This window comes from Denticeps clupeoides, chromosome 4 (assembly GCF_900700375.1).
Source record: "Denticeps clupeoides chromosome 4, fDenClu1.1, whole genome shotgun sequence".
Lineage (NCBI taxonomy): Eukaryota > Metazoa > Chordata > Actinopteri > Clupeiformes > Denticipitidae > Denticeps > Denticeps clupeoides.
This window is the reverse complement of record NC_041710.1, coordinates 18,629,741-18,736,228: the sequence shown is the minus strand read 5'-3', so window position 1 is coordinate 18,736,228 and position 106,488 is coordinate 18,629,741. Positions and strand designations below refer to the sequence as shown.

At 43.7% G+C, this 106,488-nt stretch overlaps 2 protein-coding genes and 1 non-coding gene across 6 annotated transcripts; 1 reads left to right on the top strand and 2 right to left on the bottom strand.

The window, feature by feature from the left end:
- Positions 1-2,565: 2,565 nt before the first annotated feature.
- Positions 2,566-4,513, top strand: ghsra (growth hormone secretagogue receptor a). Its single transcript, XM_028977189.1, has 2 exons — positions 2,566-3,536; positions 4,187-4,513. The coding sequence occupies exons 1-2, from the start codon at positions 2,777-2,779 to the stop codon at positions 4,489-4,491; spliced, it is 1,065 nt and encodes a 354-aa protein (XP_028833022.1). The 5' UTR covers positions 2,566-2,776; the 3' UTR covers positions 4,492-4,513.
- Positions 4,514-8,501: 3,988 nt separating this feature from the next.
- fndc3ba (fibronectin type III domain containing 3Ba) lies at positions 8,502-105,614 on the bottom strand. Of its 4 annotated transcripts, none has more exons than XM_028977408.1 (26): positions 105,471-105,614; positions 81,366-81,510; positions 79,976-80,051; positions 47,322-47,398; positions 44,487-44,718; positions 44,043-44,369; positions 36,454-36,512; positions 34,717-34,874; positions 34,458-34,517; positions 34,037-34,175; positions 33,459-33,512; positions 32,351-32,475; positions 30,209-30,383; positions 29,161-29,247; positions 27,991-28,129; positions 27,816-27,887; positions 26,767-26,885; positions 26,569-26,674; positions 24,984-25,156; positions 24,031-24,144; positions 23,519-23,668; positions 20,865-21,145; positions 17,191-17,406; positions 14,007-14,173; positions 13,762-13,889; positions 11,820-12,131 (listed from the first exon to the last, which is right to left on the bottom strand). In XM_028977408.1, exons 2-26 carry the CDS (start codon positions 81,480-81,482, stop codon positions 11,820-11,822), a joined length of 3,663 nt encoding a protein of 1,220 aa, XP_028833241.1. In that variant the 5' UTR covers positions 81,483-81,510; positions 105,471-105,614. The 4 variants fall into 4 exon arrangements, with proteins under 4 accessions (XP_028833243.1, XP_028833245.1, XP_028833241.1 ...); XM_028977409.1 differs by having other exon boundaries at positions 81,366-81,506; XM_028977410.1 differs by lacking the exon at positions 105,471-105,614 and having other exon boundaries at positions 8,502-12,131; positions 81,366-81,482.
- LOC114789392 (U1 spliceosomal RNA) lies at positions 73,173-73,332 on the bottom strand. The gene has a single exon (XR_003749656.1). It is a non-coding gene; the product is annotated as a U1 spliceosomal RNA (small nuclear RNA).
- Positions 105,615-106,488: the final 874 nt, after the last annotated feature.

Genomic DNA, 106,488 nt, shown 5'->3' with positions numbered 1-106,488 from the left:
TGGACAGTCTGTGGTGCACTGAGGCATTGGTGGATGGAGCGAGACATGATGTCCCCGACGTGCTCATTTGGATTCAGGTCTGGGGAACGGGCAGGTCAGTCCATAACATCAATGCTTTCGTCATGCAGGAACTGCTGACACACTCCAGCCTCATGAGGTCTTGTATTGTCTTGCATTAGAATTGCTGCAGCTGATAAATTGTGAAAATTCTGAATAATACACACTGTGCTTTTGACAATATGCAACGTTTCAAAATTAAACCCTAAAAAGAAACCTAACCTTATCATGTACGGTGTCACAAGTAACAGAGCGCATGCTGTACATTGATTTACACATGTAGTTTTTCCCCAAGCTGGAAGGCACTATATTCATGTATATTAAATCATTCCCTGTTTTTCCATTTGTTCAATGAGTAAGAGAAAATACAGCGAAGGTCTGCGAATGTCTGTCGAATACAGAACTCACTGCAAAAATATTACCTACAGAACATTTGTAAAAACGTACTGTACTAAATTGGTTCACCTCTTATCTTCAAGACAGGTCCTTCAAGGTATCATGGGGAGGTGAGACATCTGTCCGGTCTAGGGTAACCACAGGGGTTCCACAAGGCTCTGTCCTTGGCCCCCTTCTATTCTCAATATACACTCGCTCACTTGGTCACATCATCCAATCACATGGCTTTTCCTATCACTCCTTCGCTGATGACACCCAACTCTATTTGTCTTTCCCACCAGAAGATACCACTATTGCAACAAAAATCTTGGCCTGTCAAGCCTGGCATGGATGTCAATCCACCTCCAATTGAATTTATGCAAAACTGAGATTATGAACTTTCCAGGCAACAACTCCCCTCAGCAAAGCCTCTCAATTCAAATTGGCTCGCTACTGTTAACACCTACGGCATCTGCAAAAAGCCTTGGAGTTTTGATTGACGACAAACTGAGTTTGAACCATCACGTTGCTGCAATCTCCAGATCCTGCAGGTTCACTCTCTACAACATTCCCAAGATTAGGCCTTTTCTTTCACAACAGGCTACGCAGCTCCTCATCCAGACAATGGTCATCTCTAAACTCGCCTATTGTAACTTATCAGGGCTCTTAGTTTTGTAACTCAAAATCTATGGAAACTGACTGAGAATTGCTGGTGTCTTTCTCTTGTAAGTTGCTTTGGATAAAAGCGTAAAAGTAAAGTAAAGAAGAGTAAAAACCACCTGTGTGAAGCGCAGGATGAGTCCCTACACTAAACAGTGCAGAATATCTTTTACATGTGGCAAATGAAATGGAAATCTTAATTTTTGGCTAACAGCCACCAACATTGTGAAGGACTCTTCACAACCTTCACATAGTCTCTTCACCCTCCAAACATCCGGAACTCTGCCAGACTCTGCAACAGCTTCATCCCACAAACCATCAGACACTTGGACACTCAGGGATTTTCCACTCTGAACTGACACACTTACACACACGTACACACACACACTTGCACTATGTCTGTTATATTGTAATATTATCTATCTGTAATATAATCTGTTAATGCACCTTTCCATTTTGCCCAGAAACATTTTACTTTGCACATTTAATATTCATTTTGCCAGTTTAGTGCTGTCTGTCTCACTGTTGTCTACATGTTTTTTTTTGTTAAATGTTAATCTTGCACTGCCTGTTTCCCCTGGGCTCTTTCTCTCGACGTCTTCCGGAACTACAACTCTGCCATGCGAGTACACACTTAAACCACTCATCACTGTTTACTTCAGGGGTGTCAAACTCAATTGCACAAGGTTCCAAACTTATGGGATCGCGTTCGGCATGGCAACAGAAGCAATGCATTATGGGACCTGTAGTTCGTGTGTTATCGGCACTTCACATCCCCACGTCATTATAACAGATCTGTATTAAACGATATGCCAGATCAAACAGCGTTTCATGCTATTACGGAATTATTTGTTTTGCATCGTACAGAGGGTAAAATTACCAGATATATTATTTATCATACATCTGGCAACACAAAGCACACACGGCCGTAATTGCTCTAATTCCGAGATATAACATTAATCAGCTTGGAGCATAAATTGCAGTCTTCTAGTTCTTCGACGAGATGTTTCCATTCCAGGAGCGACGCAGGAAGACATTGGACGTTCGACTTCTCATTAAGCAGAGACAACCACTGGGTGGCGCTGCTTTCCATCCCCTCGAGTCGCAGAGACTACTTTATATGTCGCCCCTGTTGGACTTTATCAGTTAATAACAGGCTGGCTCTCCGCAATGATCGACCTTTTGTCCTCGGCTGTTTTCGCATGAGAAGAAGGGGGTCTGGTGACGTCACTCTGCCCTCTCCTCTGGCGGGACACGAGATGCCACCAAGTGGCTGCTCTTTACGTGGAATGCGTGATGGAGATTGTGAACATCGTCGTGGCGTTCCCTCAACAGCAAACGCCTACACGAGCGCCATTCAGTGTCCAGATGGGCAAAATCTGCCCTTTCTAGGAGAGGAGCTGCGAGGCAGTGCCGCTTACCAATACAGGGGAGCTCACGTCACGCATTCGGGCCGTTTTTATTTGCTCGCCCCTTCCCCAGTCCCCCAGTGGCACTTCACAATTGAAATTTCTCATTTTATTCGAGTGGCCAACTTTATTTGGGAAGTCTCACCAAACAGGCGCACACACGCGTGAATACACATGACCAGTCTTACTTTAATAGGTGAAAAGCGACAAAGACGTTCTAACAACGCAACAGCAGCGCTGATCGGCGAGCAGATGCCAGCCCACGACGCCTCAGCATGCACAGCTGGAGCAACGCTTCCGACTGTCCCCCGAACTGCAGCTGGGACGGCAACGGCACCGCGTGGGCGAGCGAGCCGCCGCTCAACCTGTTCCCGGTCCCGGTGCTGACCGGCATCACGCTGGCGTGCGCGCTCTTCTTCCTGCTGGGCGTCGCGGGGAACCTCATGACCATCCTGGTGGTGACCAGGTACAAGGACATGCGGACCACCACCAACCTGTACCTGTCCAGCATGGCGCTCTCGGACCTGCTCATTTTCCTCTGCATGCCCCTGGACCTGTACCGGATATGGAGGTACCGGCCGTGGAATTTCGGAGACGCGCTTTGCAAACTGTTCCAGTTCATCAGCGAGTGCTGCACCTACTCCACCATCCTGAACATCACCGCGCTGAGCGTGGAGAGGTACTTCGCCATCTGCTTCCCTCTCCGGGCCAAGGTGGTGGTGACCAAGGGCCGGGTGCGCGGCATCATCCTGCTCCTCTGGGCGCTGTCCTTCTGCAGCGCCGGACCCGTGTTCGTGCTGGTCGGGGTCGAGCACGACGACGGCACCGACCCGCGGGACACGAACGAGTGCAAGGCGACGGAGTACGCCACGAGCTCCGGGCTCCTCACCATCATGGTGTGGGTCTCCAGCGTCTTCTTCTTCCTGCCCGTGTTCTGCCTGAGCGTCCTGTACAGCCTGATCGGCCGCCGGCTGTGGAGGAGACCCGGCGCGTCCAGCCGAGACAAGAACAACAGGCAGACCGTCAAAATGTTAGGTGGGTTCCCGCCGGTTCGCGTGGAACGTTACGCGCGGCTTTTCGGAGAGCGCAAATTGCGTAAATCTTCATTAACTAAGTAAATGCATGCAATTAAAGTCAATGTATCTAAAGTACAAACGGAATTTGCAAACCTACAATTTGTGCGTATGGTTTGGTTGTTCGATTTATGCCGGTTCGTTGGTACAATTACGCACGACACGCGTACTAGTGTTTAATGAAAAGTCGCTTGAACGTTATATTATTAGAATAAGCAGGCACGGCCGAATAAAATCCTGAGCACGTCTTAGCGCCCCTAATAATGACCATTTCATTGTATAAATGGAGCCAGATTTCTGGAGAGAGGGGAAGGTAGTAGCCTAGTGGGTAACACACTTACTACCGTTGTGTCTCTGAGCAAGACACTTAACCCTAAGTTGCTCCAGGGGGGGACTGTCCCTGTAACTACTGATTGTAAGTCGCTCTGGATAAGGGGAGTCTGATCAACGCTGTAAATGCAGGGAAGAACGCCTGAACAAATTACGGAATAACGGGGCTGTATTCATCTCATCACCTGCATTAAAGATCTCCAGCGCCACCCCAGCATGCACCTCCACGGTGACAGCGTGGATATCGGGTTCTCAGTGTTGTGTTGTTGTCGTCCCCTGCAGTTGTGGTGGTGTTTGCCTTCGTGCTCTGCTGGCTGCCTTTCCACGTGGGTCGCTACCTGGTGTCAAAGACGTCGGAAAGCGGGTCCCCCCTGATGTCCACCATCAGCCAGTACTGCAATCTCATCTCCTTCGTCCTGTTTTACCTCAGCGCCGCCATCAACCCCATCCTGTACAACATCATGTCGAAGAAGTACCGCGTCGCGGCCTGCAAACTGCTGGGCCTGAATCGGGCCCCGCGGAGGACTCTGTCCACGGCCAAAGGAGAGAGCTCTCCCGGCTTCACCGAATCCAGCGTCAGCTTGTGAAGCCTGGCGAGAAGCTCCGCTCACATTCTTCTCATTGCGTTACAATTTTATTTTGCGCTTAACCAAAAACTGATTCAAAATTTCCACCTTAATGGTGCAATGTGTAAGACTTTAGTTTGAAATATATATTCAAAAGAATGTGAAGAACATGTCACAGGTATGTAAAAAGCCACCTTAGCTGCACGAAGGGACGAACCCGGTTGGCGAGTTGTGACACGTCATCTGCGCGCTTCATCTGTGATAGCTATTGCATTGTATGGTGTCGTACGTAAAAGGACATGAGATCAGTGGAATTTGAACGTTTGCTTCAGTGACTAGCTGGCTCGCCACACTGCTGCAAATGACTTTCATTTCTTTTAAACGAGTGCAGCAGTCTTGGAGGGGCTGTCCATCTTTGTTGATCAAAATTCACTAGTTCTTCAGTGCACCATAAATCCTGATTACAATTTCTGACAACAAGCACTTGAAAGCACCATGAGATCTGACAGTGTATCGTGGAGGCCTGGACTCCATGGAGGACATGTTTGTGCCCTGAGATGACGCTTTCTGTTATTACTGAAGACAGTAAATGTTTAGAAGCTGTCTGCAGGTGGGGATCTTTGTATTTCTTTGTTCCATGGGCAGCTTTTTGGTGCCCAAATGATGCCCTCTATGGCTGGCATCATGTGGAACCTTTAAGGATATAACTTGTGAGAGCTCAGTGAGCCATTTCCATTTATGGAAAATCAGATCTGTTCTATTGGAATCACTGGCTGACCAGGCTAGAACATATTTGGGCACGTAGTCTTGTGTAAGCGAGAGAGAGAATTTCACATTGCCTTAATATGAAACTTTATTCTGGAGGACAAGCGAGCACTGTAGATACAGCTACGTCCTTTGGCACCCTTACTTAGAGGTGCAAGGGTACAGAATTTCATTTAACATGCATTCAAAAAGCCTGTGTGTCTGTTCAACAGGCCTGCTATCTGTAAATGCACACACAAACATGCACATAATCCAGCGACAATTGAAAGCAATATTTATGCATGGACCAGTAGAGGCATTGACAATCCATGCACATTTCCAAAAATAATCCCAAAAACAAGTGCATTTTGGCTCACAATGAAAAATGCAGGAACCTGTAAATAAGAAGGCTGCTCCTGGACTGGCAGATCAAATTTTCTACGGTTTCCTTCCTGAAACTCTTGTATATTGATGCTGACTTTGCCTGGTAACAATTTACATGCCTGCTGTCATTACTGAATATCAGTAGCCTATGTGCTTTACAGTGCTGCATCATATATTCATTGTTAAATGAAACGATTAACATCTTCTGAAGAGACTGTTTCATATTTTAATTCACCTTGACCATGGTAAATGTCTATATGAATGTCATTGTCATGAAGGTTTCTGTACTGTAAGTGTGAACCGTTGACCTTTAATGGTTGTGTTGTACCCTGTACCCTGACAGGCCATGCTCTTTTTGTATACTTTATCCACAGATAATCAAGTCAGTTGAACATCAATTGAACATACAATTCAATGCAAATTCGAACTTCACTTGCATTATTAAATATGTTGTTACACCTCCGCAGTTCTCAACAGAGCGCTAGAAGGTGACATATCACCCTTCCCAGGTGAATATGTACATTTCTTTGGAACTTATACAGTAAATGTGTGTCCAGCTCACCACACCTGTTTGTGTTTTATTGTGTTTGTATTGTACTGTACTGAAACAAGGCGCATGGATCACTTCTGAAACAGGCTTCAAGTCACATCAAGGTCACCATTAACACAATTGAGGGCAGTAAAGTGAGCACTTATAAATCTGCTGGACTGTTGCAGGGGCGGGGAGGGGGGCTGCAAATCAATTCTCACAGCCTGTGAGATGTAAGCATGCTGTCTCATACTCCATAAAGAATCGCAGAGCACCCCAGAAAAGGCCAGAGCTGGCAGACACCATTCAAGGCATCATCCCTCTTTCCTCAAGCGTGTGAAATATCAGGTTACTGGCTAGACTGGAATCGATAACGGATGCAGGAGTTTTAAAATGAAATTCTCTTTAAAACAAATGCCAGTGGGGCAATGGTGGCCTAGCGGTGAAGGAAACGGCCCCGTAATCAGAAGGTTGCTGTTCAAATCCTGATCCGCCAAGGTGCCACTGAGCACAACCACCGTCCGCACGCACTGCACAGCAGTTATTAGTGTTATTTCTCTGTCTTGCATTGTTAATATGTTTTGTTAATGAAAATATGCCTTGTTCACAATCAAAATAAAAGTCTGTATTCATTTTCGAGGAATTTGACTTGGTGCTATTACATTAATACTAAGATAGCAATAACCATAATGTGTACAAATGCAGCAGTGTACTAAAAGGAATTGTAGACAGGACAATAAGGTAGTGTCAGATTGGTGAGTGGAAGTGTAATGCCACACAGGTGAAAGAGGGATGAGGTGCAAATGGGTGAAAGTGAGATTTAATAAACCAAAACAATGCAATCAGAAGAAAGAGGGAAAAAACGAGAAGGGATGAGAGTTATAAATAGCGTTATATCAAATGTTTTTTACATGCTTTTTAAAATGTTTTTTTTTCTGCCTGTCTGAACTGGAGTTGTCTAAATAGCTGATACATCATGCAATCACTTGTAATGAGGTAAATACATAAAACAGATGTGCAATTCTTATATCCTCTGAAATCCGGCCAAGCATGATTGAAAAGGAGACAGTGGAGGATTATTAGATCGCTCTAGCAGGTCATAGTGAGTGAAAATGTAGAATCAGCTCACATGATTCCACTGCAGCTTTGCATTGCATGTTAAAATACAGTAACCTATTTGGAGGCACAAAGGCGATTTGCTTACTTTAGCTTCCTGTTTAATTCACACATACACAAGAGGAAGAGAATAACCCTCATGACAAAAATCCTCTATTAGCTAAATTGTATTTCATTGCTTTAAAGGAGCAGACAGCGTCTCAGAAAGCTAGACAATTTTCTAAGCTGATAAACATGTGCATGTAGATGTGGAATTAAATAAAATGAGAAACAATTTGAGACAGGAATAGGCCTGGGACCGAATGCTCCCAGCTGCTGAACAGCAGCCATTCCACCTTTAAAAGTTGAAAAGGGAGCAGTCTGGGAGGACTGATTATATCAGTATCCAATAAAGGAAACGTTGCCCTCTATGAACAGGAACAGCTTGCGGCATAATAAAAAAATGGCCTCCCTGTAAACAGAATAATATGTAATAAGTGCTGGGACTATAGCAATTGTATTGGCCTCTGCTTGCAGATGGAATTTGTGCATGCGTATTCACCGATTTTTCCACTGACAACATCGGCCATTTTTCTTGAGCAGTATGAGAAATTAGTCAGTCTGAGGATGTCATCAGCGTCAGGCACAGACAAGACTTCCCTGACAATAGCATTAAATGTAATCAGTGCAGCAATTAGCCCAAATTTATCATGCAGATTAGACAGGTCAGAAGCTGGGAGGTTTTATGGATCCAGACAACCATCACTGGTCAGAAGTCCAGGGAATAAAACCTTTTAAAGTTTCAGGATTTCAACTGGCCAAAGAAGCCAGTGAAGGGCTTGGTCATTATTTGAAATAATAAGGGTTCTTATAATATCAAGAAACAATCTTGGCCTTGTTTTCTACAAACCCCGTTCATTCAAGGTTTAATTTTGAGTACATTATATTACATACACACTGAGCCCATGGTAGAACATCTGTCAACCACAGCCCCTGTGTGTTAGACTGAGGGCACTTTATTCGGCTGATAAGAGGTTGCAATTAGAAAAAGAGGAGAAATCAATGTGTGTGTGTGTGTGTGTGTGTGTGTTGGTGTCTCTGTTTCTACCTTAGCCTTGCAGCTACTGTCTGCTGTGTATGAAAGCAATGTACAAATCTTCACTGTCAAAGTTCAGTTAGTTATAGGCGCAAAAACATGTATTATTATTGAAATAGGTCATCATTATACCTATTATTTTTTCCACAATCTACAACACAAACATTGGAAACATACACGAAATGTGTCCAAATCAGAAAAAAATTAAACATTTATTGGGCATAAATATATTACATATACGCTACAGATACAGAAGTCTTACATACATGGGGTAGTATTTGCAAAACTCTATACATTAAAATTGATATGGCAGTTCCTTTTTATAATGCATATGAAACTGTCTAACATTTACAATACAAGAAGAAATTGTAGATCCTGTCAAGCTTGGAATGTCTCTTATTTTTCAAGCTGTGAGGTAAAAATACATGTTTTTTTGGGGGAGATGGGGTAGACACTCTATACACTTACTGGGAATTTAGGGTGCATTTAGGGAGAAATGAATGATCACCAATCAAGTATAAAAAATCTGTACTTATATTCAAATAAAACAAATCATAAAAAAATAGCAACACATATGTAGGTTCATAGAAATGTTTTTTTTGATAACCACTTGAGTAAGTGGGAAAAAACACATGGTATGGGCAAAATATACAATTTGGTAATGGACCAGAACAGACCATGACATATCGACACCGGTGTTCATGTTCGCTAAGTTAGCTCTCTTATCTCTCATTTAAACATCTGATTTATGCATTACAGTTTGATCATGACAAATTTCATAAAGACGCAGGTTTTCCTTTTAAAAAGTGCTTCATTTTTGTTATATAACTATAATGTATATATCATTCTTTAGCAAAAATACTGTATAAGTTCACTACTGCACTATGATATATGGAAAAAAAGAAATTAACTTGTTTCAAAGTTTGATTGTTTTTTTTTTTACCTTACAGTGTGAAATTACGTGTAAAACTTCACCTCAAAATGGGTTACACAAATAAATGGCACAATGTTCTCTACAAAAAGTACATGTAATCACAGATCAAGTTAATATTTTCCTTTTTCAAGATAATAATGCTCTAGTGTCACAAAGGATTTGTCACATAACCCTTTAAATAAACAAACAAACAAAAAGTAAAGTGGACAGGTCTCAGCTTTGGCAAATAGTATATCATAAGCTTCATAACACTATTTAGCAATACCAGAATTATAGCTAATTATATCCCATTACAGAAAACCATAACCTGGTTAAACATCTGCTACAAACTCTATGTAAATACACTGGATTCCACACTTGCTCTAACTGGAGACGAACAGGCGTTTGGTTAAATGGAAATGTTGCTGATATCTGATATCAGTATTTGCTACAAGTACCCAATTACAGGAAGATAAATCATTAAAGGGTTGTTATTATTATTATCACCATTGTTATTATTAATAATCAGGAATGCTGGCCTTAATCACGACTCTAAAATACATCAAAAATAAACAATTGAGAAAATAACATGCTACAAGAAAAAAATTAGTACATAACTACATTTGTCTCTTTATTTGTTTTTAATAAATAAATGAAGATTGCACTGTAATTGGCATTTAAAGTACTGAATGCAATATATAGTATAAATAAACCTAAAAAGAATTATACCTTAGATTCCCATTAACTTTGGCAAAGGTATTTCGAGCTAGTAAACAATTTTGCGTATGGGGACAACGGAGCAAGGCACAGCTTAGAAAACAGTGAAAGGCAGATAAGAGGAGAGAGGAGACCGGATGTGATGACAGTGATGGCAAAGTCAGACTTTAAAACATAGTATATGCAGCACCCTCTTGGAAACATTTCTTCACCTCTCCAAAAGTCCATGTCCCTGAGGTACAATACAGGCTGTCTGTCCGGATTAAGGGAGGGGCTCAATGAGAGAAGCCCCACCCACTTGAACTCCACTTCTTTTTTTTTTTACCCAGTAGAAAAGAAGATTTACAAATCTGCAAGTGTAATGATGGAGGAAATCTTTGGATCAGTGAAAACTGCTGGTTGTACCTTGGCTGGGGCTCAAGGAACAGTGTCCCCTGGTGCCCCATTGTTGTTTGGCATGTACTTTTAAGGTTCACTGTTGGTATTCAAAGAGATCAGAGTGTGTCACTGCTGGACTGAGAACATGCATCAATAAAGCACCTTTGTGATCACAAGGTATTTTGTTTAGCACTAGAACAAGAAATGGATAAAGAGGAACCGGTGATGGCAGGCAGAGGGGCACTGTATGAATAAAGGTTCTGATTCACACAGTGACCAGCTGCACTTTCACAACAATGCACTGGCTTTTTGTGAGAGCTCTGGTCATTATGACCAGTTTGCTTTTAGATGTAATGTCAATAGCTAACGGAACAGAAGAACCTATAAAGGTTGTAAGAGGGAGAGCATAAAGGAAAAAGCAGCAGGGGAACCGACAAGTCACAATGAGAGGTCAGACTGGGGTGGCCAGTCAGAAACGGGGGAAGTGGAGCTTTTGAAGAGCTCTGGTACCTCCAGTCACAAGGAACGGCTCTGTGGAGGATTGCAAGCTTTTTGATAGCCAACTCCCAGCTTCAACCTGCACCACCACTGACCACAGATTGTTTTTTTTTTTTTAAAAACTATAAAAACAAGAAAAAAGGAAAAACAAGAAAAAAGCACCATAGATTGTAATCAGACTCGTATTCCACTAGACTTCCTGTGATACATGTAATTCAAACCAAACATCTTTTATATTACATTTATATTTATAGATTTTTTTCATATACCTTTTCTGTATATATTAGATAACTGGTTCCATTCTTTCTTAAGCGATTACATTAAAAAATAAGATAGCAGCATTACTTAAACCACACTTAGATTGCAACTTTGCTTTGGCAGCTTCAATGCAGGGGCTCCAGACTGAAATTGATTTTGCAGGGCGATTCAATCAAGCGATTTGTTTTGACATCATGGACTGAATCCTTCCCTTAGTGTTGATTTTTTTTTGGCTGAACACTGTAACTTCAGAGTTGTTGAACATATCAATGAACCCAGCGGCGTCGATGCATAACCTACAACTCTGCGATTAATGTTAAAGCTGTGAATATGGCTGTAATAGTAAAAAGTAATGTTTGCAAAAAAAAAAAAGCAAAGTAAGGCCATCAAGTAGACAGATAAAAAAATCTGATTCTAGTTGAATACATACATTTAAAATGGATAAAAGAATACAAACTGTAAAACAAAACAAAACCAGACATGCAAATTGACAATATGAAATGCTATTATTAAGGCTTGATAAATTCTATTCTATAGACTGTGGAAGGGATCATTAGGCTCCAGCAAAGAACAGAAGAAAAGCAAAAAGGAGGTGAAGAGCGAGAGAGTAAAGCCTGAATACATACATGGACTACACCGGTAGCCTCAGACACAGATGCCTCAAGTGTTTGTGTTTCGCTTTATAAGTTATTTAGCCAAATGTTTGTTTCATCACCCTCGTTCGCATGCTCTCCCCCTCACTTCATGAAAAAGTACTGCAAGATGAAGGCAATGAGGATGGAGAGGGCAGCGAAGGCGCACACGATGACGGCAGCAAAGCGCTCGTCGCTGGAGATGAAGCCCATGGCACTGGTGGTTCCTTCACCCATGGTCAGTTCACCGGGCAGCGCCACTTCGTTTCGGCGGCGCGTAAAGGCAGATGGGGGGCTGGGCGGCCCACAGAGCTCTTGCGTGTTGTCCTGGAAACGACGACAGACGCACACCCGGAAGCGGTAGTCTGTGTTGCTTTGAAGGATGAGCTGGAAGGACGTCTCCTCACCCTTATACACCTAAGAGAATTCGGAAGGTAATATTAATATAGGTTTTCTTCAGGTTCGATGCAGCATTTGTTGAATACATGTTGAATACGTGACTTCACAGCCCACAAAACAGGAATGCATTTGTGACCAACACAAATGTATCAAGAGATCTGATCATTGCCACAATCATTGAACAATTAACATATTTAATTACCTCATTCACAAATTTACAGTGATAAAGGACTACATTTCCTGATTTTACTTTATAACCCTGAATAAACATCTAGACACTATTTTTGCCATTAGGCTATATAGTGTAGGCTATATAGGCTATATGTTGCCACAGCTTCTACACAGATTAAAAAAAAAAACCTAAAAAAATGAAGTCCCTGAATTATTTGTTCTTCTTCAATAATAGAAATCATACAAAAGAAAGACCAGATGCCCAGAGAGCACCGTGCTTGTGCATCCAGAGATGTGCACAATCTACACCTGCCAAAGAAACAATGCCACACTCCCACACGCCCTCAATAGCATGATTGCGCCATCTGTGACAACTTTCTGAATGAAGTAGGTAACTCATGCATGCACTCTTGACCAGTGCTGCTGTTGACCTGACTATTGCTTTAATGTATTACATGAATACCGGTGCTTTGCCCAGTGGCATCTCAGTGGAACCTTGGAACCGGCAACCTTTCGATTACGGGTCAGCTTCCTTACCTGCTACCCAGTTAAGACCACTTCATGTCTTAACACATATGATCCAAGAGACCAAAAAGCCCAGTTTCAAGCTATAGATGATTCTCATCGACTCTACAGCCTATATGGGATATTAATAAGCCAATATGATGGGTCTTTTGTGCCACAAATGTCTTCACAAATTCCAAGGCAAAATGGCATAATAAAATGGCACATTAACATGACTATCATTCTGCATACCAATCGCATGTGGTGCCCATTTTGCTTTTCAGTGGTGGCCATTATGAGCTGCTGACATCATCTGAGCGCCAGGGAAATTACAAGGGAACATCCTTCCTTTGTCAAATGCACTTGGCTTTCAAACTAATGTTTCTTGCAGGTTCCTTTGTGCTGCACTTGTGGGTGATAATGAGGACCTTGCTTGGCTACTAAATCAATTGTTCACTGTCGATAGAGAATTCAGATTTTTCCATTAAACACAAATATGTAAAAATTTCCACTGCACACATAGTTGATCATTCCGGGTACATGTATTTCTGGGAATAAGAAGAAAAGCTGTCTATGGTGCCTGTTCCCTGGCATTTCAGGGGTTAGTGAGACAGCGGTGGAAGCAACACAAAGAAGAGATAAATTGGTTGCTTCTTCATGAACTGGTCTCCATGGAGATCAAACATTTTCCTCTTTAAGGGCCCAGCTGTGACATTCTGCACACTAGCAGTAAGATAAACTAATAGCATATGCTATTAGTTGTAAATGCCATCAACATTGACTAGCATGTTTTTGTTTTGTTAAATTTGTATTCCTTTAAAGTACAGAATGGCAATATTTCAATAATATCAAATGTAATAACGTAATAATTATTTTAATAATTACTACATTTTTATTTGATCAAAATGGGAAAATGTAAAAATATATGTGTGTTTTTATGTGTTTTGGTACGTGCTGAGCAACAGCCTCTCACCTGCTTATATTCTCCTTCTCTCCCCAAAAGGCCCTGGAGGATGTAGTAGGTGGGGTCGCCTCTCATAGGAGGAAAACTTTCCCAGCTGACCTCACACACGTTCCCCTCCAACTGCACCACCTTAGGTGCTACACAGCAACAGACCGATATATATTAGACGGGGAATTTTTTTAAAAACATACATTTTTAATACACTGTACAAAAAATAATATTCAAAAGGCCAGAGCAGAGGTCTAGTGGACAACCTTTTAGCGCAGGCGGCACAGACTTGGTGGTGCTGAAGATGTAGGTGTCGGAGAAGGGACCCTCGCCCGCCTCACTCACAGCCTGGATCCTGAAGCAGTAGCTGCTAGACTCGGTCAGCCGCTGCACCTTATACGTGTGGCTGGGGCCTCTGTAGATGGTAACGAACCTGAAAACGGGGGTGTGGATCAGTGAGGAGGCAGCCAACACAGTGCAGGACTGAGTCCAATTCAGTGAAATAGGCATGAATATCATAATAGCTATGTTCCAAATATCATACTGCTCACTTAAAACCATGTTTGGGTTTATTGCAGATTACTTCAGATGCCTAAGCCAGCTATAAAAACATCAAGCTGACATTGCGCTCCACAAAGCATGGGCAATCTGCACCTCTTTTTCAGCAAGCCGGCAAACCTGCCATTTCTACATTCAAGCAATTAGGGTCTCTGTGTTAAGAGTGCCACGATGGCACAGCAAGGACTGGAACCAGTGGCAGGACTTCTGCCATGGCTCAGGTGTGGGAACCCGAGTGTGAATGTCAGCCCACTTATCATGAGTAATGATCCTGGCAAATAAATAAATAATTAAACAGCACAGATGTTATTTAACAAGCATTTTAGCAAAGAGGCCGAGGCCAGAGATGTTTCGTTAAATATTTCTCCAAATACGGATGCATTCCCATCATTAACAGATTTCAGCCAATTCCGTCATTTCCTCAAAAGAAAGAGGAGATGAAAGCAAAACAAAATAGACTGAGGACACTATTTTCAAATTGGTGCAACGCTATGTGCTAAGTGTGGGGCTAACTTGCTAGTGTAACATAAAATATATTTAGGATTTACATAAATAAAGAGATTAATCGATTAACAAACACAATCTTTAATGATGTTTGCATGTGTGGTGTATTGACCAGATAGAGGTTTAAATCATTCAGCATGAGAATGCGATGGAGTGGTCAATAATGTGCTCCTCCCACTTTAAGCTCCGCTTGTAAAAGCAGCATTATAGATGGTGTTCTGGGTGATAAATGACATACCAACAAAACATGTACTCAGTTGAACTCCAAGAAGTTTTAACATGTTCTTTAATTATTCATATGAATAACGAACAAGGCGTATGCTTAGCATGTAGTGCTGCACAGGGTGGTAGTAGCCTAGTGGGTAACACACTCGCCTATGAACCAGAAGACCCAGGTTCAAATCCCACTTACTACCATTGTGTCCCTGAGCAAGACACTTAACCCTAAGTTGCTCCAGGGGGAAACTGTCCCTGTAACCACTGATTGTAAGTCGCTCTGGATAAGGGCGTCTGATAAATGCTGTAAATGTAAATGCACATAGCACCAGTTTGAAAATAATGCCCAAACTGGCCAGAATAAACGTGTTTGCACAAGAACACTGTGATGGCACAGGAACGCACTCTACAGTAATTCTTCAGAAATGAAAGGGCTCTAATGTAAAGCTTGAATAAGCAAACAATCAAACACAAAAACAGTGCCTTTCTCATTACAAATGCCTTCGAAGCATAGGGAGGGGATCAGCAGTGTAGACATCCTTCACCACAGGGATTCTTTCGGGTACAACGGGCCAGGCATAACAATTAAAGAAATGGAATGTAAAAGCATTTCTGTAGATTGGATAACAGAGGCATTTGCCTGTTGGAAAAATACAACATATTCCTCAATTTGCAAAGAACAGTATTTGATGGATCACAAATGTCTGGTTGCCCTGACAACTCCTATGCCACTGCAACCGTAAGAAAGAAATTCAGACTGTATTTGAATAAGGTGGTACCGAACAGATTCAGGGTCAGCTTTCAGTCAGGTAAAGGTTGTAATGTCTAAGATAATACACTGCAATCCACTGGATGACATTATTAGCGGCGACCATCTGGTGTGTGGTTAGATAAAACAGATTAAACAACTATGAAAAAAGGGGAAAAACTAAAGTGCTTAACTATTTATCCTTCCCTTTATCATGTAGCGTCTTTCTTTTTATTAAACCCTGCTGCCAGCGTGCTAATTCCACACTAATTATCAGCCCATCTGTCTAATGCCATGTCCGTGCACAAACACCCCCAGCATGCACCTCTGCCAGGAAAAACAATTTCAGCTCTCAGTAAATGAGCAAAGTAAATTGTGAGTCAAATTTTAGTCAAATCACTTTAGAAAAGTGGTCCTTTGTTAGCAAACATTTTGGGTTAATTCAAGGGTATTTGCTGGTTTTTCTGCATGTGAATTTCTCAAATAGCAGGTACTAAGTATTTAACCCTGTTGCACATGAAAGTGAAAATTGTCATTGTGATATACAGCACAGCGCACGATGACACAATGAAATGTATCCTCTGCTTTTAACCCATCACCCTTAGTGAGCAGTGGGCAGTGTATGGGGACGGTGCTTTGCTCAGTGGCACCTTGGCGGCCCAAGATTCGAACCGGCAACCTTCTGATTATGGGGCCACTTCCTTAACCGCTAGTGGGCACTATTAAATAGATCTATTTGACAGTGATACATGTTACTCAGGGACACAGTACCAGGATTATGAATAATTGGTTTTAAACAAAAACTTACATTACTGATACTCTCCTGGACTCTCAACCTTCTTGCCAGAGGGTAATCCTCTGAGTTTGAGTGTTGAGTACTGCAGTTTGAGAACCAAGGCTTTATTGAAAATATGTTAAATCACTGTTGCTCTAGTTTTCTATAAAGCCTAATAATGAATTTTGACTGACAACTTTCAGTGTTAATGCATGTGTGTCTCTGTGTCCAAATATTGTCACGACAGGTGACTGTGAAGACAGTGTAGCACCATGGAGAGCGACCAGTCGACAACATTTAGCATGTCTGTTTTGGACAGTCTGGCCCGAACACGTGGCCGAGCGGCCCGGCCTCTAACCGGCCACGTCTGGAAGCGACTTGCCGATTTGTCAGCCAGAATACTGTGTCCGCAACCACAATGCCCAACCTCAAAATAACCTGTGTGTCTTCTCCCCATCTTGGTTTCTGCCCGTATCCCTCCACACACACACACACACACACACACACACACACACACACACACACACACACACACACAATAAACAACCTCTCTGGAGCGTGTTTCAGATTACAACTGGTTTTCCTACAATAACTTCCCTTATGACAACGTACATGTTATTTTGAAAGTAATCATATGTGCATCTCTAACCTGTGACTCTTGTCCTCCATCTGCAGGCTGTAGGCCATGTCGGTGCCAATTAAACTCTTGCTGCTGTTGTTTTCCCCCCACCTGAGCTTCAGGCTCTGCGGTCCTGATGCTACACACTCCAAGCGAGGGGGTGCAGGGGGAAGCGGCCGGGTCCTGGCCAACAGGGCTGGGCTGAGGGGTCCCGCTCCGATCTCATTCACCGCCTGAATCTGGAGCCTATGGAAAGCACAGCATGAATGTCTTTAGTAATGAGAAACAGATTGGGCATCAGCCTTGGAAAATTCCAATTAAATTCAATTTATGGATCATGGACATTGCAGACCAGGAGAGCTGGAGGCATTGAGATTTATGAGTGGTAGGATGTTTCCTTTTTGGGTGTGTACAGTGTAAAATATATATAATTTTCTAATGATGTCTGCAATACTGGTGCTGACCATTTCATATGCAACCGACATGATCTGCCTGTGTGCAAACAAGTATGACAAATTTCATGAAACTTGGTGACCAGATGTGGCATGTAGATTTTAGAGGGCATCCCTGAAACAAAGCGGATCCACATTTCATCCTGCCCGCAACGGTTCAATATTGCTGAAAATTTGTTAAAGACATGTGGATGCTATATCACACTATATTCTTATGGGTAGTAAATGCTGTAATTCTAGCAGTAATAATTTTCATATGTTAATAAATGTATACCATTTTAAAGTACCATTCAGGGTACTCTAAATTCCCTTTTGTCACTGTGGGGAGTTTTCTAATTGTTAATTATCGTCAGATTCATCTCGAGAATGAAAACTCAAATGAAATCAACCTCCAATCAGAACAGGACACTGGTGGCAGATGAAGGAGTTTCTCAGAAGGATGATACATCAGTAAATACCAAGCAAGACAGTGTGTGTGTGACCTTAGGAGTAAGCAGGACACATTCCCTTGAAACAAGCCATTTGTCAGGCTGTCAGCAAAATCACATCAGTTCAATTTTTTGCATGTGCGTTGAGCACAAAGAGACAGTTACATCACTGACATGTGTTACTGCAGGGTTGGAGAAGGTGGGTTGTGTAATTACTATCTGTCGTAATGCTGATCTAGCCATTGTACAAGTGTGGGTGTATAAAACAAGTCTGTGCATATGTTCTGTAGCTGTAAAAAAGTATGCTTTATTATGACACCCCTGGTGTTTTGGCAGGGTTTAAGGCAGGATGGAGTAAGACTATTGGGCATTTAAAGTTCAGCAATAGATGAACATTATCGCTCTTCAACTTTAATACTGTGAGCCTATAAATATACTCACTCCCCTTCAGTAGCTACTTAATCCACTCTAGGGTTGTGGGGGGCAGAGTCTCATCTCAGATAGCCTGTATACATATTTGCTATTATGCAAATGTAACATACTGAATAGCCACAGTCAATTTCCCTTTATCGGGTTCATTCATAAAAAAAAAAAAAAGCAATTTGAAATGTGTCTTCCATGCATGTTACATCGGTTTTGTTGCATTTAATTTACTCCACACCTTGGCATATAAATGATGGAATTTAGGTAGACAATCACTCATGCACTGTGTTCTAGCATTATAATAACACTCATTTCTGTATTTCATTTTGTGTTTGAAGGTTATATAATCATGTGCTCTTTATTTGAGCTTAAAAAAACTGCATCTCTTGACAGTAATTAACACAGTGTGAAATAAAAGTCAACCATGGTAAAAAAAAAAAAATTAAGTTAGTTGTGGCATTAGTTAGTTAGATGTTTGCATTGTGGTTCATGATATTGGTATTATTTCCTTATTGTTTGCAAGAATAAAGAATGTCAAGTGATACATTTGCAATAACAAATGAATTTCCTTCCACAGATGCACAGCCACTTCACTGGTTCAAAATGCTATTATTTGTTATTCTCATTGCTATTTCCTCCAGTAATTCTGCGTGTTTGTCTACTATGGTAAATAATCATGTCACACCAGCATGCTCTTGCATAGTATATTTGCATTCGGAGAAGCACCGGAAAATTGGATGCAGCACTGAGAAGTGATTGGGAAAAAACAAAGGCATTAATGACCACTGCAGTAGCGACAGGCTCACGATTAAAAGCTTTAATAAAGAAGGGGCATCCACAAGGGTCACACTGCTTTCTAAGAAGCATCCCGGAAATAAGCCTGTCCCACGCAGATGCATTTTATCTTCCACAAATCATTCAAGAATCCATCAGGTAAAAGTAAAAGGTTGTTCAATAAAACATTAGCTCTCGGCTGTGAAGGATTATTAGTAATTTCGCTTTTATTTTTATCCCTTTAAGCTTGAGGAATATGCAATTTTTGGCACCAAATGGGCAGTGAATTATGATATATGTGAGTCCTTTTCGACCCAGGAATTGGGACAGCCTTACTAGGCAGTCAAACATGTCTTCCGAAGGATGCTCAACTAAATAATTATTAAAATGTCATGTTAAATTTAAATGTTTAAATATGTCTTAAATATGTCAAAGAACTATATTGCTAATCAGGGTATGGCGGATCCTCCTACACTCAAAAAGACCCTTTTATACTTGCAACATACTCACAACCAAAAAATAAACAAAACTTACCGGTTTACTGCCACCAAGAGAATACATTAATCAACTCAGAAATGTCCTGACATAAGCAAAACACAAATCCCCATGCACCTTTCATTCCACTCCCATCATTACAGTGCAATTCAGAAAGGAAATCAGTCCTAAGGATTTTGACAAGCTTATGATAAATGCTTATGACAACAGCCATCAATTGACACATACAATTCAATTCATTATTTTAAAAATACATTATTTTCATTGTCAGACACATGTATAGATTTACAGTGGAACATGCATTTAATACATATAACACTGAAGTCTAACTTTTATTCACAAATGCAGCAATGCACCACTTCGTCTGACATTTTCCTCCACAACAAAACATACGCTAACCTTTCTGAAGATTACATTAGGCACAGCAACCATAATGACATTATGGATCAGCTAGTGAATTCTTAAATATAAAAGGCACGTGCTAGTGCTGTGTAAGACTGAAATGCTTCAAAGGGACTCACTTTCATCCAAAGTGGGAAAAAAAAGCATCTGAAGGAAAACGGTCTTCGATTTGAGCCCTTTAAAGAACAAATCAATAATTACACATTGAGCTGTCCTGATGCTATGTGAGTTTCTTTCCAAATTCTTTTGAAAAGTTCTGGCAGCACAGACAGAAGTGAACGATTATGAGCTAGAATATAGGAATACCGCAAGCATCACATTTACCTCTTTATTAATCAGTATCTACTTTATTGATCCAGTAGTAGCTTAGTGGTTAACACACCTGCCTATGATCTAGATGATCCTATGATCATCACCACTTACTACCACTGTGTCCCCAAGAAGGACACTTAACCCTGAATGTCTTCAGGGGGCCTGGCCCTGTAACTTCTGATGGTAAGTCAGTCTGGATAAGGGAATCAGCTAAATGCTGTAAAAAATAACAGAATGTGCATCTGAATCAGGGACAGAGTGCCTGGAGGTGTTAAGGGCTCGTATTTGTATGCGTTTGGAATGCCACCCTGTCCTCATAATTTGCCAACAACAAAGTTAGTGAGTTAATTAATTCAGCATTGAACTGTCCTGCATCCTGATGCATAGGTGAGCTTGAGAGCTCCGCCTCCTGCCTCACCTGTATTCACTGTCAGGCTGAAGCTGCCGGATGACGTGGCAGGTGGCGCTGTCCAGGCGGATGCTGGTCTCTCCCAGGTGTAGGGTGTAATGCGTAATCTCTGCACCATTGCAGCAGGGCTCCTCCCAGCCCAGAGCCAGGCAGGTGGAGGGGAAAAAGTCCACTCCATCCATGGGGTCCTGTTCCAGAATGCAGAGTCCCGACACCACGTCTGGCACATTTGCTGCCGTCTGGCAGCTTACTGGCTCGCTGTAGAGACCGGGTCCGGCCTGATTCGCTGCCTTGAGAAAAACAAGGAGGGCACATACTGACATTCTACATCAATTATATTTAATAGTGAAAGTGATTGGTTTTTTCATTGTTAAACACAAAAGGCACAGCACGCAGTGCACACAACCAAAAGTGTCCCCTGCACTTAACCCATTACCTTAGTGATCAATTAGGTCATATAATCTAATTAATCACTTTGTTACATTGTCCTTGATCTGTCTTGTATCGTAGCTGGCAATACCCATCTTAAACCAGGGTTTAACTAATCTGTCACAAACTATTCCAAGCAGAGACAGTACTTGAGAAGAGAAAACTCCCCTCCTGAGTGAGCTGAATAGACATTAAAAACAAGTCTGAATCTATTAACAGCATATTTCTCAGATGTCAGATATCAAAGCAGCCCCCCAAGCTTTATACTTTAAAAGCCTTGAATATATATGGTACAGACTTTGATTGATGTTAAGGATATTTTGCATTCCTTCATCGATCTGTAGCACACTTTCGTACAAAAAAAACTCACAATATAACACAAAGTCTGCATTTATAATAACTACACCGGCTTCCTGGCAGCCAATATCTTCAATGAAATGCGTGACTGCCATATTGATTTGTGTACTGTGAGCACTGCGTAGCTCCATTTAAACCTTGCTGCATCATGTAGTGGGTGCATAAATTCAGCAGACAGCTGTCCTGATATCAACACGGCGTACTCTCGCACACGTGACGTACAAAGTAAAGTATTCAACGCAAACAACGGCAGTGCCATCGTATACTTGAGCAAAGATTTTTCTCATTGAGTTCTCAATTACCAGACCATTCACATGCATTTAGGTTTAAGAATTGACAAGCATCAGTGTTACCAGTGTTTCACCTCCTCAGCATTTTCGCATCTCTCTCACAATATATAAAACAAATCACCTAATGACAGTGACAGAGAAGTGCAAATAAAGTTAACATTTTTCCTTATTACATTTAATAAAACTAATTTAGAACCAGCAAAATAATTTTACCCATTACAAATTTACAAATTTACAAATTTACAAGCAGCGAATGATATGGAAAGAATAGACCAGGAGTTCGTGTTTGCTGACTGATCATTTACTAAATGACTAAAATAATAAAAATTCAGCCATAACCAGACCCAAACCTAAATACTTCCAGACAGTACTCGTGCTTTTTACATAGCAAAGTCAATTATGTTTCAAGTGTGTCCCTCATTGGGTCCATTAGATAGCCTGGGGAGGGGCTGTCGGTCGCAATGCCTGTTGAAAATAGTTAATAATCTTCTGGCAATTTCTGTGAACTACACATGTGCAACCATGCAAACAAATGCGAGGCTGAGTATAGTTTTCTTTTTGCAAATATCTATGCACAATATCATGAAAAAAGAGTCACCAGATGGTGCCACATCCTTGACTGTGTGCTAATTACCTCAACGTACCTCTTCTGCTTTGGTCATTTCATTGTAAATCTCATTTTAGAGTGACATTAGGCTTGGTTCTTCAGCTTATTTCGGTTTTTGTTGTTTTCTTAAAGCGTTAGAGTTGTGCACTTGTGCCTCATGCCCTCATTACATTGTGACAATAACATAACAATTCCACTAACCCATAGTAATCACATGAACGAAGAGCAAGCAACAACAAATTTGTTTAGGCTGTGATTCCAGACTTTGTACAGCCATGGTGCACATTTTCTTAAAGAACTGAGCAGCCATATATAGAAATCCGAACAGCATTACCGGTGCTAAAGGCAGGTTTAATTGCAAAGGCGTGTGTTGCAGGGTCATCTCACTCAGTTGATATGCAGTTATGAAGGTGACCGGGGGGCCAGAGATCTTATTAGGGCATGACAGTAGTGGGGCTGCAGTGGCCTAGTGTGTTAAGGAAGCGCCCCCTTAATCAGAAGGTTGCCGGTTCAAATCCTGATCCACTGAGGTGCCACTGAGCAAAGTACCGTCCCCACACACTGCTCCCATGTGCACTTGTCATGGCTGCCCACTGCTCACCAAGGGTGATGGGTTAAAAGCAGAGGAAACATTTTGTTGTGTGCAGTACCATTAATGTAATGTTTCTGCTCTTTTTCTACCTAATCTGTATCTGCCGCCTCCGCAGTGCACTGTTCATAACCACAGACGTTAAATTAAATATGTCTTTGAAAGCCTCTGGACACACAAAAAAGCATGCTTTTTTGGATAAAGCCACTGGGCAGCCAGATGGTTTTGAAAGAAATTTTACTGCCAGCATGCTGTTTTGGATCTTCAGAATTTTCTTTTTGTATTATAGCATCCTAGTTTTGATAAATGCGGGGACAAATGCTGCCTTAGTCACCAACATGGGTACAGCAGAACCTGAGAAGCTGATGGTTTATAACCCAACAATGGCTACCTGCAGTCTGCAGCAGTATCGGGTTGCGGGTGCCAGGTCGGAGATCTCACACTGGGTATCAGTGCCGCAGTAGATGAGCTCCATTGGCTCCTTGTCCCGGCCCCACTCCAGGCGGTACTCAGAGATGTCGGCACCAGAGGTCTCTGGACTCTGCACAGCGAGAGGAAGAGATGAGGGCGGTGGACAGACCCATCTCCAGACATGTTTATTATACTCATATCATTATGCTGATATCTTGTCTTATGTGTACTGCAGGGAATGAGACCAAAAACCCTTTAAAAAAATTGATCAGGCCACCATTTATTAATAGAAGTTAACAACATCCTATAAATGTCCTGTTTGCAGAATGTGTTTTGTTTTGGTGGAAAAAGAGTATTGATTTTCATTTCAGTGAAATTCTTTTCAGTTGAGCTGCCCAAAATAAATACGAGCAACATCACAAAGAAAGGAAGTGGAATGCAAAATGACTGACAATCAGAGCTAGATTATGCTACATAATGACCATGACTCACCTCCCAACTGACCAGGACACAGGTGCTAAATGTAAAAGTGAGTGAGGGCGCCCCACACTGGCCTGGAGGCCCTGCTGCAGTTGTCACCTCTGTGGCTTCAGAGAATGGTCCATACTGCAGACACCAACACATCAAGTAGTTTCATTTCCAAAGGGCAAAGCAAAACCTCCACCCTGCGTTCTGCATAGCACTGCTTCACTCACTTACAGCTACACTTTTGTCTAAAACACTAAAAGAAAGCTATCACAACCTGCCGATGTCTCACCCCCCCACCGAGCCCTTGTTGAAATCACAGAACGATGCGGCCAAAACAACAAAAAACGGATGTGAGAAAATTGAATCAAAGGAGAGAAGAAAAAGGACAAAGGAAATAAATCCCCATTTTGAAACTAAGCACGTTTTGCAGCTATCTCCCAATCGGTCCGGGGAAAATCAATTTCTCAGCTAAGAGACTCCTCTTGTTCTATGACCAAAATATATATTTTTTAAAGGCAAGCAAACACGGGCGGGGACTAAAAGCAAAACAAGGCCCGGTCTGGATCGCACAAACCCTCATAGCAAACGGCTACTCTGCCCTGAGAAACGTCACTGCCGTCTGACACATGGGAGTCGGTGCAGCCAGTGAGCCACATAGCCCAATAGCAGTAACCAAATCTGCCTAAATCTGTTGGCACTGGTTTGTGAGCTTACCGCAAAACTAAGTACACACTTTATGGTGTACCATTTTCATTTTACAGCAGTGCACGGTACTATACTCTATGGACTACTAATATGATAAATGTGAAAATAAAAACTGATCATTACCATTAAGAGGGGGGTCACATGGCATTCCGTATTGCAGGAATGACATGCAACGTAAGTAACTGATATAATGACATATAATGTTAATTGTTTGATTGTATCTCCTGAACATGTGACCATGAGTGGTGCAGTGTGTCAGATTCTGTGCTCACCCCGGCATCATTCGCGGCGCGTAAACGAAAGCTGTACGTGTTGCCAGGCAGTAGGCTGCCCACGGTGCACTCCAACTCAGACCCATGGTACACCTCTGCCGGCTCTGCCTCCCCTTCACCCATCACCACACTGTACTCGGTCACCCCACAGGAGCCTTCAGAGGACGGACAGTCTGAGAGTGAAGAAGCAAGGGACGGGAGAAAATGTTATAAATTGCTCACTAACTCAATCACTTTTCATAACAGTTAGTCCTGCTGGAGCCAGTCCCAGGAAACTGGGCACAGGGGGTGGGACTCACCCAGTGCAGGACGTCAGCACTCAAGAAGGTGCACACACCGGTCTCTCACACACTCACACACTCATATGGCCAGTTTAGAGTCGCAAATCCACCTAGTGTACATGCTTTTGGATGGAGAAATGAATCTTGACAATCTGGAAGAAATCTGCACCACCATGGTGAGAGCATGCAAACTTCACATGCAACCCTGTGGCTGTGTCTCTTTATAACTTCTTATCAAATCTGTTTCTTATCATATCTGTTACTGGCATTGCAATTTAAAATGCAGCAGAGATCATTTTTAGTTTAAAACAAAACTAAGCTTGCTGCAGCCTGACGTGCCTTATAATGACACTGTGTACGTCGTCAATCAGGTGGTCAGGAGAATTAAAACAACTCAATGTTATTCAAGTCTGAATTCATTATCTCTTCAGTCTGCAAACAAATAAAATAAATAACAGGAATCTGATTTAAGAATTGCGTACTGCAATTTCAGCTGCCCGCTGACAACGCACCATCCTGATCACTTCATTACTTCCAGTCAGCACAGCAGATACTTCAAAGTTTCCTCACAGACATTAAATGGATTCAGTTACAAATGCTGAATGCTGCCTTCCAACCTGATTCATACATGCACGAAAAGAGCCCACTTTCAAACCAATTATAGATCAGAGGATGGGAAATTATTTCAGCCCCAGGACTCCGCAGAACAAATGGCAGAGGAAGGTTCTGCAGGGGAACACTGGGTGTATTTGAGTGAGTGGTGGACGGAGAGGGTCACCTTAATTAATTGGTGTTAGGCCAGAAATGAACAGAGCCCCTGAAACTACAGATTTATCCCAAAAGAGAAAAATACTTATTCAATTGTCAGAAATGAATCTGAACTTCTTACTGATTATTCCATTCCTACATCCTCCAACCACCCCCTGGCACTCCCACCTACTCCCAGAGTGGGTCGTGTCAGGATATGCTGAGAAATTAAATTAAGTGTTGTACTGATAGTGGAATTTTTATTCAATATTGATCTATCAGTGGTAGGTATCAGTGGTAGGTAGCAGATTTGGTCCTGAGATGACTGTCTATCCATCCATCAGACTTTCACAGTGACAAACTGCCTCTTGTTTTCTCATTTTCTTAACATGATGGTGGAACTAGTAACAATCATTAAAATCTTTTTACGACCTGTGCTCCTTCTCTCCTCCAATTTCCACGTCGACTGCACCTCCATTAGAACAAGACTGCTCACTTCAGTGCTCCCAATTGCTCTTCAAATCTGCTGAATAAACAATGTGCCCATGCATACTCACCCCATTGTAACTGGACTTCCTTGTGTTTGGTTTTGCCCATGACACGGGGAGGCTGGCAGGGCCCAGGTGCCACACTTAATGTACGAACCAGCAGACTCTCAGAACACTGTACACACACGCGCAGGACAAAGGTTAAGAGGAAACAGCCTGAACACGACAGAGGATAAAATGCACATCCGGTAAATAATGACAGGGTACCTGGCTGTGGCCTCCAGTGCTGATGCTGCACACACGCAGCCTGTACAAAGTGCCAGGTTTCAAGTGATCACACTCAGACTCTGTGGCCGGCCCACTGTATGTTATGTTCCATTGGTTGGCTGAAGACATACATGATCACAAACCATGTTCTCATATTACATCAACATTGTAAATCACTTCTTTTGTCTGTACTTGCCAAAAGGTGCACTACACTTCAAATAAGTATCCTGAAGCGGGTTATTTTATTATATGGATAGATCTTTAAAAGTGGCTGGACCTTTACTGGAATGGACCAGGACCAGCTCTAATCTGAGTCAAATCAATTACATCCAAGTTATCATTAATCTGAAAGAGATAAACTGTGGACTCAAGTCATGATTTAAAAATGGCACTGGTGTACGGATCTACAGCACGTCATTACTGAGAACTACATTTATAATTGATCTTCTTTCTTTCACTCATAAAGCGACATGTGACTGATAACTGAAGGATGTTGCAAGACAGCATTTTTTGTATGAATTAAATTTCAGAAATAAAGTTCAAGGTTATGGTATTTTGATGGTGCTCAGTCAATATCAGACAGCCTAGCACTGCTTGTAAAATCATTAGTTCAGTATCTCTCTGAGACAATATGTCAGGTAAACATAGCTGTTTATGAGAAATTTGCTGGTATCTACATTTTTTTTTATTAATGTACCTATTTTTCCCGTATAATGGTTCTGTCAACATTGTGCACAGGGTCTGTGTGCTTATGTGCCGTTTCCTGTGATTATTTTCTTTGAATGGTTTATTAGAATACAGAATGGAAAACTGGTACAGCTTTAATGGGCACTGGGCAAATACAACCTGAGCAATTACTGACAGGATAAAAGTACATCGTCAAGTGGCCTTTGAGAGGGGATCGAATGTTCTCTGATATGTTTTGTTAGGGCACAAAAAGTATTTAACATTTCACAATTGCTCTAAAAATAGCTGTAGGTATTGGTATTGCAAGAAATACTGTGCTATAATACTTGGCCTATAATGGCACTGGTGTTCAACACACATACCATCAGAACTGCCTTCTGAAATCTCCAAGAGGTATGTCAAGATTTCTGAGCCACCATTGTCTTGTGGAGGATCTGAAATAAGAAGCACTACTAAAGTATGAAAGGCCAACGACCAAAAATACACAGAACAAAAAAACAGAGCTGCATTTTAAAGGAAGAAAATGTTCTGTCGTACCCCATTTGACAGTAAAGCTGTAGGGGGTGACGGCTCCCTTCACACAGAGTTTGGACGGGGGGCCAGGTTTGTCGGGACTTGTGTTGCAGACGAGGACCTCGCTGGGGCTGCTCCGACCCTCCACGTTACAGGCAATGAGCTACAAGGCAGGAAGAAAACAGAGGATGAACAGAGAAAATTTGCTGGACTCGACCGGTTAAGCTGGTCAACTACCCTTCCCGCCATCTGCATTACCGCCCAGAGTATCAGAAATGAAATACGCCATATCCCCATCTAAACCATGCCTAAACCTTGTAGGTTCCATTTTAACACAGTTTCAGCCCATGTTGTGAATATCTGACAGGCTTTTCCACGCCTAGTTGTACTATCTAATGTAGGCTTGGGGAGTAGATAGTCTGTATGTAAACATTAGACACTGCAGCGGGTAGAAACACAGGAAGTCAGCAGTCTGAAAGATCCTGCAACCATCAATAATTTAGTGGAAGCAGCAATTACCCCCCGACCACATTTACACATTAAATGTGTTTCAGGGTCATTCAATTTGCTTTGGCAGGTACCTTAGTAGTCTCTTGAGTATACTTCCAGTAGATAGACAGCGAGCTAGGGACAAAATACACCACAGCTTATAACAGCTAGGAAGACAATAAGAACCCCTCAAACCACTCAGCTTTTTGAATGAGAGAGAACACTCTGTAAAGTGGAGCATGGAGAGACAGAAAACATGCTTCAAGTCGCGTGTTTAAAAGGTTCAACTAAAGCTGGATTCGCTACTCCTTTGTGATGCCCCCTCACCACGCGGAGCACAAACACAGAGACACGTCTTTCATCTGCAAACGCACAAAAGAGCCATGTGACTTCAATATGGTCAGAACGCCGCAACCTCCTTGGCTCTGATGGGACTCGTTTCATGCAAACCTGACCACTCGACCAGCACTTCACTTAATCTGTCTGATGAGAAGTCTGAATAAAGATCGTTTTAATCTTTTGGAAAATGCTTTAAACCAGACAGTAGAATGTGTTTTTTGCTATAAGCTCAAACTTTCAGCATTTCAAAAAAGGAATGGAATTGGAGCCAATCTGGTCAGGACTCATTAAAATGTTTTTTGGAGAGCCCTTGCCCGCTGTAAGCTTAATTGCTCCATCCAAGTTCACCTAGCCTGGTCCACTTACCCTAAACTTATACTGGGTGCTCCTCCTCAGGCCTTCTACAGTACAGCTCAAGTTTTCTCCAGTGTACTTTGGGTGAAATTCTGTTCCCTGCAGGGAAATAAAGAGCACAAGTTAAATTACAGACTAAGTCTAATATACCAGAATATAGACAGGCTACTTCAAGGCTGATCGGATCGCTGGCCTAGAGGGACAACTGGTACTGATCTTTTTTCTCCCTTTAGCACAGGGGGAAAGATGTGAACGCCGTCTGACCAACCAGAGGCAAAAACTGTTCAATTAACTATGTGGGAGAGCTGAAGCGGGAGTGGTTAGAGATTTGTGAGAAGTGCATGGTCCTGATGTTCCTGTTGTTCTCAATTCTGCTAATGTGCACACTTACTTTTCCATCTCACCATATAATAATCTAAAATAACTGAATAGACTGTATAATTGAAGAAGTCTCAACATGGTTCTACACGCTACTCTCATCATCATAACCAGCATCACGATTATTACGATTGAAAGAATGGCTGTATGAGGACTTTTGGAAAACTATTCCCGTTCTCTAAATTAAAAGAATCCTGGAGTGCTGTCACAACAGCATTGTTGTAAAATTAGTCAAAGAAAGAAATTAGTTCAAACCCTGTGCGTGATGGGTGGTAGTAGCCTAGTGGGTAACACACTCGCCTATGAACAAGAAGAGCCAGGTTCAAATCCCACTTACTACCATTGTGTCCATGAGCAAGACACCCTAAGTTGTTCCAGGGGGGACTGTCCCCTGTAAATACTGATTGTAAGTCGTTCTGGATAAGGGCGTCTGATAAATGCTGTAAATGTAAATGTAATTTAAAATGTCAAATTGCGGTCATTGCCCTTTCCTCCCTGATCAAATATAAAGCAGAACACTTTCACTGCTGCTGCCAAGACCATATCATATATAAACAATCATTTTGACTGTAACCTGAGTGTTCACATTTTATTGTTGAATTTTAGCCAAGTCTGCGTTAACATTTATCTTAGCTGACAGCTGCTTCAAGTCACATAGACACACGCCCTAGTTAAAGCTCACTGTGTTCTCCTCCAGGATCTCCAGCGTGTAGGTGATGTGCTCCTCGGCCGTGCAGCCCTCGGGCCGGCTCCACTCCAGCGCGATCCAGGTGATGCCGGCACGCACCAGCCTGGGAGGCAGAGGCAGATGAGGGAGGCTTCCAATTGTGTAGAACACCACTTCTGGACTAAAGCCACTGTGGGACAGAACAGCATGGGAATAATCATCATCATCAGGATCAAGTTTACTGGTCTGGTTAAGCAGTGATCACTTTTGAAACTTTTCCCCAATTTGAGTTTCATGTGAGTAAGTCTGTGATCCAGTAACATTATGATATTTATCTTGTGTGCATCCATGACCCAACAATGCTCATTCATTAAAAGAGGCACCAGGGCTAAAACTGAAACCATCGTGGACCTCGGTGGTGCCAGATGGGAACAGCATTCACACATAAACTGAACCCCTATAAAAAATAGCGGCATTACAGCAACGGATGCTTCAATCTTGGAAAAACAACAAAGCGCACAGGCGGGTTTCATTCCACTCACGTCAATACGCCCAGCTTAATGAAAAATGCACGAATTACAGCATCAATATTCACGCTGCCAGCCGTCCTCCTCTCCGTTGACTGGTGTGAATGCAATCCTTTAAAAAAATGAACCAGTCACGGCAGGTTTACAAGCCAGTGTCACTTGCACCCTCAGCGAAAATGAGTTTGCGCTCGATCGCAGGCTGGTGAGCGTTTAACGAGGTTCTGTCATTCAGCGGCGTTTGCCGTGCTGATAAAGAACGTGGCAAGCGGCCCTTCACTTCCCGTTACTTAACCTTCAAAACTTCCTCACAATCTCTCCTCAACAGAGTAGTGGAACAGAGAGTGACTGAAAGACACAGGCAGAAAAGCAGAGCAAGATTTTTCATAATGCACCCAAACCTAAATATGTAATCCAATGTGATATATAAAGGCATCAACATGAACACGTTAAAAGTAATTTAACAAAATTAACACAAATTTATTAATGCAACTGGGCTTGTTTACTTCCTGTGTGGGGTCTGACCTATGACACCAATGCAAAATTCATCCTAGTCAGAGACCAGCTCTACACAAAATTGGAGATGACAGTAAAAGAGTTTACAAATGATGCATCTCTTGCATGCTCATTGAGTTCATTTGCATTATTTCCAAATGGAGACACCCAACTGCTGTTCTCGAACATGGGAGTCTTCTGTCAGATGCGTAGAAAGCAGAAATCGTGTTTGTATAGATGGAAGTGCCACGTCACGCCATTCACAGCATTTTTACAACAGCCCTTAGGTGGAAATTTTAAAATGTACCTATTGAAAAATTATTTCCGCTAAACTTAATTTTAATTTTATTTACTGTCAGTTTTTATGACCCGGTTGCCTCGCTGTCACTCACCAACTTTACCGCACTTTTGTGTTATTGTTTTTAAAAATGTAATATCGAAAGCTTTAGTCAAAATTGTTATATTTCCTGAATGACACACAACCTCCCTAAGCCATCCGGTTAAGTAAGCACTTGTCACCAATGCCTTGCAGGGTCTATGTTCTGATAAATAGCGTAATTATTGCTGGCCTTGACCAATTTAACCCCAATGATACACGACAAACTAAAAACTGACTAATAGAAAGAGTTTGGACTGAACTGGAAAGATAGAGACTGGGTGAACGGGTGAAAGGAGAGTGGGATGTGAGGAATTAAGTTTAATAAAGATAGACCTGAGGTTAGTGTTATAGGGTTGAAGTAAACAACAACTACTGAAGGAATGCCACATACTTCAGTCTGAAAGAGTGCGGTCTGAGAACAGTGTGAGGGTGTGTGTGAGAGGCAGAGAGAGAGAGCGAGACGGGCTGATAAAAAAGATAAAGTGTAGCGGCTGGAAAGGAATTAAAAAAGGAATTAAACATTAATGGTGGTAGGTGATGTTGAAGAGAAAGGATAGTCAATGTGGAGAGAAAGTGACACTCGCCCTTCGGTCCATCAGTGCTCCCCTCTTAAATCATGGTGACGTTCCCATCTTCTCTTTCATTACAGCGTGACGGACAATGACATTATCGCGCTGTTCATCGGCAGCAGTTTTGTTTTCACAGATGGCAAGGCACCAAGCATCACTCGTGCAGTGGCAGTGCAGCGATCTTACGTACCTCGTTCCGATGTCGTTCCGTGCCGCAACTCGAAACGTGTATGCCATGGCTGGATACAGGCGGCCCAGTTTATAATGTCTTTGGCTCCCAAAGTAGCATTCCCGAAAAACGTTATTCCTCTTTCCCTGCACAGGAAATGCATTAGAAATCGGCTTTCAGCAAACTTCATGAGGGAATTAATTCTTCACATGCTTTCCACTCATTAGCTCTTAAGATACAAATAATTATGGTTACATGTCAGACATAAAAGACAGATTAAAGGTGTGTTATTGTAGATGATAGACTTGGATGCAAAATAAACCAAAATTTTGATGACAATTTCAAATGACGACAGTGTCTAATTATACTGTCATCCAACATAAATGAGAAAAAAAATCACTTGGGGGCAATGAAATGAAATTATAGAATTTATCAGTACAAACCATGCATGTAAGTGACAGATAAATGGCTTCTGTATTAATATATTACTTAACTGATTTGTAATTGACATTAAAAGAGCACCTTTAATGAGCCAATCAGATTTTAGAGTCATAAATATTTATTAAAGAAAATGCAGAATGCAGAGCAGTGGTTGCTGAATTTGAATACCTACTTGACTTTGACTGATGCTTTTAGCATTACAACACCCAAGCTGTCGTTCCATCCTGTCAATACAGCTGATTAAACCCTCTAACTTCTCTCACTTTCTTCATTTCATTAAGAGCAGATATCCGGTGAGTGTTTTTAAAGATGAGTTTGTATTATATGTAAAAAAAAATAATTAAAGTCTGAGTCTTAAACTATCTAGTGTATGACAGCACAGCCATTAAGCCCTTAAAATCAAAGGCTGATAACAAAAACAAGCCGGTCAACACCAGCTAATCCAAGGGTTTTATATGGGATTTATGATCACATCCACTAGAGGACAGGAGCAATGAAGGCTGACAGAGAGAAATATATATAAAGAGAGTCTAAACCTTTAAGGGCAAGGTCATCATATAATTGGAAAATAGAATGGGCAGAGAAGAAAGAAAGTAAAGTAGGGCTTTTGATAAATCTGTCAAAGACAGCAGGTAACAAACCACCATCTGACCAGAGATGGGGCTCATTACAAAAGGTAGTGGCTCACCTCATCCCACTCCAACAGGTAGCTGGTGATTTTTGATCCATTGTCGACTGAAGGCTGAAGGCACAGACAGGCAGGAAGGGGAGAAGGGGAGAGAGAGGAAAATCGGAATGAATGAATGTGGCCGTCATGTGAAGGGGGAGAAGTGCTGCATATCATTACAGGATCTCATTTCCTGCTTAAATCAGGCCCCGGTGCATCCATGGACCAGCCTTCCCATACAACTTCCTGTCTGTACAGCAGCCTTAAATAAAGATGAACAGTCCTCTGCTCGAGGTGAAATGAGGTATTACTGCAGCTATCTTTCATCTGGGGAAATCTCACTTTCTACTTTAACTCAGTTTGCATTTAGATGGAGTGAAGTTTCTTGCCAAAAGTTAACAAGTAGCACATTCACAGTCTGCAAGGTACAGAGCTAAGGTGGAGTTTAACACAACTGTATCTGTGATTTATGAAGAAAAGAAAAGCTCAGGTTTACTGATTGACAAAACTAGAAAAAGATTAAATGCACGCAACCCTAATACACAGTTCAAATACAAAAAAAACGTGGTGCAGTAAATGTCTGCATGGAGTTCGGGTACCTTCCACTGCAGGGTCAGCGAGCTCCTTGTCCGATGGGAGAGTTTGGGGGGGAGGGGGCAGTCTGGTGTGCTGCTGTGGGTAGTGAAGGTCCCGGCCTCTGAGCACAAACCCTTCGCCGAGTTACACATGGCATTCACTCTGCAACATATGAACACACACACACACATTTTGAGAGAATGTCTCTCCCTCAAGTATAATGAAGGCCTGCTGGACAATGCTGGCGTCATCTGTAATTGAACCAGCACGAGCGGGTGAGAAACCCATCCGTGCAGCTCTAAAATCCCAACATGTCTGGGGGGAAAGAGGACGTCTGGTCACCCAGAGTCAAGGAATCATTCATTAAAACCAAAACTTTTTGCCATGTTCTCCGAGGGCATGTTAACAGAGGAAGATGCCAATGGGCATTTGCCGTGTCCTTACCGTACATGGTAATCAGTTGCTGGTCTTAGATCTTCCAGGTTACACTCCAATTCTTCTCCACTTTAAAAAGAAGACAGAAAGTGGTGCTGTGATAAATCAAACATAGCATCGCTAGCCAGCATCAATTACATTTTAACCGTGTGACGCATTCATGTCATCACATTCATTACATGTCAGCAGGAGGATAAAATAATGAGAGCATTATGATTAATAGTCATAAACCTGTCTTCCAGCCCACGATCACATGAGGGTGTCTTACCTGTAGATGAGGCGGTACTTGCCGTCCCGTCCCTTGTCTGACAACGTGACCTCATAGGTGCAGGAGAAAGCGTGACCGTTGCTGTGCCTGTCCTTATTCACCAGGCCTGCAGGGGGAGCCCACACGAGGCGAGCTGCTCTGGCTTGGATGTTAGTAACCTGGGGACAATTTGTAGTATAAGGTTCACGTATTGCCTATATTTATGTATTCTGTTTGTCGAATGATTTTTTTCAGTAACGCACACAAACATTTCAAGGAAGTGGCCATGTGGGAATGAAAAATGTCACATCCGCATCATTTTCATCAGATGGACCAGGGAGGAGAGCAGGATCATTACACCATACACAGACATGGTCTAACACTCACTCAGCCAGCCAATCAGAACCTGAATTCAATTCAGCAAGAGGCTGGATGTGTGTGTGTGTGTGTGAGAGACTTTTTCTCCTGAACACATTTGTTCAAATTGAAGTGATATCACAGCCAATATGGCATCTGCGAGAGTCTCTTCTCTTTCCTGTCAGCTGAATTTCAGAAATGATTTCTTCCTCCATGCACCAGTGTGATAGTTGTGAAAAGTTGGCCTTTTTTTTAAATGTTATACTGCTCAGACAGTCTTTCATCTGCTCCTCCAATCGTTCAACATTTCACTCACTTCACTTTCCCAACACTTTTAATTTCTGTTCTCAAAACAGAAAAAAGTGGCAGCAGGTCGTATTACCTTATTACAAACACACACGCACACGCACACAACAAATAGCCAGATTGTATTACTGTCTGTGCTCATCTGTATTTATAAGGACAAATCTGAATTTGTGTGATGCCAAACGAAAGGATAACAAATGATAATCAGTAAAACAACAGCAGTTCAAAAGTCCAACGTGTAAAAGGGAAAGAGCCACACATGCAAAAGTCAATAGGCCTGTTTAATAAGTTGAACAATAGCGACTGCTGTGAGGTCCCCTGCAGACTCCATAAAAAGCGCAGGGTATACAAGATACAACATTGCCACCATGTGGATAAAATGTGCAACACCAAGAGTGAATAAGGAGCAACAAAGAGGCACAGAAGAAACACTAAACCAGCTATTCTTTTTGAGGGGAGCATTTTAAGGGGCTTGAATCCCTGCAGCCACAAACCATATGAGAGCCTTCATGATGGCCCTTAGCTGTATTGAGGTTTGTCATTTTAATGTAAATCAATCTGAATGGAATTTAATCTACTTTGTGCCACAGATACAGTGAATTATCAATAACGTACATGTAATGTTCTGTTCAAATTATTAATATAAGAATACGTTATTTTGAATATCAATAATGATAATGAAAATGAAAGTAAGGTGATTGTCATTGTGAAACACTGCAGCACATCACACGTGCATCAAGATGTGTCCTCTGCTTTTAACCCATCACCCTAGGTGAGCAGTGGGCAGCCATGACAGGCGCCCGGGGAGCAGTGTGTGGGGACGGTGGTTGTGCTCAGTGGCACCTTTGCGGATCAGGATTCAAACCAGCAACCTTCTGATTACGGGGTCGCTTCCTTAACCGCTAGACCACCACTGCCCCTTATTAATGATAATAAAAACAAATTTTATTTTGCATTGATGTAGAGAATTCTGTTACAATTATTAAGACGCTATTTATCACACAGACAAAAATATTTTTATATGCATAAAAAAAATGAATGTGTTGTTTTGTCATGTCTCACAAGTTCAACACAAAGTGCGTATTACAGACTGACCTGTGGTTTGTCCATTCCAGAAAGTATGTCTTGAACTCTCTTGGTTTCTGAGTCATGATCTGCATAAAATGATAAAGAAAGAAGAATTTCAGTCAACCACTGGCCACTAGAGGGTGAAAAAGTAAAAATGAAACAGGTCACCAGATCAAACTCTAGCCATGAATCAATACGTAAAAGTAAGTGCCACTGGTTTTGAAATATTATTTTTTTCAGATCTGCAGATGATGCAACTACACTATATGCACAAACATGAGAAACAATGTCAAACAATACTGAGACAAGGCATTGGCATGTGGGCTGTTTTTCTTTTCTCTTGTTCCCCCCACCTCTTTTTCACTGCAAAACTCCCCTGGAAACCTCCCCTAGTGCAGCTGAGCTGTCCACTGGAAAGAAGTGGTAAATTACCTAATGCCGCTAAAGCAGAGGATTAGTCTGTTACGGACTGACAGCACTCTTCTCTGCTGTTCATCACATGGATTAGACAACAGAGAGGTATGACACTCAACAAGAAGCACAGAGGGAGCGAGACCCCCCTTTAACCCAGCCGAACGCCACGGGCTGAATATCTCGAAAATGATTTAGGATTTCCACAGCAGGACCCAGGGGCCTAGAGCCTGATCCCACAGCAGTGCCTTTCCTCAGCAGGGCTGCTTTCCACATTAGAGCCTGGGGTCTCCCTCTAACTCTCTCCTCTCTTCTCTATCCCTCCCACTCTGAGCCTGGATACGGTAAATTACAAGGAAGGATAAAGGGGGGGGGGCTCAGGTCTCTCGAAAACACACACACAAGCACACACACTTTTTCCATCTTCAAAATCTTAAAAAAAAAAAAAAAAAAAAAAACAGCTTTAGATACAAACTTAAGTGCCTCAAGGCCTCTGTTTTCTCAGCATTCACTTATTTCCCTCTCATTTTTTCCAGAGTAGCCTATCTTGCTGATGAAGGAAAAAGTATGTGTGTGTGTGTGTGTGTCTGTGTGTGTTTGTGTATCCCTGCAATTCTGTGTCAGACATAGTGCTGAGAAGAGCACCAAGGTCCAGCTGGTGACTCACTGCCGCGATGAGGTCACCTCTCAGCACGACCCGAATTTGGGGGAGTAAACGGTAAATGTGGGGGTGGTGGTGTGATATGGGGAGCACAGACACAGGTGTGATACGTGCAGGAGGGTAATGTACAGTACAGATGTGCCCGTGACGTCTGTGTGTGTGTGTGTGTGTACCTGCTCTTGTTCCTCACATTACTCCTGTCTTCAGTTCTAGGGTGGAAATGCCTCAGGGAGCTCATACAGTCTACAGAAGGTGCAAGGACCTGCCCTTCTAATCTCAGCTCAAGGAAAGGCCCCCATAACTTATGTAAAACTAGAAGAACTCAGACCTTTTCCAAAAACAAGAGCTGACTCCTCATTGATTTGAAAAAGATTGTGACACACACCACTAAACATGTCTGGAAATATTACTGGACCAAACGTGTCTGCGCATCCAAGAGAATTACTACCTATAAATATGGATAGTGAATATGTTACGCACTGGCTCTTTCATCACTACTGAACTCTACTGCCCTTGTATTGGATTGTACAAGAAACGGCTCGTTTTATTGCCAACAGCTTTTGTAATAATGTTTTAGTGCAAAACGAAACTGTCAAAAAGTATTCTAATATTCAAAGTTTGGTAAAGCCCATTGAGTTAATTTTTGCAAAGACATAAGTGTTGTCATCTTGTCATATGAGCTTCACCTGTGACTAATAATGGATCACGTAGGTGTCAGGTGTGTATAAAAAGAAGCCCAGACCTTCACTAGACCTTCACATCAACTGCAACTAGACCTCTGTAAACATGCCTTAGATTCACTAAAGTGTTGATTATCAAGAGGCTGAAGAGCAGATCCACTGCTGATGTGGCAGACACCTTCAGTGTGTCTCAGCGTCAAGTACAGAGGATTAAAAAAAGACCGCATGGATGCAGTCCTTCAAGCTATATTACATGACTGAAGGCAGATTACACAATCATTCACCCTCAACTTACCAAAAGATGTACAAGAAATCACCCTCTGCAAAGATGTGACCCTCTGGTGAAACAGGAGATCTAAATACGAGGACAAATAAAAATGCTCTGCACTCTGATTGGCTGTAGGTTGTCTGTGATTCATCAGATATGTTGAATGCTAGGTACAATCTGTAGCCTGATTTGAGTCTGTGACGAGTTGGCAAGGTCACACTAGGCTCCACACCAGATATCTGATGTCAGGGGCATCCCTAACTCATACACAGTGAGATCATTTTGATGGTTTGTCCCATCCGACATAACCTTTGCCCTCTACTGAAACACTCTGATCCTAATGAAAGCGGTGAAAATTAAAAATGAATTATGACCTCTGGTCCGCAAATCAACCAGACACTCATGATGTATTTAGGAGTGATGTTCATCACCACCGTAAAACCACCAAATGAGGGTATATATATTGGAAGAACCGTACATCCATTGTTAGCATCCATCTCCTCCTGTCACACCTGCCTCTCTGTCACCAGCCTCAAGTTCTAGCGTTCGTGGAGAGAATAATGAAAACGTCAAAAACAAGGGGACGCGGTAGGAGTGACGAATAAGAGGGTGAAGACGAAGGGTGGGTGCAGGACCTCGTCGGTCCTTGTACCGGCTGACTGAGGACTTCAAGACGACAGCGGCTTGTGGGCGAGCTGAGCAACCCTACATCGTCTAAACATAGCGCCACACATGACACATGTGGGCTCTGTCTGAGGGGAAAGTAGGTCGCAGCTATCGAGCGCCGTGATCAGGCAGACATAAACACACTTTCACAGTCTGAAGTTCCTCCAGGAGAGACGCTTGTTGGTTTGTTTTAACATAAAAGCCTCCCTGGGGTATTCATGTGGAAGAGGGGAGGCTTTTGTGAATGTCTGCCTCGGCACCTTTGAGCGTGTCCATATAAACACGCTCTGCACTGCACCGAAAATAATAGTCCTCCAGCAAAAGCTGCCTACCTAGAGGTTACCTTTGTGGACACGACCAGTAAACATGATTGTTGAGATTCATGTGAGGCATAAACATGAAAAGAATAAATCTTTGAAACCCCTGTTTATTCAAATCAATTGATGTGAAATTATCAAAACAAACAGAGTCAAAGATGGTTAAAATGAACTGTTAACACATTCAGGGTTCTTACGCATCTCTACAAAAGAATTGAAATTACTTTTCCACGTCTTTTCAATTACTCTAAGGCTTGACCATACTATAGACCTGCGCTAGTTGTAAAGATTGTAGTTGTAAACGTAGAAAAATGTTTCTCGCACAGTTCTTCGTATATACTGGATGTACTTCGTTATACATTCACGTATCCCTCAGATTTCAAATAAATGTGTTTGTTTATTTCATATTCCAAAGACCTGGAAAATTCTCTTTTCAAATTGTTGGACTTTCCAAGTTTTTAATAACCGTAAGAACCCTGCACATTACACAGGTCTGACTAATGTAGCAGCACTGCACGTAACGTAGACATTTCCCTCAATTACAAATTCAGAAGTAACAGACTAAATGAAACAGACAAACAGATTTACTCACACACACACACACACACACACACATATATATATATATAAAAAAAGGGATGCAGACACATAAAAAGAGAGAAACAGAGAAAGAGAAAGAGATTTAATCTCCACATAGCTGTCATTCCATCTGTTCAACAGCTGGCTTCTCTAATTTCTCCCTCACAAAAACCTGAGCGATCCCTTCCATGAGAACCAGTCACACCCCTCTCTATGCTTCCACTGTCCTCCAAATTCAAAAGAACCCTAGGCACAGTAGGGTTCTATGCGCCACCATACCTGATCCAACTCCAAAACTAGCTGGTAACAAGAAGAAAGACCAAAGGGTTTGACCAAAAATGTAAAGGACAAATGCCCTTCTGCTGATCTAGATTTTTGCATTGACCTATGTGAGGACAACAATCACACATTCCTAAGAGAGTCAAATGCAGACCAGGTCCAAATCATGCTGTTCCAGCAAGTGGTGGATCATCAAGGTCCTAAAGTACTAACATCCTTCCAAACATTTATAATGACCCCTGCCCTTGAAACAATAAAACTGTTCCCTCAGATGGCCTTTGTTCTGAGGCATCGGAGCTTTCACTCCACACTCAAGCACATGACATTTAGAAACACCAGAACTCCAGATGTTCTGGTAATTTCCTCCTATTCCAGGATTGTTTATGGCTTTGATCAAAGGGTTGAGGGGAACAAGCGGGTCTCACCTACCATTCATTCCTTAGTAAGGGAGCATACCAGAAAAAAACATTCAACTTCAAAAAGGGATTCCACAGTCGCCAGTCAGCTGCAAACAACAGACATGCTGAAGTTTTCAGCAGGAACAATGTTTCCCACTCAGCTGTCAACAGCAATTCTTCCGAAATTTGCCATTACAATCGATACGTCAGTTTTCTGGCCCTCTTCAGACTTGTCACTGCATGTGGCATTTGAGGCCAATAATGCCACCACTGCAGTTCCCGGAACACAACTGGAAAGAATGGTGAGGAAAAGAACTGGGGGTGGTGGTGGAATGACTGGGAATGAGAAGAACTTGGAAGGCGTCGGCACGGGTATGTTTCTAAGTAAACAGTGTAATGCCAAGCCATGGAGTGCTGTTGCCTAAGCAAAAACTTCTTCCTTCAGGCCTTTGACCCGATCCTGTCTGCAAACTGTGCCATGGTCCTGTGAGGAACACATTTCGTTACCATTGGACAATTTGTTCATGGATGGTATGATGTTAAAAACCCGCTTGATCCTCATTTTCGCTGGAGCGAGTGGCCTTTGTGTGTTGGGCCTGAAAGGTCCAAGAAGGGAGTTTCCACAAAGACTAAAAAAAGACTGTTGATCTTGGCAAGCTAATGAGGACGGAGCCAAGCCTTGGTCTATTTTAATACTTTTATCGAAGCGTTGTTGTATAGCAAGTTATTTTTTTGGGGGGGAGACACAGTTCATATTTTAGCTGGAAGCAAGGCGAGGCATGGGACGAGATCTTTCGTGCTAGCTGTCGATGACTACAGTAGGGTCGCCAGGGGGTCATCTCCGATGAGAAGGAGGGTCGTGTTACCCTGTTAAGCTTGAAAAAATTCTCATATGATCAGATTACGCAGCGTTGCGTCAGGGTGTATTATTGCTTCATTGTGCTTTTTGCTGGCATGAAACCTCATGGAGCCACAGCAAGCTGGAAGATAACAGAGGGGAGAGATTGCGATGCTGCCGCATCATCAGTTATGCAGAGCCAAGATGGCGAAAGAGACATGCCACATCTGTTCCTGATGTGGAGCCATATGGACGGCACAGGCCTGAATGTCAACATCGGGATCAACAGAGAAAGCGAGAACAGCTGGCCAACCATTTATCCTCTACCTGAGGCACACAGAAGCTTCCAGCATTTTAAGGGACGAAAAAACACAGACAGACTCTATCAGATGCACTCAAACTCCACTCTAACATAGCACTCCTGCTAAACCATAGAGCAAATACATACAAGTGTTTGAGCATGTCAAAGTTAAATTTGACATATCTTAATCGTGCAAGTTAATTTAGCCACAACAGAACTTGAATAACACGTGGTCAGTTGTAAATGACTGAGTACAAAGGAGCTGTCGTGCAAGAGTTGTTGTGGGTGTGCACACTGATTTTATTCTGACGACTATTTACATTTAAGGCATTTGGCAGATGCCCTTATCCAGAGCGACTTACAACATGCTTTCAAGTTACCATCGATGAAGGGATCAGTTCTGGAACTATTTGATTTATAGCTTGCTTTGTGCTCTTAAGTGGACAGATTAGGAACTCCAGAGATATCCAATGCCTTGATGAGTGAATATGTGAAGTGCATTCTACCTCATTTAATTTTTTTTCTGAGGCTATTCGGAGTTCTGGTGTCACATGGTGCTATTGGATTCTGCTCTGCAACAAGTAGACATGGCTCTGAGACGAGATTCAACACAGTCCACAGACAGGTGGAAAAGCAAACTGCATTTATTCACTAATGCTTATTAATAATGGAAGTAGAAAGTACCAATGTATGAAAAGCTGCTAAACAGGGAACAGAGTCGATTGCCAATGAAAATGCAGGATAGTATCACAACATGTGTGACTATGCGGGTTGAAACGCTGTACAGTACAACAGAGTACAGCAGGACACCTGGTCACGCTGTGTACAGACCTGGCACATCGTGTGACCTTTAACCTAATTAACTTTGCCTGCCATTCCAAAAGATTTGTCTAAGTCTGTCTGTGTACAGTTCTATGACGGAGAGTGAGCGATGGGAGCCAACCAGGGACCAGCTGGTGGAGTCCTCCCACGCTGTAAAAAGTGGGAGACTCTAATGCCCATTCAATCAACCCCTCAAAGGAGGCATAAAAAGAGTGAATCAAGTTCTTTACTTGTCTAAGAGACTTTCTTCTGTCTCTGTACAAACAGGGAGAAAGCTGTACTTTCAAACATACTTTCAAAAGACTATAATTACAAAGAAACAACTCATTTGCAATTGAAGACTCAGATGGAGCCATAGCTTTGGCTTAGATCCAGCACCCTCTACCAGCATGTGTGTGTGTGTTTGTAAGTACCACATGGTTGTATGGTTACAACCACACAAGAATGCTAGTTTGGCTTTTTAACCGATCAAAAATGGTTCAAAGAAGTATACTCAGCAGGCACTTTCAAACATGAAGTTTCCATGATGTCACTACACCGTTAGACAAGAACTACCCACCAAAAAGCAATGGAAAAATTCTCCAGTTTACAAGAACAAACGTTCTTCCAAAGAAACAGATGATGCTAAGGAACGTGTGGCCAGAGCTCAGGCACAAACGCAAGGGTCATTTTCCCATTCTTCCTTTCAGCAGCAGACAATGAACCCAGAGGCCAATAATGTGTTTATCTCTAGCGATATTTTGGACTTTTTTCTTGTTTAGGGGAGCTCACTGATCCTTTGTGCATTACAGCCATTTAGCCTTGAGAACAGCAGAGACTAGAGTTTTCAGTAGCGCAGGTGTACAGTTTAATGATCCAACATGGTGCGACTGTTGAGTGACATTATGATGAAGTGAGACTGAATAAAATAAACTTTTTGAGGAAAAATATACACTGGAGGGGCAATCCAAGTCTGGTTTGACGAGATGGGTCCTGCAAATGTCATGATAGGGGACTTGATAAGGCCCATGTGTCGTCTGAGGCTCTGCTCAAAGAGCCCCTTCATGGGGAAAACGTGACTCCACAGGTATGTGAGCGAGCTTTCACCGGAGGCCCATCCTGGGCAACAAGGGCTACATTGTGGGTGCTGGAAAAATGATAGTGCAGTGCCAACTTCCAACTATGTCGTTTTCACAGGCAAACCTGACCTCCTTATCCTCGACTCCCTTTCCAACCCCCCCAACCTCACTCCCTCCATGTCCCTCTTCCATTAAGGCTGAGAGGACAATGATTTCCTGGAGGTGGAAGGATGCAAGTCTAGGAGCAGGTGTAAGGTATCTTTACAGTGCCGAACAGCCTAAAACCATTCTTCCTCAGTCTGCATTAAAGCCTATGTTGCCACAGTAATGGAGCTAACCTTGAACGTCTGGCTCGCTGGTCCTCGGGCTGCCCCGTGATCCGCGCCCTGCCTTCTTTGCTCCAGGACTGCCTCCTCCACCTCCCCCGCCTCCACCGCCGCCTCCTCCAACTCCACCCACGCTGCCCCCAAGGCTGCCTCCGTGGCTCTTGCTGTATCCGTTGTACACGTTGGCACAGCCCAAGTTGTTCTTGTAGACAGAGGCGGGAGGGCTGTTGAGGCGGTTCTGGCGGTCCAGTTGCCGCTCCTTGGGCATCTTTTTGGGTTGAGGTTTGTTGTACTGCTCCTCTCGGCCGATATAGTTCATTCCATAGAGTGGGATAATTTCTGAGGCATGAAAGGAATATTGCATATTATTAAAAGATCAAGAGCAGTAGTTGTTTGATTATGAACAATGTGTTAGTAAGAATGAACATTGTCTACAAATCACAGTGCGTGTCTTACCTTCACCATACATGGGAGGGAGGGGGTGCTGGTAGTATTGGTGGGGTGCAATGTCCCCAGGGCTGACAGGTGGGTAGAAGGGCGTGTGGGAGTTAGGGATGAAGTGGGGGTGTGCCATGTATGGTGGCAGGTGGTGAGTGGGAGAGATGGCAGGAGAGTAGCTGGGTGGGTAGCACTCTGGAGACTGAGGGGTAACCACCACTCTCCGAACCCCCGTGTTGTCCTCCAGCACCTTCAGACAGGAAAAGAAGAGACAGATTGATGCTTTTTTTTCACTTTGTGTTCACCATGTGGTAGTTACATAGCATTGTAGAGAGTAAGTGTGTGTGTGTGTCAGTGTGAGAGTTTGTGAGTGTTTGTCTGCAAAAGTTTGTGCATCTGCGAGTGTGTGCATCTGCAGTGTAGTGTAGAGAACAAGTTCTGACATTCAAATAAATCCTGTTAAATTTTCTGATTTGTGTTGTTCGTTTTCATAAATTATTTATTGTTCTGGCAGCTCAGGAGGCACATTATTTTAAAAAAAGTCTATATTTGGCAGATGTAAATCATACATGTATATGTTTTTTGTGTTAGTCCATTTTTATTTTATTATAACAGCTCAAGGAGCAACCTTTTCTAAAGATTTTAGTTCTGTTTTTGAATAAAGAGTTGGAAATAAATGCTTTTCTTGTTTTTTCTCTCTCGATTCTCCAATTATTCCAAAAAATTGACAGATGAATCGATTATTAAAATAATTAGTAGTATTTGCACTGTTTTAAATTGCACCTTCATTATTCATTTCACTAGTTTAGTGCTGTCTGTCTTCTTGGTGTCTCATGTTTTGCTTGCCATTAATGTTATTATAGCACTGTCTGTGTCCTATGGGACAATTGTGTCCAATTGTGAGAACCAAATGCAAAGTATGACTGGAAGTGTTCTTTATTATTCCATCGTGACAAATTATCAAGTCATAACATTTCATCATACTGCCCCCAAGGGAATATAATATATAATCCACCAGATTTCATCTGCAATGTGTTTACAGTGGATTAGTGACTAAATGAAGTAAAAAAAAAAGACCCTTAGCCTTTCACTTTTATGTGAAAATAAAGATCAGTTTTGGGCCAACAGCAGCTGTCTGGGCCTTTACCCTTTATTACAGACATTTTCCATTCGGCTCTCATTCAAAACTCTAGCTGTGAATGCCTGGGTTCAATCCAGACACAAATACCCCCTCTCTCCTTCCGTCTTCACCCCTCTGTCCAGGCCTGATTTTGTTTTGTTAGTGCTAAGAGAAAGCCTGTGGTCTTATTCGCATATTCGGCATGAGAGAATGACAGTTTAAATTCAGCTTTTGATGAATTGGGTGACAGTATTACAAAGGCCTCAACTCACCTTTCTAGAGTTTAAAAGTAAATAAAGATGAAATCTTAGCATCTCACCATGACATGGTAATAAACCAGCAGCTCGTGTTACGTTGTGGGACATTCTGCCTGAAAAGGCTTTTATCTTTTAGCACTGACTCACCGCATAACTACTCAATAGGAATAATTTTTTTAACATTACCGAAAAGAAAAGCTATAAATACCAAAGCATCAGTCTGTCCCTGGTCAGACCTGTCTGTCTGCAGTATACAGGTCCATGTAACTTTCATGCCCATTTACCTCTCATGCCCTGAATCTCGGCACCCAGTCAGGGGGCCGGTGACCCTGCTGAGGGTGTTTTTCTCCATGAGGCCTGGATCTTGGGTAAGAGTGACCACAATCCTGCTCCCAGCTGGCACTGGGTTCAGGGCCGCGTCAGCCGTGCCGCAAATTCAGTGACCTTCAGACAATTAACAGATTCCTGCACTGCTGGGGTGGAGGGGGCTCTCCCTGGACAGCTAAGATAAATGACATGGGCTTCTCTCTTTCTTACTCTGACGTGTTTTTCACGTCACTTTTTCTTTTTGTTTTCTCTTTCAGGGAAATGTCATCATCAAGGCCAGGGCTCTGAGGATATGAACTTACCTGACTGGCATGAAACACAAAACCAGAATGAGCAAGGGGGGCAGAGAGCCCATTCTGTGCCTCTATTCAACAAAAAACCTGTGGCTTTTATCTTCACAACACACATCCATGCTAAAACACGGAGAGCTGGATTGTGTTTGGAGCAGTACTTGAGCGGCGCACAAAAAGCACACAGATGTCCCAGTTTATGGTCTTCAGAACATAGTTCAGGAGATTTCAGCTACCTGTATTGCACCTTAAATAATAAGCATCAACAACAACAGCCTAGATAGGGCAAAGTATAAATTTCCAGGAGGTTTCCAGGGATGAGCTATTTTCAGTGTAGGGACTGCCACCTCCAGCTCTGAAACAGCAAATATGTAGCTGGAAATATATTTCCTAATATGGCAACACCAAGGTTAAAAGCTTGTCAACCAAGAATTCCAAATGCTAAGCCACTTAAAGAAACTCCTACAAACCAGACAACAACAAAATACATAAAAAACCTGACAGGCGCACCTCCAGAGTGCTGGAAAAAGGCTTTAGGGATAAAGTGATGTCATGGGGATTTATAAAATGGAGAAAATATCAGATCTTTCAAGAGACATAATTTCAGAAGCAGCGTCTTTTGCGCAACATTTATCAGGATAACAAGAGCAACTGATGTCTTGCACTTGACAGAAAAGAAAGTCACATTCACTGCTGAAGTGCACACACTCACACTGATCACATCTTTGCATGCTGTTTAATATTCTATCACACAGTGTTGAAAGTCAACTACCATGCACATGATCTCAAGACTGTGTCTGTGTGATGTGGAGGTCACCACACAAACCATTTTCTCCCGGAATAAAAAAAAGTGTCTCACCTGGGAGATGTATCCAGGAGGAACGTGGATGGGCGGGATTGAGCCGTTGGGTGACATCATTGGAACCTCTGCGGGACCTGCAGACATGGATTGAAAAAATCTGTTAGTTACTGATATATGGGGGATTGGCCAGGCATGATCACGCATACATTTTGTTGACATTACAAAGATGCATGATTATGCCAAAAACTTATCTGTCTTAATTACCTAATTTCAAACTAAATAACTTCAAGTTGTAAGTTGAAAATATACATATCATGTAAATATATCCAGCAGCATGACCCAATCACAGTCAAGGGGTTACTCCGGGTCTGGAATCCAGACCAGAGTTTCATGTTCATCCTTTGTAATGTTTCCTGATCATATGTCACCTGTGCATGAACATATAAAGCTGCCCTGTTTGTGTCTGTTCTCCGTCATTGTTAAGTGTTAATTGTTACTGGATATCTTCCCTGTACTGTTCATCAAGTATTAAACCCCTGTTTCATGATGTCGTGCGTATGCGTCCTTCTTCATCGTTATGTCCAGCCATCATTTCAGATCACCTGCCTCGCCATGCCAAACAAGCGTGTCAAGATTAGGGGGTGATTTATGGCCCATACGCTGAGAAAGGCCTGTTAGTGGTGGACCAATTTGAGGTGCATGTTTTGCTGAATCTGCTGATGCTGATGAAACTGCATGGGCAGCACTGAAATATTGAGAGCATGGCTCTTTCTGAGCTCCTGTTGCCAAATCACCAGAGCTGTGGAGTAGCCCACTAATGGGGTGTGAGACCTCAACAAAATTCACTCCACACATGGCCATATAAATGTATAAATGATACAATTGCAATAATTAATGTTGTTGAAGCAATTAATTCAAGTTATTTAGAGATCACCTGTTAGGTAATGTGAAAAATTATGAAACTGTAATCGCTGGACCAGTTATTGTATAATGGGTTAATTTAAACAAAAAAAAGGCTGATTGGTAATAATTCAGAATGTTTTTTTCTGATCATCAGTTCACGAATAATGAATAAATCCCAAAACAACACGTCTGGAAAGCAATCCAAGCCCCACTGTTTCCACAGTTTGTATCCCTCAGGCTGCCCCTCAAGCATCCATCACTGCAGCCTCCGTGGGCAGAGAGGGGTTTACTGATGTTGTTTCTTGTCACCATGGAAACTGTCCCTCACACGTGCAGGTTGTGTGCGCACATCCATCAATCCGTCTTTCTGGCTGTCTCCCTCGCTCTCGTTCTCTCTCCCTGCCTGATGGGATTGCCATGTGCGTTAGCTCATCCACCCGACTCCCACCCAGGCCCTCCTTCAGCTCCTGTGCACCATCAACGTAAACATGAGCCCTGGATCCTCGCAGACCTCCCAGGGGGGAGGAAACTTGCTGTCTCCTTGAGATACAGTGTCCTCCATTCCCACTGAGAACACCCGACTGAGAGCCATCAGCCGACTCAGCAGTCACCGGTCAAACCGTCACAACCCTGTGGTCGTTAAAATGACGTGACGGAAAGCAGACGCAACTCTTCAGCTCAGCATATTCCTGTACAGCCCAGAATCTGATAATCCGGACCTGTGTTTACTTTTCCACTGTTCCCCTTTCCCGCTGGCTCCCTTGCTCTGCTAAAGACATTTGCCTCGTCCAGAGACCGCAGAAGTCAGGTCTGCGAGGAGCTCGAGGGGCATAAATCTCAGAGAGGGCTTTAATGAATTCTGCAGTATGATCCTTCATTAACAGAGAACACAGAGGCTTCTCCCCCCCACTGGTGACAGGCGGCTATGTCATATCCTGAGAGGAACATTCCAGGCTGTTCCAGGCGCTTTTCTCTCTTTGGGATAGAAATGGAGCCAGTCGGTGCTGCAGACATTTTTTTTTTTTTGGACTTGATGATCTTTTCTACCATGACAAAGAATGGATATGCTGCCGAGTGACAACTTGTGAGCACCTCACTTGTAGGTAGAGCAGGTAGCAGAGGGATTGCGTGTGGTTAAACGCGTGTAGGTGCGCAGCACAAAACGGCTAAAGCGATTTCTCCACCGAATGAGAAAAACTTATTCCAACTCACTTCAAAGGGGCTGTTTTCTGGTTGAATGGTGAGGGCGGAGGTAGAGCCATTACTGGAAGAGATGCAAGAGTGTGTGTGTGATCCAGGAATAGGCTCAATTCTACGCAACACTAAGCAAAGTCTAGCATATGGGAGTGTGTGTGTTTAAACGCTGTGTGGGTGTGTGTGTCCAGGAAAGAGATCATTCTACTCACTCACATAGAATATATCCATTACATTTGGAGCATCCTCATAACACAGAGCAAAGTCTAGCTTGTGGGTGTATGGACAGATTTCTAAAGGCATGTGGGTGTGTGTATTTAGCCTTCTGAACCCCCCAAACATACACGTACGCACAAATTCACAAATAAACAGATCCTACCACCAAATAAATGATCTACAGAGATATGCCTCACCAGCCTCAGGAAAAGTATTCGCACCCCCCTGTTATATTGCAGCCATTTTTTTCCTCATTAATGTACACACAGCACCCCACATTGACAGAAAAACTCAGAATTGTTGACATGAAGCACCCTTATTCTAATAGAGCCATGAATACAAGTTTTTCACACCTGGATTTGGGGATCCTCTGCCATTTTTCCTCTGGAGGTGCTCTCCAGTTCTGACAGGTTGGATGGTAAACGTTGGTGGACAGCCAATTTTAGGTTTCTACAGAGATGCTCAATTGGGTTTATGTCGGAACTCTGGCTTGTCTATTCAGGAACAGTCACAAAGTTGTTGTGAAGCCACTCCTTCATTATTTTAGCTGTGTGCTTAGGGTCATTGTCTTGTTGGAAGGTAAACCTTCAGCAAACTCTGAGGTCCTGAGCAAAGGGTCTGAATACCTAGGACCTTGTGATATTTCAGTTTTTCTTTGTTAATAAATCAAAAATGTCAACAATTCTGTATTTTTCTGTCAATATGAGGTGTGTGTAAAATGATTTTAGCAAACGGCTGCAATATAACCAAGAGTGAAAAACATCTTGAGCTAACAAATTAATAATAAAATAATTTTCAATCCACAAAATATTTGTGTGTGAAGATGAACAAGAAAAACAATATTGCTGACACCAGACAAAAACACACATTGTATTGGACAAGTGGCATCAAAAGCTGAAATCTCCTGCTCCGGGATTGCCTGTGGGAATTCGAGCGAGAAGGTGTTAAAGTGCCATGAAAACCCCTCATTCGCTACCAACGTAGGAACCATCCAAATCGTCTCCAGCCAACCAGCAGATCAGCCATTAATGGGAAGTATATTGTTACTGCCGCTCATAGCCCACAACGTGACAGGAAAGGATGGTCTGAGCTGCCAGATCTAATACCAATTTCATTGTCACACCAGGTTGTCAATAGTACACAGATACCTTGCACATGCGTGGAATGAGTAAAGCCTGAGTAAAGCCTCTAAGAGAAGCATAACATAACAAAATGCCCTGCAATAGAATTATATATCACAGGCCAGCGGTGTAGGCCCACACATGATTACAAGACATCATCACATTTTCTTCACAAGAAAACATTACAAAAAAAAACGTTTTTAAATGTAACTGAGAGCTTTGCAGTTAAATGTGACAACATATGCTGTAAGTGCAATTTAATTGATGCCAAAGTTTATGTATGAGCTTAATCAACATAACCTCCTTCGTCTATCACAGCATCACAGATTTGTTTCTTTTAACAGTTTTAGAATGTATTTTGGTGCAGTCATCATTGTGCTGCATAAAAAGAGCTTGCCAGGCAAGGGGAACTGCTACTGCTACTAATATTACACCTCATTCAACAATTTATCAGATCATCAAAAACCTCAAGGAGAGAGGTGTGTGAAGAAAGCTTCAAGCTGCCCAAGAAAGTCCAGCAAGCACCAGAACCATCTCCTAAAGATTCAGATGCAGGATCAGGGTGCCACCAGTGGATTGGTGTCAAGAAGGGCAGCAAAGAAGACACTTCTCTCCAAGAAAAACATCAAGGAGACACTGACATTCTGCAAAAGGTACAGGGATTAGATTACTGAGGACTGGCATAAAGTCATTTTCTCTGATGAAGCCCCTTTCCAATTGTTTGGGGCATCTGGAAAAACAATTGTCCAAAAAAGAAAAGGTGAGCGCTACCATCAGTCCTGTCTTGTGCTTCTCATTGAGTGGGCTCAATTTTTCATAAGAGCACAGCCATGAATAAAGAATGGTACAAAAACATCCTACGACAGCAACTTCTCCCAAACATCCAAGAACAGTTTGGTGAAGAACAATGGCCTTTCCAGCATGATGGAGCACCATGCCACAAGGCCAAAGTGATAACTAAGTGGTTCGGGGAACAAAACATTGAAGATTTGTGTCCATTGCCAGAAAACTCCCCGGATCTTAATTCAATTGAGAACTTGTGGTCAATCCTGAAGAGGCGGATGGACAAACAAAAACCCACAAATTCTGACAAACTCCACATAATCAAAGCACTGATTATGAAGGAATAGGTTGTCATCAGTCAAGATTTGGCCCAGAAGTTGATTGACAGCATGTCAGGTTGAATTGCTGAGGTCTTGAAAAAAAGGGCCAACACTGCAAATAGTGACTCTTTGCATAAACTTGTTGTAATTGTCAATTAAAGTTTTTGAAACTTATTAATACACAACAACTGACACTATTAGTGAAGTTTATCTAACAGCATTATTGTGCAAGAAAAGAGATTTTTTTGTTTCAAGGCATGAAAAGGCAATAATTAAAATAGGTCAAATGTTGCATTATTATTCTCACTTTTTTATTACTTGTTATTGGAAGGGCAGCATTTAGCCCATTCTATTAAGGAGCAGTGGGCTGAAAGGAATGTCTGGATTCAAAACAGCAACTTTCCAGTAATGGTTTCTAATAAAAAAAAACTATTTTTCAAATACATTATCTTCCCGCCAAGATTTTGGCACCAAAAAAGATTCCACTTTTAGAGTAAAACGGCTCTGAGTAAAATGGATCACAACCTGGTGCACATCAAATGTTGTTATCGTGACAATACCAGTCCCCAGTGTGCAGAGGGAGATACCGCACACTCATCCACTTCCTCCAGTCAAGTTTTCCACTGGTTTGAGCTGCGCCACCCTCAACCACCCTGACCACTCCAATACATGCTGGATCGAAGGGACGGTAAGCAGGATGCTCTCATCAGCTCCGACTGGCAAAAAAAAAACTGGCCTTCAGAAAAGGAAAAAAAAACATGAAAACGGAGCCCATCTGTGCTGCATTAGGTCTTCTGCAGACCGGCTTAAAAAATAGGGAAACAATGAACTGCTCAAGTGAACGAGATTTGCTGAAGCAACCGAAAGCTCTTCAAGTTCATTTTCCTGTCTGACGGAATCAGGGCCCTGAGTCAGTATACGAGACATGGCACAGAGCCTTAATTCAGAAAGACTCTTCCACCCCTCCGTCAGCAGGGAGAAGGGGGCAGGATGGGGCTGTACTGCAGATGTTCCTGGGATAAGCATGGTGGGAACGAGCAGTAGAAACGACCAGCACTCATCAGCAGATTTTATGTAGAGTTTTTCTGCATCAATCTGTATCATTCAATTATGTAATAGTGACAAACATTGATTTGTCTATGTATTTATCTTGAGAAGGTGTAACTGGCATTTCATTTTACACTATACAAAAAATATAAGAAATCTTAACACCTTGAACCGTGCTTAACTCAACTATGTAAACATGTAAATTACATTATTTTAGAGCAGGAAAAACAAAAACCATTTCCCCCAATATGTTAGTACACACTCTCTCTCACACACACGCGACACCAAAAAGTCACACCCTTTAAACAAGCTGGTGATGCCGATGACAAATTGCCATGAACCCTGCTCTTCTCTGGGGTGGCAGGGTGCATGGGGGGGAAACCCTCTTCCTCCACCTTCCCCTGATCCCACCGTCCCACCACCATCCACACAAGAACTCCCATTCAGAGGCCTGCGGAGCGCACAGCTTCTCAGCACAGAGACAGCAATATGCCAGCAGCTTGGCAAACAGACGTGTATTTGGACAGTCTCCTCCGTCTGCTACACTCAGCAAACATCAGCATTCCTCCACCAGGGAGGGAGTGAGAGAGGAGGGGAGCACAGTGGGTTCCCACAGCAGAGCTTCCACAGGGACCGGACCCCCTCCGTTAAAAAATATGCTTCTAGCCTCCCCCCAGCCCAAAAACACAGACACTCTTTGTCTCCTGTCCATCAGACCCCAAGCTGAGATAGATTGCGTGTGTGTGTGTGTGTGTATGGTGCCTCCTTTGATTCCTTCACTGAATATTAAGACCCTACGTGCCACTGCGCTTCTCATAACGACTGTGCTGCTACCACCGCTCACCGGACAGCGACGTGAATGTGACGCACCGCCAGAGAGCCTGTCTGTCTGTCTGCCCCTCCATGCCCGCCTTGCTCCCAGAGGGATGGGCAGCGGGCAGGAGAAAAGGCCGGGGGCTAGGAAAACACACACAACCACATCGGCCAAGCCAAGAGACGACTGTCATTCACACACACGCACACATGCTGTGGAGAAAGACAGCAGGAATGTGAGCACAGTCCCTGGTCTGCTGTTCATTTCAGAAGAATGTGGTGAATTCCATTAACCTACAAACCCAACCTCCACATTCATTTGAATTTCGGCTGTTTACTCAGCAAAAAAAGCATTTACAGCGTTTACTAAAAAAAAAGCAAAAAGCCCAACATTTATTTACCCAGGGGCGTATGAGTGTGTTCTTAAGGAATCAAGGCAACCAGGAATTTGTAAAATGACAGTTTATTCGTATCATAAAGGCATTCCTGAGGAACTGTGCATCCACTAACACTAACATGTGGGAAAAAAGCACAAACACACACAAACGTCCCACATGGACCGTGAGCCAGGAGTTCACACCACACACCCTCCAGGCTAATTTAAGGACCCGGAGGGGAGCAAAGTGACGTAAAGTATGGTATACCCGGCGGCAATGAAGCTGCCGGAGTTTGGGAATGTAACAGGATTTGGGCGTCCATCAGACGCTGGGACTGGAGCTCTGCTGTGGCCAGACTCGCAGACGGCTGTCTCTGTGCTCCTAAATAAAGAGCGCTTTCTCAGATTCGTCCACAGAGCGAGTCTGCCAGCCCTCTGCCCGCTGGCACAGCCTGGAAGCCTGGATGCCCAACCTTCTCTGTGGACCTCCTGTGTTCTCATTTTTCAACATGAACAGAGGCGTGCGCTAGAAAGCTGGAGGAATGTAGATGTGTTAACTGTGCCAGGGTGACTGTGTTTATAACGGGACTCTCTGTGCATATGTGTGTGTCTGGGTCTGCGCAAGTGTGTTTACATTCAATAACACGCTGTTTGGAACTTGAAAGAAGCTGCTGATACCCTAGCTGCGGATGTAGTTGTCTAGCAAACACACACACACACACACACACACAGTATACTACAGCGTGTTTACAGCACACACTGTACAGGGACACGGTGCTCCAGCGCAGCTGCAGACTGTAGGAAGAGGTCATCACCCGGATAATGAGCCGGGGCGGTTCACTTCATCAGCGGGAAGTTTAACGTATACAGAAAGACACAGGCGGACCACACACCGCTCTGGTCAGCTCATCCTTTACATTGCTGACAGAGCCATGGGTGTAAAGGAGAAGAGACGTTGATGTTTGATGATACATTGCCCAAGGAAAAGATGCTACAGTCGAGGTTAACCAATGAGCATCATAACCATCACCAGAATAAAACATAAAACTGGCCTTCGTGCTTTCTGCACGTCACTGCATGAACCTCCATGTTTAACCCCAGACATGCTGTGTAATAATCATTTAAGAGTGTATTATATGGCTGTACATGATACATCAGATCAGGAGAGGGCATTATACAGTAAGCATTCCATGCATATTCACACACACACACACACACACACAGGTGCACGCACACCCTTGGACAAGCAAACCAGACATCCAGAACATCTGTCCCATCAGTCTGTTCATGTTCATGCTTGTTGAGGCCGACAGCAGCAGCTAGTCGGGCCCCCACTCCACTGCATTCCACTGCACACAGAGTGTGTTGTGTGCAGCCCACAAGATATTTAAACAATGACAAATGAATTCTCTGGACTTCATGCATGTCTGGTATTAATCGACTGTATCAACAATTTGCAAATGAACATTTTCAAAGTGCACTACAGGAGAATATTACGAACTACAGCGGTGTATGCAGTATAGCGAAGGCTAGTGCAGATCATCAATAAAAATGTTGATAATTACTCTGAACCTCACATAAAACACGAAATCTTAACCCGATCTTAACCTGAGGCACACACCAAGCCTAAAGGTGAAACTTGCATAGATGACATGCCCACTGCACGTCACCCCTCCCGAGCTGATTCCATTCAAACTCAGAGCTCTGTCACAACAGGCACTGGGACCAGTGTCTGGGATTCAGAACAGGACAGATTCCACATTTAGAGCATTTATCAGACGCCCTTATCCAGAGCGACTTATAAAGTAGCTCCAGGGGGGACTGTCCCTGTAACTACTGATTGTAAGTCACTCTGGATAAGGGCGTCTGATAAATGCTGTAAATGTATTAAGGGTTAAGTGTCTTGCTCAGGGACACAGTGGTAGTAAGTGGGATTAGAACCTGGGTCTTCTGGTTCATAGGCGGGCGTGTTACCCACTAGGCTACTACCATCCCAGACACCCTCTTCATCATCAAGCACAGATCTAGAGCTTACTGCCCTCCTCTGACACCTTATACTGCAGTTGACTAAAGTCACCCTACAGCCAAATACCTGCAGTTACCACAATATCACCAATACTGCCTTACCATCCATTCTCCTTTACAAACATCTGCCATTCTTGCTGTGGTGTACATTATTCATTTCTGACTAAACCGCACATACTGGACACTGGTCATCCATACCAAATTTCACCCTGTATTCTATCATCCGTACTGCGGTTCACTAAAACCCCTATACACCAAAACAGCCACACTACAGACTTCTAAAATCATCCTTCACGCAAAAACCATACTACACCATCCTACTACCATCAAAAGGGCTGATAATTAAAAGAACCCCATACTGCCCACACTCCACCGTCCAGATTAAACCACTGTAAAATGTACTGCACACCAGTCCCACTAAGCACACCGATCGGTTCCCTGCCTGCAAACAGAGGCCGGGGTCACCCGGTTGAAACTGCCTGCTGGAGAGAGCGGTGCTGTGAAGATGAAACCCTGGGAGCAAATAAACCTTTGGCGAGTAACTGAGATTCCCAGTGAACAGGGACCTGCTGGCAAACTCCGCCCTTGAGTAAGGTGTTGGCTTCCAGCGGCCCCTGGCCCTTCACTTCCACTTCAGCTCCTGTGTTCTCACTGGAGAATGAGGCAGAGCGTGCAGCGGAGCCTCTTTTGAGCTGGAGGAAAGTGCTTTATTGCGCAGCACTAGGTGCTGACAGTATCTGTCTTTTGTTAGTGTAAGAGCTAACTTGACACCATGCAGAAAAACACCTCTTTGTGCCAGAAAAAAAACACGGCAGGATGGGAAATCAGCAGCCCAGTAGGTAGCAATCTTTAATCCAATTCAAGCCTACAGTGCATCCAGAAAGAATTTTCCACATTTTATTATGTGACAGCCTTAATTACAAAATGGATAAAATTCATTTATTCCCTCAGAATTCTACCCACAACACCCCATAATGACAACATGAAAAAAGTTTTCTTTTTGATTGATTTTTGATTGTAAAACCGGAAATGCTGTAGGTGTAGCTGACCTGAGAGAAATTTTTGAATGAGTAGTGAAGACAGCGAGGAGAATTTAGAAACTCTTCAGGAATACGCTGACTGGTGTTTTGATAGTGTAGTCAGAAAGTTCAGCTTCAGCAGCCTTCCTGTACCTGTCTTTGGTTAGCGTCCCTGTCTTTGGTTAGTGAAAGAGTTTTTCTGACACTATGCAGAAAAACAAGCACATCGAATGAATTCTGTTTGTTTGCAGTAGGGAAAGTCCTTGCATTTTCTAATAAGGATTCTGGCAACTCTTATCCTGCACGTAACGTCAGTGTCTATAATACGTGGCTGGTCACTTCACAGCTAAATTCCATGTCAGTATCTATGTGCTGCATGCAAGGCAGATACAATCCATACTGTCCAGCATAAAGTGAACCCGGACATCTTGACATGTACCATTTTTTAGGACTAGGGATAAAAAAATTAAATTTATTTTTAATTTTTTGCTAACAACTTTTAGAGGGGCAGTGGTGGCCTGGCGGTTAGAAGGTTGCCGGTTGGAATCCCGATCCGCCAAGGTCCCACTGAGGTGCCACTGAGCAAAGCACTGTCCCCACACACTGCTCCCCGGGCGCCAGTCATGGCTGCCCACTGCTCACTCAGGGTGATGGTTAAAAGCAGAGGACAAATTTCACTGTGTGCACCATGTGCTGTGCTGCTGTGTGACAATCACTTCACTTTAATATAAATATGTAGCTTTGATGCATTCCATTTGTGTCATGTCATGTATTTTTATTATTATTATTATTATTTTCTGTTGCAGAATGCAAAATGCAAAAATTGTTCAGTTTCACTAACGAGGGGATGTTTCATTGGTCGTGTAACTGTTTAAATTAAATATGTTTTCCGTTTTTGCCAACAACAATCAGTCCTACAATTTAATAACAAAACAGATATAATTGTGGCAAAGTTAATACAATTTCTTGAATTTTCAAGACAATTTTTTGCTGTGATGCCTCAGCACCCCTTGTATAACCAAGGTGGCACCAATAATCACATCTCCTGGGGCTGAGTGTGCACACGTTTTCCCGTTGCTGAGTACCCTGTGTATGTATATTTGAATGTAGATATGCTGGTTTTTGGTTGTCCTGTGTGTCCTGTTTTACTGATCACTGTGCAAAATTTGAATAAATATAATCTTTTTTGATCTGCAATGTATTGTCTGCATCGTGATGCATCGATTATACAATTAATTTGAACACCCCTAATGGTCACTTTGCCCTTACTTTTTGCAATTTCATTGGACCACTAGCAGCAGCAATCAGACAGGGTACAGAAAACAAAGTCATTAAATGCAGGAATGTGAATCATAAAGTCAGCCTTTATGCAGATGATGTGATGTGTCTTTTTCTTCGGCATTCACAAACCAGTCTCACTAAGGTAATTACATAAATAAATTCAAAACATCAATAAAAACTTTAAAAAATAATAAAATAAAAAATAATCTGAATATCAACCAGTATAGAGATCATACTGGACAATATAAGTCTTGATGCAACCTCTGCCGCCACATCAGGTCAATCTGGGCTCCTTTGATCAACTCCATGACATGGTGGGTTTGGGGGATCGTAGATTCATCACGCTTTGGTCATTGTCGTTGACGGGGGGCGTATGGGTTTGGGAAATCTGGGGGTTCCCTGGGGGAGGGCTTACTGGGGAGTTCGGCACCAGGGCTGTAGTCCTGGTCGGGATGGGGCTCTGGTGGCTCTTGGAAGGGGTGGGGGTTGTACCGGCGGTTGCATGCAGCACTGCTGGGGGATCCTGTGTCAGTGGACGTAGGTTACCAGGCTGGCGGTTGTGCCACTCAGGGGCAGATAAGGGGTGGGCTAGTGGGCATGGTACTCTGGGGATTTCTGCCTACGGAGGGTTTGGGGGACTTGGGTTCTGGGTTCTGATATGAGAAACAACATTTTTTGGTCTGATGAGACAAAGATTGATCTCTTTGGTGTGAATGCCAGGCTTCGCATTTGGAGGAAACCAGGCACCACACCAATCCTATCCCTACAGTGAAGCATGGTGGTTGCAGCATCATGCTGTGGGGATGTTTTTCAGCTGCAGGAACTGGGAGACTAGTCAGGATAGGAGGAAAGATGACTGCAGCAACGTACAGAGACATCCTGGAAAAAAACTGCTCCTCAACTCAGCGCTATTCAACCTGACCCCAACCACACAACCAAAATACCAAAGGAGTGGTTTAGGACAACTCTGTGAATGTCTCCAGTGTCCCAGCCAGACTTGAATCTGATCTAACACCTCTGAAGAGATCTTAAAATGTCTGTGCACCGTTGATTCCCCTCCCCTGGAGTTTGAGAGGTGCTGCACAGAGGAATGGGCCAAACTGGCCAAGGATAGGTGTGCCAAGCTTGGGGAATCCTATACAAAAGCAATTGAGGCTGTAATTGCTTTTTTCTTTTTTTTTATTTTCTAAAACCTTAAGAAAACTTTTCACATTGTAATTGTGGGTTGTTGTGTATAGAATTTTGGAATATGGCTGTAACATAACATCAAGTATTCCCCTGAGAGATCAGGTTCATTGCACTGTGTACAAATTAGTGGTGGGCCGTTATCGGCGTTAATGTGCTGCGTTAATGTGAGACTCTTATCGGGCGATGAAAAAAAATCGCCGTTAATCTATTCACAAAGTTGGGTTGGGAGCTGGGTCTATACTACATAAGCTATTGTGCCGGAGTTAAATGGTTACACTAGATTTATAAGTATATTTTTATTGTCTTATTTCCTAAAGACTTTTATTTTGTTTTTGAGACCCGGTTCAGGTCTCTTAGACACATGGCGTTGTGAGAGGTGCGTGGGGTTTATGTGCAAAAAGTTATTTCTTTCATTTTAATTTATGTACATATAAGGAATATTTTGCATGTGTGTTATTTTGTGAATATTTTTTTATGTTCTTTTAATACTGTATATTGTAGAGAGAGGTGCAGAAAGACTCAATGTTCTGACGCGACGTTGCTTTTTGTACAGGAATGCAGTATTGTAAATTGTGAATGCTTTATGTTAATGTTCAGTTCTCTTGGATACATGGCGTGAGTTATGAGAGGTGCAGAAAGACGCGATGTGTGACGTGATGTTCTGACGCGACCTTGCTTTTTGTACAGAACACACTTTGCACAGAAAATCTCTTGGGTGTCAGCTCATCATTTGTGGTTCAAGAAACTAAATCAAAAAGTTACACAACGCAGAAGAAGAACCGCTACACTATGATGACTTTCACCTTGATATTTTAGCGCGGATGTATACCTAGCCGAATTGCACTGTAGGGGGTGAGAACGAGTCTTCGAACTGTGAAATTACCACATCAAACGTGACGTGGTAACATGGATGCAGCTATTTAACTGAATAAACAGTTGGTAAACACAAGTACATTTTATTGAACATAATTTATTTTCATCACCAATTATCATAGTAGAACAGCTTTCTCAAGCAGTTTGTGATGCATTTCGCAAACAGGAGATGAGCCCCTGGTCTAATGCGCCACCTGTCTTGAGAAACCCGTTCTCAAAGACTTACTTTTAGTCATTGTTTGGGTAGCACACATATTCTGAATGCCTTCGGCAGAATTCAAATGAGCCATTTTAATCTAGATTAATTCCAAGATTACAGTGAGATTAATCTAGATTAAGAAAATTAATCTATGCCCACCTCTAGTACAAATGTTCTGGAAATTAATTGGTGCAAGGTGTTAAATTCACTGAAGGGGTGGTTCAGCTTTGCAGTTTATGCACATTAACACAGTGGCACATTTATGTAGTACCTCGAAAAACAAACTAGTTAAAGAACCAGATCTGACTTGGGAATGTAACGGAACATTAATCTATACATGCAGTCCAGAGCAGTTGAACAACGTTAGCGGCGCCTTGCCGCAAAATGACTATTGTGAAACTAACTGATGATGAAAAAATGTTCCAGCATGCCCTCTCTGTCACTCTTTACACAACAGCTATTGCTGAGATGTCAAATCTTCCAAAGTTCAGGGCAGCATAATGGTCCTTCACGGATGGGATAAATGCAGATGTCACATTTAGCTGTGTGACCTGTGTGCTGTGGTGTTTCAATAGCGGATTTAGCTCAACTGTGCCACAGAGCATGCGTAGATGAGAGTTTTTCTCTGGACAGAGCTGAGACTGGGTCATGCGGTGCTCTGGCATTATGTAAGCGTCAGCTGGACAATGTTATCTCCCCTGAGGTCTGTTACCACGGACACACCTCCAGCAAGTTCCTCTATTGCTGCTGTCACACAGATGACTCAAATGACTCAGGGCCACAGTGCTCACCATGATCCAACTATATTACACCCAGTGTCCACATGGCACACTCAATCCATACTTCACCTTATAAGTCAAAAGTGTCACAATGCATTTTTCTTAATATTTTTTTACATCATTTTTCAGATGCCCTTATCCAGAGTGACTTATAAGCATCTCTTAAATGAGCAACTCAGGGTTAAGTGTCTTGTGGGGTAAGTGGGGTTTGAACCTGTCACTTTGTGGTCATCTGTCAAATGTGTTACCCACTAGGCTACTACCACCCTTCTGATACAGTGAAAAATACAGAAATACTGATCACTATAATGATAATATGACAGGTATACAGTGTTCAATCAATAAAGTGACATACAATCATAAGCTACTTCAACATAGATTGGATGAATAGCCACAGTATATACACACACGGTCTCCTCAACAGCCACACGTCTGTATCCTGCCCAGTCTGACAAAATCCAATTTAACACACACACGGACCAATTTGTGCTTGGTAGTGTAGTCTAGCAGGGCTTCATGACAGATTAAGTGCTTCAGCACACCCTCCAGGTCTGCAGCAGATCATGTCAGTAGCCTGTGGAGCAGAGAATGGCCTCCACTGCTGCTGCGGTTCAATCGAGTACCTTATCACAAGGTAAAGCCTTCAGGCTGCACTGCTAAAGTTAGCACTCATCACTTACAGTGGCAGGGGGAAAGCCCAGATTTGTGTGTGTTGGAGTGTGTGTGCATCTGTCATTGTCTGTAATTTTTCGGGAAATCATAACTTTTTTTCCAGCACAGCGTAAACAAGCTCATAACCGGGTGGTGGCCTTCAGGGGGGGAGGAATGGTGTTTAAGGGCCCCAAATGGCCACACTGCCTCTAAAACTCCTGACCTGTTTCCAGCTGCTTCCCCCGCTCCCTCCTACAGGCCCCAATCTTCTACTTCAGCACCTCCGATCATTTCTGCTGCAGATGCTCAGACCCATTACAATGTGCAAAGCATGTGGGGATGAGTGATGATGTCTGCATTGGTGGTCTTCTAAATAATCAGAATCCTGAAATGATCCAGACTTTCAAATGTGTGTGTGTTTGTGGGTGTATTTGTGTATGTAAGATAGGAGGTTGCATGTAAATGTTAGAGAAAGGCGTCTGTGTTTGTGTGCACTTTGTTTATAGTCCACCCATCTCAAGCACCCAGTCCAACTGCACGCCTGAAGGAGGAGAAGGAGGAGGAGGAGGCCCAGCACCAGACCCTCCCTGCTACAGTCCTGGGCCTATTTTTACTGGGCTGACTGACCTATTTCTGAGGCCGGCCAGCGCCAGCCCCTGCTAACGTAATGTCTGCATGGGCGGTGGGGTGGACGGCCCTTTGTTCTGCAGCTCCACACCCAGAATACAGAAGTGGGGTAGAAAGCTTGAGGAAATACACTGTTAAAAAAATAGAGGGAACACTAGCTCTGAATGAATGAAACATTCTTATTAAATACTTTGTTCTTTACATAGTTGAATGTGCTGACAAAAAAATCACACAAAACTTATCGATGGAAATCAAATATCAACCCATGGAGGTCTGGATTTGGAGTCACACTGGAAAAGACACACTACAGGCTGATCCAGCTTTGTCCTTAAAATTAGTCAATATGAGGCTCAGTAGTGTATGTGGCCTCCATGTGCCTGTATGACCTCCCTACAACACCTGGGCATGCTCCTGATGAGGTGGCAGATGGTCTCCTGAGGGATCTCCTACCAGACCTGGACTAAAGAGTCCCCACACCATTACTGACCCACTGCCAAACTGGTCATGCTGGAGGATGTTGCAGGCAGCAGAATGTTCTCCCTGGCATCTCCAGACTCTGTCATGTCTGTCACATGTGCTCAGTGTGACCTGCTTTCATCTGTGAAGAGTACAGGGCACCAGTGGCAAATTTGCTTATCTAGGTTTCTCTGGCGAATGCCAAACGTGCTGCATGGTGTTGGGCTGTAAGCAAAACCCCACATCGAGCCCTCATACCACCCTCATGGAGTCTGATTCTGACCGTGCACATTTGTGGTCTGCTGTAGGTCATTTTGCAGGATTCTGGCAGTGCTCCTCCTGTCACAAAGGTGGAGGTAACGATCCTGCTGCTGGGTTGTTGTTCTACTACGGTCTCCTCAACATCTCCTGATGTACTGGCCTGTCTCCTGGCATGCTACCGCTAGAGTGAAAGCACCACCAGCATTCAAAAGTGACCAAAACATCAGCCAGAAAGCATAGGAACTGAGAAGAGGTCTGTGGTCACCACCTGCAGAACCACGCCTTTATTGGAGATGTCTTGATAATTGGCTATAATTTCTACCAGTTGTCTATTCCATTTGCACAACAGTTTGTGAAATTAATTGTCAGTGTTGCTTCCTAAGTGTACAGTGTGATTTCACAGAGGTGTGTTGTTTAAGTTTAAATTCCCTTTATTTTTTTTAAATAGAGAGGATTGTATAGACCCTGAAGCCAGACCATCCCCGACTCCTACACTGTACAGCTCATTTTGCTCAAACCTACACACACAAAAACTTGTTTTTTCCTAAGCATAGAAGAAAAAACATTAATCCTCATTATATGATTATAATGATATGATTATTTATTTAAAATAATTTTGGTTCAAAAGATGAAATGACAGGCAGCCAAATTAGGAGCAGCAGGATTCAAAGAAAGGAATCTGAGCAAGAAGTAGCAAAGCCTCCTGATGAGGGCACAAACTTCGTAAAAAACATAGAAGCCGTACTCTGCATCTGTACCACGTGCAAAAAGAACAAGACAAATACCAGTCTCTTTACCCCTCTCACCACTGGTGGGACTAAGAAGGTCTGGAAAAACTGACATTACACACAAAACAAAGAAGAAAGAGAGAGAGATTGGTTTTAATTATGGGGAGGCATTTCATCACGGCCTAATAAGTGACTCATTATCCCCAATTACAAAAAGCCTCTTTTTACATGTTCACACACACACACACACACACACACACACACACACAAACATACTTCAAGTAACAGCTGTGATTATGTAAAATCTTCACTGATCAATAAACCCTCGTTCTCTCCTACATCTAAATTCCATGGTGGTTTTCTGGTGGTGTACACTGTTCCCCTGTTCTGCCGATTGGTAGTTTTGTAGTGAAGAAAACCTAAAGCAAGACCAAGACATTGCCAAGACCGGAGAGTATCAACACAAAGACACCCCTGAGACTTTGAGGGTACCAAGACCAAGTCCAAGACCAAGGCCAACAGAGGCCTTGGGTAAGCTATGAATATGGCTATGTAATGATCCCATGCTTTGAATTGAAGACAATAGATATTTGGCTATCAAATGTTCACTGACAGCGAATTAATCAGTTGGTTAGTTAACATTATTAAAGACACTGCCGGTTCACTGATCTACAGTTAGTGACTTAACTGGCTTAACATCTCTGAAACTGCAACAAACTTCATGATTGAGAGCTTATTTTCATTTTGGAATATCATACATTGAAATTATTGCTGCTCTTGCACAGAGATACGGGATTCTAATCAGGCGGACTCATTTTCTGCTCATACTGAAAGATAACAGGCTCAGCCGATGAAAGGACAGACTTCGGTCATGTTATTGACCTGATCCAGGAACAATAACAAGGTACGGGGAAAAGGCATGGTTATAGATGGATGTTCATATGACAAATTAAAAATCTATATTAATGGGTGTATCGACGGCTTCCCATGAAAAAAAAAAACTGAATTCCTAGAAAACAAGCAGTGACCCAAGAGTTATTCGGGGCTATTTCATAGAAGCTTTAGAAATAATCCTGACTGTCCTAAACAGACCGTGGGGCAGAATAATATGCACAGACAGGATAATAACTTGTGCACGGAGAACACTCTTTTTCGGTCATGGTACTTTCCCGGTACACGGCTCTGTAGCAGTGATCTCGCTGCTTGCAAAAAAGCAGGGCTAGAAATGTAGGGCTACACCTCGCTAATGGGCAAATGAAAACCGCACACACAAAAAAAGATATGCAAGCACAGCACACGGTGAAGGCACACAATGTAATGTGTCCTCTGCATTTAACACATCACCTTATTGAGCAGCAGGCAGCAATGAAAGTTCAAATTACAGGGCCACTTCCTTAAACGCTTTTTGTTCCTGATGTACACAAACCCATCGCTGTTAAAACAGCTGTGACTCGGCGGCCAGAATACCTTCAACATTGGGATGTGTGGAGTGACGGAGCGCAGAGAAGGGGGGTGGGAGGGAATTAAATGTCAGTGGACTCTCACTCAGACCATACAGCTATCCAGTAAGCTGATTAACTCGGCTTTATTCACACTTTGTACGTGGCCCCTGATGAAGTGATCGCTGTGATTTATGGTGCGGGAGACAATGGCCCGCACTCACAGCACTAAACAAAACATGCCTCTGTGTATGCATGCTGATGTACAGTTGATTCACTACAAACTGCGACATGATACCAGTGATCGTTTCATACAGTGCATCCGGAAAATATTCACAGAGCGTCACCTCTTGTTACAGCCTTATTCCAAAATGGATTTAATTTATTCATTTACTTCCTAAGAATTTCTACACTCAACACCCCATAATGACAATGTGAAAAAAGTTTACTTGAGGTTTTGGCAAATTAAAATGAAAAATAAAAAAAACTGAAAGCACATGTAAATAAGCATTCACAGACTTTGCCATGAAGCTCAAAACTGAGCTCAGGTGCCTCTTGTTTCCTGATGAGACAGAGTGTGGCATTCACACTCTTTGGTGTGAATGCCAGGCATCACGTTACTGATCATCACCAGACCAATCCTATCCCTACAGTGAAGCATGGTGGAGGCAGCATCAGGCTGTGGGAATGTTTTTCAGCTGAAGGAACTGGGAGACTAGTCAGGATAGAGGGAAAGATGACTCCAGCAAAGTACATCCTGCATGAAAACCTGCTCCAGAGCTCTCTTGAACTCAGACTAGAAGGACAACGACCCTAAGCACACAACCAAGATTTCAAGAGTGGCTTCAGAGTGACCTTGAGTGATCCAGCCAGAGCCCAGACTGTAATTGAACGATTGAACATCTCTGGAGAGATCTTAAAATGGAGCTTGAGAGGGGCTGCAAAGAAGAATGGGCCAAACTGGCCAAGGATAGGTCAGCCAAGCATGTGGCATCATATTCAAAAAAAGACTTGATGCTGTAATTGCTGCCAAAGGTTCATTGGTAAAGTGAGCAAAGGCTGTGAGTACTTGTGTTTTTTTATACATACATACATTTACCAAAACTTCAAGTAAACTTTTTTTTACATTGTCATTATTGGGTGTTGTCTGTATTATTCTGAGGAATAATAAATACATTTAATCCATTTTGGAATTAGGTTGTAACATAATAATGTGGAATGCACTGTATGACCAAAATAATTCCAATTTATTGTTATTTCTTATTGCAGTGTATGAGACTCTCTTTTGCACACTCAGAAAATAAAATAAGTGTTAATTACCCTGGATGGAGTTAATTACCCTGAAAAACAACTACCCCTCATGCATGAAAATCTAAAATTTGATTAAAGCCGTAGAATCTAGTCGGTACTGTTATAAAAAAAGATCTGTTTTAGGACAATGCTTGACAGACATTCCCAGATCTGTTTCTCCCAGACTGCACAGTATAGTCTCACTCCCACCTTCCTCATCCCTCATTCTCATTCCATGAGCAAAGTGTTTGCAAAAAAGGCTGAAGGGCAAATGTGAGTAACATTCCATCATACCCTCGCCAGAGTCACAGAGGCATCAAGAACTGGCCTGATAAGATGCTTCCTTCCTTCTCTCTGCCTTTGATGTCTGCCAAAAATCAAAGTAGAGCAGAATAGACAAACAAGAGTGTTGGGCCATTCTCCATCCAACACAAAGCCATGGAACAAAGTAACCCATTCCAGACCCCTTTAGAACACTGAGGAGGTAAGTAGGCCAAACACCATGCAACACTGCTCAGTTGACACCATTAATTCATTGTCATGGCCTATTTTGAACTTATTACCAATCACAAAGATTTTTTAAATCACTGTCATCTTCAAATTTTCATTGAGAACTCCTCTGAGAACATGAATTTGCAGTGCAGTTTAGTGCAATTTATAGTCAGTTCAGTTTACATTGTGTTCTGAGCAACAGCAACATTGAGAAAGAGATTTTGTCGTTAAGAGGTGAGTGTTTTTGCTGTCTGCAAACACTGTACAGTGTTTTAAAGGTCCACTGACATAGAAATTTCACTTTGTGAGATTATTTAACATTAATACTAGTTAATACTATTTAACATTAATATTAGCCTGCAGTGGCTAGAAATGGCGATATGTATAAAGTGTGCTTCGCTGTTCAGAGAGCAGCAGCTCAGACGGTCAGATCTGGAATGTCTCCCCTTATGTCATCATTAGGGGAAACGTTACCTCCCCTTTCTTATGCTTTGTACACCCAGAGAATTTCCCACCTCTCCCCTAAAAATGTAGCTCCACCATTCATCATGACTTGAAAATGTGCAAAGCATTGCAGTTGCTGTGATCGGATGTAAAAATGAGCACAAATAAATTTTTTTTTGTTCCGTCACACAAGACTCTGAAGAAACAATAGGTTTGTTTTACTTTTTTTCTGGAAAAACACAGACACAACTTCCTGTTTGCAGAAAACATTGTGGTTGGTGAATGGGCATTTAAAGCAACACACACAACGAAACTGGGGTAAATGACATCATGGGACTATCTGTAATTCTGCACCACAGCAGAATTCCGTAAAGAGACTTCAGATTTAGTATTAGGAGTCCAATAAAAAAAAAAAAAAAAAAAAAAAAATGTATGTCCGGGGACCTTAAACCAAACCCCCCCCTGCACACACTGATCACCTAATGGTTCAGAATCACCTCATCAAAGACATGGCCACACACACATACACAATGCTGGAAGCCCCAGGGCCAACCCTAATGGTGAAGGGCACTACAAAGCATTTCTGTACTTTGATACCTGTGTTTTATACAACATTTTAATTGCTTTACCAAAGCACACATGAACAATTTCCGCTGCTGAACAGAACTTTCTTCTTTAGTCTTTAAAAAACCCTTAGGGAGCCAATCCAGTGCCCTAAATGTTTTCACTTAGAGGTAATTCTCTTTATGAGTGAGAATGGGGAGAGGGAGAGAAGGGGGTGTGGCAGGAGAGATATATAGTGTTAAACTTTGCTTTGATGAACTTCAAAGCCGGCAGCGAGAAAATGTGACCTCACTGCTATAAGCACCATCTGCACGTCATGTACCTGTTGCAGGTGTGTGTGCCTGTCAGAGAAATGCCGGAGACCAGGTGCTGTGCACATGAACATGTTGGCTGGTGTATATGAGATAAGTGACATTGTGAGTTACACTCCTGAGTGTAATTTTGCTTCACCTTTAATGGTTCTAGGAGGAACTGTGTGTATAATGTATGTGTGTGTGTGTGTGTGTGTGTGTGTGTGTGTGTGTGTGTGTGTGTGTTACATGCAGTTGACATGGCTATTTGATCCTTTTTGGTCGTGTAAACACAGATGTTTCTTGTTGGACACACATGCTTGTCACAACTAAACCTATATGAAGCACAAAACCTTATCTACCCACATCCTGCAAGGCACTCTGGGTACAGGTGCAGCTGGTTGGGACTTTTAGCCAGTGTGTTGTGTGTGATTATACTCGTCGGTGTCGGTGACTGATTTCACGCACCTCTGCAGAAGTTAGGAAAGGAGATACACAAAGAGCGCTCCGGCTCACTGTCATCAGCTCCAGCATTCCTCATTTTCCCCTAGATATCCTCCATTCATACACCGGCCCCTCCAACAGCAAGCCTCACTCTGAGATATTCATATTTTATTATTATTAAGTTTTTTTTTTTCTATTTGCATTATCGTTGCTGCGGTCACTGCACTGCTTTAAGCCAAGATGACTGATGAGCCCGTCGCTGCTCAGCGGCTATCTCCCTGCACATCTGACCTGGCCCACAGCAACTCACACTGGCCCCAATCATGGAAATGCTAGCTGAGGCCAGAATAAATGAATGCCATGTGGCCCCACGGCCATCTCTATCTCGCCATGTGCGAGTAATTTCAGACACCGGGTCGGCATGGACTCCATGGTCCAAAGCTATTGTCGTGCTTTTTAGGAATCCACTATTAATGTGGTTGTTTATTTCATACAATTTAAAGACATTCACATAGGGCTGCACGATTTGGGGAAAAAGACATATTGCGATTATTGAGATCAATATTGCGATATGCGATTGCGATATGATAAACATACAAACTACTTATAACCTGAAATGCCCAGTGCTTTCAAAATACAATATTCTACAAAATTAAATAAATCACAAAAAACTCTTTTACATTACTGTCGAACGACAAACCCTGGTAAGGCTAAACAATTGTTTTGATTATATTTGGCCATTATAAAATCCCGTATTATAGTTCTTACGTTTAACCAAAATGTTGTTTGGAGGCTGACTTGAACTCAGGGATGCATAGCTTTGCTAGCTTAGCTAAGGTTAAGATTTGTAAACAGAGGTGAATTTCTTTAGGAAACCTTCAAAGTTTGAGAAAAGTTAACTAAACAGCTAAGAACTGTCTAAATAGTTAATGCCTACGTTTAGCCAAAACGTTGTTTGGAGGCTGACTTGAACACAGGAATGCATAGCTTCGCTAGCTTAGCCTATCTTAGCTAAGGTTAAGACTTATAAAACGGGGATTTTATAATGGCCAAATATGTTAAAACCAATTGCATCCGACTGAAGTGAGACTCGCAAACTTTGAGAGAATGAGAGAATGGATCGGATATGTTGCCGATCCAATCCATGTACTAATCATTTAAATCACAGCTTTTTGCGTTCATGTAATCGCACAGACTGACATCACGATTACGATTGCGATTAGATTAATCGTGCAGCACTACATCCACACTACAGCCAATGAGTTACCATCAACTGGGCTTTTGTGGGATTTGCCTGCAGTGGATATTACTTTTCAAAACTTGCCCAAGGAAGGTCAACTAGTGAACAAATCGTGGACAACCAGGGATCACTGATGATCACGAGGAGAGGCGACTAGCACATGCTTTACAATCTCTGATCTAATGAAGCACACATTGCTGAAAACCTTAATGATGGTCAGGACCGAAGTGCATCGCAAATTTTCACAGGGCACTAATGGGGCACTAACAGCATGTGCTCATAGCCTTCTGGGAATGGGCTGCATTCTCACCCGCGTCAGTGGTACCAAAATAAGGCTGCCTCAGTTTATTCAATTTCCATACAACAATACTCATTAATTAAGCTGTAATTATGCACGGTCGGGGAAAATGTTCAATAAAACTTCAGCTTCTTTTGTACAACTGTGTTCCTCATTCTACCGAGATGTCGGGCAGAGTAATGATGAGTAACATATTTGTGTTGATAGGAATGTCCCAAGCTGCTGATCACGCTGAGGGCCTAAAGCTCACCAGTTCCTCTTTCCGCAGAACTCATTATGTTACTGAATGACCTCAGGCAGGGAGGTCGTTATCAGCTTGTTTCGTTACCGTGTTCTCCATCCACGCTGTGTTTCAGAGTGGAGGAATGCGTTAATGCCATCGCAGGCACCCTGGATAAGGCTAATTCTTTCCATGGCCTCTTTCTAAGAAAGTGTCGCTGTCTCATGGCGAGATAAAGAGAGTGACGGCTGAAGCAAGTGGCCACAGGAAGTGCAGACCTTGCTGTGTGGAGACAGGCACCCTTTCTCGGATTTACAAGTGGAAGGTGTGGTCAGGTTTCAGCCAGCGGCCTGTCACTTGCACTCTGATATCTTCCTGTTGCCGAACTACACACAGGACACGCAAATAAGAATGACATGCGACCGCACAAGCACACGCCTTGCAAAAACCAGACCCCACCAGTCCTGATCACTGACAGCTGAGGAACCAAGAGTTGCAGGACTGAGCCTATTAGCAGAGCTTATAGAGTATTTATGGGAATCAGAGGTCAGGTGCATGTGACCTTGTGTTGAGACTCAACTTGTTCAATTTGAATGGGTGCTAGTAGCCTAGTGGGTAACACACTCGCCTACGAACCAGAAGACCCAGGTTCAAATCTCACTTACTACCATTGTGTACCTGAGCAAGACACTTAACCCTAAGTTGCTCCAGGGGGACTGTCCCTGTAACTACTGATTGTAAGTCGCTCTGGATAAGGGTGCCTGATAAATGCTGTAAATGTGAATGTAAATTAATGCTCAACACAGTTTCTTGTCATAATTTCAATTGGGTGTAATATGTTTCAAAACCAACTAATTAACTGGCCAGTCCATAACTTTCCTTTATATGTGTGTCCCAGTAGTAAGAGACATATAAACAGACTGTAAATTATATGAATACAAGCTGTGCAGACATTAAATACATAGTGAATCATGATCATGCACCACGGACTTCAATTCGCAGGCCCAGACGTATTCCAGACAACTGTAAATCACAGCCGGCCAACAGAACTGAGTCTGGGAGGGTCAGGATTATTGCATCAAAATCACAGCCAAAAATGGGCATGGGATTTAAATCAGTTCCCATAAACACATGACCCAGGCTTCATGAACGATTCATTTAGTCAAAATGTCATAGGGACCTGAGGATTAACCCTCACTGGATCACAGCTGAAAATGTGAACATGACATTAATACAGTCCCACTCCTTACCTGTTGAACCTATATCATGAGAGAAATTCAGTATTCAGCGGGTGGAAATATGACAATGATTGCTGGATTATCACGGTCTCTGTGTTTGTGTGTGACTCTAGGTATTTGACACGAGGTCGAACTGAAGAACCATCCATATGAGATGGATCCATACCACCAGCTGAGGAGAAATTTGAATACTGATTCCTTTGTGAGAGTGGAACAGACTCTGCCAGCAGCAGGAAGAGAGATGGAGAGAGGGAGAGAGGGAGGGTGAGATGAAGGAGGGGGTGGCTTTGGCTCTCGGCAGCCCTGATAGCCACGTCAGCAGGAAACAAGGCTACTGCCAGGTTGTGTTCAGACTGCTGCCTGGAGAGGGAGAGCAAGCTGAACTAGTGGAAAAAAATGTTGAAGCTGAAAGAATCATCTAACAGTTACAGAAAGACTGTAGGGAGGGGAAGAGAGGAGCAAAAGATCATATAAAACCACACATTTGCAGAAGACAAATGACAAAAAGGGAGTCAAAGGAAAAAGGGAAGGGGTGGGTTCAGTGCTCCCGATAGGATGAAATAGGAAAAACAGGAGCTCCATGTGTACCCTGGGTTTTAACAATTCTCCACTGGATCCACGTCTAAATCTATGATACAAAGCTTGGAATGTTAAAGTATCGTCTCTGTTGCACCTATAATATACTGTTCGTATGCAAAGATTAGCATAAACATCCTTGGAAAATAGAATCGGGCCACCTGGCCCAAGTTGATTGTTCCGTAGTACATTTAAGTCACTTGCTCAGGGACACAATGGTAGTAAGTGGGATTTGAACCTGGGTCTTCTGGTTCATAAAGTTTAAAAGCGAAGTGATTGTCACATGTGATACACAGCAGCACAGCACACAGTGCACACAGTGAAATTTGTCCTCTGCATTTAACCCATCACCCTGAGTGAGCAGTGGGCAGCCATGACCGGCGCCCGGGGAGCAGTGTGTGGGGACGGTGCTTTGCTCAGTGGCACCTCAGTGGTACCTTGGCGGATCGGGATTCGAACTGGCAACCTTCTGATTACGGGGCCGCTTCCTTAACCGCTAGGCCACCACTGCCCCAAGAGCGCGAACGCAGTCCCCCACTACCAGAAATTATGCAGTCGAGATTCCCACATTTGGGGAATTCGCAGGGGTCAGCACAGCCGAAGTGCAATGGCTGAGCCTCGCCCTGGGTGAACCGCCTTCTTGATCACGGTATCTCCCCTGCCAGGTAAGTATAGGCAGGTGTGTTACCCACTATATATGCTATATGTTACCCATATGCTATATGTGACCACAGTATCTCCAGCGGTGTTTCTTTGTAACGGCAGTAGAGAGAAGTTTTTGTGGGTCATTATTTAAATTTGTTAGGTGAACATATTCAATACATCTACAGCAGTTATATGCACAGAGCAACAGAGATTACATAACAGAGAGATTAGTCAACGACCAATGTGCTGCCTTCTAAGGCATCCTTTGAGTGCATATTAGTTTCTGCCCTACATTAATGTCAATAAACAGACAAAACGTGTTGCTGAATCTGCATGGTTTTTAAGAAATCACTACACCATTAAATTGCACATCAAGCCAATCAGTTAACACTGGAAAACCAAACAGGAATTTCTCATCAAAGTGCCCATTGATTTATTGATAAAAAAATTGGCTGTGTAATCAACAAGTTTCTCTACAAATCATTTAGTCATTTTAACAGTAGATGACAGTGTCAAACTTTTTTAAAGAAAAAAAAAGTTTTTTTTTACCCTACGTAAAAGCAGCACTTTAAAGCAACATTTTCTAGTTTCTGAGGCTAAGCTGAGGTAGACCTGAAAGAAGAAGCTACATTAAAACTCACCAGGGGTGAAAAGGGTGGCACTATTGTTTGCAAGGTACATTTCAGCAAGAACATATGGAATCATCAGCAAAGACAGTCTTTAATTGGATTTTGCTATGATTCATTTACGTGAAAATAACACCATTAGCATTCACTAATTCAATGTAACTAAATCACAGCAGGCTAGTAAAAAGCCTATTGAGGAATAAAAGTTATTTGAAGTCCAACATCCTTGGCTAGCCTGCAAGCTGAAAATTCCCTGCATGCTGATCCAGTAGCAACAACTGAATTACAGGTAGCTGCTGTTAATGCTAGATTATCAAAGCAACCGTGGAAGCTTGGAAGCTCCTACACCACCGTCCATCCCTCCAAATAGTCGCCTGATTCTTATAAAGCAAATGTATTTGCATGGTGTGAAGTAGAAATGTATCAGGGACAGATATAATACAAGGGTTTTTGGCATGATGAGTGAGGGTGTGGTGTGGTGAACGTGGCGGGAAAAGCAGTGAGGCAATGAGAGGATGCACTGCTTTCATCTGACCTGGACAGCGGCACATCTGGCAGGAGCGAAAGAGAAAGAGAAAATAGGCCATGCAGCTCTGGTCGTGGCTGCCGGACTCTGTCCAAATGCACTCTTTCACCCTGCTTAGGCCAGTAGACAGGAGGAATTCTCTCTCTCTCGCTCTCTCTCTCTGCCATTCCCTGCCATGTCATTTCTATTTTATCCCTTGCTCTTGCAATAACCAACATTACAGTAAAGTTTTGTTTATGGGATCTTCGACTAGAGAAATAAAAAAAAAAACCTTTACACTCTCCATTGGCCTGAAACACCACGCAACAGCAGCCTGAAATATGCCAATGCTGAGGTGCAAAGTTACACCAAATCAGCAAACAAAAGCAAATAAAACTAGACAGACATGTGCATGGAAGTGGACTTCCTGTCTGTCTCTCTGCCTGATTCGCTCTGCTTTCCCTGCTCTCTCTGCTTGCTGTCTATGTTTGGTTTTGGGTCCCTGGGCTCCATTGGAGGTGAGGACAGGCTCACAATTTAAACCCTGGTTGTTCTCTCATTGAGAAGTACCACCGAAGACATCCAGCCATCAATCCAGATAGCAACAAAAATGTGCATGTGGTTTTTAGACATTAACATTAAACACTTGAGAATGCTGCAGACATGTCCACTTGAAGTATGGGGAGAAACTTACACACTGACGCATCTGTTCCAATCACTTGTGACATCTGAGTGTGATGCAGCCTTGGCCTGATGATCCTGGCTATACTGAGGCATCCAGCGTGTCACTGTGTTCATGAGTTTACTCCTTGTCCTTCAACAATCTCAAAAAGACACACTTTCCTGGATATCAAGCAGAACGCAGAAACAACGTTCTTCGACTGTCTGCATTGTAGCTCCAACAACAATGCAAAGCTCACTCAAGTCCCAATATCAGCAATACATAGATTCCACAAGAAAAAAAATATTTAGAAATAAACAAAAAAAAAAAAAATGTTGTCTGGGCACCGGTAGTGTAGTAACACATTTACACTACAGTTAGTGCACTAGGTTACCACACCTACAGTGTGTGCTTATTTGTGTGTGTGTCTGTGTGCACGTATGCAGGCTTTGGTTGCTGAGACTGAGCTGAAACTCGCTCACAGTTTGGTACAACAACCAGAAGCAAGCTCTCTAAAGCAGCGTTCAGTAAACAGACACTTCTCAATTCAGAAGCACAAGAAAACCTAGTTTGAAGCAAAAGGCAATTCATGCATGAACAAAAGGCATCAAAACTATGAATAAACACATGAGTTATGTAAAACATGTTTTATATTCTAGTTTCTTCAAAATAGCCGCCCATTGCTCTGATTACTGCTTTACACTCTTGGTATTCTCTCGATGAGCTTCAAGAGGTTGTCACCTGAAATGGTTTTCCAACAGTCTTGAAGGAGTTCCCAGAGGTGTTTAGCACTTGTTGGCCCCTTTACCTTCACTCTGCGGTCCAGCTCACCCCAAACCATCTCGACTGGGTTCATGTCTGGTGACTCTGGAGACCAGGTCTCCACTTTTAGTTAAGTACATAACTCCACATGTGTTCATTCATAGTTTTGATGCCTTCAGTGAGAATCTTCCAATGTAAATGCTCATGAAAATAAAGAAAACACATTGAATGAGAAGGTATATAAAAAGTCCAAACTTTTGGCCTGTACTGTATATATAGATTTACTCTGCAACATTTTAGTAGCCAAATCTGCTGGAAGTATTTTCAACCCAATATACTCTCGATATTTAATATTCATTGAACAGAAATTCCAAATAAATCATGCCATGCAATCAAATGAATGACATGAACCCACTGCATATTTATGATTGCTCAGTTTAAAGGCAGCCCTGAGTTCTCGTCGAACGGATGAGTGGCCTTTCATTCCTATCGAGTGGAGTACCATACTTGACTTTTGAGAGTATTGTCCTTTCTGAATACTGCACAAGTAGACGGACGGAGGAGTGAGTGTGACTGATTCAACTCTAATATCTAGCCATTAAACACACCAATCTGAGATAATGACAACAAAATAAAAAAAACATAATTAGTGGTGAAGAGCTATTCATTTCTCTGCTCTCTGAACCAAAGGAAGCATGAGTGTGTGATCCGGTAAACACAATATACTCACAAATACTGCAGTTATGCACAGAATGTCTTTAGAAGGACAGCGCTGCAATCCAGCAAATGGCACAGCTATAAACCCAGATTTATCCAACTGCAAAAACTATACTTGCATTTTCAAAATTCGTTATTGGTGAACAGGGTAAACAGCCCATCACGTCTCACTCGTCATAATGTATTTTGGTCGGAATACCGTGGGAGACTGGCCGAGCTGTCTCATAAAAGAGATGTTTTTAAGATTTCTCCTAAAGAAAGGAGCGAAATGTCATGTGGCTCACAAGTCAGCGGTGACAGTTGTAACACATGCATCCTCCTTCTGAGTCAAATCTTCATCGTTCTGTCATCTACACCAGCGTGATCAGTCATAAGACTGAAAGAAAGAAAAGACACTCCCATGCACACGCCTCTCATATTTTTTTCAGAATTGCTATTTCTGCACCTTGCTGTGTTCAGACTACTGCTGCATTTACAGAAATAGTCGTACAATAGTCATGGCTGCATCAGAACAGAGGACAAGAAAGAAAGGAGAAAGAACCTTATCAGCGCATATGGGTGGAGGGCCTAAGAAGAGAGCAAAAATGCCCAACATGTGTCCAGAAGCATTGGACTTGAAAGGGCCTTTCCGTGAATGGAAGATCTGGTCGGACCCAGACCAGATGACAAACAGGAAGTGCACACAGCTGGCAGATCACCACATCAATGGAGCCTGGTGTCAGGGCCCGCAATTACCCAACACTTCCCAACAAATACCTGAAAACTGCATTCTCTACCTGCCACCCTGCCACCGACAACAAATGCGCGCGCACACACACACACACACACACACACATCTTACCGCAGTAGAGACCCCCAGATTTAGGCATGGCTGTAATCTCGGTGCCAAATTCCTCTCTTTTCTCAAATCAGTGCCACATCTAAACAGAAACGAGCCCGAACAAATGCAAAAAGGAGAACCCTAAACAGAAAACAGACAGCAGCGCAACGTTGCACGGCCGATCCAAGGTTGGGCCTTTGATCTGAGTGTGGGAAAAATCTCTAGAGGGTGGCGTTGCTGGTGGGGAAGGACTGTGGAGAAGAAAAAAAGGTCATTCTGTTCAAACAAGACAAAGATTACAGTCCGCCCGCTTCCAGTCTAATTAGCCGAGCGACACAGGCGGCCGTGTCCCGAGTAAACAAAACAGTGCCATCGGCCCATCGGCCAGCGAGGCTAAACGCGCAGGCAAAAAAAAAAAAAAGGGCCAGCGCCGGGTCTCTTTAAGGGCATGGGCAGCCGCTGAGCTGGCCAGCCGGGCAGACTTTACTTACGCCAGGAAATTGGTGGTGGGGCGAGGGAGGCAGGCAGGATGTTCCTGTTGGGAGTGTCCATTTTCTGAAACAGTTTTTACACAGCCCTTACCCTACGTTAAATATTTCGTATTAGCATCTACCTGTCTTTCAGGCCTATAAAAATGTAAGTATAATGATTCGTGATAATTAATTAAAGGCTATGTGCATTATTTGCAAACTAGTGCGCAGCATGGGGCTTGGCTCACTTTTGTTGGGGTGTAATTATTAACAGCTCTCAAACAAGCTACTTCCTCATTTTGCCATTCGGCTACTGCAATATGGTGACCGATGAACAATAACAATATTTTATTCATGTGCTAATCGTATGCCATTGCCTTCTTAAAACCATTTGTGCTGCATAGTTGCCTTGTCTCAGGTGAAGTCCGCATGCGAAACGCCGGGCCTTCTGGGAACTAGGCTCGGAGGGGGGATGGAGGGCCGACGAACACCTTGCTAAGACATGCTGGCTGAACGCTGGGCCGCTCTGGAGAAGAGGAGCCAGCGCGGTCCAGAGGCTAAGCGGTGGTTACTTTTTATAAAATCTCAAATCTCAGGGTTTCTGCTCTGAGGTTTGTATAATGACAAAGAAGGCCTCGCTGCAAAAAAGTGCGCTGGTGCACGGGGCTACAGCGCCGCGCAGCACTTTTAATTAAACCCGTTGACCTTTCGCAGGGGAACGATGAAATAATTAAATGAAAAGAAACACGTGCGGCCTCGGGAGTGACCCACCCTCCATGACCACCATCGACTTCACCTTCAGTTTTTTCTTCTTCTTCTTCTTCTTGCCACTCTAGTAAATTGGACTTTTTTCTCGTTAAGAAGCCGGATGTGTTTATGTGTGTAAACACACATGGGAAAGGGCTCACGCTGAGCAGCCCCCCCATGAACATCTGGCCTTCATGTCCTTTGCGCCATATTCATTTCCCTGGTAGCATCAGGACATGGTTCAAAATAGTACGTGTTCTTGAACCTCCATTGCATCGCTGTGTGTGGCGCTGTAACGAAGCCCCATGCAACGCTGCACTCGAACGTGAATAATGGAACCTGCAGGTAAACGTGGACGCGGGAATACTGCATGTTGCGTGAGTGCGAGGAGGACGTGCTTGCTGGCTGTCTGTACGTCTGTTGTTCTTCGCCAGCAACAACACCAGCGGCTGCCAAGCAGCCAGCCTCTTGTCATAACAGCATCCCAGCAGGGCCAGACTACCAGAGCACGCCCATCTACTCTCATCTACTCATCCCAGCACCGCAGGCCAGACTGACCCCCGCCCACCTCCAGCGGCAGGAGTGACTTTTCAGGCGAGTGACGCTTAGCACAAACCATGTATTGCACTGCCGTGTTGTCGCTGCAGGGCGAGTGTTTAAGCAAAATGTTCGATTACGTATCACTTATACAGACATTACAATTTGGGCAAACACATTACAAGACACTGCATCATATTCAGTACACATAATAAAAAATTGCACAACGTTAAAACATTATTTCCAGAAAACATTTGTATTCCTGCTACTAAGCGGGAAACTTGAGAAATAATGCCCTAAACACACAAACGTCCTCTTCAAATTAAGGGGGGAAGCTACCTACGCAAGCAAATGTTTGCATTGCAACATGGCTGACAAAAACAACATTGATCGGCCGGGTGAATCTGAAACTTTGACATTGCATAAGTCAACAGTAGCAGTCAACAGTGCCCCACTCGAGTGGTAATCTCTGAACATGGATGGCATTGATTTCTGGGATGACATGCTCCAATTCCACCGCAGCTCAACAGGGCTGCTGCTGTTGCTGCCGGCAGCGCGACTGAGTAACTTTGCACAATTCGTGTTCTGCTTCTGATGAAGCAGTGCTGTGGCCTTTATGAGGTCCGTCAAGGTCAAAGAAGTTGAATATGGACTACACCATTAAAAAGAAAAAACTCATCCCACTCATTTCGGCAGAGAGCAGAGCAGTGAGGATGAGAATCTCTCCAGACTCAGTTCATTCTCACTGTAACACCTCAGGTTTTTTGTTGAACAAAAGGTGCACATGTGGAAGTGTTCCAAGTATGAAGGCTAGTTCTCAACCTACCTTGGATGCACTGCAGGGAACCATCCTCAGCCCTTATAGTGAAGGTCTCTCCAGGGTTCACCTGGACAAGAATGACCTGTGCGAGAGAGAGGACACAATAAACAAGTGATTACGAAATCTCAAATGACACAGCAGAGGATAAACATGTGGCCCGTCTGTACTTTGCAGTTCCACTCAATACCACAGAACCACTTACTTAATCCCATCCATCATACATCCATCTGAAGCCCTGGTGATGCTAATGTGGTGCAATCCTGACACAACCATAGAGACAGATGCTCTCCACGCAGACGGACAGAACCCAATTTACAGAACAGACCAACTCATCTTGTAAAAGACAAAGAAACTCTGCAACTGTTGCACAGCCCAAACAGCAGACAGCTTACCATCATGTTCTCAGCATAGAGGTTGCAGAGTGAACACACGTGCCTGTAGATGTGGCAAAGTTGACCAGCCATTGTGTAGGGACAGCCAAGGGGGCGGGGTCACCCGAGGTTCTATACGCAGAGGGAGGAATACCACGCGCTTTCCATCGCTGCCAGCCCTGTCCTCGTCCCTGGAGGCGGTGTCGGTGGTGGCGTCTCAGACGTGGCTCCGAACCTCAGTGCGGGAGTCGGAGAGGGGCTGTGGGCACTACTTCCCTGCTCTAACTGTCTGCTGCTGCTGCTGCTGCTGCTGCAGTTGCTATGGGAACCGGAGCGTGTACTACTCACTCGACCAAGGATTATTTTTTTTTTTTTTTACGCTAGAGAAAGGGAAAGGCCACAATGCATCTGCATTGCTGATAGCAGCTGAGGCAGAGAGACAAGCACATCCAGGTGTTGAAGCTCCCCATCGAGTGTCATCACTTAGCCTCACAAAACTAGTCTTTCCTTGACAAGAGCACAGCCCAGAGAGGCTTTGGGCGGTTTGTCGGCGGGGGGGAGTGGGATGGGCAAGAATCGAGCCTGGCTGCTTGGCACTTAACCTCTCGTATCTGGAGCAGACCACTTTCCTTATCTCTCAGGTTGCTGAATCAGTCCCTGCAGTTGGAGGACATCAGCCTCCCCCCTCCCCCCAGCGTGTCACTTCATTAGCGAGAACAAGGCATGGCTCTACTGCAGACCTGATGTTAGACTTCCTGCAGGTCCACTCTGCCCCCCGTGGTACGTGATTCAGGCTTAATTTTAATTGAATAAATGCAAATTGGTTCTAATTGACCTGAAGTGAAACGTCTTGTAAAATGGTGAAATAACATTATGGTCTTTCAAAGAAATAGGAGTTGCTTTGAAACGTGGTCAGACGTACAGAGTCATGTGGTGTTTATGTAATCACAACATATACTGGGGCACGGGTTCCGGCATTCGGTTACACGCATGGGTATGGTGTGCCTTTCAGATGTCTGCCTCACCTGCTGCGATCCATCTCCATTAACCATGTGCGGCATCATATGGACCTCCCCGTTCAGGAGAGGCGGAGGAGGCACGTCCAGCGGAATCTGGTCTGTCATCATCATTGTGACGTACATTCATGGAGAACTTTCCAGGACTGCCTTTCTGTGGACGAAAGAAAAGAAAATGAGAAATGAGACCCAAAACGATCAAAGTCATCACATTGAGTGACTCGAAAGTCTACATTGACTCCACATACTACACAGATTTCCTGCTGCACTTTCCACTGCAGTTCTGGTGCCATTGGCTGCTCACATCTTCAGACCTCAGCAAAGTTTAGAGAAATTCAGGAAATAAAAAAGCATGTAATTATTTTCAAATTGGTAATGCTATCTGATTGGGAAATAGGATGGAATTTCTATTTACAGTGTACAATATGATGAGCAAGCATAAATAACACACAAGCTCAGGGCAAGGAACACATGGAGAAACTGGACTTCGTGGCCTTAAGCTGTTAAGATGCAGAAGTAATGCTTCTCAGAAAAATGATGAGACACAGTGAATATGTTTACATCACACAAACTTCCTTTTTCACACACACACACACACACACACCCACACACACACACACACACACACACACACACAATCTCCTTCTGGGCTTAGAGGTGAGTCAGTCACCACAAGGAAATGACTGCTTTCCGAAGTGGAAGTCAGACCCTGACAAAACAGAGCTATCAAGAGTCCTCAAACCCACACCTTCCACTCCATGGGGACCATCAGGTTACCACAAGAGTGTGGGGGTATTACAGGAAGGAAGGAACGTAAGGAGAAAGCAGGCACTACAACATTGCTATAAACACATACAGTGTTTAAGCCCCCCAACAACCCTCATCCACATTTTAAAGTGAAAGTGAACACTGCCGCACAGCACATGGTGACACAATGAAAAGTGTCCTCTGCTTTTAACCATCACCCGTGGTGAGCAGTGGGCAGCCATGACAAGTGCCCGGGGAAAAGTGTGTGGGGACGGTGCTTTCCCTTAACTGCTAGGCCACCACTGCCCTGTACATTTAACATGTATTTAAATAATAGTAATAATAAATTTATTAATAGCTGTGAATGCATAATGATAACTCTGTAGATATTATAGGTATTTATGCAGTAACATAATAATGCACTAAACTTAAAAAAAAAAACAGTGTCATGGGAAATAGTGCTACAGAAGAGCTACAGAACGTCCATGGACGTCCAATGGGGAGCCAAAGTCAAGGGCCGACTCAGCCACAGAGTTCCTCATCTAGATGGTCGCAACAGTCGTTCTGAGAACCTCGGGTTTCATGGTCCATGAGGTGAGATTAGCCAAGAGAAAAGCAGGAACATCAGCCCCTTTGATGGCTCTATCCCCCTTGATTTATGGACTAATAAGGATTGTGTGGAGACTTGTGCCTAAGCCTCAGTCTCTGTCCCACAAACGGCTATAATTAGTGTCTCCATTGAAACAGGATCTGTGATTCATGCTGAGGGATTTTCAACTCTTTCTATGGTACGATTTCATATTATTAGTGCCACTTGTGTCCCTTCTGGCAAAACCACACTGGCGAGAGAGTGACGGATCCTCGAAAGGCCTTTCCTGACGCTTGTGTTAAGGCTTAGCGCAGAGCTGAATCACTCGGCTACATTTCAAAACTTTATCTCCCGTGGGGGTTTCTTTTCTTCCCCAGAGTATTCCCGCTTGCGGATGTTTGAGGTTTCCTATGCCCCCTCAGGAATGTCTGATTAATTAGGTGTCATTTCCAGCCAACACTAAGAAGTTAAATTGAAAAATTCCTACTAGAATCGGCCTCGGACAATCGCTCTCTTGTTTGGTCGTTGGATAACGGACAGACTGGGGGATGGAGTGGGCTGGAAGGGGGTGGGGTGACAGAGCTTCTTGTGTGAGGAGACCAGGATAGCCCCAAGAAGTGAAAACCAAGGTCTGCCTCACAACTTTCACAGAGGTGGCACCTTGCCTCCACCGAGGTGACTCCGGCACTGAACCACGTCAGCTGGCAGTCCACAGCTTGCTACTGGTCCATCAGCAAAGGCAGACTGTACATACTGAATTATGGGTTATGACCGACAATCTTGGCAGTAGACACTTTTACAGGTCAGCCCTTCCCCAAAATGGAATGATGATTTGCTATACACGATATGATGATTTTTATATTGAAAGGGGGAAAGGCTATACATCACTCACTCATTCATTTTCCATAAACGCTGGTAGCTCATGGAGACTACAAAAAAATCCAGTATTTATTAAATTATGCACTATCAACCATAAAAAGGAAGGAATTACAGAGAATCAGTAGTAGGGCTAAAACGATTATTCGAATAACTCGAATGGTTCGATTACAAAAAATGTTCGAGGAAAATTCTTTGCATCGAGGCTTCGTTTAATTCGTCACCAAATTCCATCTATTATTGTACCACGCCCGCGTAGCTACGCAGTGCGGAGCTGCGCAGCTCCGGGGTCATTGTTTCACACGGACTGTTTTAACTGAAGCGCATTTCAAAGATTTAAGGAGGCGCGATTTATTGACGAAAAATGAAGATACCGGTGTGTGTAAAAGGCATAAAATGTGAGAGTCCTTCGTCAATACTACAGCACCTTAACGAAAGTATCCTCACGTAAACCGCACTTCTCCAAGCGGACTCAGAGCTTCTACAAGGTATCGTATTTTTATGATTGCTAACTAGCATTAGCGCTTCATAGAAAGTACATTATTTGTAATTATTTGTATTATGAGTCGACAGTGACAAGGCATGAGATCTCACTCATGTAATTCATCCCTCCTCATTTCTCCCTCCCGCACGCCGCACACACACACACACACACACTGATAAAACACGCCTTCCCCATACATAAGGAAGTAATAATAAATGCAACAGATGGACAAATCTACATTCATTACCATATAGATTTACTTTATATCATTTGTTCCACAGTACATCACAGCGGCTCAGGCTTGCACATGCATTGCACACACATACACCAAGACTAATTCTCTCTCTCGCTCTCTTTTGCACAAAACTTTGCACAAAGATAAACATTCTATCTACCTCATCTGGATACAACTGGAAACTGAACTGTATTGTTTAAGTTGGATTATTAGTAATACTTGAATTGTTTATTTATATTTTCTTTTTACTATTTTGTACCTTTACACTTTTTTTCTCTTTATTCTCAGATGGGCTATAGCAGGGGGTGCACCCGTTTTTCCCTTTTTTTTATTAAAATAAAACTAAGGACAAATAGGCTTACCTATGTTTCATATTTATTTTCGTGTTCATCATGAATGTTTCACAGAAAGGTTGATTAAATGGGCTTAGTTCTGGAGCCAGTAATCCAAAGGTGTTAAGCTTTGATCTAGTAAAAGTATTGAGTTTGAATAATAAAAAAAAAACATTTTTTGTGAGGAATAACAGTCAATTGCTTGCTCATTTTAAGAGGATTTTCATGTTACATAACACACTATTGTCTAAAATGTTGTCTAAAATGCGAAAGTATAAGTTATCTGATTACTCGATTACTTGATTAATCGATTCCAAAAATATTCGATAGTTGCAGTCCTAATCAGTAGTCAACAATAGTAATCAATAAATAGTTGCTTGGGGTACTGAAAGGTTCCCAAATAAGTGAATGTCATAATTTTCATTGAGAAGCACAATTCAAGTTTTGCACAAATATTATATACAACAAGAAGCTCATGTTAAAAATGAAAGATTGACAATGTCTTTACATGTTACCTGTTAAGTGGGAACATTCTGACCACAGAATTCTCTGCGAAGCAGAACGACATGTCAGAATAGTTCATGCCCTTTTGTGTGTGGGGTGTAGTAAATAATGAATTATGAAGTCTGTATTGGACACAGATGGTATCAGGGTGTCATGTCTCACACTAACCACCACCACTGATTTCACACCTGGACTTTAGGTGGAGACCAGGTCAGGAATGTTGTCGTGGGGTTTCTGATGTGTGTGTGTGTGTGTTTGTGTACAGTTCAGTGAATGGGGATCATGCCACTTTGCTCATTATCTCATTTTCATTTCTCTCTCTCTCTTAAACACACTCACACACACACACACACACACACACACTGCACTTCACCCAAAACAAACTATTATTCCAGGGGGTGAAGTGGGGGGTGGCGTTGGCCCATTCCTTCTCTTTGGCCCCTCCCCTGCCTCCTCCACGGTTCCAGGCACGCCCTTACTGTACCACTCTCACATTACATCACCCCGCACATGAGCCCTACCAACTCACACACACACACACAAATATAACCAAGCACTTCATACTGAGGTAGAGGGTAAAAGGGGCTAGTACAGAGTTTGGTCTCATATACAGGTGTGTGTACAGCAGAAAACTTGCCGTAGTGGCACTTTTTAACAGGCGTCAAGAAGGAAAACACATACGAGGAATGTGTCTGAGAAGAAAGACTTCAAGAGACATCCGAGGTTTGATTTGGCCTGAACTCCTGACCCCGCCCAGTGCTTAGGGAAAATTAAGCCACACCAGCAACTCCCACATGTCTCACCAGTGAATATGTATGTGTGTGTGTGTGTGTGTGTGTGTGTGTGTGTGTTTAAGCTACCCATCTCCCATCTAGGGAGGAGCAGAATCTTCTGGCCCCAAGACAATCGTTGGTGGTCTACAGCTCCACCACTACACACACACGCACACACACACACACACACACACACAAAGTGAGTAAAAGCTAAGCTGTAGAAAAAAAGATACATTTCTCTTGTTTTTGCTCCTCTCACAACAACGGTCATTTTTTCTGCTTCAACACATCAGTCAAGCGAAATATAATGAGCGTTCAGAGAGCCGTTCCTGCCATAATGTATCCTGTGTTGCTAAGGATCCCTCCTGCTGTTTTCCTGTGAGGCTCCTGGCTCTCCGCACCTTTAGTCTTCTACCTGAGGATTTGCAGAGAGGGCGTTGTATTTTGGCTCTACAAGTGGACAAGTGGTTTGTTATCTCCTTGCAAGAGAAGACGCGTCACTGCCTGAAGTTGGCAGGGTGAAGTTGACATCATGAAATATGTTCATAAGGAGAGACCCAAGATCCTATTGCGGCGTGATGATCAAAAAAAGCAGCAAATTGTGTGAAAGTGGCAGAGAGGAAACAAAGTTTAGAGCACCATTCCAGACAAGATCACTTGAGTGCCACTTCTAATTAGTCTAACGTGTTTTAATATGAAATGCCCATGCACAACCTCAATAGTGGTGGCCTAGTGGTTAAGGAAGCAGCCCCGTAATCAGAAGGTTGGCGGTTCGAATCCCGATCCGCCAAGGTGCCACTGAGGTGCCACTGAGCACAGCACCGTTCCCACACACTGTCATGGCTGCCCACTGCTCACTCAGGGTGATGGGTTAAATGCAGAGGACAAATTTCACTGTGTGCACCGTGTGCTGTGCTGCTGTGTATCACATGTGACAATCACTTCACTTTCACAGCTGAGGGTGCCGATTGCACAAACTCGTCGCATTGCTCAGACCATCAAACCTGAACGTGTTCGCACACCAAACTTTTGTTGCCCAGTCACGGCAAACACCGTGGGAGAGTCCTAAAAACATTACTAACTGCACTTCCACTTCAGACGTGCATGCAGATACAGTGCTACACTCAGAACCCTAGGACCATGTGTCAAGAACTCTGTCCATCATGCCCATGAGAGCCAGTTCCCAGCAACACATACCAGACAGTCCAGGACAATCTAGAAAGTAGTTAAAATATAACTTGAATGCTCAGCATTCCATAACATGAAATTAAGGTTAATAGTATAACCTATATCACAAAATCTAGTTTTACTTAAATTGGTTGAAGCAAAAATGAACACACCCTGCAACAAAAACTACTACATCTAGTATTTTGTATGACCACCGTGATTTTCAAGGATAGCACTAAGTCTTCTAGGCATCTTACAGAGAAAGTGGCAGAGCGGCGGTATATTGAGTGGCGACATATTGCAACATCTATCTTTTTCCATTCTTCAAGCCTCAGCTCTTTTAGAGCCTGGATGCTGGATGGAGAGTGATGCTCAACTTGCCGCTTGAGAATTCCCCACAGGTGTTCGATTGGGTTCAGATCAGGAAACATGCTGATCACCTTCATCCTGTTCTTCTTCAGAAATGCAACAGTAGCTTTAGATGTGTGTTTTGGATCATTGCCGTGTTGGAAAAGTGAACGACGACCACGTGCATGGAGTGATGGCAGCTTCTTCTCCGTCAGTATAGAGAAGCACATTGTTGAGTTCACGATACCATCAATGAAACGCAGCTCCCCAACGTCAGCAGCACTCATGCAGCCCCACATAAGGACACCACCACCACCATGTTTCACTGTAGGCACCATGCATTTCTCTTTGAAATACTCAACTTTACGACGCCATTCAGTTTTGCAACCATCAGTTCCAAAAACAGTCATCTTTGTCTCATCACTCCAGAGTATAGAGTCCTAGTAGTCTTCATCTCTTTCAGCATGAGTCCAAGCAAGTCCTAGGCATGCTTTTTTGTGCATGGGCTTTAGAAGAGGCTTCCTTCGTGGACAATAACCATGCCTCTCATTCCTCTGCAGTGTACGCCGTATGGTTTCATGGGTAACTGTCACTACAGTTTGGCTTTCTACTGCTTTAGCTAACTGCAGTGAAGTTGCATAGCAATTTTTTTCAACCCTTCTCATCAGAAGACGCTCCTGTCGAGATGTCCGTGGACGGCCTCGACGTTTCTGTAAGATGGTTGCACAAACCATCGGTTTTTGGTACATCACTTTTGCTGCAGTATTTTGACTGATATGTAAAGCTTTGCCAAACTTTCTTGTGTAAAGAAATGAGTTCATTTCTCAGATTTTGGGACATTTCTATTCCATATGGAGCCATTGCTGACAGCATGAAATGGGAAGGGATTTTCTTTGTTAAGTAATGACCTTTTATAGTCCCCTGTCAGCTGGAAACCTCTTAAATGAATCATTAGACTCACCCATGGTTGAATATAATTTAATTCGAATTTTGTAGCCTTTTCTTTTCTCCTAAGACTATAATTTCTGCAACATGGGCTTGAATGGATTTGTTAGGAAAATCACATTTTGTGTCTGCAAATTAACAAATCTTGTTTGCAATCAATGGAGTATTTTGTATTATAATATCTAACAGAAAATGTTGATTCTGAAAGGAAACTAAAGTTTTTCTGATAAAAGTAGTGGGGTGTACTCATTTTTGCTGAGCACTATATTTTCACACACTAAATAGCAAGTTAGTTATTTAACTAGATTATTTGTGCTTTTCTTAGCAGTGTTAGAGGTTTTACATTTAATATAAGGAGGGATTATATCTATGAATACATGCTTTTTCATAACAACTGCATGGCAACTACAGATTACAGTTTATTATTCATTACAAAATAGTTAAGGGGGTGATTCTTGCGATCAAAATGACAGATTTGTCATTGCATATGCATGATGCATGTCTTGGCAGCTTCCTTACACAACACCACATGCTGATTATTGATTAAAATGGTGCAAAGGTTGGGAAAATCCTGCCAGTGGCGAGTATTGTGATTTAACATTTTGTCATTAAGCCACACCAGTGAAAATTATGCAGTAGGTTTGAAAATATTTGGCTTTGCGATCATATTTGTTTTACATAGTTGGCCACTTCATGTCCCGTTACATCAGAATGTAGCATTGTGGCATCGTGTGAGTGTGTGTAGCCTTCACACACCTGCAGCACCACAAAGCCTGCAGCCCATAAGCAACTCAAGGGCAGAGACCCAGAGACTGAGATAATCTCCCTGCTCAGGAATGCAAGGATATGAGCTGCCGTCTCTGCTCGCAGGGAGAAGTGCGATTGCACTCGCTCCTGACCTTGTGAGGTGGCCCACCGACGCCAGGAGAGAAGCGGAGGATGAGAGTGACGAGTGTCCAATGCTTCCACTAGCTGCCCTTGAGTTTACTGCTGGTGAGAATGATTCAACTGGGAAAAACCTATGTGTTCTTTAGCTATGTCAGCTATGTTCTTTATCCAAAGAATTTGGAGTAAAGTCACAACAATTTCAGAATAATTGTAGAACAAGGCTCTCCAACTCAAGGATTTTAAAACAATCTTTCAGTGGAAGCATAATCAGAAAAGGAGAACAGGAGCCATGGCCCCACACTGTCAGACATGTTACTGGTCACGTTACAACTTTATACATTCGGAGTGGCTGTACCTGCATCTGTATCTGACACTAATTATGATATGGTGCTGAGAGTGTAAATCCAAAACCAAACTCGTGCCACGTTGACATTTCACATTATTCTCGTGTCGAAATAAATTTTTTAAATAGTTAAAGCCAGCCAGTATAATTTCATCTTGTGTGTGTACTTTTTTTTTTTTTACTCCATTTCGTAATTTCTGGATGAAAGAGGAGAGAATAGTTAAAAAGAAGCTAGCTGTGTGAGTGTGATAGGTCTCGTATCCGTTTATTAGACCCCCCCCCCTAATCCCAGCTTTAGCCTCCCAGCCCAAGGCAGTACCTGCGCACAGCTTCCCGCACAGTAACACACAGAGAGCCACAACTCTGACCACCCACTCTCTTCTGAGTTAATCAAAGTGGATCCGCTTCATTCTGCAAGGACGGGAAAGCTCCTCATTAACTTCAGCTCTGGCACCAACCACGATCCAGTGCATAAACGCCACGTCGCGCGAGAGAAAACTCTCTTCTCCTGCTGCTGTGGTACACGTGTAAGGGCTTTGTCTGCTATGCAGGAAGTGGGAGAACAATAGCAGCTTTTATATCTTCCTCAACAATAAAAGTGAAAGACATCTGCAGGTCTGGAAAAGGCAAGGGTTAAAGAAACCAAAAAAAAGAAAAGATGAGCTGGGCAGCTGGATGAATATTCAGCAGGAAGAGACATTTATAATTACATCTGGGCTAAGAATGAGCTTTAAGTCCTTCAGCGTCCAGCACGTCTGAGTCTGGATTCATCTGGGGCACGCGGGAATTATGCCTTTGGCCTTCTGTGGTTAAGAGCTTCATTTCACGGCTCCAGCCATGAATCAGACAAGCGGCAAGACGAACAGACAGCAAAAAATATTTTAAAAAATCACAAAAAAGAATAGCCAAATTGTGGGTGGGCTGTGTGCGGAATGGAAGGCCGGACCCCGGCTTAAGCGGGTCGGTTGCTCTCAAATCAAAATGCTGCCCTTTCAGCACCTCTTCATTGGCCCAAGCCAGGCTCACCACAGCACCGCACGCACCCCATAATTACCGAAGGCCCCAAAAGAAGGAGCCATTCAATAATGCTCGCCTTATTAGCTCTCCAGCTTGTAAGGCGAGCTCGAGCAGACATTCATTATGTAAGCGCGCTCCGGCTTCTTTTCTTTCCCTTCTGGGGCCTTCCAAGATCACAGGCCCAGCAAGCGAGGGACACCACGCTTTTAGTAAAGATGGGTTTCGGTTTCAGGACGTGATCCAACATAAGACAATGAAGCGCATTGAAAAATGCTTTATGTGCCTCTAAATGCACCGTAACTCGGGGGCCGGTGAGAGCCGAGTGTGTTCGCCTTGGTTTTGTGCGAGCGTGCATGTTAGCATGCGCCGCCTGAAACCCTAGCCTCACTTGGTACGGGGTTCCCACCCCATCTTGCGCCTTGACGACTGCCGTTTACCCAGGGCTGGAAACCCAGCGCTATAGCAACAGCAGTCTCCCCTGGCAACTGCATCTCCTGCAAGTGTCAACTTACCTTTTTGAGGTCAAGAGGAAGTTTCTAATTCTGTCCGGTGGAGTCAGTTTGCATGCCGTGAAGGTGTTAAGGCTGCACGGTGCATAAAAACAGGACAGATTCCAAATCATCTGCACCATTATTGACAAGGTCAGAAAGCTGCACATGACTACCAGGACCTGCCACAGGAAAAGGAAGTGCAACGCTGAACTTCACACAAGCACAAATTCCCATTACGGCATGTCATAACGCATTTTAAGGAAGTGTGAAAGGGGGCAGGGAAAAAAGAATTGGGGTGAAAGGGAGAAAGAAAGAGACGACTCGTCTGCAGTGAAGCCACAGCATTTTAACACACTCTCTGTCCACAGACACACTGTTTTCAATGGCACCGAATATGGTTGGAAAAAAGACGATTGCCAAAAAATGAAAGAAGGAAAGAGCCTCAGGGGAATAAAGTTCAAATTAATTATGCTGACGGCATTGAAATGAAACAAATTATAGGCCATTTGAAAACAAAAAAAAAGATGTTTAGTGGCTAAGCACACAAATACTAAAAGATACTAAAAGAAAGTTTAATTTAGTCGGCATCTGCAGAGACCTAGAAAGCGACCTGAAGTTTTCTACACAGGCCAGCATATTTTGCCGGTGTGGGTGGTGTGGGCATCCACGTACAGCTGAAAACCAGTTCATTTCATGGTAATGAGATCTGGCCTCCAACAAAGACCATCGTATACAGTTCTCCAGTGGTCCATTTCAAGAAACATCCTTTCTTTGACAGTATTGTTGGCAGGGCAGGCAGATTGAATTTTCACCCTCACCAATTGTGATGCTCTATTAACACAAATGTTTGCTTATTCAACTTCAGAAAACCACAAAATTATGTAATATATTCACACATGGGAACGTTTTTGAATTTATGATTCAAATGAACTAAAATCAACTAAAAAGGTATGTCCTGGTATGTTTCGCTTTCATTGTCTCACTACCAAAAGTCTCACTGCCTACAGCACACACAGCGGCCACTGGACTACGGATGATTGGTAAAAGCACCTGCCGCGACTCTGGAAGTCCCGCCCACGCTAAACCTGAGACCCAGTAGCCTCTTTACTGGCAACAGGGACGGTACTCGAATATGGTGGGAAACTGCCTCACACACATCTCCCATTCAGGCCCCTCTGCCGCAACAATGGGAATTCACAGGAGGTAGTCGTGGGCCCGGACACCAGAATGGAGCACCTTTGTTGTGAAGGCTCTGAGAGCTAGGTGGGCTTGCAGGGCGTGGAGACTCTGCGGTGGGACGGGGGGGATGAGTGGCGTTTTTTTTTTTTTTTTTATGCGAGTGGAATGCTAGACTTCTGTTAACGTTCTGCCGAGTGCAAACAGTGGCTCATTTAGGGCAGAGGAGGACAAGAGAGGCTTTTAATGCCCGGCCTCCCGATGGAATATGCCAAATGTGAAGGAAGCAAGAGGGAAAAAGTGGCACGCCGGGTCGGCACAGGCTGTGGATTCAGCCCGGAGTTCAACGGGTTCAGATCCGAGAAAGCTATGGGCGGAGCCCAAAGGTAAATAATATGATGCATTATTTCCTCCACGGCGCACAGGACGAACGCAGCTGCAGATAACAAAGACGCTTGCAGACGGTGCAGACGTTCGCACTGCCGCTGGGTTCTGCGTTGGACCAGCAGCCAGCCTCGCTCCCTGTAATTGAGGTAATGATATGTCATATACACTGCAGCCGTGCAGCACGAGCAGGAATGGAATTCATCTAGTCTCTGGTTTGCCCTGCCTGGCTCTCTCCCTCGCTCTCTCTCTCTCTCTCTCTCTCTCTACACACACACACACACACACACACACACACACACACCACCAACACACACCCTCCCTCGGTCACGTCTGAACAGATCCTGCAGGTTTTAAAACTGGCAGCCGGAGGCAATGCTTTTTCAAGGCCGGGAGAGGAGGGGACGCACGGCGTGCCTGGGAGGAGGCGGGACGGACGCTGGCTGCTATTATTATTAAAGGCAGTTATCCCAAAAGAGGGAATACAAGGACAGCTCTGCAGCTGTCCCACAAGCATTTCGGAAGTCAAGCTTCTATAGCATCCAACGGGAAAGTGTTGTGTCTTTTGGAAAGCCACCTGTTTCAGGGCTCAGTGTTTAAGGGGACGCTTGCTTGGAGGTTTCGTGTGAACAGGCGCTGGTGCAAAGAGCTCCAGAATCAGACAAACAAAAGAAAATTATCCGGGATCCAATGGACGCCACATGTCTAGATCTAACCATTAAAAAGACTTTTATTATTAAGACGGGGCTCACTGAGACAGCACCCTGCATGCCTGGACCAGCCTGCCGAAAAGACTGACTTTGATGAGAAATGTTTTGGAAATGTCAACATGAGAGAAGCCCTCAAATGCTAACAAGCTGGAGGAGAACCAAGAAGGACGTCCTAAAAGGAACGCCAGCCGGCTCCAGGTTGTAATGAATGTGGTAATCGTTTCGAGGATTTAACAAGACATAGCAAAAGCTCCTGAAGTGTTGAACATGGAAAGTTCCCCGCCTCAGAGCACGGTCAGCCTCCTGGACAGATGATGAGAAGACTCATCAAGCGGGTAATTGGCTGAGCCCACAGTTAACTGACTCACATCGGAGGTCAGAGGTGACGTCGGTCCAGCGGCAGGGGCCATGACTCAGGGACGGAGAGAGGACTTCTAACAACGGATACAGCTCATCTCCCTCTGAGCAAATACCAGTCATTCTGCAGAGAAATTTCCTGAGCGTTTGCCCTGCAACGTGTTAAGACGAAGATCGGGCAACTGGCTGGATCAGCACTTTTTTTCTTCTTCTTTCTTTTCCACAAACTGGGGGCTTTTGGTATTTCTTCTTTCTTTTTTATGTGGTGATGCTGGAACAGCCCAGAGAGGCAATGGCCTTTCAAAAGTCTACTTCTGAATTTCCAGGCAATATTTGTAACATACAACAGCATAGAAACAAAGAGAAATACATCAGCTGTGTGAGTTAAAGACCCCCAAAAAAAACACGTTCCGCCATCAAAATAACCGGCTTTGTGTGCTTCAGAGGATTCATCCAAGTATCCACAAGAACACAAAATAGCTCTATTCTGCAGGGGCTGAATTGTACAATTATAATACAACTACTATAAATCATAATAAATAATATCAGACTGCATTTAGTAATTATATCAATACTTTCCTGTGTGTCTTAGAGAGTCAGGCTCTCTGGTGCTCATGTCCAGTCGAGTATTTGACTGCATTATTAACTGTGCAACTCTACTGTGAGGTCTGGAAGGAGAAGGTGCAGGGGACAGAGGGGACATTGGAATAGCAGGACAGAAAAATACATCCAGACAGGAGACGGGAAAAGGCCCTCTCAAAATGTTGTGAAATCGCAAAGTAATGCAGGACAGGAAATGCTAAATCTTTTATTTCCTGACACAGTTCCAGGACCTGCTGTCCTCTGGGGGGTTGGTATGTGTGTGACTGCTCGAAAACGTGCAAGAAAGAGAGAGGGGTGAGAGACTGGCAAACGAGAGGAAGATTGGAGCATCGCCACAGCTGGTGCAGCAATATGTACACTGTCAACAAACATACTCATGCTTACATGCATGCTCACACACACACACACACACACCAGAAGGATGAACTAAACAATACACAATAATAATTAAAAAAACTGTCTGCAAGCCATTAGTGTGTGACCCAAAACATTCACTAAAAACACAATGTATATGCACTCCACATACTCAAAGTTAAGATAGCTTATCCACCTAAAAACTGTGATCCTAACCACCAAACACACTAGTTTTAAGACCAAGACCAACTTGCACAATGGTAGTTTGGCTCTAAAAAGATGTCATTGTTCCATATCAGATGGTGACTGCATTAACAGTTGATCTGCATATACATGTATATGTTTTACAGATGCACCAATTTGAGAAATCCCCAAGAAGCCAAGAAGGGATATTCCAACTGTCAAACAAGAAAAAATGGAGCCATGGAAAAAACGGAAGGCTATACGACACGGCAATTAAAAGATTTGAACAACTTGAACAACATGCGTTGATGCAGTCTGTGTTTACCCCACTGATGAAGCTGCAACCTCATGTTTAAAACCTATTAAGGCACGTTAGTCACAATTTAACATACTCTGATTTATTCTACTATCGCACAATTTCCAATGTAATATTAATGTAATTAAACTTGGCAAGTATAGTAGTTATCAACGGGTTCATCATTTGCTCTGTAATTATTTGACTGGCACTGACTTAACTAAATAAATATGCCCCCTTTTCCTCAACTGTTACCACTGAAAATCTCATTATTAAACTTCAACTGATATTATATTAATGACCTTGACCAGAACACATTTTAAAAGATGCAAGATATCATTAAATTGTTAAAGTCCAGGAAAATACCGAGTCTTGTTGGTCTATGTTTTTGTTATTCTTCTGTTTTTATAAAAAAAAAAAAATCCAAAAATTGTCAGGACATTTGGTCCAACAACATAAATACATTCCCACACACACTCTCACCACAGCCACCAATTCTCCCTCTAGCCCGGACGGCCAGACAGCTGTTTTGACCCATCAACCAGTGCTGTTCCACTCTGAGCCCTTCTAATAAACATCAGCGGCCAGATGCTGCTTTTTCCAAACGCACAACGCAAATCCAGCTCATCCTCCTCGCTCCGTCTTTTCCCTCCGTCATCTCACTGCAGGCTCGGTTTCATGAAGGAAGTGGCAGAGGACGTATTGGAGATTGTGTCAGGTCCGGGGCTGGAAGCATCCCAGGCACCAGGGTGGCTGTTACAGTAATTCCGCCTCCCCTTCAGCACCCTCCCTGCCTGGGAAACCGCCACGGCATTCCTGCACAACATCTGGACTTGGCAGATGTGAGGGAACAAATGAACAGCGGACATTGCACTTACTGCTCAGCTTCCTTCAAATAAAAAAAAAAACAAACAAGTAGTTCATGTTAGAAGGAGTAAGCTGACTGGGGCTATACAGTCCCTCTTCTACAGGTTTCCACCTGCGCATATCACCTAACTGAGTTTACAACCTTCTGGAGGATCAGAAGGACAGCTACTTGGACACGGATTTCACACACGTTGACAAAAACAGACCTTAACAGATGCTGCAGGGGGTTTACAATAGAGATAAGTAAAGCACAAAGTCTGTGTAGAGGGATAGGATGGCATGCTGTTTTTGACCCAGACCGGGATGTTGGACAGTGGGCTGGAGCAGTCTGACCCCTATAGTTTGACCTCTCGTCTGAGCGGTGACATGGACTTGCATCTGCTATGTGGCAAATTAAAGTCTTGTTACATCATGACCATCACAGCTCTCCTTTCAAAAACCGGAGCAAACATGGATCACAATGGCTGGATTTCTAAGTCTATTACAAGACAAAAAGTTCTATTCATATTATTTGGTTCACCTGTAGGTTAAAATGAAATATTAGGAAATAATACAAAGCAGGATATGTATCACAAGTGTGTAAAATAGATTGTCAGGATCAGGCTTCACCTTACATAACACAAGGACGCAAAACTGCTTTTGAGGACTGAAAGTTTGAGGACTGAAAGTTCAGACTGGGACCGCGATTCTCCGGGATACACCAGCACGAAGAGCCTCGCTGATAACATTTTTTACAAATTAAAGGACGATTTAGCACAAGCTCATTTATCCCCATAATTAGTGGTCGAAACTATGAACAAGTGTTACTTGTCATACCTTAATACTCACTACTAGTTCAATATAAAGTTATGACAAAAGCGATACAAGCAGTTTGAAAACTTGCCTTGTTATGCACGGGATACAGAAAACTAGTCTCACTTGTTAAAAAAAAATTTGTGCATCACTTCATTAAAAAAATGTAATACCAATATATGCAACTAAAATGACCAAGATGGCGTGATGCACGGGACATCAAAATCAGTGGTCTAAAAGCTACACGAGTGCTATGAAGTTTAACATATGATAGCCAGTACTATAGAGAGTAAGAGTTCAAATGTGGTCCATTGTATGAATAAGCCTGATGCACTATTCAGTATAACATAAAACATAACATTAAATGTTTCACATTATCTGAGTACCCATCTTAAATATTAGGATAAGTAAAATTGCAAACTGTTATAGAAGATTTTTTAGCATTTAGGGTTCATTTTCCAGAGAATCGCCCTAAAGTGGGGGCGCTATTTTCAAACCGCCCCAGTGCAAGGTTGTTTAACGTCAAAGCCGTCCTCGGGATTTACTCAAATAAATACAAACAAGAAAAGTAGGAAACGCAACCTTCAGTCATTTGTCCGCATGTGTCGCCCATTTTAAACTCAAACATCAGTAAAGATCACGTTCTGAGTGACAGAAATAATTGTAGGCTCTTTCTTGTTTCATGTAAATTCTGAGGACACCTTAACTTACGCTTAGCGACCAGGCCCCATGCGCAGCGCTTATCGCAAGTTTGAAAATAGCGGCCACAGTCTCAGCTCCGACCAGGCTCTGGCAACACTGGGACCTCTGTTTCAGGCAGCCAGGCGGGGGTGAGGGTTTGGGGATCAGAAGCAAGATTTTGGTCTACAGGTACGTCTCTTATCGAACTGGTGGCAAAACTGCAAGGTTTTAATAAGGTCTGGCTATAAAAAGCAGGTGCTAAATGTGGCTGCAGGGGAAAAAACCCCACCACACCTAGCAGGGGTAGCTTTGAGCCACAGCCGTTCACATTCTGACCCAGTTTTGAGAAGAGGTCAATCAGGACGGGCCTGGAATTCACAATGCCTGTGGCATGTTGGTACTTGCGCTGAAACATAGAAATATGGTCCACGCAAGTCGAGAAAGCTTTCCAAGAAGAAGAAGCAGCTTCTTCTCAACGCTTCGGTTCTTCCGTGCCAGCCGCCCAGTAGGTCTCGCCACATTAGTAATGCTTTGAAGAGCAGTGCAATTATAATTCCTTTCGTATCTGACTTCACATGCTCCGTGCTTCTGCCAGCTCAGTCTCCCTCGCCCTTCTTCGCTGTTTCCGGTTCTGCCCTCAGTTTGCTCCTCAGCCTCCCAGGGGGTGAAATGGGGCTCCACAAAACAGCCCTGAACGAGCCCCAAGGTTAATTAAATGTCCTTGCTCTTTATCAAGCGGCCCAATTTGTCCATCACAATGTTATCAGAGAGACGGAGACACAGGGCCAGCTAACTGCTCGGCGGTAGGCGAGGTCTGGTCGCACTGGCTGAGCCAATGCCAACATGGCTGGGTTTTCTTTAAGTCTGTGAGAAAATGTGCCTGGCAGGACACCGTCCAAGGCGCTCTCTTATATGGAAAAATCTGGAGACGTGTAAGCTCTATGCCATTATATGAAAATGAGGGACCGGTAGTGCTGAACAATGCCATTCTTTCATAGTTTTTTTTTTTCCTTAAGGGCTGTGCCGGGTCTGGGAGCAGTAGGCTGACTCAACACTGAGGGCACTTTGGCAGGAAGGCGGGTCTGGCACGGCCATTATGCGTTTGCCTTCCAACTGGGATCACCAGCTCCAGCCGATGGCTTTTTCTCCCCCTTCGCTGCTGTAACTGGCTTTGTAACCCAGTGCCGGGCTGAAAACGAGCCCTTGCCACTAATGAGGGAACAGTAAAACAGGCTGGGGAAAAGATAAGTGGCGTCTTAACATCCTGGTAACAAGACGTTGACCCCGGTATTGCCTCCAAGCAGATGTGTGTCCAATTTTAGCACCGGGATTTCAGTAAGCTGGTGATGATACGTGCTATTTTTTCATGCTATTTTTCCCAATTGTTATATATATATAAGATATTTGGACAGGACAAATTTAAAAAATCCTGTGTAAACTATACACACAGGTCTACACTATAGTCATAAAGGTGCTATTCATTGTGATAAGTTTGAGAACCATCAAACTAGGGAAGTGTTCTTGCCATATAAGGAAGCACCACTAGATGGAGCTGCCAGGCTGTAAAGGTGCAAACAAGTAGTCAGGTATGGAAGATCATTTGTATACAATGCCTATTAAATATTTACATTCTTCTTTTAATAAAAGGGCTGCTGATCATTAACTAATGAATAACGATCATCATCGAAAATAATGAATACAGCTTGAGTGCATGAAGCAAGTGAAAGAACAGTAACCTGTACTCCATCAACTGGCCTTCACGCTTTGAATGTTTTGGATCTAATTACTCCCAGCACACTAATAAAGAGGAATTGTTTGAAATCTGAAAATACCCCACATTTTTTCCAAGCTTGGCCTAGCCAACAGTCGCAATGGTGGATAAATTAGACAAATTAGTCCCTGATTCCCAAGTATTAGTGAAAAAAAAAAGTAATAAAACTGTGTTTTATGTGATAAACACATTTCCAAATAAATAACAAACTCCAAAAATAAAAAGGTTCTAAGGGGACTCTTTACACTTATGAACACTATCCAAGACTGTTCAATATGCATGCTGCTCTCCAGCAGCCATCGCAAAGGAAGCAGTGTGACGTTGCCAAGAAAGACGGGCGGAGAAAAAAAAGAAGGAAAATAATCACGTCCAACCATCTGGATGTGGACTAGGCAGAAGGCCAGGAGGCTGTAAAACCCACTTAGCTGGAGTCCCTGACCGATCCACGACTGCCACGTAGCTGCTTACACAGGCAGGAGAGAGGAGGCCTGCAAGCTCCTGCCACCTCACTTTCCCACAGTGCAACGGGAGCACCTCCCTGCACACTTCTCACATGGAAAAGGCTCTTTAATGTGGAAAACACACGCATTGTATTCCTCTAATCTCATTAAAACGCCTATATTCTGCTAACATGGTACTTCTCTCCGCACACAGAGCACAATGCACATCACAAACCGACAGAAAATTGCACTAATTACCCTCAGGAAAGACCACTCACACATCCTGCTGTGCGGGGACAAATTCCAGTGAGTCAAGGTGGTCCAAACGTGGTGAATCGGCTAATTCATAAACACAAACTAAAATTATTCATCCCTAACAGGGGTGAAAGTGTACCCTTCATGCGCAGGCTTTGAATTTGACCTTTATCGAGAGTGTAAACACTCAGGTCGGCGCACTGTGTTCGGATTCCATCGCTCTCCAGCTTTTTTTGGCTTTCTGGACTTGTGTTTAGACCAGCCTGAGAGGAAACAGCTTTAACTCCCACAAGCACATGAAAATGACTCATAGTCCATACTTTGGTTCAAGGCCTGCTTCCAGACTTTTCTTCTTCTTTTCCCTTTCATTTGTTTTCTCAAATGCTCATTTCTACACACAGTGGCTTTCTGAGGGTCACAGAGGCGCAAGGCAACATTGGTGAACTGGAGTGTCCGTCAGAGATGGTCTTAAAATGTTTTAAAAAGGCAACAAAAAGTCACCATCCTCAAACACGGTGGAATAATGAAGTAAACCTTTGGAAACCATTTGATGTGTATGTCACTCTGACTGGCTCTAAAAACCAAACTCATCATTATCTTATTGGTGATAAAGATAGTTTCTTTTATTGGCTGGCCTGATCTATCGCCCCCGCACTATTTATAGCCACGTTTATGTGGGGGGCTATTGCTGAAGCTAATAAAAGAGGCTGTATCCTTACTGGGCTCTTTACTCTGCTAGAATGTCCCTTCTAGACCCACAGGATGGTCACAAAACGGCTTCAGCGACCAGGACCACAAGTGCTCCAGTCTCCTTCTTAAGCCGACTTCTACAAGAAAATATGTCGCTGCTGCCTGTATCAGTTCTCATGAACCTCAAAACCCCGATTTGCAGCAGAGTTGTTGGAACTCAGGCTGCTCTGAGGCAGGGCCGCTTGGAGGAAGCCGGGAAAAATCTTTTCCCCACGACAAGCCCTCCCCTACGTGCCCCGGGGGTTATAAATTCAGCAGAAGACCCAAAGCAGAGATGACAGACCCAAGTGCTGGGTGGGATTCCTAAGAAGTGGCTGGAGCAGAAAGCAGCAGCCATTTTCCAGCCACTTTCACAACAAACTCTGCTCTGTATGAGCTGAACCTGATCTATTAAGTACATTTAAATTAAATCCATAATGAACCTCAAAGCTTCATCAGGATCAGTACGAGTTGGACTGAATGAATCAGCATGACCTTGAGATAATCATTATTTTGGCCTTTACCAATTAGGACATTTCACCGACTTATCCAGAATTACTTAAAAGCATTATTTACTTGGGCTGTAACTGTATGTGCAAAAATCACAGTTCAATTGGGTCCAGTATGTTTTTCCAAGACATAAAAGGGGGTGTGGCTTGTGTGTGACTGAATTTTTGAACAGCTGAGCTATGGATATTGGATCACCAATACACCACACAAGAGTATCCACAGCAGATACCAATGAGGGTGAATCTCTAAAATCCAAGAGCATCACATACACAGAAAGTCTATTTAAAACAAGCGTTCACTGGAGTACGGCCTGGTCTTTTAAAGAAATTGTCACCAGACTACTGAGTTCTTGATCCCCTGGAGAACGAGTGGCCAGTGTGCCATTGACAAGGTGACCACAGGATATACGAACCCACCTCCCGTGTGCTCAGAGAAACAGCATCAAAGGCCGTCAGGTCGTTCAGGTGGGGCAGAAGACGGGAGGAGGGGGGGTTTGAGGGAGTTGGGCTTAGCTCATTCCCGCTAAATTGTCCCACATGGCTGGGCGCTCTCAAAGAGAGCAGCTCAGTTTAAACAAACACAACGACTTCCTCCTCACTGCACACAAAGCCTTTAAACATGGCCCCGTACCCCCCCCCCCCCCCCCCCCAACCAGGGTCATTTAGGGGAACGCAGAGCGAACCCGCCATAACACAAAGTCTTGCTCCGTCCCGCCTGCCGACGTCCCCGGAGAACCGGAGACCCGCGCTAGACTGTCTGCAGCCTCGGGCCCACCTCACATCACCGCATTCACTCCTGACACCTCAAGAAAGTGGCAAGTCAATCGTCTCATTTGCTCATTTCCTCTGGAGCAAGGATGTTTGCTTGACATGTCTCAGCCGCTAGAACGAGCGTAATCATCCAGGTCAGAATCTGGCGCCCGTCCCTATCAAGGCCGGACGAGCAAAATAATGCGCGCTGTCGCGGCCCTGACTTCGCCGTACTCTGGATCGTTTTGTTTTTGGTGTTGTTGTGTTCTGCCCTTTTCCAAATTCTATTCGGCAGGTCATCGTTTGTGCCTGTATGCCGCTCTGCCCCCCGACTCGGTGGAGTTCGCCGTCGCCCCGTGACACCAATGCAAACAGCTGTGATGTTTCCACCGACCCTGCGGCGGCGGGGGACGCTTGCCACCTGTCCGGCGAGGGGTACAAATCAACACCGAGTCCCAGAGTAACGCTGCCGAGCGCCGCGGTTATGAGCGGTGTGTCAGCAGAAAGTCACCCAAAAGTGACACAGCTACATTCACATCATTCCACAGGACTCCTTGTCCCGGCCGAGACACGGCCATTCCCACGCCCCTCCGCGCTGTTCCAGACGCATCGCACGTCCCAGTCACGGCCACCGGACACTGGGAGATGGGCACCTCTAATCTCAAAGAACAATACGAGTCCCACAGGACAAAAAAAGCCCAACATGCTAAAACACATCTGACCGCTGAGAACGGAGACCCTCTCCTCCGCCCCCTACCTCCCACAGGTCACAAGGTCAAATTCCTCATCCTCAATCAGGCCTCCAGGTTTCACACACTGGGTGGGTGAGGGGGTGGTGTGTGTGTGTAGAGGGGGCTGCGCCCGGCCAGAAGAGGGAAGGGGGGGGGGGGGGGGGGGGGCGTCTAAGGGCTTTGTTGGTCAAGGGAGGGGGGGGGGTACTTAAATACAAGAAGGGAAAACAGGAAATCTGTAACAACAGCAGAGGATACAATAGCAGAGGTATGCAGCGGAATTTCTCCCACTGCCGAGGGGAGCTGGGGGGGGGGGCGAGTTTCCATGCCTTCGGGGGGGTTGTGCCGGCAGAAGGCTGTTTGGTCTAGCGGGTGGGCGTCAATAAAACTTTGCATGAGAAGAAGCGCTTCCTCTGACTCTAGCCGCTTTGCTCGCTACGTGCGCACACACACCTGCAAATGGCAATAAAACCGGGGCATGGGCAAGCACCGGGCAGTAACGGAAATTCGCGGCACAGCGGAGGCACCCTGCATGCTAATGCAGGCACGAACACAAACCACAGGTCATCTGAACCAGCGCTTTTTTGGGGGGGTTTTTTCCGCTCAGGGTTCATAAAGTGAATAATGCATGACCGGGCAGCAGGAAGTGGGGCGCTCGAAGTTACCGCGGCGCTAATGGGCATCAGAGGTACAGAGGTCGGGATGTGCCAGGCTCAAGAATCTGGGGGGCATGTTAGAGCAGTCCCGCTTGAAAGGTGGCCTGGGGTCGGAGGTCAGCCAGCGAACTGCGGGGCAGGGTGGGAGGGCTTGCTTTTCATGTTGATCGAACAAGCTTGTCAACGGTGGAGTAAATCACCGCGCCGAGCGAGAGCAACTAGGTTCTCACAGAGAAGGCTGACGTCATGAAGATCTGTTGGATCCCACAGATTATCACAAAAACGCATAGAACTGGCGGTGGAACCATAAAAGTCCCTACTTTCCCAGGTCCTCTGAACTTTACCTGCATCGACTCTCCAAAAACGTTATGCTCCTGTTAGCACTAGATCGACTAGATCGACTGAAATGTTAAAACTAATTATACAATTACAGTTCATGCCCCTGGCAGCAAAAGGCATAGGTAATTAATTAACATTAATTAACACTCAGTAAATGAACCAAAAAGAAAAAGAGAAATTCTCGGCAGACAAGGCGTGAGGTGGTGGCGGTAGCTGGATGCCCAGGGCGCGTGGTGATAAGGTCACAGCCTCCCGTTATCTCTGTCTGCTGTTTAAGTTCCGCGGAGGTTTCGCGGGTGACAAACAGGCGTCATTCCGGGGGTCAAAAATGCAAATCGGGGGCCACAGAGGTTTTCTTTGTTAAGAACTGAAAACTACATCTGGATAACAAGTGGCACCAGGACACCCTAGAAAGGAGAACAAAATGCTGAGACCATTAATCCAAAAAAAAAAAAAAGGCCGCCGGGATTAATCTGGGAAGACGGAGCAGCGTCCACATCGCAGAAGATCACGTCAGGGCGCAGGGCGGCCATTCCCGGCAGCCAGCATCATGGCCTGTCTGCGGAGCTCGGGGGTCCGCGTCTCCGGCATTCCACGAGCAAACCCCCTGACCTCAGAGGAAGACGACGCGTCGCCGGCCGTAACCAGGCAGGAAGTGCTGAGCAGGACCCCCTCGGCCCCCAAGACCACACGTTCCAAAAATCAGCCCAACTCGCGTCAGTGTGTGGCAACAGCCCACGGAAAAATTCAACCCGTGTTAATATTAATCACGTTAATTATATTAATGATGTGTTTACAGTAAGAAAGAAGTTCTAATTGTGCAGCATTTACTTAAAACACAATCATGCAAAGAAAGAGAAAAGCCGGGCTTCATCTGTAATAGTTAACGGTCCAGTCCACGTTTTCCACAATAATCCACAATAATTTTCCACATCCGGGCGAGATATGAACCACAGATTCTCTATTAAACACGCCGGACTGTGTTTCTGGAGGTTTAGGAAGGCGATAATAAATCACGATCAGCATCACGATCAAAAATGAATTTTCAGCGGAAAGACCCCAAAAAGTTCACTTTTAACTGTATTCTTTACTTTTCTCTTTTTCACGAGAAAAGTTTTCAGCCTTTTTTGCGATGAGGAATGTAAATCTGACGTCACTTTTTTTTTTTTTTTTTTTGGGGGGGGGTCGGATTTCTCTCTGTCGGAATAGTTCGCTTTATCTCCGACGTGCCCTCTGGATCCAGACTTTTCAGGAACAGCAGCTGATCTGTGAATCTGTCCCGGAGTCTCCACGCCGACCCGCAACAGGCGGCTGGAGGTCCGAGAAAAACCCGCGCACGAAGTCCGCTCGGCGCGCCGCGGAGCCCCCGTCCGCCCCGGGCACGAATGACCGCAGGCTCTCTGGATTACCGGGGCATGATGGAGTTCACGTCGAAGCCGACAGCGCGTCGCCAAGAAAGCGACAGGCGACAAAAAAAAAAAAAAAAAGCCCGACTCCTCCACCGCTGCGCACTTTTAGGCGAAAGAAAAGTAATAAAATTAAAAACTCCGCCGAGCGCCATTCACACAGCAGTCGACGCAGTGTTCGTATAACAATATAACTGCGTTTTTATTTCGCGTATTTACACTTTTCCACCCTTTTCTCTGCACTCTGACCAACTAACCCAGACAGTCGCGCTCCCACCGCAAAAAAAAAGACAGAAAATCTTTTTAACAGTAAAAAAAAAAAAAAAGAAGCGCGACATTCCCGCCGGCGGGGACGCGTTCGGAGTCGGGACAGAAAGCGCTACGCACCTCGCTGCGACGGAAGGCTCTTCCGAAAGGCCCGGACGGGAGTTCGGCAGCCCGCGGTCAGTGTGGCCACCGCAGCGCCAGCAGTGGAGACTCCGCCATGTCAATTATGCCTGAGCGCACATGGGAGCGGAGCTCCAGCCCCTTTACCGTATAACACCCTGTACAGCACCGCGACGGCGGGACCCGAGCAGCGACCGTCCGCGGGAGGGGTGGGGGGGCGTGCCCCCGAGCCCCTGCGCCCTGGTCTTCACTGTCCCAAGACAAAGCGGGGTTTTTATTCAAAACTTCACTTCCTGCCTGCGGTGCTTCTAACTACGACATGAACTACAACAATGATTGTTAGTATCATTGTTGTTATTATTATAGTAATAACAGCTTTATGAATAAAAGTAACGTTTTAAAACGTTCCGTGTGATGGTCTGTGGGTTGACAAATGAAGGGCTACTTCGTACTTAAAGTGGACAGAATCAAAGTTCTTTAAACTTTGAAGCAGTTGCCTAGTGCGTTTATCCAGGACGGTTACGGCCTCGGGTCCGGGAGGCGCGCGGACATCTCAGGACGAAGAGGACAGGCGGCTGGACTGGTGTTCTCGTAGAGGAGAGTGGCTAGTCGGGCGGCGAGAGGGGCTGGAACGCTTGAAGACGAGACAGGAGAAGGGTCGTGGGGCGAGTGGCCAGTCAAAGACAGGCCAGGGCAACACAAAGAGGCATCACTTATGAAAGTGAAGTGATTGTCATTGTGAAACACTGCAGCACAGCACATAGTGACACAACAAAATAACCCATCACCAATCACCCTTGGTGTGCAGTGGGCAGCCATGACAGGCTTACTCATGTTCAGTGCTCGGTGGCACCTCAGTGGCACCTTGGCGGATCGGGATTCAAACCGACAACCTTCTGAATGATGGGGCCACTTCCTTAACCGCAAGGCCACCACTGCCCCATGTTCAGAATCAAACTTGTAATAAGGGTACAGCAGCAACAACGTAAACAAGAGAGCGGGCCTGGAATATTTATTC

What these genes read in the sequence shown, in the direction of transcription:
- ghsra (XM_028977189.1), top strand. Translation starts at nt 2,777, where the DNA reads ATGCACAGCTGGAGCAACGCTTCCGACTGTCCCCCGAACTGCAGCTGG. An exon ending in GCAGACCGTCAAAATGTTAG is followed by an intron (nt 3,537 to 4,186) that starts GTGGGTTCCCGC and finishes CGTCCCCTGCAG; the next exon opens with TTGTGGTGGTGTTTGCCTTC.
- fndc3ba (XM_028977408.1), bottom strand. Translation starts at nt 81,482, where the DNA reads ATGTACGTCACAATGATGATGACAGACCAGATTCCGCTGGACGTGCCT. An exon ending in CAGCTTTACTGTCAAATGGG is followed by an intron (nt 27,888 to 27,990) that starts GTACGACAGAAC and finishes TTCTTATTTCAG; the next exon opens with ATCCTCCACAAGACAATGGT. An exon ending in GAGAAGGAGAATATAAGCAG is followed by an intron (nt 12,132 to 13,761) that starts GTGAGAGGCTGT and finishes GAATTCTCTTAG; the next exon opens with GTGTATAAGGGTGAGGAGAC.